A 141,600-nucleotide genomic window follows, 5' to 3' on the forward strand; every position below is an offset into this window, starting at 1 on the left:
TTAGTAGGCGCGCGTATGCACATGGTATCCTTTAACTTATTTATTTTATCAGTTAATTAGTGAATGGGGTAAATAATACAAAAACTAATAAGTTTAAGGGTAATAGGTTATCCGCACAAAGTTCAAGCGTAATAGGACTCTCGTATAGTTCAGATGTGTAACTAATAATTTCATCATAATTTAGGTGTGTTTCTATACCTTATCCCTAAAATATAACTTGTATTTATTATTATTTTTAATGAGCATGAAAAAAGCTGAGTAACACTTATTTTGGGACGAAGTAAGTACTTCCTCCGTTCACTTTTACTTATTCAGTATTCTAAAAATAGATTTTTACTTTTACTTGTCACTTTTAGCATATCAAAAGAAGACAATTTATTTTTTCTTATTTTACCCATAATAGTAATTATTTACTTCAAATTATTATTCAAATCCAATAAAATATACATCAATTAATATGGATATATTGGTAAATTATATACTCTAATTATTATTTTTTAAATAGTATAAAAAATTTAAAATAGACAAGTAAAAGTGAATGGAGGTAGTATAAACTTAGGATTGAATTTCCCACCATATTTTGTCATCAATTATATTAACCATGGCTTATAATTTTAACATTTGTCTCTCACATTGTTAAATGTGTCAATTCTTAGGGACAAGTGTCACTGTAATTGTACGAAGATCTCAGTGGCTAAATACTCTCAATATGCTCATTCCCAATCCCAACATACCCAATTTCCCTTTTGTTAAATGCATAGTTATTTTACATAGTAATTCGCCATGGAAAAAGGACCACTTAAAGTTGAAATCATCGATTTGGAACATGCAAAAAACCCAAATTTTTCTGGGGTTCGAAAGAGGAAATCAGGCAAGTATGTTGCTGAAAAATGGGACCCGATTAAGAAAATACGGGTATGGTCGGGTACATTTAACACTATTGAAGAAGCTAATGAGGCTTATTTAGCGAAGCAACGTGAATTTACTCAGCTTAATCAAGGTTGTAATCAATCTACTGATTATGCCCAACACATGTTTGATGAAATGCCAAGCTCAAATTCGACTAACCCGATTAAGGAAAAAGGGGTTTGGTTTGGTACATTTGACACTGCTGAAGAAGCTTCCGAGGCTTATTTGGCGAAGCAATGTGAATTTGCTCAACTTGAAAATCATGGTTTTAGTCAATCCACTGATTATGCACACCACATGTTCGATGAAATGCCAAGCTCAAATTTGACTATAAAAAGTGGTGCTGCTAAAACAAGCAAAACCCATCATGGCAAAAAGCCCTTTAACACTGCTGAAGAAGCTTCTAATGCTTATTTAGCGAAGCAACGTGAATTTGCTCAACTTAATCAAGTCCCTGCTTCTGCCCAACGCATGTTTGATGAAATGTCAAGCTCAATGATCAAAGCGCAAAGCTCAAATTCAGCTGAAAGAAGCAATGCTGATCATGGGAAAAAGCCCTTTATTAGGGAGACAAATTTCAGTGAAAAGTTACTTGGAGCTGAATGGCAAAAAATTGGGAGATTGAGAAAAGACCCTTTCAAGAAAAAGCAGGTATGCTTAGATACTTTTGAACCTGTTAAAGAGGCATCCAAAGGCTTTAACGAACCCATAAAGATTGTACTCCTTCCCTCTCAAATTATTTGTCGTGGTTATTAAAAATAGTTATGTCAAATTATTTGTTGGTTTAAAAGTTCCAAGGCACAATTAATTATTTTTTTCCCATTTTACCCTTAGCAGAATATCGGCATTAATGGAGATGACACATAAATAGATTAAATATTATATTTAATGGAGAGAGATTATAATTTAGACATAAATAAGAGTAAAGTTAATCAAATACAAACCTAATTAATATTATTTCTTATTTCTTAAAGGCGTGTTTAAAAAAATGACAAATAATTTTTGAGATGGAGGGAGTAGAATCTTCTAAACAAGCCTCATGTTGGAGCAAAAATGCATTTTAATAGCAAAATAGTAATATTAATTTGTATGAGTTAATGGTGAAAGTGGCTATTATTTCTTGGGGTAACTTATGCAACCATTATGACGTGTTTCACCCTAATTACCCCACTAAGAGTTTTCTTACCTCACTTAATATCCCTCTAGTCCCTAATTTACTCTATGAAATAATTCTACACCTATTTATAGAGAGGTGTTTCTTCCATGAGTTGTGCAATGAAAAATATTGTATTGTGTATGAGAAATGTGTGAGAAAATAGGGCAGTTTGCATGATAAAAGTGAGGTTGGTGGGTAGTGAAAAAAGAGTTGAGAGAAAAAAATATATTTATTTTAAGTCTCCAACTCACTATAAAAGAGTATTTTTATGTCGAAGGAAGGTGTTCTTCTGGTGTAGCTTTGGACTCAACATCTTGTCCAATATTTGTAGTATTTGTTGAGTTATACGGTGTTTTCGGGCTGTTGAGTCACACTACTGGACCGGTGAAGATTATACCGCAGTGGGCTTGAATCTCCCTAAGGAGAGCAAGATATCCGCACCTTCGGCCTGAAGAATTTTTATTTTATTTTTCCTTATTTTATTTGTCAACGGTAATTTGTGGTATTTTCACTGACACCTCTTGGTTAATGTCTAATGTCCAGGGCACAAAATCAGCTGATGGGTGTAATACTGTAATGAAAAATCCTAAAGCCAAGAGGAGAAGCTTACTTGGAATCCGAAGGCAAAAGAACGGGAAATATGGTGCTGTAATTAGAGACCCAATTAGGCATGAGCGAGTATGGTTGGGCACCTTTAACACTGCTGAACAGGCTTCCAAGGCTTATTTGGCGAAGCAATGTGAATTTGCTCAACCAGTTACAGCTAATCAGGCCTGTAATCAATCCCCAAGCTCAAATTTGACTAAAAAAAGTGGTGCTCCTAAAAGAAGCAAAGCTGATTATGGAAAAATGCCCTTTATTAGGGAGATATCTTCCTGTGACAAAAGACCCTTACTTGGTGTTGAATCGCAAAACATGGGGATATTGAAAAAAGACCATTTGAAGAAAAAGCAGGTATGCTCGGATACTCTTGAGCCTGGTAAAGAGGCATCCAAAGGCATTATTAACTCAAACATGCATGGATATGAGAAAGTAGTAAAGGTAAATCAAGGGAAAGAACCCATAATTTGTGTAGAATCTTCTAAAGAAACCTCATGTTTAATGTCTAAATCATCTGATGATGGGCGTAATAATGTAACATTAAATCCTAAATCCAAGTCAGGCTTACGTGGAATCCGAAAGCAAAAGAATGGGAAATTTGGTGCTGAAATTAGAGACCTAATTAGGCATAAGCAAGTTTGGTTGGGCACTTTTGACACTGTTGAAGAGGCTGAACAAGCTTATTTGTCCAAGAAGTCTGAGTTTCATATGTTAAGGCAGAGAAAAAAGGAGAATAAACCAAAGCATTGTGATCAAATCTTACATGCTGCTAGTGTGGGTGGAAATAAAAAAATGGATTCTCCCAAAACAACATGTATCGTTGGGGTTAACAAGAACAAGTGGGGGAGGTATACATCTGAGATTATAAACCCCATTAGTATGAAAAAGATTTGGTTGGGGACTTTTGGCACGTATGAAGAGGCTTCTCAGGCTTATCAATCTAAGAAGCTCGAGTTTCAGAAACTAGTCAAGCCAAAGAAGAAGTGTAATAAGAAAATTCATGAGAAGCAAGTTGGGAAGGAGAAATTAGTCAATGTCAATCAAGGCCATGTAAATTGTGAAGCATTTCAGCCCAAATCAACTGCTGAAGAAACTTTCCATGCTAATCAGTATATGAAATTCGACGCTGAGAGATCAAAGGAGGCCGAGTTGCAAAGCAATATGCCAAATGAGGATGCAGATCTGTGGACGGGACAATGGGTGCAACTTCCAGGTGGCAAAGAAGTGAACTTTTCACTGAAACTGGGCTTACCAATCATTGATAACTATGGATCTCTTTTAGGTGAGTTCAGCAGTTTGGACGATCTCCGTATATATCAAACGGGGGATGACAATGAATAGTTTGAAAGTTTGTAAACTGCAAGAAGATTTTTTGGGTAGGACTCTGTAGATAGTAGTAATATGTAAGTAATATGTAAGCTTCTTGCAACTTTTGGTCTTAGTCAACATGATAATGACAAATGATATATGTGCATATTCCTCTCCATCAAAATGATATATGCACATATTAGTAAAACTAGTCAGTTGCCCTGATATCCTTATTCTCTGTGTTTGTTTTGGCTGTTATTCTGGATATTTCTTTTAGTGTGCTAATTATCTAATTTCATCTTAATGCCTTTGTGGTCGTCACTATGAGAAATTGGACGTTGAAAAGTTCATCATGTCCACTTCCTTTCGACTACAAAAAATGGTATAACGAGTGCAGACAAAGACATATCTCAAGCAAATTTCAGTCCTGACTCTAAAATGTTAGACTTGTTTCTGCAAGGTAGTCATACATACAAAATTGCATCCTTCAATGAGAAAGAGTAGGGAAGAAGAGTGTGAAAGGGGAACAAAGAGTTGCAGCCGCAGATGGTGCTGAACGAAGGCCATATATTGTAAATGAATCTTGTGTTGTAGACCCATTGTTACCCTGGCTGGAAGACAGCAAGTTGTAATTTGAACCCCCCCCAATATTTTGAGTTGAAATTAGTAAATTTGTGATAGGTGGTGTTCAATTGATCCTCTTATTCAATATTTTTTCCTCAAAAACCCTTCTTCAAGCAATTCTTGCATTATGGTACAGGGGGATGGGCACTTAATTAAGGGACAAACGTAGATTAATTCCAGGTACGTGACGCCATTCCTCCTTATGTACGTACTTTCTTTTCATTACTTACTCTTCCATTTTATATCAAGGACCATGCAAATTTCATATGTATGAGGTGGTTTTGTATGAAAAAGAGAATCGAAAAACTTAGTAATCATTAGGTTTAAGATGTCTTGCCTTCTTGTTTGTTACATTAGTCTATTTTATATGCAGACAAGAGTCTTCGTCACTGTTAGTGTTATCAAATCAATTTTGTGACATACCTTGCGAGAAAAAATCCAGTCTACATGATCAAGACATTGGATTATATGCTATTATTGATTTGAAATGATTGTCTGCTATATTATGAGTCATACAACACGAGACTTGTGGTTGATGAATGGTTTAAGGACTGAGAGAATTAGAAATCTGTTTTATCATAATAGAAAGGCTGAAGTGGCATATTTTGGTAACTGGCATATTGCATTAGCAGGAAAAAATATACATGAGTGTCAAAAAAGGACCCCTAGATCGAAAGCCCCAGTTCTAGTACTTCAAACATCATTAAATAAACTCAACAAGAAAAACATCCTATCTAAGGATAAAAATTAAGCCTCTCAAACAGTTTTGCTAGTCGAGGTATTGGTGCTCCTCTTCAATGGATATCTTGTATGATCGCCTGAGTAGAGTCTCCTCTGTCCTCTTCTTGCTCTGGAACAGGCCTTGATTCCTTGCTTGCCATAAGTAGTAAACACGTGCAGCTAATGTCATTCAGTAAATTTCTGCTCCTGAGCTGCTTCCTGCTGCATGGTTCTTGGCTCAGCTTTGCTCTTCTATCCATCCCTGTACTGGCTTTGAAATACCTTGCCAAGTTATCATCTTTTGCTAGACAACTGCTAACAAGTGCTGAATGTCTTCATCTGCTCCTTTACACAATGGACAAGTCAGACTGTAGTTCCTAGTTCCTGCCCCACTTTATCAATCTATTTTGGTGTATAGTTTCCTTTGTAGAGCCAAATAAAGAATAAATAATCATTTAGGACTTCCTTGATTATTGCACATGAGCTTCTAACACTGGATCTTTGCATAGGTACCCCTCAATCTGCTGTATATTACCTTGATGGAATAGTTCTGCTGGTTGAGATTTGATAGTTCTTAATAGTATGAGACAAATTAGAGGGAAAGAACATATACTTCACCATCGAAAGTAAATCTCCCATAATAGTAAAAAAAGAATTCCGCTAATATTACTCTTTTTTCTTTTCAAACTTGTACAGAAAAATCGTACTCACTGAGATTTGAAGAATGACAACTTGATATTAACAAATTTTCATTTGTTTTACATGTACCTTAGTGGCATAAGCCTTCTATATTGTCCTTTGGCTTATTGGCTATGCTTATCAAAGCTCATTTGAGCTATAGCCCACCAAATTTGACTTGCATTTTGTGCTTATCTAACCTAATAAAAAGTTGACCCACAACCAAAGAACTAAGAAAAAGTCATGGATCACAATCTATTAGATCCAATGATTTATACAATTTTAGTAGGGTTTTTGCATGTATAGGAACATGTCCTGGAAATTACTGAACTGGTCAATGTTGCAATTTTGTTGTTGCACTTGGGGTTCAAAAGGGTCATTTAGTAAATCATCCAAATAATTTAGCTGGAAATCATGGGTGTTTCCGAAGCCGTTCCATTTGGGTGCACTCTGAACCTCCTTATCACATGACGACAAGACATGCTCTGAGCCAGAGCTCGAGTTAGTCGTATGCATTCTAGTCATAGATTCGGACGTTTCGAAATGATAGTAGTCACTTGGCGGCATCATTTGTGGCCGTGGCGGCATCGGCGCCGGTGCTAATTGTGTGACCATCTCATCACTTTGTGCAAAGTGTAAAATTTTTGGTTTTATGTCTTCCTCAAATTCCCCAAAACTCGCACTCTCCTTGTCCACATTGTAATGCTTCTCAAGTGTGCCCTTCTTGTTGTATATTCGACACAATACCCAATCATCAAGCTGCAATGAATGGTAACCACATAATTAATAAGCAATCATAATTGTATTATTGCATTTATAAATTACAGAAAAAAAAAATTGACATTTTATATAGTAAAACCTTTTATTAAGTTTTTCTTTCAAAACAATTACTATTATATGGTATTTTTTTTTAAACCATCAAAGGGAGTTACTTGTGATTTACAGTGTGATCATAAATTATCTCATTAAACGTAAAAAAGTTTGAAAATTTTAAACTAAATTATTTGTAAATATTGAGACATGTCAATCTTTTTCGAGCAAACTAAAAAAAAAAAGGAAAGTATACCAATAAATCAATATAGATGGGAGTATAGGTGGATCCTCAATGTTATTTGTGGGTTCACGTGAATTCGCTAGTTTTTGTTCAGATGAGTAATAATTATAAATATTTACTAATTCATATGCCTAATTTCTTATAAAAAGGAGAAAAAAACACTAAAGTAAAGATTTAAAGAGCAAGTAAAGTACCCTCAAGTTATTGTTCTTGCCAGCAGACCTATCCACATTAGCAAGTCGATATTCATGCATAATCCAATTGGTCTTTATTCCTTTAGGTGCTTTTCCAGAATAGAAAACAAGTGCCTTTTTAATCCCTAATGTCTTTGGTTTTCCAACAGGTTTATCAGCTCCAGTTGCCTTCCAGTAACCGGTTCCTGCTGCTCTGTTTGGCCTTGAACCGTTTGGGTATTTTCTGTCTCTTGGTGAGAAAAAATACCATTCTTTTTCACCATACATTGCCTTCTCTGCATTTATTAACCAAAAAAAAAAAAATATTAGGAAAAAAGTAGATGATTGTAAATGAAAATAGAAAAAAGACACTTATTATTAACAAAAGTAGAGGGGGGGGGGGGGGGGGGGGGGCGGATTTTAAGAATAACATTAAATATGTGTTTAAACAAGTTTTTATAATTTTCTATGTATTTTGGAAAGTGATTTTTGAAGAGTAGCTGTTTATGTTTTGCGAATTGATTTGAAAAATATTTTTGTCAATATTAAATTAGCAATTTGTTCTTGGTCAATTTTTCAAAAACGCTTTCGAGGAAAAAATATTTTTCCAGCTTCCGTTGCTACTCACACGTACTTATGTTTTCCGTAAAACTTGATAAAACGATTTAACTCTCTAAAAAAGTAGAGTAACTTTTTTTAATTTAAAAAACAAGTACTCGTAGTATTTTTTAACTTCACAAAGCTTAAATCAAACAAGCTATAAGGAAGCAGAACATTTTTTTCTTGAAAGGTAATCATTTTATTCACAATCAATAGAAATTGTTTAACATGAAAGATAGATTGTAGAAACAGATTTTCATTACACAAAAAGTTACTCAACTTAAGTAAATTTATATAAAATTATTATCAAACTAATTTTTTAATCACAAAATCACTCAGAAAACTTGAATTATTAACATTAAAAAGTCCGACCTAAAATATCTCAAATAAGTTATTGCTATTGCTAAGAAAATAGTGAAAGAGATGAAGGAAAAAAATTACCAGGTAATTGCCATGGATCAAACTTGTAAAGATCAATTTCAGCTATAATTGAAATAGAAATCGACTGTCCAGCACATTTCCTGCATAAATAATGTTGCACCAATTCATCATCTGTTGGATGAAATCTGAATCCAGCTGGTAACTCTAATTGCTGATTTCCCGCTACTCCTTTAATCATTTCCTTCGATGTAATAACTCTTCGGTAATGTCCTTTACCTTTTCTTTCACTTCTATTCGACAAGATCTGCTTTAATTTTCCTCTGTTTATAATTTTTCTTATCTGCTTGCTGTTGCTGCTTTGTTTTCTTTCTTTGACCACAAAGTATTTGTGGGTGTCAAGTGTATATATAGGGAAAAAACAGGGCGGTGAATTTGCACGTGGTCGAATGGAACTAGCGTGTGTGTAATAATTAAAAAATAAACCTTGCTGTAGAGAGAGACAGCAGAAGCAGGACCACTCCTTTATGTCGACCACTTTTTTATATTATATTATATTATATTATGTATGCTACAATATGTTGAATTTGATTATTCATTAAAGAAAAATCGTAAAATATCATAAAAATATCTTTAGACAAAGCTTAAAATATCTGAAAATACTTTTAGACTTTTCATATCCAAATTAAATGACTCGGTTAATTTTGTGACTCTCAAATACTAATCCGTCTTTGTTAATTTATACGGATGTGTTTAACTTTTCAAAATATAAGAAGTTTGTGGTTGTAAGAACTTTTTTTTTTTTTTAGTACAGAAGAACTTGAAGTTAACTAAATTTTCAAATACTGTCGGACTTTTTTATAAAAACCACCTCTATAATAATATTTAAGTATAATGACGTTTTGTTTAGAACCGATTCTTATATATATTATGTTAGCATATTATATGTTTTTTGTAGCAACATTTATTATTGCAGTAAAAAGATTTTCAGATAAACGACGATGTTATAGAGAGGTTTGACTGCCCAATATGAAATACTTCCTCCATTTTTATTTATGTGAGCGTATGATTTTAGTAAGTTTCAAAAAATGATATAATTTAATTTACACTTCTTCTTTTTTCCTATAATTGTCATCTTTTCTATTATCACATAAATATAATGGTACGTTGAGAACCATAAATTTTAAAATTCTTATGATACACCCAAGGATGTGACCTAGTGGTCAGTGGATTGAGAACTATGAGATTTTAGGTTTAAATAGTAATTTCCTCCTTATTGTCAAAGCTTTTATGGACAATGTTATTCGATACTTGTACTGTTGAGAGGTAATTGGTACCCTCAGTCGAGTTGCTTACAAATTGATTCAGACATTATCACTAGAAAAAATATATTAAAAACTCAGAAAACTACATAAATAATCATAACATTCGTTTTTTATAAATTTTATATCACATAAATTGAAATAAGAACTACTCCCTCTATCTCAATTTATGTGATACACTTTTCTATTTGGTATGTCTACATTTTTATATTTAGAAATGACTTAACTAAAAATTTCACCTTTTACCCTTAATTTAGAGTCACACAAATACTCATATCTATGACTTTTTTATAACCACAAGTTTCAAAAGTCTTTATTTATTTCTTAAACTCCGTTTATGATCAAACTATATCACATAAATTGAGACGGAGGGAGCAGTTGCGGATCCAAAATTTTCACTCAGAGGATTCGAAAAAAATAAAAAAAGATATCCATAAAAAATAATGTCGTCCCTAGGAATTGAACCTTGAACGCTGGAGTGAAATTTGAATACTCTGGACCACTTGAGCTAACCTTTTGCATTGATTTAGGGTATTCGAAACTCGTATATATACATAAATATAAAAAATTTACTTTATATATGCAGTATATTTTTTTATCGAGAGTGTTCGGATGAACACCCTAAGCCCGCCTAAATCCGCCCCGGAAGGGAGTAATGTTTTTCAAGCATTAAAAGTCGTGGGGCTTAGGGAGGTGAGTGGGGCAGGGGTGGAGGGGAGTACATTTGAGAAAGTTGCTTGGTGCGCAAGAGTCTAAGCTAGTGGGTGTGAGGTTTTGTGTTTAAAGGCTGACCGCAGCCATAAGACTAGAAGAGTAGTGGTAGTACTACTATCAAATGAGAAGCTGTAACGTGGAAAGCTGTCTCCCACGTGTGGCTATTATGCTGTCACGGCACACGTCACACGCTATGGACCGCTTTCTCATGATTTTATGCGATTCATTTAAAAGTTAAGAGTTACATCTTCGGTTAATTCAATTTATATGATGATATTTAATTGGGAATAAAATTTTAAATAATTTTATTATGATTTAAAATAAGTTATAAATATTGTGTAATCTTTTTATTAAGAATAAAGTAGTTATCTTTATATTTGTATTGTTATTAAATATAAAGAAATATCACTTTCTTAGATTAATTTTAAAAAAAGTGTCACATAAATTGTGACAGGAAAATTATACTTTTGGTTCCGGTTCATTAAAACACTTCTCGTTTTAGAAATTTAGGAAAAATGGCATATTCTTAAGTCCGAAAATAAAAATAAGAAAAGGGCTGTCCGTTGCAAAAAAACATCTCATGTCAGCAGGATCTCGGAAAATGCCTCACTCCAAATTATGTTATGTAGACACTCTTCCAATGCGAACAACAACGATTTAAACCCTGATCTACAGATCAAACGGAGACTATTTTTATCGAAACTTTTTATAACGTTGTGATTGTTTAAGATTATACACTAAAGTCATAACCACATAATATTATGACATGTTTAAGATTATAAATTTCAAAAATATATATTTTAATTTATTATATCAATTTAAATTATATCACATAAATTTATTTTGCTGGCCTCTTAGCATATGTTTTATGATGAAAGTTGCAGAAATGAGAATGCTGCGATGGATGTGTGGGCACACCAGGCAATATAGGATTAGGAATGAAAATATCCGAGATAAAGTGGGAGTGACATCGATGGAGGACAAGATGCGGGAAGCGCGACTGAGATGGTTTGGGTATGTGAAGAGGAGAGACACAGATGCCCCAGTGCAGAGGTTTGAGAGGTTGGCTATGAACGGTTTTAGAAGAGGTGGAAGTAGCCCGAAGCAGTGGCGGAGCCAGGAATTTGGGGAAGGGTGTGCAAATTTTGTTCTCACTTGTGTTAAGGGTGTGCAAAATTAAATATATACTCATAATCGCTAACATTCAACCTATGTACACCGCGTAATTTTCCGGCGAAGGGTGTACACCTGACCACCTTTCGCCTAAGGTGGCTCCGCCCATGGCCCGAAGAAGTATTAGGGAGATGTGCTTAGACAGGACATGACGCAGTTCCAGCTTATCGAAGAAATGATTTTAGATAAGAGGTTATGAAAGACTCCAATTAGGGGTAGAAGGCTAGTATATTTTAACTAAAATGATTCAAAATATAAAATAATAAGCACATAAAGAATTCAAATGCGATTCAATATTTTACTACATATAAATAAAACATAATTTTAATTATATATAAGTAGTGTAATTTTTTATCAAAGAGTGTTCAGATGAACCCTGGCTCAACCAAGCTCCGCCCCTTGTGGCACGAGGCACACATAAATTTAAAGAGAAGAAGTTAACAAAAAAAAAATGGAAAAAGGCAAAAAGGAGAAGTCGGCTGTTAAAGTAATACTTGCAATAATACTCCAATACAGAAAAAAGAAGAATTCAACAGCAGGAGACCACTCGTGTGCTGCGCACCCAACCCCAGTAGTCAAAGCATGTTCTTAGAATAATAATCATCAACTTGTTTGTTCATGGTCAAAATTTTATCTAGTTCAACTTTTTAAATTTGTTTTCTAATCCATATATCCGGATCTATATATTTTTACCTTAATTAGATGTACTATCTTCTTATCGCGCCATAACTTTTTTTTTTCTTTGAAAAAGAAAGAGGTAAAACTCCAATGCCTGGACCATAACTTAGTAGGCGTTTGGCCATCAATTTTCAAATCATCATTTGAAATCATGGTTTCAAATCAGCGTTTATACGTGCGTTTTCAGTCATGGTTTGAAATCATGGTTTTAAACCCCAAATCATCAAAAAAACATGGTTTCAACTTTTTTAAATACAAAATTTAACCCATAAATTTATATTTTGTAAAAAAAAGACCCATAAGTTGGTAAATATTTTTAACAATTATCCCTATCAATTATTTACCAATATCATTAACTTCCACCAACTTTTATTTATGTCTACCAACCTTTAATTTATGTGGGAAGATTATATTAAAGAGTAGTTACATAGTAACTACTATTCATGTTAAATTTTCGTTTTTATTGAAGTAAAGTTTGATTAATTGATGTTGCATTTTTTAGAAAAGTCTTCTAATAGTGTACTAATTTTGTTATAAACTATGATTTGCTTATTTGGTAAGATTGTATAAGAATTGAGAATGTTTTGATAGTTTTCACAATTTGTGGGGTTTTTATATCTATAAGAGAAAATACAACTTAAAATATCCAAATTGTATATCCAAACATGGTTTGAAACCATGTCCAAACAGAGCCTTAGTTACAACTTGCATGTTAAGAATTTATTAGGTATATAAAATACATAAGCTGTCCTGAATTTGTTCGAAAATGTCATTTACACATTGAAATTTGAAATAAATTTCTTTCCTCCCCAATCCTAGCCCCTGGGTGGATCTAGGTAGGAGGAAGAAATTCTTTCATTGGAAAATTACACGATATATATAGAGTTAAATTTTTGTGTATATGCATATTTATTAAAGGGCAAAGGGTCAAATGTACTCCTCTACTTTAGTTCATTAGAAAATTTTGCCCTCCGTTAGTCAAAGTAGTCAAATATACCCTTCCGTTAGCTAAAGTATACATATATACCCTTGAGTGGATGAAAATTCCCAAATCAACTAAAATTAATCATTTAACTAAAATCACCTATGGCCCATAAGTTAGACCCAACCCGACCCGGCCCAAAAATAACTTATGGGGTAAGGATGCATCTAGCTGGATCCTTAGCCTCCTTGCTTTGATGCCTGTCACTCTGCAATAAGAAAAAATAATAATCCTAGTATTAGCTGAGTAGATAATCGTGAGATAAAGTTTTAAATTGGCTGTGCTTCTGGAACTGGTCAGAAACCAAAAATTAGAATGCACTCGCCAATTTTGTCGTAATACTACATCTTGACAAACTGAAAATGTACAGGAATGATCTATTTCACATTTAGAGCCCGTTTGGATTGGCTTACAGCTTAAAGCTGTTTGCAGCTTATAAGCTGAAAAAAATAAGTTGGGGTAGTCCAACTTATTTTTTTTGGCTTATAAGCTGTTTTCAGCTTATAAGCTGCTTTAGATAAACTAAGTCAAATGGGTCCAATTATTTTTTTGAGCTTATTTTAAGCATAAAATGACTTTAAGCTGACCAGTCAAACACTCAAAAAAGCTGAAAACAGCTTATAAGCCAACTTATAAGTCAATCCAAACGGGCTCTTAGAACCAGATCAAGTTGTTAACAAGTTCAAAGCCCTTGATGTGAAATGTCACCTAAAAGCACTTGGAACTGTGCCAATGTACAATGAAATTCAGAAATAAAAAATTGAACAATTAAATTGGAATAGCATTCAGAAAACAGAGAAAATATAAAATGAACGTTGCACTCCTCCAATGTTCTCTTGTTCACAACTTAATAATGCCATGAGTTAAGAAAAAATCACAAGGTTTGATTAAGTTATGAAGAAGATAATATTTCTTTCTCCTGATCCTTTAGGCTGTTTAGGTACTTCATGACATGTTGGTTAACCAACTCTCACGTGCCTTTAGAATTTCTCTGGAAGGCCTCCAGTATCAAGCTACCAAAGGTGATTGTTAGATTGCTAGGGAAAGTTAAGTAGCTATGAAACAAGAAAGAAAACAGTCAGGCAGTTTAACATGATGGTCTTTAGGTCGGGTCGGGTCAGGTCTAACTTATGAGACATGGGTAATTTTAGTTAACTGGTTAATTTTGACTGATTTGAGAATTTCCATCCACTCAAGGGTACATGGTACACTTTGGCTAATGGAGGGGTATATTTGACTACTTTGGCTAACGGATGACAAAGTTGACTAATAAACTAAAGTAGAGAGATATATTTGACCCTTTTTCCCTTTATTAAATGTTGAATCTACTTGACACGAGCCAAAAACTTAGCTCAGCGGTAAATGGTTTAAAATTCTCTTAGAGGACACAGGTTCAATTGTTGACCATAATTTCTACTTTTTGTAGCTTTAGATGTTCTTTAATTTTTCTTTTTTGAATTCCTTGGGTAAAAATTCTGATTCCATCACTATCTAGCTTAGTTCGAAGCTTACCGATGTGAGGCACATGTGATTACGTAGTTAAAAAACTTAGAGTGGAAAACAATAGGTTCAAACAAGTGATATTTCAATTTCAAAAATGCACAACTCTTGAAATTTTGTTTTCAACCGTTCAATTTGTTCGTTATTTTGACTTTGTTAAACAAAGTTATGACAATTTCATTAAAAGTTACCATGTGTGTTAATGCTGCTTCAATTATGATATTTGACTGAAGCACATACCATTTTCATGAACCTCTCTCTTTCAACTCTCTTATCTCCCACCCCAATACAAACACATGATTAACAATCTTTTTTGGAAAAATATTTCTCCCACAAGTTTTTTTCTTTTTCACATTCCGTGATCAAAATGATTTTAAACTATTTGAAACATTGATCACGTTATAAAGGGTACTTTTATCACACAAACTATAAATTTATTTCTAATCCTTCTTACACAAACCGCTTAATGTAAATATAATAGTTTTGTTACTTCATAATATTAGTAATTGTTTTTAACCGTGAATACACGAAAAAAGCCCGTGGAACGAGGTTGAAGTTTCTAGATAAAGCAGATAAAGCCACTCATCACCAGATACGCCCAACCCACAAAAGAGCAAACAACACCAACCAGTAAAATAAAATTTAATAATTGGTCAATTCTGAAAAAGGACCATGAGGTGCTAAAAAACTGGCAAAGGACTATGAATTTAAAAGGCTAACAGATTAAGTTCACAGCCCTTTGACTATAAATTTGATTACTTTAGGCCACCAATACAAGAAAAAATGCATAAAAAACTGGTCATGATTTTTCACAAGACAGCTCACGAATGATGTGAAGTGTGGACTCTGTTATGACGTGTTCCGTGAGAAATATATTTTGTGGATCCCATATACTTCGAATTTTCTTTCTTATTTCCTTAAATGATTTGTGTTATTTTTATAACATATGGTCCCCTTATACAGAGCCAAAGCTGTTAGTGGTCGTTTGGTTTAAGGTATAACATGAATTATACCGGTACTAATTTTTATACCACGTTTGGTATAAGGTATAGATTTATCCCGGGATTATTTTATACCTTGTACCAAACGTGGTATAAAAATTAGTGCTGGAATAACTCAACTTATACCTTCTTAACCCACTTATACTGGTATTATTTTATACCATCTTTCAGATGGTATAAAATAATACCAACAGATGGTATAAATTAGTCCCGAGATTGTAATCCCGGGACTATTTTGACCTCAAACCAAACGACCACTTAGTTTATAATATATTAAGTTAAGATTCAGCCGAATTCAATATACTTAGAATATATAGACTCCCTCAATTCAGTTTTACTTGTCCATTATATTAAGAATAATTATCCAATTTTACTCGTTCACTTTAAAAAATCAAGAGCTAATTTATCACCTTTTTCCTATTTTACCCTTAGTATTAATAAGTTAAAATTCTCAATTCCTTTTTCCAATACTTTGAAATTATACTAGTCAAACTTGGCTTAATATGAAAAGTTTGGCTCCAAAGCTAACTTTTTATGGGGAATATATGAATTGTTAGATCTCATTACTTAATTAGTTGGTTGAACATTTTTTTTTTGTAAGCTTTAATTGATTTCAATCATTAGGTAATTAGCAATAATTGGAGGTAATATGGTAAACTTTCCATTCTATCTTTGGCTTCTTAATAGGCGTGCCAAGTCAATATGTGACAAGTAAAACTAGACGGAGGGAGTGTGTGTGTGTAACAAGTAAAACTGGACGGAGGGAGAGCGTCTCTCTCTCTCTCTCTCTCTCTCTCTCTCTCTCTCTCTCTCTATATATATATATATATATATATATATATATATATATATATATATATATATATATATACACACACACACACACACACACACTAGCAAACTATGCTCGTGCGATGCACGAGACCCAACATGATTAATTTGGTTATTCTATTTAATTAGTTTTTATGGTTTTTATAGTTTGCAAAGGATACTGCGATTCTCCTTAGTGAGTCTCCATTTTTTTTTCTTGTCGTCTTATTTTTCCCCTTAATTTCTCAATTGTTGTTAAAATTTGTCTTATTTTGGTTATGTCCGCATCTTTTTATATTTAGTAAGTTGAAAATTCAAATATCCTACATGTCAAGTTTATAATCACAAGATTCAAAGGATATTTTATTATATTATGCACATTTTTAATTTAGAACCACAAGATAGTCTATCTTTATTTCTTAAACTCCGTGTCTAGTCAAACGTAGACACTTAAATTGAGATAGAGGGAGTATATGCCAAATGAAAGAAATGAAAGGATAATTGGGACACGTGGGGACTTAAAAAGTAAACACATAAGAGGTAGTATTAATGTTAAACTTTTGAAATGTACACATGTTAGTCCTGGCTTAGAGTACAATTTCAGTTGCTTTTTGTATAACTTATTGTTGCTGTGTTCGTCCACTTGGGCATTTATTGTTAAACAAAAAAATTATCTTATTTTGGTTATGTCTGCTTCTCTTTATATTTAGTAAGTTGACAATTCAAATATCCTACATGTCAAGTTTATAATCACAAGATTCAAAGGATATTTTATTATATTATACACATTTTTAATTTAGAACCACAAAATTTGAAAATCTATCTTTATTTCTGAAATTCCTTGTCTAGTCAAACGTAGACGCTTAAATTGAGACAAAGGGAGTACATGCCAAATAAAGGAAATGAAAGGACAATTAAGACACTGCGGACACACAAGAGGTAGAATTAATGTTCAATGTCACGACCCGACTAGGGACCGTGACGGGTACCCGGGGCTAACCACCGAGCACCACTCATTTCCTTATTCGTCATAGTCATTATACACTTCTTTACCATTCATAAACTCAGAATAGTAAGACAATAATTTATCATTTGAAAACATAATTGATTTCATATGCATATGCCCTTCGGCTATCAAAATAATAACATATACACCGTAGTAGCATCGTGAGACCATATTACCCACACGTACGTATCTACGAGCCTCTACTAGAGTACTAAACATAGGGACGGGACAAAACCCCGTCGTGCCCAAAATACATATACATATATATATACACAAAAGTATAAACCCGATTAGCACCTCTGGAATAATGGAGTGCTCCTGAAAATCTGTTGATAGCTCTTATAGGTCTGCGCCGTCTCCCTGTCTACCTGTGGGCATGAACACAGCGTCCAAAGAAAACGGACGTCAGTACGAAAGTTGTACTGAGTATGTAAGGCATGAAAGGAATAAACATGACAGAGAAATCGTAAGTCATAAGGTGAAGGCAAAACCTGCGCGACCTTTTAGGATGAATACATTTCATACATATACATAATCGTCGTACATGAATCATCATAGAGTATACATCATCATGTCATACACTTCATCATCGTAATACCGTATCTACTCATACACATAAAACATTATTCGTATTCGGCCACGTAGGGCTCGACAATATCCGTATTCAGCCACATAGTGGCTCGACAGTATCCGTATTCGGCCACGTAGTGGCTCGACAGTATCCGTATTCGGCCACATAGTGGCTCGACAGTATTACATACATATCTTCCATATTCGGCCACGTAGTGGCTCGACCATATTACATACATCCTAACATGGATCGGTATATCTCATCATCATCATTGTCATCACATACATCTCATAAGCGTATCGTAACCTTTCATTAATTCACATATTTATATTCAAAGACAATCTATGAAAATCACATCATATTCGTAGCACAAACTTCGTATACGTATCGTATAATAGTCTTTATAATCTTTCGGCTTAAGCTCATCATCACCATTATCATTTCTATAGCATATCTCTCACCTTTATCTCATATGAAATCTTCTATGAACATAGACTCGTAACTTTGTGGAACATTGGTCATAGGACATGCATTAAGGCTCATGGACAATCTATAACAATGTCGGGGTGACATAAGGTCGAGAACCCCCGAGGCCATTATGGAGCATTCATAAGCATTATGCCTCACCTTGAAGGAATTAGCATATAAGGTGAGTGTAGTCAATGAACAATATCAACGGATCGTACTGTGGATCATTAACCTTGTAGAACCATGATATTATAGGCCTTAGTATCTTTAGGCTTAGACTCATCATCATCATTATCGCATTAGTAACATGCCTCTTATCTATCCCATGTGGCTATTCCTGAACATAGGCTCTTAGTTTTCCGGAAAGTAGGAAAGTCATGGAGAGGTAAGGAAAATACTAGCATCGGAATCATATAAGGATCATTAGCTTCGTAGGAATATCATATCATGAGCTTTATGATCTCTAGACTTAAATTCATCATCGGTATTTTCATGTGCGTAACGTATCTCTTTTCCTGTTCTCGTATGAAGTTCTTTATACTCGTAGATTCATAGTTCGCAATATGTAGGAAAATTATGGAGAGATAGGAGTATTCATACCATAAGATTCATGCCTTAGAAAGAAAGGACTAGCCTTACATACCTTTGTCGTTTAGCTATTCTATTGCTTGCTCGTTCTCCTTCAATGCTCACGTCTCTACCTTCAAGAGAATTCACCTGAACGTTAGCTAATCAACTACAAGAACGTGTTACTATTTCTAGGGAAAATTGAGCAGCACTTTCTTTGTTTATACTACTTTTCCCACATTTCATTTCAACTCCCAAACGTTCACAACAATACTCACAATATCGTATCATCAATCGTTATTTATCCACATTTACTACATTCCACCATTTTCTCCAATTTCCCTATATTTATTGGTTTTAGCTCATCATCACGTTTTCTCATACATAATACTTATTTCATGGTCTAAACGTCATTTATAACATATTTATACTCACAATACACCAACGCTTATAATTCAATCCAACTATGGCACTATTCACATTTTATGACCCATGTACTACACTCTTCTATAATACAAGTGTTACAACGTATAAATACTTCAATCATCATGAGAAAATCATAAAACTTACCTTAGATAGTGGTTGAACAAGCTTTGAGTTGAATCCTCCCTTTATCACCAAAACCCTTCTTCTCCTTCCTTAGGATTTTCTTGAAGAAGATGAATCCTACTTGAGTTTCATACACTTGGGTTCATGAATTTGATGTTGTTAATCTTGGTTTCCTTTGATTTTTCTTGTGGATGAAATGTTAGAGAGGGTTCTAGAGGGTTTTAGGACCAAAAATGGTGAAATAATGAGTTAGAAACGAAATTGGGTCTATATATAATGGTCCAGAAGATTCTGGACTGACACAACATGCGGCACGCTTTGCGAGACGCAAAGCATGCCCTGCGAGCCGCATCTTGGATCGCAAAGCTTGCCAGCTGACCAACTCTCACTGGCACACTTTGCGGTGGAACTGCGGAGCCGCATGTCGTACTTGCGAGCCGCATGTTGCGCCGCAAAGTGCGCCAGAATGTGATATTTCGCCCCGAACTGTCTGTCGTAGAATGACCATAACTTTTGATCCAGATATGCTGTGAGGACCCAAGACCTATGTTTGGAAATCTCTTTCAATTATCTACAACTTTCATCCTGTGGTGTTTTTCCCAAATTCAAACTTTATAATAGCGTTTTGGCCCCTACAAACCAGATCATCCGAAAATGTTTCCTTGAATCGCCCTTTTGGGATGGCTTATGCCCATATTTGGCTTATGGGTCCTTCCTGAAACTTACTTGACAATTCATTACCAATATAAGGGACATTATAATCCTTTTCCAAAATGTCATTAAGGCATCATGATGTGGCGTGATTTTACGCCACAATCGATGCTTTTCGGCTATAAGTTTTACTTGTTTTTAAGCAAGTCTATGTTATTTTACGTGGTTTTTATCATGTTTCAGGTAATACGAGGTCCCTAGATCCTAAGTGTGGAAAACAAGCGAAACAGAGCACAAAACGTTGATCACTGGAAATAACTGGAGGTTCTGGAAAATTTCGTCGAAAAATGCTCTGCGCGTTCGCGCAGGTACCCCACGCGTTCGCGCCCACGCGCGAAATTAAGTCCACGCGTTCGCGCTGAACAAAAGACGTGATTCCACGCGTTCGCGCAGAATACTGGCGCGTTCGCGTAGAAGGAAATTCTGCCCAGTTCGACCAGAACTCGGGTTTTGACGATTTCTTCCATTCCAGTTCCTATAAATAGAAAACTAGGGCAAAACATTAAATATCTTTGGCAGCTTTCACAAGTTGGAGGCTAGGGTTCCTACAAAAATGTTCTCTCTTCGTTTTAATCCTTGTTGATGGAAATCTCTTGGTGACAATTAAGATTGATACTCTTGTTGTGCTTATTTATTCATTTGCATTGTTCTTAATCAAGTAAGTTTTTGCTATTTTAATTATTCTTGTTCATGAATGTTTTCAATGGAATAGCTAACCTTTGAACTCGCCCATTTACTTTGTTTAAAACTCGGAAGAGGAAGAACGGGGTTGGGATAGAATAATTAACATAAATTTGGGGCGTTAACCCTCATCTAATGAAAGTTGACCTAAGAATAGGTAATACCACTTGTAGCCATATTCGGGTGTTCTTAATGCTCCTAATTGCTTGAGGGATCTTCAATTAGGTAGTCTAGTTAATCTTCGGAAGAAGTTAATTTAGAGTCATTATCCGAGGCTAAATAACATAAACTTGCTATTAATTATAATTCGTGAAATAAATTGGATCGTTACTTGAGAAGTAGTTTCCCTTATTCCATTCTTGTTGCCATTGATCAATTTACTTGCTTTCTAGATTAGAATTTATATTTTCATATTTTATCCAAACCTTATCAAAACCACCATTGATGTGTTCGGGCATAGCTATTGTTAGTGATAATTCCTAATCTGCTTAAATCGCCTACATATTGTTCTCTGTGGGATTCGACCCCAACCTTGTTGGGTTACTATATTTGACAACGTCCGCGTTATACCATTAATAGGTGTAAATTGAGCGTATCACATCATTAATTTGATACTCGTATTTCTCGCCCGACACACAACATATACCTTGCTTTCCTTAACGACTTTCGTCTCCTTCCTCGAATGTCCTTGAAATCTCATTTAGAATCATTAAATATTATTTCTTATTTATCAAAACATCGTATGCATCAAGCCCTTCGTCAGTCAATTCACTGTGCACGAACGAAAAATTTTCCGAGGTGTAACATTCAACTTCTGAAATATACACACGTTAGTCCCTGCTTAGAGTATAATTTCTGTTGCTTTTTGTACTACTTATTATTGTTGTGTTCGTCCACCTTGGGCCTTTATATAGAAGATAAGAAGAAGAAAAATATAGAATAGAAAAATAGACATATATTTTTAGTAATGTGGCCAAGTAACATGGGACGAAGGGAGTACTTCATTTTTATTATTTTTTAAAGAACGTGAAAAGTCAAGTATAGTAATGTGACCAAGTAATATGGGACGAAGGGAGTACTTCATTTATTAATTATTAAAGAACGTGAAAAGTCAAGTAATGTGGCCAAGTAATATGGGACGGAGGGAGTTCTTCATTATTAATTCTTAAATAACGTGAAAAGTCAAAAGTGAACAAGTAAAAGTGCACGGAGGAAATAAATATGTGTCGGAGAATTAAAATTGAAGTGCATACATATATATATGAGAAGAGAATAAATATTCAACAAGAACGTGAAAAGTCAAAAGTGAACAAGTAAAAGTGCACGGAGGAAATAAATATGCGTCGGAGAATTAAAATTCAAGTGCATACATGAGAAGAGAATAAATATTCAGTACTATGACATATATCTAGGTGAGATTTATTAATTCTTAAAGAACGTGAAAAGTCGAAAGTGAACAAGTAAAAATGCATGGAGGAAATAAATTTGTGTAGGAGAATTAAAATTGAACTGCATATGTCTATACTTGAGAAGAGAATAAATATTCAGCAAGAACGTGAAAAGTCAAAAGTGAACAAGTAAAAGTGCACGGAGGAAATAAATGTGTCGGAGAATTAAAATTGAAGTGCATACGTCTATATATGAGAAGGGAATAAATATTAAGTACTATGACATATGTCCACGTGGGATAAAAAAATAGTTGGGTAAATGTACAAGTTATATAGCTTATGTTACAAGCATTCATTGCGTGTACAGTTTGTAAAGCTTTTAGTACAAGTTGGTGATGCTGTGTTAGTCTATAACGTGAAAAGTCAAAAGTGAACAAGTAAAAGTGCACGGAAGAAATAAATATGTGCTGGAGAATTAAAATTGAAGTGCATACATGTACATGAGAAGAGAATAAATATTCAGCAAGAATATGAAAAGTCAAAAGTAAACAAGTAAAAGTGCAAGGAGGAAATAAATATGTGTCTGAGAATTAAAATTGAAGTGCATACGCGTATACATGAGAAGAGAATAAATATTCAGTACTATGAGATATATCTACGTGAGATTTATAAATTCTTAAAGAACGTGAAAAGTCGAAAGTGAACAAGTAAAAGTGCACGGGGGAAATAAATTTATGTAGTAGAATTAAAATTGAACTGCATACGTCTATACATGAGAAGAGAATAAATATTTAGCAAGAATGTGAAAAATCAAAAGTGAACAAGTAAAAGTGGACAGAGGAAATAAATGTGTCAGAGAATTAAAATTTAAGTGCATACGTCTGTACATGAGAAGGGAATAAATATTAAATATTATGACATATGTCCACGTGGGATTAAAAAATAGTTGGGTAAAGTGTACAAGTTATATAGCTTATAGTACAAACATTCATTGCGTGTATAATTTGTAAAGCTTTTGGTACAAGTTGGGTATGCTGTGTTCGTACCTGCAAGGCACTTATATATATATATATATATATATATATATATATATATATATATATATATATATATATATATATATATATATATATATATATATATATATGGGTGATCTCGGTTTGGTTAAAAAACTGATCCGAACCAAACCGATTAGATAAACGGATAGTTATTTGAGTTTGGTTGGTTTTAAATTTTAAGAAACCGATAATATTTGGTTTGGTTAGATTTTATTAAAAAAAAAATCGAAGAAAAAACTGAACCGAACCGACTAATAAATAATATACACAATTATATATACACACACACGATATACTAATTTTTATACATAATTTTAAATATTTTATTTATCCTTTCATCGAAATTTTGATGTGTGGTCACACCAGGAGTGACAGGATTAGGAATGAGGATATTCGGGACAAGGTGGGAGTGGCCTCGGTGGAAGACAAGATGTGAGAAGCGAGATTGAGATGGTTTGGGCATATGAAGAGGAGAGACACAGATGCCTCAGTGCGGAGGTGTGAGAGGTTGGCCATGGATGGTTTCAGACGAGGTAGGGGTAGGCCGAAGAAGTATTAAGGAGAGGTAATTAGACACGTGGCGCAGTTACAGCTTACCGAGGACATGACCTTAGATAGGAGGGTTTGGAGGACCCAGATTAGGGTAGAAGGCTAGTAGATAGTCTCGTTATCCTTTCTTATTAGTAGTCGCATTATCGCAGTATAATTTCTTGTGCTTTGATTTCTGCTATTATCTGTTATTTTCTGTGCTTTGATTATCCTATGTTATCTGTGTCGCTTGCGTTATTTCATTTCCATATCTCTTTGAATCTCTTAGCCTTATCTGACCTCTTTTTATGCTTTTTTTTATTGAGCCGAGGGTCTTTCGGAAACAGCCGTCCTACCTCGGTAGGAGTAAGGTCTGCGTACACTCTACCCTCCCCAGACCCCACGTTGTGGGAATTCATTGGGTTGTTGTTGTTATCCCTTCATCGAAATTTTCTAACTTTACACGTTAAGTTCATTTCTTAAAATAAATTCATGTATCCAAACTCATTTATTGAAGAAAAAACTATGAGATTTATAAAAAAAGAAAAGGGTTGTATTTCTTACAAATTTTATTCACTTGATTAAAGCTCATAGGTCTTAAGACATAATCTCTATAATCCTATAAAATTATAGCTCCCACAATAAAAGGGTAATAACGGATTATAAGTTGAAAAATGATTAAAAAAAAGTCTTTCCTAATCGTAGAAAAGATATCAAAGAGAGAAATAACATTATGTTTCTTGAAAATTGAAAAGCCGAACCAAACCGATGGTTATGTTTTATATTTGGTTTGATTTGGTCTTAATAACTAAAAAAACTGTAAGTTGGTTTGATTTGGTTTTAGCCAAAAACCAACCCATAAACACCCCTATATATATAACAATAATAATATTAGCTCAGTGGCAAAACGAAGATTTTCACTAAGAGGGTTCAAAATGTGAAGAAATAAACACATGAAGAAGTCAAGGGGATCCAATATCTACTATATATACATAAGAAATGATTTTGGCGCCGCCTCTGTACTAACTACGTTTCAACCCCAAATAAAAGATTAGATTGACTATATTCAGTCCTCACCATTATAAAAGATTTACTAAACTTTTAACATATATTAAACTCTAAACCTGTAATTCCTAAAAGTGCAAATATATTCAATAATAAAAAATTTAAAATTTGAATCCATCAAACTTAAATTCTAAATATGCCTTTGTTCAAGTTCAATTCATATCGAAACTATTACTTCCAACTTCTTGTTCGATCCCGCCGGCATGAAAAAGTAATTTTTTTCACCATGTTTCTCTAAAATTAACTGACAGAATTAACTAAAAAAAATAAAAATTTTAAACCTCGTAAATATGCCTAGCATTTGTGTGATTGTAAATCTTTTGAAACTTGTGACCTTAAACATGTCAAAATATATGAGAAAAATATAGGAATGTATCTTAACCTTTTAACTGACTAACAAGAATACACTGTCAACTAATTAAATATTTAGTAACAAAATATTTAAATTTCATTTCCAAAAACTTAAGAATCTATGTCAAAATTCACCTAAAAATTGGGTAATTTGACTGGCATTCTGAATCTTGTCACGTATGGGGGAACAGAGGGAGTATATTTATTATATATCAGCGTCACATCTTATCATACAAGAAGAAACCTTTTAAAAAATGCAAGGGACCGTCACAAGATTGCAGAAAAAGCTTGATATCCATTTCTAACAAGTCGAACTATGTTGAAATACAGAAGTCTACACATGAAGGTGTCATTGGAGAATGTGTGATACTTGAGCAGTACATTTTTAAGAATTAAAAACAACATCGGGATGGATTTAATGATTTTACAAAACGCTAAGTGCAGAAAACTTGCATGTCCTGGCCAACGGTACAATCCATTGCAGCAACTGATGAAAAGAATCTGGATGCTATTATTAACACTGTTCTGAATCAGGAACTAGACAGCAGGGATACTCAAGGATCCAACATCAAGCAATCTTGGAAGTATCTGCACCATACATATAATTGTAAGCTACAGTTCCAGCAATGTTGCAGCAAGAGAAACCGCAAAAACAGGATTAAATTTCTCAAAGGGTCACTCAACTATGTGGAATTATTTAGTAAAATCACTTGACTAAATAATTCAAGAAATCCATCTCACATTCTCCATAATGTTAACCCAAATGACTTATTCTTCAAAAAATTCAAGTTGGAGGGAAATAGTATCATACCCATATGTAGATGCACAAGACCCATTTTGACTATTGGGTCGGGTCTTTTGATATTTTATTATTTTAGTGTGAGGTCCAAGTCTACATGCCATTAAAAAATCAGCTTAATTCGCCAAGTCAGATTTTTCTGATGACAGAAAGTGACAGATCCAACTAGAATGACTTTATAAGAGAAAACTCAAAAAGTTGACTTTATTGATACAAAACTAAGTGACTTTACTAAATAATTTCGCATAGTTGAGTGACCGTTAGAAATTTACTCCAAAAATAGATGTGAGGATGCCTACAGAGAAAACTACAAGTTCCGATATTCCATACTGGGGGAATTCAATTGCCCCTTTTTCTTTTGCTTTAGCAATATGTAAGATTATATTTTGTATATCAGACTAGTATAATTCCTCCCAGAGTATGGCATTTGGATGTTCGAGTTCACCATCTTGTAATTCTCGTACTAACAAAAAACTAACCTCTCCAACTCGAGCACTAATTTTCAAAGGTACAAGATCGTCAGCTCGTGTAGCACCAATATTTACAATTGCCGTAGCAGCACCTGCCTCACGCGCAGCTCTGTTGCAAAGCAATTTAATGGTTTATTGTCCTGGTGTTGATATGAGTTATCAACAAAGGGGAGAATAACGGAAAAAAACTAACATAATGAAGGAAATTATGATGTTAAAAGTCTAACAGGCTTATGAAAAGAGAGAAACAATGTTACGTTTCCTAAACCAACAGAAATCATTTTCAAAAGGAAAAAAGAAAGTGAATCAGAAGCGACTGCACTCGTAAATGAACCCTCAGGTCATGCATTTGAAATCCCAGTTGAAAAATCTCATGCATGGTACGGGACCAATTCATCAATGATGCACTTCGACAAGAACCAGAGTGACCAAATAAGTTTTAGAACTTTCCAAGTAGACCGGAGTTTCTTTTAAATAAAATGGAAGAGAGAACCAATGCAATTCTCACTTGATAAGCCGGAAAGCAGACATGGTCATCAAAGATGAACCAAGTACGAGGAAGGCATCACATCCCTTTGCAGCTTCCATGGCAGCATCAGCCCTAGCTTTGGGGACATTATCCCCAAAGAAGACAACCTGTAATTGCACCAGATCAATGACTATACCAATACATGACTGCCGGAACAACCATATATTTAACAGAACAATGAATAATCAATTAATCATTATATAAAACTGCTAGGCAAATAATCAAACTAATGAACTCGTCCTTCTAAGATCTTTCCCCAGAGTAAGAATGGGCAAATTCTTCTCATATGGCATTATGTGTATAATCATGGTGCATAGCAGAAATTTGGAAGTCATATCTACCTATAGGCAGTTCTTATTCTCCGTGGTGAAAGGCTCGTTCAATTTTAGATTTCTCTTTGACATATTCGTGATAAAAAGGAAAGTTTTCATCTTATTCAATTCTTGGAAAATTTCTTGCAATACTAGCTGATATAATCATTCTTCCTGAAATTCCTCCAAGACCAATTTTAACCTCCAGTAAACGAAAAAAACTTAAAGAGGAAAAAGAGAAGCTGCTTCAAGTTTATATTAAACTAGTTGATCTAATAAATAGAAAAATCGCTTACATCAGGTTTCAGAACTCCTTGGCATCTCTGACAATCAGGAATGTAAAAATCCTCCTCCCAGAATTTCTCATCAATCTCAATATCCCCATCAGGCCTTTGCTTCATTCCAAAGCTCTTATCTGATCGACTGTCATAGTCCAAACTTTCAATAGCTGCTGCCCACTGCAGTACTATAATTTCTCCATTTCAGTTTATGCCAACGGACAAAACAGTGAATAGATTATGTTGATCGAGAAGAAAGCATGAATTGTTGTTATTCAAGTTACTAATTTGGGTTGGCTATTGTAACATCCCTTAGTTGATGTCTCAGACACCAATAATGGATTAAGTATGAATGCTCAAACAATTTAAAACCTTACAACAGGCCTAATCAATTAAAGTATGAATAAAACAGAAACGAATACCGAATGAAACCTCAAAAATGAGCACCAGATCACTACATTCACCAACCGCCTTCATACATGAAATAATTTGTGAATGTGACAATGAAATCCTTTTTCTTTTTCAGGGTAATTTAAGGTGACAATAGAATCAATAACTTTCTATGCACCAAAGTACCCCTCCTTTGTTTTTTGTCAGACAAAATTTAGGAAAAGGATAGTCGGTGCCTATAGGACTTATAGAACTTGAACATACCTATACACGTAAGTGTCTTGTGGAACAGTGCTCAAAGAAATTTCTCTCTCATTCTTCGTGAAGTCAAATTCACATAACTCAATCAATAATTAGACAGTGATTTCAATGCCGTGAATGGACTTATATGAACATTACTACATAAAAAGAATAATTGAATAAAGATAACCTTGGGATTATGAGCCTTCACTTGATCTTGAAACTGATCTCGAGGTAGAGTAAAATCACAATTTGTACAGGCAACAATGTAGACAGTCCCATGCAATTCAAGTGGCTTGCTGCCAGCCCGGTGATGCAGCCTGAGAGGAAGAGTAACAAATTAGTGTTAAAAGGCTCATAAAATCAACATCAAAATGAAAAGACGAGCCAACCACCTGTCCACATTCTGTGTAATCATAAAACTTATATGGCCAGCTTTCTCAAGAGATGATAGAGCTGTATGACCTGTACTAGGTTGAGCAGCAGTGAACCGTCTCCAGCCAGCATAGCTCCGTGCCCAATAACGCCTTCGAGCCTTGCTTGATCGGATAAACTCCTACAATTGGAAACAATGGAAAAATTATACCGGAAAATTAGAATGTAGGCAGCGTAGATAAACAAGTGCAAATGTGAGAAAGCTTTAGCTGAAGGAACATATCAAATAGAAGCTGATGATGTAAATTTTCAACGGAAGCGGAACATTTTGTAGCAACCAAGGGTGTGGTTTAGTAGTACTGAAACTTTGGGAGACCAAATCCCAAAAGAGGAAAAAATGCTAGAAGATTTCTTCCCATCTGCCTAAGCGTTGGTAACATAGTTACCAGGTACCTGTGCTGGCAGGAGGTAGCAAATATTCGGGGGAATAGTTGAGATGCATGCAAGTTTAGTCAGCATGAGAAGACCAAAATTGAGGTAAGACTATATGGGATGGCAGTGCCAAAGTGCAAACAATTTAAATATCTTAACTTGTTGTTTCGAGGGAATGGAGTGATAGAGAAAGATGTTACTCATAGAATTGAAACTGAATGGTTAAAAACTTGAAATGGAGAAATGCTATTGGGGTGTTGTGTGATAGAAGGATATTTCCCAGAGTGAATGTAAGTTCTACAAAACATCTATAAAACCAGCAATGTTACGTGGCAGTAAATGTTGGGCTGCTAAACTCCAACATATCAGCAAGATGAGTGATGTGGAGATACGGATGCTAAGATGAATGTGCTGTCATACAAGATTAGATAAGATTAAAAAATGAATGTAGTAAGCATTGAGGATAAAATGAGAGAAAGTCGATTGAGACGGTTTGGTTATGTCCTACATCGACCTGCAGCTGCAATCGGTGCATATTTTGCAACTATGGTGAGTGAAGGTGTTAAAAGGTGACGAGGTAGAAATCACAATAAGGAAGTTGTCTCAAAAGACCTACGACTTCTTGGAACCAATGCACACTTGGCTAAAGATAGGACGCAGTAGAAGAAAAAAATCCTTATAGGTGAGATCTACTAGTTGGTAATAGGTTTTAGTCTTGTTAGTACATTGTTATGTAACATTTTGCTTTTCTATGAGTTTTTTGACCTTATCAAAAGATTTATATGTCTATAAAAATATAGAGAACCTTTTTTTTTTAATTATTTATTTAACTTATTTTTAAATTTGGTAATGATGATGACATGAATTAAGCTTAAACGAAGAAACATGGTTAGTAAGGATTCATATAGCCTACCCCAACTTGTGTGGGACTGATGTCGTATGTATGTCTAGAGATGACCAAAACTAAATCCATGTAGGATTTTGTTGTCTGGAAGAAATATATGCATGTATATGTCTACAGATGAACAGAACTAAATCCATAGTAGAATTTATTGTGTAATCATGCTAAATTATTTTCATGCTTTTGGTGCAAACATGTTAGTTGGAGAGCTTCTCGTGTGCAATGGCAGCTATTTTTAGTTCTACCTTCAGAATCAGACTGTAGCATTCTTTTTCCTCTCTGAGATATGGGAGAAATTAATGGTATTCATGAAGTCAATAATAACACTTTAATGGAACCAAGAATCAAAGCACATGCCTTCAAATCACCTGATGGGTAATTGGTTTGAAACCCGTGCTATAAGCTCCATTTGGGCTGCCAAGAAAAGAGGGAAAAGCATTACCATTTGCCTAAAATATATTAGTAAACTAATTCATACAGAAAAGTTCAGGCGCCAATTATAAAATCTAGAAGCTGCACAAAGCTGTTATACCGAATCCGCAACTCCACTTTTAAACTCAACATAGATGCACCACCCTAAAGAAACATGCGAAAAGTGCAGGGAATACTCAAAGCAGAGTAAATTAAAAATAAAATTGTTTCACAATACTGCCCCCTGCATTGTTGCGGACATCTAGCCCACACTTTCAGATGTAATCCTCACTTGATACAATTTAGCTAAAAATGCTCAACACCAAAAAAAGTCAGATTTTAATATTGGCAGTAATCTGGATGCTTGTCTCTTTGTTTTCCTCTTTAATGTAGCCACCAGATTTTAGTAAGTCAGATATGATGATAACCACGACAGCATAACAGTTGTAATAAAAAAAAACTTTAAACAATCAACGCCTGAGAACAGAAGCTGGATATCGTAATGACAGAGGAAATCATTTTAAAGAAGGTTACCTGCACCAAATAGCATAAAAACTAAACGCTGACAGCTTTCTTTTCCTTATAATAAATAAATGTGCCTCCTTTTTAAGCAATAAACTCAGCTAGGATAAAAAACTAAACACTGACAACGTTCTTTCCTTTACAGTAAATGTGTTTCCTTTTTCAGAATGTAACTCAGATGATCAACTTCAGAGAATGATCAAACTTGTTCATCCATTTTCAAACCCACCTTCTGTAATCTGGAATTCCACTCTCTGTGCTCATGCCAGCTCCAGTCAATACGACAAGCTTGGAACTACAAAAACAATGGAATGGAACTTTTCAGCGATTGATGCTATGGTGTAGTTTGATGTTAGTGCGGCTAAAAGGACACCCAATTTGACCTCCAATCAAAGAATCATCGAAGAAATCACCATTCAAATTCTAGTTTGCGATAGTGAACTTAGCAATATACTATGCCTAGTAGAAATTGCATGTAGCCTTATCACATGGTAGTAAACCCAGATAAAAAAATGTAAAATGCATCTACACTGTGTGAATTATATCAGAAAAAAATTGGTTCCTTGGACTCTTAAACACCATACCACTTAGCTAAATGCCTTTGAACTAATTTCTTTCTTTCCTTTTTTGAAATTTATGACTTCAAAATACTTGAACACAATAGCAGTAAAGACTAAAGAGAAGTGTGGTCGGAACCAAGGACCTTGCTATTGTTACAAACCAACCGTATGTAAGAATTAAATCAAGGGCTTTGATGTAGATGGATATCATAAATTTCATTTTCTAATGCCAATGCCAACAGAATATTAATTCTTTATTTAATCTATACGATTTAGCTGCTACCACATAATCAATGAATAGCGAACATTGTTGCACTCATTTAAGAAGACATAAGCAAATGAAATGATCTGAATTTATTCACAATTTCTTGTAGCAACATGATGAAAAAGAGAGAACAACAACAAAGACGCTCGACCCTGGAAAATAAGGGAGAGAGAACGAGAGGGTCCTTTGAATGGATATGTGGAAATACATGAAACTTTTAGCATTTCCTTACATGAAAATATGACAACAACTAATATGGCCAATTTTGTCCAAGAACAACCGAGTATTCTCCAGCACAATAAAAGTAGCTAAACATCCACTTCAGTTTTTGTAATCCAAAAAAAAAAGGTAAAATTCCTACCTGCTATCAAAGAATTCATACAAACTGTCCACATCTTGCATGCTAGGGGGATCCGAATAAGGAACCATCTTCTTGTGACTCAAAATATTTGAAAGTTCTTTATCTTTAATATCTGATGAGATCTTTGGAAACGATATTCTTGCTGTTGTTTGCACAAACTTAACACATCCCCCGAAGGGAATGAACTTCTTTACTCCAGTAAACCATTTCCCCATCGGTTTACTCGATTGATAAGCTATAAACAAGAAAATAAATTGCTCAGAAACAAGAGCCAGCTAATCAAGTAGAAAACACTGCAAACTTGCTATTCATGAAAAGACTTGCCTGCCAATTCTAAGCCCAGCAAATCCCTTTTATTCTTTAAGCCCTGCCCATTCAGTTCGCACATTATCAATATCAACAAAAAATTATAGTTATAGGCACCATAACTCTAATATCCAAAAGAACAGTTGTGGAGCTAAGTGGAGGCAAGGGGGTTCAATTGAATTCCCTTTGCCATACTATACTGTTAAGTTGCTCGGACTCTCCAAAATGGTTGCCGCACCCGTGTCGGATCCTCCAAAAATGCACTACTTTTGGAGGATCCAACACGTACCAGTCGACATTTTTGAACTTTTGGAGGATCCGACACGTACCAGTCGACATTTTTGAAGAATCCGAGTAACATAGCATGTGCAAATAGGGAAAAAGGAACTTCTTTTTGTTATATATATATGAGGTGTAGTTGTTATACAAACTGTTGAATCTCAATGGAAGATTCCAGTGTAGTGATAATTAAGGTTCAATATTTTGCTTCTAGTCACAGTTTCAGTTTCCAATTGTGATATTCTAGCACTTTTTCTTAAATCTCCTTGTATAAATACATGCCTCAGACACTTCAAAAGAATATTTTGTCTTACCATTTGATTAAATCCTTATTCAAAAAAAAAAAAAAAAAAAAAAAAAAAAAAAAAAAGAGAGAGAACACTTCCAGCTATATGTCTAAAAATATGTCCCAGAAATCTAACACTTGTAGCAAGTTTGGGATAAAACATCAGCAAAGTCAACAATCAGGTAAAAAAGAACTTATTTTCTTGTTTCTTGTTATATATATATGAGGTCTAGTTGTATAAACTGTTGAATCTCAACAAAATATTCCACTATAGTGGTAAGGGAGATTCAGAATCTTGCTTTTTAGTCATAGTTTCAATTACCAATTGTGATATTCTAGCACTTTTTTGAATCTCCTTATATAAATACATGGCTCCACCACTTCAAAAGAATATTTTGTCTTAGCATTTGATTAGTTCCTTTTTTAAAAGCAAAACCAAAAGGAGAAACGGAAAAGAGATATATAGAAAACACTTCCAACACTTTGTCCAAAAAAGTGTCTCAGAAATCTAACACTTAAAGCAATATTTAGCATAACACATCAACAAGTCACCAATCAGATAAAACTCGCTACTAATATTCAGAATCTGTATTACTCCCCCCGGATTTAAAAAAAAATATTAATTTCTAGACAATAATAGGTAATTTGACTAAACTGCTCTTAATCAAATAGGCATAACGCAAATTTGAAGGGGCAAGTTTGACCTAAGAAAAAAAAAGGCTAAGTTGACACTTTTTTTTATACGAAGAGAGTATAATTCACAATGAGATAAAATTTGCTACTGATATATTAAGTAGGCGTTTGGCCGCAGATACCAAAAATAAATTCACTTTTTTTTTGAAATTTTTGAAGTTGGAGTTGGAGTGATGTTTGGGCATAATTTTTTAAATTGTAATTTTTAGTGAAATGTAATTGTAAAAAAGTGAAAAAAGTGATTATTTTTTTGAAAAATAAGTTTTTTAAATTTTTGATATTCTGGATTCGGAATATTTATGGCCAAACGCCCAAAAATGAAAAAAGTGAATAATTTTTATGGCCAAAAAGGTACCTAAGAAATTGAAATACTTTTTCAGGATTGTCAATCATCATTGGGATTAACGAAAAGTACACAAGTAACAAAATTTCAGGCAAATGATATAGAGATTTCAGATTATTTTTGTAACTTACAGAAATGGAGGGTCGAAAACAAAGTCGAAGGGACATAGACATGGCCATAAAATGAACTATAATTTCCTTTGGTTTAAGATTTGCTCTTTCTCAGTTGCCTATAATTAGAACCTGTAATGTACAGCCATTGAATGTATCGTGTTCAACGTCACACTATTCTCCACCGCTCACAACTAAAAGGGGAATTTTACAATGGCTTCTTCTTTTATATATCAGCTTTTGGATAATAATTTTTAGAGGTAAATTTCATAAATGTTCACATATAATCACAAGAGTGATAATCTTTTATTCTATATTTTATTTAATTTTAGTAGGCATTTGGCATTTTGGCTGTGCGATTTTTTATTTTGATTTTAAATTAGTATTTATTTATAAAATTTGCACAAAATTTTACTCAAACTTCGTACCATGATTTTAAATCTCAAATTCTCCAAAAAAATAAGATTTGAGATTTCAAATCATGATTTTAAATTTTCTTAAATGTAAAATTTGATCCATAAATTTAAATTTTATAAAAAAAATTCATAAGTTGGTAGATATATTTTATAAATATAAAACTTGATTCAAACTAATAATAGTGGTTCGTCTTCTCAGTCATCTGATCGAAAATGCATGCTCGGAGTGAAAAGATAGTTCGCATCATGTAGGAGGATTATGTTAAAGAGTTGTCACGCTAGAACTCATGTTCAATTTTCTTTTTTATTGAATTGAAGCTCGATCGATGGTGTAGTTTTTAGAAAGGTCTTTTGATAGCGTATTAATTTTATTATGAATTATGATTTGCTCATTAAGAGTTGGGAAAATTTTGATAGTTTTCACAAGTTGTGGGGTTTTCAGGTTTATAAAAGATATACAACTTCAAATTGCATATTCAAATAAAACTTTAAATTCAAATCAATTTGATTTCAAATTACTGATTTCATATCATATCCAAACGGGACCTTATACTAATACCGATCGAAGTCAATACAAGCCGAACTGATTTTATAAAATAGAGTTAAAATATATTGGAAAACGTTATATTTTGTTGGACAGTAAGGGGTCGTTTGGTAGAAGGTATAAGCTGGGATATCCCAGCACTAATTTTTATATCATGTTTGGTAGAAGGTATAAATTTATCCTTGTACCAAACATGATACAAAAATTAGTGCTACGATATCCCAGCTTATACCTTCTTATCCCACTTATACTGGGATTATTTTATACCATCTTTTAGATGGTATAAAATAATCCCAATAGATGAGATAAATTAATCCCAAAATTATAAACGGGATTATAATTCCGAAATAATTTCGACTATCTACCAAACGACCCCTAAGAAATTACAGGACAATTTTATGACTCTTTGACGGTAATGTACCTACCACCCTGAGTGACGGAGGTACCAAATTAGCTGGTCCAATGGTAAGTAATAATTTTGTTTAAGTCTGCATTAAACAGTTTTTAACTTTTTATTTCTTATTTTTGCTGAAACCTAACCCTATTAGTCTCCATCAAATATTTAACAATTTATGTTCGTCGAAATCAATAAAATAATTTAATTAATATTGTCAGTTTTCCCACGAACCACGAACACTACTAGTTACTATCTTACAACTATCATCACTGATCACTATCACCGTCAGTTATTACAGTTAGCTTTTAGAATTTAGCTCGCGATTCATCGGAGAAATTATTTAACTAATTCCTCTGTCCCAATTTATATGGCACAACTCGAATTCGAGAGCCAAATAGTTTAATCTTAACCATGAATTCGTATACAAAATCTTTAAGTTTTTTGAAATAAAAGTTACATATGTGAAAACTACTTATAAGATACTATAGGTCACAATGATTGATAATTTAAAATGTTTAAAAGATAGTATATGACAAAATAACGTTTAAAGAAAGATTTGTTTAAATCTCGAAATTCAAAAGATGACACGTACTAAATTGGAACAGTGAGAGCAATCTTTTATTTACTTAATATCTTATGAATTATTATCAATTTTGTTTGAAAAATTTTATTTTATAGTATTTAATAAAATATAAACATTATACATTTAAAAACTTAAAAATAAATAACTTTAGTTATCCAGTATTCAAATTTAAAAAACAATACTCCTTCCGGATAAAAAAAGTGTTCACTTAGCCTTTTTTTTAGTGAAAAAAAGTGTCCACTTATTAAATGAAGAAACAACTAATCTTATCTTTTCAGATAAGTGTTATGTGATCAAATCTTAATGTCTATTTAAACAGGAATAGTTTAGTTAATTTACATATATATATATATATTTAGAGTAAGTAGTTTTTTGGGGTATGCAAATAGCTGGTGGATTCGTTTTTTGATCAGGAGGGACTACTTACTAGTAACTAAGTTAGTACCCGTTTGGCCATAAAAATTATTCATTTTTTTTTCACTTTTTTTACTTTTAGGCATTTGGCCATAAATATTCTGAATACAACTCTGAAATTGTATTCCGAAATATCAAAAATAAGAAAAAATTATTTTTCAAATTATTTTCACTTTTTTACACTATATTTCACTAAAAATTACAATTTCAAAAACTATGGTCAAGCAGAACTCCAATTCCAACTTCAAAAATAGTAAATTTGATTTTGATATTTATGGCCAAACGGGTCCTTAGATTGAGACATCTTAAAATGTTGATAAACACAAATGGACGTCAGTTTCAGCTCATCTTAAGGCAGTATATGGCAGCAGCAGCAGAACGAATAAGATGAACCTTTCATCTTCGCTCAACAATAAGGGACAAACAATGTCCGCCTTTAGCTCAGTACCAGCTTGTTCAATTACCTATCATAATGGCTTCTTTAAAACCCTTGCAACTATGAAAAATAGAAAGCAAACCTTAACTGTATCATCATCATTCTCTATTCCTTTCAATAATGAGTTAATGGAAGAATTGGTTCCAATTGTTTCAAGCAGACGAGCTGTAAATGTATCGATTTTAACGGTGTTATTATGGGACACTTTATCATGCTTTGTTGCTATGGCGAATGGTGAAGTGTTAGAGCTAGAAAGATATACGGATTCAGTTGAAGGTTTCACTCTCCTCAGACCTTCTTCTTGGATTAAGGTCCATTTTCCTCCTAATTTTTTCTAAATTAATCGAGGATTGATTCTTGTAATTGTAGCTTTCCTTTCCATTAGGGTGATACTACTGCCTCCTTTCAAAATAAGTGTACAATTAGCCTTTTTATGTTGACTTAGAGCCCGTTTGGATTGGCTTATGCTTATAAGCTGCAAACAGTTTATACGCTAAAAAAAAAAAAAAAGTTGGTAGTCTAACTTTTTTTTTTTTTTTGCTTATAAGCTGTTTTAGATAAACTAAGTTAAATGGGCTCAATTATTTTTTTGAGCTTATTTAAGCACAAAATGACTTTAAGCTGGCTAGCCAAACACTCAAAAAAGCTGAAAACAGCTTATAAGAAACTTATAAGACAATCCAAACGGGCTCTTAAAATAAGTGTTCACTTACATAACAGGAGTTAACTCCATTTTTCAGATTTGCCCCTATTTACTCAAGGCAATAAATAGGCAAGAGTATAGTTTAGTCAAAATATCTTTCTTTTATAGGAGTTTGTGTTTTTCTTGAGGGACGTGAAAAAAAGCTAAGTGGACACTTATTTTGAACTGGAGGGAGTAATTTGTTTTCCCTATTTTCGCTAATTAATCAGCTACCAAAACGCGTTCTGCTTTTTGTATGCTTAGATTAATTGTAAACTATATTAGACTATTCGGCAAGCTTCTTTGAAGTTAAAAGTGTTTTTTTTTAAAAAATAATAATTTAAAAAGTACTTATTTTAAAGAGTTTAGGTGTTTGGCCATGCTTTTTGGAAAAATAAATAAAATATAAGTGCTTTTGGTAGTAGCGTAAGTTGTTTTTCAGAAGCTGAAAAAAGTAAGTTTTTGAAGCACTTTTGGGACATTGGTCAAGCACAAATTGCTGCTCTAATATAGGAAAAAATGCTTTTCAAATTGATTTGCCAAACATACACGGCTACTTTCCAAAAGTACTTTTTTCGAAAAGCACTTGAGACAAAAAAAACTTCCCAAAATAAACGGATTATGGAAACTTGGCCAAACAAGCTAATATTGTGCTTTTTGTATGCTCACACTAGTTGTAAACTGTACTTTTACTTAGTTTGCTACTCATACTCCTAAACTATGCTGGATTTCTATTACCCTGAACTACAAATTTTCAGTGTTGATTACCACCCTAGACCAAAATTATTATCCTGACTGACGTTGGGAAAATCCTTACTCAATCACGTAGACACACACATACACACCATGGAGAGGAAGAAAAAAAAAAATTCCCAGAGTTATACCAGATAGGAGTTTTGGGTACTGATTGTGCTGTTATTGGGTTCTATAGGTTGATAAAGCTGGGGCAACTGCCCTGTTTCAGGATACAAACAAGGGATCCAACAATGTAGGTGTTGTGGTTATCCCTGTAAAAATAACAACCCTTAGCCAATTCGGGAATCCACAATTTGTGGCAGATAAGCTAATTCTGGCTGAAAAGCGCAAGGTCAGAGTCCTTTTATTTTTGCTGTTCTTCTTTTCCTTTATTTTCTCTGGCTGTTTCGTAACTCCATTATACTGATGAGGGACTATTGAACTAGCTGTTATTGGTTTTTTACAAAGTAGTTGGCTAGATGCAAAAGTAGGAGCATTGATGAGGTTGACATTCTAGTGGATACTGCTCACATATTTTGTTCTCATTGTCTCAATTTCCTTAGCACTAGAGTAAGAGTATATTAGAGAACGCCTAGTATCAGATAATCCCTAAGTAAGGAGTTTTGAAGTGTCATAGCTTTATGCTAATGAGGATTCATACAGCGGACCCCGACTAGCTTGGAATTGAGTCTTAGTTGTTGTTGTGTCTCCATTTCCTTGGCAATGTCATTTTCTGTGCGCAAACCATTTGTATCTAGTAGCTCATCCTTTGACTATGAAAGTTTTTTTTCTTAACTCATTTCAACAGCAAAGAAGAGAAAGCGAGCTAAGGTAAATCTGTTGGGAATTACAGTTGTGGGGGCAAAACGTGTAATCCAATTGTGAATCTAAAGAAATGAAGGGTAAAGGAGGGGAATCCTATCAGCAAGTGAGATTTTTAAGTTTGGAATTTAATAGAAGGATGTGAAGGTTAGACCGTAGTCCTACTGGAATAGACTCATAAGAAAATAAAAATATTCAATCATTCAAAGATTACCACTTTAGCTGCCTGCTACTTTGGTTCGCGTACAAAATATACAAAGTGCAATTAATGATACATGCCTCTAAAAAATAGACATAGAATAGGTTGATAGTGTAAAAGAATTTTTATATTATCATTTTATGTTGCTCGGACTCTTCAAAAATGGTCCCGAGTGCGTGTCAGATACTCCAAAAGTAGTGCATTTTTGGAGGATCTGACAAGGTGGCGGCAATACCTTTGGAGAGTCCTAGCAGCATAGCTATCATTTCTCACCTAAAACATAACTATATGTAATGGTCCACTTAGGCATTTTAGATAAGATCTTAAAATTTATTCTCTTGTTCCATGAAGCATGAAAGAAATTCTTGAGAGGCGAGATTTGCATTCAAAGAATCCAGAAAAATTGGATCAACCTTGAAAATTAAAACTTGCAAAAACTTACATGGTTGAGTGCTGCAATTCCTATTAATTCCCCACCCCTTTTTAAAATTCTTTTTTATGAGTGTTGGCAAATTTAGCTTCCATGCCCAAGCATAATTGGCAACTAATAATACTTAGCCCTTTTACTCTTAGGAAAGCACAAAGGAGGCTGAGGTGGTTGCAGTATCAGAGAGAACAGGCGAAGGAGGTCTTCAAGTGTATGAGTTTGAGTACAAGGTTGATAGCACAAGGGGAGGGTTGAAGAGGATACTTTCTGCTGCATTTGTGGCGTCTGGGAAGCTCTATCTGTTAAACATTGCTCACTCTGATGGGTTAGAAAGTCCTATTGACCCAGATAGAAGAAATACATTGGAACAGATTCTACATTCCTTTGATGTTGCTCCTTCCACTTAAATGGCATTAAGCTCATATTTTTTCTCATTGGGCTTCGACCGGCCTGCCTGTTGCTGGGATCAAAACCAAAGGTATGCCCTGAGGTTTTTATTTTGAGTCTTGTGTTGTAATTATCTTACTTAGTAGTGACTAACCTGTTTATCTTTAATACGAGTCTCACATGCGTCTTGATGGTAACTGTGTGCCAGTTTTTCCGTGTGGCATGTGTGTGACGAGAGAGTCTCAGTTCGCTACTTACTTTTCTGTTTTACTCAGAAGTTCCCGTGTATAAAGGTAGTAAATTCCTGTTAGTGGACTGGCAAAATTGGCTGGTTCTTGAGCTCTAGTAATGGGTGTTGATTAGTGATTCCTTCTTGGCCAGCAAAGTCAAGCGCTCAAAATTAAAACTTTTGCCATCAATTAATCTCTGAATAGACCACATATGTTTCAAACTTACCCATTTGAAATATGCACTACAATCTTACTGATTTTTATCAGCTATGTTTCAAAGACTATCAAAGCTTTCAGGCAGACATGTCTCCAAAGCTTTGGAACTAGTCAAAGTGGCATCACGGCTTTTCTCCAAGCCTTTGGTTTATTGAGCTGGAAGGGTATTTCAATCAATCAAGTACAACTCAATCCCAAATAGTTGGTGTTGGCTATATTATCTCTGTATCCACTCCGTTCTATTAAGGTCCATATCGTTATAATACTGAGTATATGTCATTAAGGCAACATAGCGGTTCTTTAAACCAGAGGTTCTCTAACTATCACACTTGTCCTAATCTATAGGTGAACAATAATTGGATACTTTACTACTACCTCTGTCCCAATTTATTTGGCATTCTTTCCGTTTTAGTCTGGTTAAAAAAGAATGTCACTTTTCTATAATTAGAAACAATTTAACTTTAAAATTCACCTTTTATCCTTAATGAAATGATTTATAGCCACACAAATATGTAAAGTTTATTTTAGACCACATATTTCAAAAATCTTCGTTTCTTAAACTTTGTGCCAAGTCAAATAATGCCACATAAATAAGGACGGAGAGTAATTGGTTGTTGTAGGCAACCAAACTGAAATGTATGAGCCACACACAGATACACATTGCACTGTGTACACACACACACAAACACACACAAAAAAAAAAACCTTTGTGATTTCCTAAGAGTAAACGCAAACACCAGATACAAATTGCACTGTGTATATACACACACGGATAGATGTGCGCAGTTGTAGCATTATAAGAAACATTGAAACCCAACCTTACCTTTAAAAGGGGGAATATATAATTCATTTCCGTCCTTAACTCCATCTTTCTTTTCAAGTTGTTTTATTGTGTTCAGATTCACTATTACTCTCCTGCTCACTATTGAAGCAATCTCTCTAAAAAATGCTTAGTTCCCGTTTTAGCATCACCCTATATACAATTCATTCCTTGTCATGTGATCAGTTCTCCAGGAAATCCTATGTTAAATCAGCCACTATTGGGTGAGGCTTGATGTTAACGACAGCTCTGCCTGTTGTAAGCTTGAGGGAAAGATGAAGTATCAGTGAGGTTCACGACATCCTGAGATGATGGAGAGTTAGCTAAAAGGAACTTATTTTATATTTTTATTTTGTATTCTATTGGTCTGATATGAGCTTAAATTGGCGACACGGTTTAGTGAGGACTCATATAGTTGATCCATCTAATGATCTTTGTTGTCTTATGTTTCATGAACAAAATGAAAATAATTTTGATGTGTTTGGTTCACTCATGAAATACTGGATCAGAAGTGATATGGAGAGCAATTTTTCCAGAGCTCATGTCAGAACTGGTGTATTACATTACTTCACCACAGATTTTGCCAGAGCTCTGCACTTTGATTATGCACGAAATTGAGAGACTAAGCTTTGTTTTATTTTCTCTTGGCCTCTCCACAAGAACAAATTACCTTTTAAAAACACAGTATGTGGAAGTTAATCTCCTTTGACATTGAAACTCATTATGTGAAGGTCCATAATCACTATTAAATAAACTATGTGCATTGCTCCCTTCAACTGCAACGTCTGTTCCAAAGTCTCCAATTCTTAGGTACGACTATAATTTGACTTACTACACTGGCCGAGTGTGCTGCGTCCTGAATAATCTCGTACGCATCTCAGTAGCTTTAGCTGTTTGGCCGTGAATGTATGGAATTTTGAAATAGTCTCTTACGCAAATAAGTGTTTATTTATCAAATTGACCCATTATTTTAACTTCGAACGTGAAATATTGAATTTAACATTTGAAAAGCAGCCTTTATTTTAACTTCGAAATTGAATTATTGAATTTAAAATTTGAAAAGCAGACTTTAGAAGTTTTTCAAAATTTCACTACTTCAATTTCATTTTCATTTCCATTTCCATACACAACTTCAATTTATTACTACTCCCTCTGTCCATTTTTACTTGTCCAGTTGGGAAAACCAAGAGATATTTTACCATTTTGTTCTTTTACCCTCTGTTTGGATGGTTGTTTCCCGTGGTTCATTAATGTACAGTATGGTGTTGTATTGCATTGTACTGTATTAATGAACACAATGTTTAGATAGACTGTATCGTTTGTTGTGGTTTAATAACATTTGTATTGTTTGGTTTGACTGTATGGTACTGTATAATAACTTGTAAGTTTACTAAAATATTCTTAACTCTTAATTAGAAATTAATTTATATATATTAATAAAACTCAGGTAAAGAATAAAATAGGAACTTTAAAAAATAAGTAGGTAGTGGGTGGGGGTGGTGGAGGGGTGGGTGGTGTGAGGTGGGTGGTTGTGGGGGTAGTTGGTGGTAGGGTGGGGTGAGTGGTTGTGGGGGTGGGGTGGTGTGGGATGAGGGTGGGGGTGAGTTGTTGTGGGGTGGGGTTGGGCGGTGGTGAGGGGTAGTGGGTGGTGGTTGGGGTCGTGGGGGTGGGGATGGGGTGGATGGTGGGGTATAATGGAGAAATGAAATACATAATCATGGAAAAATCACCAAATCGGTGGTTTAAAAAATTGGGACTTTTCATGGTTATATAATCATAGAATGAACCACGGGTTTACAACACCATACCACGTAATTTTAAAAACAGTGGAAACAAACATGGTTTCATAGAAAACCATACATTAATGAATCACGGGAAACCACCGTCCAAACAGGGGGTTATTATAATTATTGGGTTGGAACCTTCAAGGAATTGTTAGTGGCTACACAACTTTTAAAGTATGTTTGATTAATTTCAATCGTTAGATAGCGTAGTAATAATTAGAGGTAATATAGTAAAATTATCATTCTATTTATGGCTCCTTAAGGGGTGTGACAAATCATGTCAACAACTCTATCGAAGTTGCAAGTTTGAGTCATTCGTGCTTTGCAAGGCTTTGTCTAATTTTATTGTTTCAACCAATGAATCGAGGAGACGCTTCCTTTCAGATAAAACAATATTTCTTACACATCTAACTTCAACGTTTGAATTTTAAAAAGAAAAACTCGAATCTGTTTAAGGTACACAATACCTTGAAAGTTCCTCCAAGTGACGACAATATACGATCCATATAGATGCTCAAGGCTATTCCTCCGTCCCAATTTTTTAGCAAAGTAATGTTAGTTTGGACACGGAGCGTAAGAGAAAAACTACTTTTGATGTTTATGATCTAAAACTAGTCATAAACATTTATAAAAGCAATAAATCATCTCATCGAATAAAATTAACAATACAAAGTTAAATTGTTTCTATTTTTTTTTTTCTTTTGTTGAAAGTACCAACATTCTTCGGGCTAAATTATGACACATAAGTTGAGACAAAAAGGCTACTTGTTTGCACACTGAAGTTCCTGAACCATCTTACTTTCTTCCAAACTCAACCGAGGACCCTGCTTCAGGACATTAGATCTTCCATCCTCTAAAGGCAGGGTTATTGACACTTTTGCTCCTATTTTGTGCTGATCTCTAATTTTTCGCCCTCATAAATTTATATTTTCACGAGGCATAAATTTATATTTTCGCATCATGCTCAGCATGACTTTTCCTCTTAAAGAACTTATGCCACGCTAGGCATAAGTTCGATTGCTAAAGGACAAATTAAAGACCAGCCCATCTGAAGGGGAAGTCGTGCAATTTCTTCTTCAGTATCCGTTAATTTTCATACCGACAATTTTTGGGCTAATTTTTAGAGCATTTTTAAAAATCTTGGCATTAGGTCGTCTACTAATGCCAAGATTGTCTAGCGTGTAATGCTGACGGCAGATAGATTGTGGCGGAAATTTGTTGGGAAGCAAAATAGCTGATTGTAATCTAACTAGAATGTTACATTCATTAGTGACCAAACACTGAATCTATAAGTAACAATCTTGGAAAGAAGTAAATACGATAATATCAAATATCAAATGTAGAGCTTTTCATCAAAACAAGTGAAATGTCCTCCCAGGGAATGCAACAGTGAACAAGTATAGCACTCACAAGTGTTTAGTCCATCCTTCCCTTCAAGATCCTCTCTGTCACTTCAGTTGGTGTCCTGCAATCACACATAGATTGGAACAAATCAGATGGGGTACTGAAAATCTGAAACACCACTCACTTTAACTAATATCATATTATGAAATATCTCATGATCCCCATCCCATCCCCACCAAGGATCAATAATTAAAAAAGGAAACGGAAAAGGAAAAAACGCCAGATGAATTAAGAGTATGTTGCAATGTAGTGCTGGACAATGCCGCACATAAAGAGTAAAATGGCAACCAAGTCCTTGATTTTTCAAAATAGAAGTGCAATAATAATCCCTTACGAACTCACCATTTACGGAGAACCTCCAATATGCATCAACTACAAAATGTAATAACCGCTGCCTCCAACCAGTGATGCTCGGATCCTTGAAAAATACCGCCAGGTGTGACAAATCCTCCAAAAGTTATTCATATTTGGGGGGTATGACACAAGTTCGACGGTATTTCTGGAGGATCCAAGAAATATAGTTTTCCAAGCCCCTTCTCTCTGCCAAGGCCTTAAGACTTATCGTCTTTACCTAGACCCAGTTCCCCTCGTTCCCCAAGCCCCAAGTAAGGACCCATACCTCCAACATTTGAAACCCGATCCCTCATCAAAATCCTACCCAACCACCTCGCCATGCATAACAATGCCATATCTTCTCTGTACTACAGGCTCTTCTTTTTCTATTTCTCTTTTAAGAGGGCACTTCTCTAAAATTACCTAACCCTCTAAACATGTTGGCCAACACACGGTTTTTTGTTGCCTTAAAGACCACCATCTTGGGACATAATAGATGATGGATACTTTGAGGATCATATTTTGTTTCGGTTAGAGACTCCGGTAGACACTTACTAAGAAGAGATGATCAAGAAAAGAGGCATATTAAAGCATCTGAATACTTACACAACATAAACATGTCCTCCCCAACCACTTAAACAGTCACGGTCTACAGATGAAATCAGCGCCTGAGAGATGGTCTCAAACAATTCTTCCGGTCCCTGAAATGTTAACATACAATAAGAAGCCATAAAGTAAGAAATAGGATGATGACAATAGAAGCAGTGCAAGAAGTAACAGAACGAAAAATTCTGAAGCATGTAGATGCAATATTGGAAAGAAAGATCTGAACCTTGAGAGAAACTTAAATACCTGCTCTTATAATCAACATGAATAAAATTCATTTTGTTTGTTAGTCAAAATCATTTTGGTGATATCACCCAAAGATGACGTCAAAAACAATTTTCAAAAGTGAATGAGTGGCTCAACCACCATACTTTATCTGGCTATCACAATCATCTATACACACTGGTATTCTTACTCTACAACCAAAAGAATATGTGATATAAATATTTTTTAATACTTCTTCGCACTATTACTGCTTAATCTTTTACTCTCATTCCAAACAGTCAAAAAGATGCATAGTGGTATAGTTTCACGTGCTGCCATGTTCTGCTAGCCAATCCTCTGTGTTTCTAACAGAGGATAATTTCTTCCCCCTCCTCAACATCATCAAAGTCTCATCTAGTAAAAAAGTACAACATTCCAAATTCCACAACCGTGATGTGAACCAACAATATAATAAGATGCGATTTGTAAAATTGAAAATGTTTGTATTTCCAAATCAATTCGTCAAATCTGCCAGCAGTTTTGTTAAATCAAAACAGAGAACAGCGATTATGGGGGATCCAAATTTTTTTCTCTAAACATATGTCTACCATATAGAGTAATCCCCAACTGCCAGCTGAAGAACCAAATAAAAGCAGCACTTCAGCAACTCGGACGATAATTTCCATTACACAAGAAAAATATTGACATGTGATATATGGCATTCAAGCTAGGGGCGGATTATGTAGTTATAAAGCAAAAAGGAAAGCAAGAGCAGTAACAAACCATGTCAGGCTTGTACATGGCCTCACAGGCACCGTAAAGTGATTCAGATGCAGTGCCGGAAACAACAAAATCTTTTGCGAGCTCCCTGCACGACAAGCATTACATCTAAGTAGCAATACTATAAGCATGCAATGCCATGAGGACCCTGGCAGAGTACATAAGTCTCCAAATATTAGAACTTGAAGCAGTAGAAAGAAACTCAACATACTTTGCTCCAATAGAGTCCATTGTGCAAATAAAAGGCTTGTCATCATCTCCTAATCCAGCAATTACAGGTTGGCACAAGTATGGACCAAACCTAGACAAAACAAAATGGATAATGAAGTTAATAACAAGTTGAAGAAGCATCGATCAAGGGTGACAAGACCAACAACCCAGACTGGATTTACAGGTTTTGTCCAACTAAACAGCTATTTGGACTGATCATTTTTTGTTTAGTTGGTTGAGTCCAAATTCCAAGGTTAAGCTTGATTAATGTTTGAGCTCAAATACGAACAGTAGATGTTCGACAAGAAAGTTTGAGAGCTTTCCTTGATTATCTAATTAAGAACTTAATATGGGTCATACCTTCAAAATCAACGCGTGTGTGTCTAAAACATCCCAAATTAATATCTGATTCTTCTTTTTTTCCCAGGCACACCCTCCTATCTTAAGTAAACTTTGGATATGTAGTAGGAAATATTTTCACACTAAAGAGTCCTTTCTGCTCTCCTCTGATTTGTTGTTACCCATTCTTCGCATCTCTTTTCTCTCTGTTCTTCTAATCCAATAAATGAAGCCTCAGATCTAGTCTATTAAATGGAAAACAATGTCTCAGCCCGCTCATCAGTTAAAGTCAACTTAAAACTGAGATCCAATAAATCATTAGCTAGTTTGAGCTTGAAATTGAGGGTTTGAACTTTCGGGCTCAAAAGAATTGTGGATCAACCCATCAAACATTAGCTTCTTTTTTTTATTTTTTATATGATGGTGATGCTGATATCCAGGCCTGCTTGTACATACCTCTAGTATTTCACCAGGGTACCTGCTACCTCCCATCAACATTTGTTATAGGGAAATTCTGCTACCAAGGCTTAGGGAAATGGGAAAGAATCACCTAGTGTTTTTCACTCAACTGGGATCTGAACCCGAGAGCTCATGGTTCTCCAGCCCCACTTCATTGATCACTTGGCCAGACCCTTGGTGCCTACAGCCGCGTCATATTTGAGCTTGACCTCAACATTGTTACATACATTTAATCAACCAATACTCTTTGGAGTTCAACTTGGCTTGATAGGAATACATCTAAGAAAAGGACCGAGGCCAACAAAGATTTAAATGTATCAAAAAAATAAACAATACTATGCTGGGGCCAAATATTTTCATGATCTATCTTCTCAAATCTAAAGGATAGAACAAGATATGGAGAAGAAAAATCTTTCACAACTTTAAATGTGCTTCAATGACCTTTTCTAATGATCAAGAAATTCGCCTGCGGCAAATCCTTAGGACCAACTGAAGCCTCTGAAACTCAGGTTCTCCCTATACCCTTCTCCACTTAAATCTAAGCTTAGTACGCATGGTGCAGGGATCAAACCTATAACCTAAGTCATAAGCCCCTCAACCTTTGTCTTGAACTAAGCCCTGAGGGCAAAATGTGCTTGAGTTACTTGCATCTCATTTCAAGTTTTTCTTTTCCATAAATCAACATATTTCAGGAAGTATTGTACGCACCAAGAGGTATAATGTCCCCACAACTAGGTTCCTGCAATTTCTCACACTAAGCAGACATATAGATTGTGCAACAATACTAGTGTACACTTTATGGCAGTACTTTACTGCTACCAATGAAGCAATGCTCCATAATGACATCTTGGTAAACAAAACTAAAGACAGAGATAAGAAAAGACTTTCCAATATATTCTTGTTAGGGAACATGAAAAAAATCAAAATGAGCTGCTTTTCCCTTTGCCAACAACAGTTTGTTTGTTTTTTTAAATTTGTTTGTTTTTATTTTTATAAATAGACTTTCCATGTAAGGATGCTCTAGTAGCTGAAATGATATCTTTTGGTGATAAAAGCAGGCAAGGGGAATATATATGTTCATACTTTGCCAAGATTCTGAAATAGGTGTAAAATTGTTCTATATTCTATAGCACACTGATAAGGAACCATGAGCTGAAGGGCCTAATTCTTTGTTACCTGCTAATCTTATTACTACTCCCTGATAAGTTTTCAAATAAAATGCCAATAAAATAAACTTAGAAGGCTTAAGCACCAATTGGATGCACACTTTTCCACTTTGTAGGCGTCCTAAATGTTATACTTTTCTATAGAAGTTCTTAAAAGGGAAAAATATATGTGACGAAAAGAATTAAGAAATGGGGCACTATATAAGCAGAATGACCTGTAAGTCTGGGCGCAACTTTTTTACTTTTCTACAATCTACAACTAAAAAGGAGTTAGGTTCCCTCTTATATTTAGGTTCCCTCTCATATTTTGTATTTTTGGCTCAATGGAAGAGAGAAAAAGGCAGAAATGAAAAGAAGAGGGGAATAAGATCCCATCTTATTCTCTACTTAGGGGCTATCATTCTCTCTGAAGAATTTCGTTTTAATGAGTTTAGCCACGCGCCCACATAGAAAGAAGAGGCAGTAGCAAGCAACATTAAGCCATCAGGTGGGAAAGAAATAGTACGGTTTTGAAGGGGTCCTGGTATAATGGATGAAAGAAACAGATCTAAATGTTTCTGATGCTTGTATATTTTTAGATTTCAATATGCTTCAAAAGTTCTTAAAACTGCTTTTCACTTTGAAGGCAGTCATTTAACCACTTTATATCAACTAAAAACCATCTCCTCAACTCTAAGAAAACGTTATTCATAATCAAGAAACATCCAGTGATGACTGTGAGACTATGTAATCTTCAGGAAATAAACGTTAACATTGTCAAAGAACATATAAATAGTTACCAACCTTTTCTCATAAAGCATAGCAGAGACAAGGCTGGCAAATGTCTCAGGCTTCATATCCCTCTCTTCTCTAAGCTCATATAGCTTGTGACGGAAGACAAGCCTTTGATACCTAAAGAAACCGTAATCAAAAGCACATATCCGTGAGCATAATCCCAACAAATCAAACTAACAATGAGATGGTGCTACTCCTTCCCCATCCACAATCAACAAGAAAGCAACACCAAATTAAAATGTGAAAATAGAAACAGTTTCACCCTTTATTTCCCACTCCCCACAGCCCCAACCGGAGGAAGCATCTTAGTCAGTAATCACTACCTCCAAACTCCCACTCAAAATTCCATGCATATAATTCCTAAAGCAATATATTTTCTATTTGACGTGTTCTATTAGTCTTATTAAAAAAAGGAACTGTTACATGATTATAATTCCTAAAAAATGTTTAAAACGCACAATACAATTAGCAGGCAGGAAAAATATTAACAACAACAAAAGCAACTAAGCCTAAGTGGCAAGCAAGTTGGGGTCGGTCATATGAATCTCTACTTCTTCATTTAAGCTCATTTCATATTATTATCATACCAGATAAAATAAAATTGAAAAATAAGTTAAATATATACTCCCTCAGTTTCAATGGCAAGTTTAAAACGACAAGATTAAAGGGAATATTGGTATATTCTACATATCTTTAGTTTAAGACCACAAGATACAAAAGTCTTCTTTACTTTCTTAAACTCCGTGCCAAGTCAAAACCGGACAAACAAATTAAAATGGAAGGAGTATAATATAATAGTAACAAATAACAATAATAATAATAATAATAATATGAAAGTTCTAAAACAAGTCTGAACTTATAAGATATCCCTTAAATGTATCTTTTTCTTCCATTATGCCCTATCTTCAGCTAGTTTAAACAGTAATAACAGTAGAGTAAATTAGAGAAATTACAGCGTTTGGGTATCAGTAGCTAGGCCAGAAAGGCCAATGAAAAGCTTCTCATGTATATTGCAAAGTTATATATAGAATAGGCCAAGAAGTATGAACAGAAAATATAAAACCAGCAGGAAAAAGAACGCCTATAGAAGAACCTATTAGGTTACAAGAAGGAGGTAGTAAGGGTAAAATACTGAATATAGCAGCCCACGATCCACAAATGTCGAACACAATAATAGATCTTTGGAAAGAAACAGTAGTAGCAGATTATATAAACAACATATCAGGATATAGACGCAAAAACAATGTATAAATATATGGAAACCTTTTTAGGAGAATCAACAAAAGGACCATGGGAAGCATATAAATCAGAATTCCCACAAGAATTTCAAGCTCTGGTAGCCATGGGATATATTAACAAATACCACAACAACAACACACCAAAGTGTAATCCCACAAATGGGATCTGGGGAGGGCAGGATGTACATGGACCCAGGGGCGGATGTACCAAGAGCCCAGGGTGTTCGGGTACAGTGTATATTTAGGGTAAATTTTATGTGTTTATGTACATATATTAACTTTTGAATACCCTGAACATATATTACAGTGTATATTTAGGTTCAATTATTTTTCCAAATACCCTGAGCGAAAATCCTGAATCCGCCACTACATGGACCTGAGGTAGAGAGGTTATTTCCGATAGACAATAATAATAACAAATAACAATAATAATATTAAAAGTTCTCTAACAAATCAAAAACCCATTCACAACAAGTATCACTTATATGAATCTTTTTTCTTTTTCCCATTATGCCCTATCTTTAGCTAGTTTAAACAGTAATTTACATAAGAGAAAAATTACAGTGTTTGTGTATCAGTAGCCAAGCCAGAAAGACCAATAAAAAGCTTGTCATGTATTTTATAAATCCTTTGGAAATCAGTAGCAATTGTCTGCAACTGTACACCAAGACGTCTGTCACTCGCTATAGCGAAACAGTTTTTCCCAACCATCGCTACCAAAGCACTTCCATTATACTCAAAGATCTGTACATAAAATTAACCAAATATTAGAGAAAACACATTATTTTCTAGGTTTAAAATTCGATCTCAAAAAAAAAAAAAACTAGGTTTTACAATAATTTTTGGAGTTAAGAGGATTGATGAAGAAGAATAACTTACCGACATTGAAGACTGATTACAGAGACGAATCGGAACTTTTTTTTTTTTTTGGCTAATGAAGAGAGACTGTGTTTTGATGTCTTGGAGAACACTTCAGTTGTATATTTAGAAGAGAACAAGGGTAAAAATGTCCTGAAATTATTATTTAAAAAGGGATAAAGGGTCAAAAATGTCCGTTTAACTTTGCGAAAAAAAAAAAGCTAAAAATATCCTAAATTTTGATAAAAAATACTCCTCCTGTCGTTAAAGTTTTTAAATATATCCCTGTCTAGCCAGTAGACACAGGAATGGGTAATCTATATGCAATTTTTTATTTAGTTGGGTCGGGTTTAAATTTAACAGGATTAAAAATTAAATCGGGTTATGTTGAGCATTTTTGTTAATATAGGGGTATATTTGAAAACTTTAATGACGGGAAGGGTGTTTTGAGCCAAATTTATAATGGACGATATTTTTAACCCTTTTACCAAAGTAGAGGAGCATTTTTTATCCTTTTCCCTTTTTATTTGGGAAAAAAAAGAGCTAAAAATATCCTCTATTATAAATTTGGATAAAAAATATCCCTCCTGTCATTAAAGTTTTCAAATATGTCCCTGTCTTAATGAAAATCTCCAATATAAACCCGATTTCATTTTTAAACCTGCTTCATTTAAACCCGACTCAACTACATAAAAAACTCATATGCGATCACTTATTCCCGAGTGCTACATTTGGAGCCACTAGGTGTAGGAACGGGTAACCCATATGCGATTTTTATTTCATTGAGTGAGGTTTAAATGGAGCGGATTTAAAAATTAAATCGGGTTATGTTGGGAATTTCCGTTAATATAGGGGTATATTTGATTTTTTTTTTTTTTTGAGAAGGTAACAGTTGTATGTATAGAGTATATTTGAAAATTTTAATGACGGAAAGAGTGTTTTTTACACAAATTTAAAATGGAGTATATTTTTAGCCCTTTTTTAAAGTAGAGGGACATTTTTGACCCTTTTCCCTTAAAAAAAAAAAAGAGCACTTACATTTAGGACCGGTTTGGTTGTGAAAATTTCCCCTTTTTGACTTTATTTGAGAATCAGTGTTTGCCATGAAAATTCCAAATACCACAACTATAACCAAACACAACTTCAAAATTTCAAATAAAGTGAAAAATATTTGATTTTCATGGCCAACCGTCTACTTAATATTTGTTTTTTGGTATAAGAAAGTCTTTATTGTCATTTAAGTGTAATAAAATATGCCCCTTAATTATTACTCCGTCCGTTTTTAATTGGTTAGTATATTAAAAATATATGTCCACTTTTACTTAATCAGTTTGAAAAACTAAAAGATAATTTCTCATTTCATATTTTCTCTTATTATTAATAATTGTGTTGGGAATTGCAAGAAATGATTAGTGACTACACGACTTTTAAACTACATTGACTGATTATTATTTAGATGATTTATAATAATTAGTGTTAATAGTAAAATTATCGTTTTATTTAATGCTTCTTACTAGGTGTACCAAGTCAAACATGATAAATAAAAATTTATCAAGTTTTGTGAATACGGTATTTTTAGATTTGATATGATCTGTGGAAGAGCTCCGGTTACAACTGTTCTAAGCACAAAAGGAAACATTTGTAATTTGTAAAGAAAAATAACTTCACAAGAGGAAACATTTGTAATTTGTAAAGAAAAATAACTTACCAGTCGAACTTTTACGAATGAATAGACTGTGTTTGGACCTTTTGATGTCTGGCAGAACAATTTAATTCCAGGATCATATGTTAGATGAATTTTGCAACTTTTCTCATTTTCTCCGGCTATGTATTTTCTTTATACTTTCTGTATAGGTTTAAGCTTGTTTGGCCCATGGAAGCTTTACTTTGAGAAGTACCTCTTCTGAAAATAATTTTTTTAAAAAAATATTTGAAAAGAATAGCAGTTTGTGTTGATTAATAATTTAGGATGTGTTTTTTTTATTTCTTTAATCCTAAAATATTTGTAAATTTTTGCTTTTGGAGATTTAATTATATGAATTTTGATAATATATTGAGATATATTCTTTCCCATATTGATATAAAAAGAATTATAACTTATAATACTTTTCGTATATTCTTCGAATATCTAATTTTAATTTTAAATAAATAAATAAATCTAATCTAAATTAACTATGAAGATTAGTTGAAATGGACTCTAGAAGCAAAAAATGACAAATATGTCTAGATGGATGGAGTATTAGTTTATGTTTGACCAATATTTTTTCACATTCCCCCGTAAAAGTAATGAAAACAAGTTCCATACTTACATTTTACCCTTATTCTCTCTCTCTCTCTCTAATTAAAATTTGCCTTTTACCCTTATTCTCTCCTCTCACCCTCCAACACACTTCGTTTCCATCTCCACCACCCATACTCCCACCCTGTAGTATTTGCCTAAATTGTTACTTTTGAAATAATATTTTCTGCTTAAATACCAAAAATAAGAAAACTACTTATTTTCTAGAAAAACATTTACCGTGGAAAATATTTTTCTTCATACCACGCTCTTAGTATGAATACTTTATAAAAGTTATATACATCGTCAATATAATTTTTATAATACTATCATATCGTTCAAAGCATATCTAGAGGCAAGCCCATTAAAATGTGAGATTTATAATCTTCAAACTAAGGACATATTACCTACTACAAGTTACAAGTTAATATGGATGATTTACGTGTAAAAAAATATATATTGACAATATATATAACTGGAAGAAATTTCAACCCCACACAATCCACTCCAAAGCAGCTAATGGTTTGGTCACAAAGCCTAACACGAAAAGGGCAGCTCGGTGCACATCCTGCGCTAGCAGAGTCTAGGGAGAGGCCGCACCCAAAGAGGTGTGATGTAGACAACTTACTCTAATGCAAGCATCAGTGGCTGCTTCCACACTCGAACCCTTATCCTATATATCACACAAAGACAACTTTACCGTGCACAAAACCTAACACAAAGCAACTCAAAGCAACTCGTAATTGGTATATAGGGAGCCGGGACAAAATCTTTTAGGTATGTTCAATTTCTCATATTTCCACTCTTCTACCATTATAAGTGTAATTTATAAGGATTAAACCTCGTCCCCATAAGTGAAAAAACCGTCCAAATACCCACTATCAGATTTAATTTACATGCAGAATAAATTAACCTACGACAATTACAGTCCATATATCAGATTCCTAACTGTATAGTAATGCTGCTGCCTACCATCTACCATCTACCATGGTTTCCAGACCAACCACCCTTAATTTACCAATGTACAGCTAAACAGATGACATGTTACATGTGGTTGCATTTCACAGGACATCAAATTCTTCAATTGAAGAAAAACCTCTATTTTTTATGTGCACCTAATTCTCACATCATGGATTCCACTCTTACAGACCAGCTTCGTCGCTTTTTTCACCAGGTTATTTACCAACAGTCCACAATTGCAACCGTGCGGTCTCAAAGTTCCAACAGCCCACAATCGCAACCATGCGGTCTCAAAGTTCCAACAGCCCACAACCGCATCCGTGCGGTCTCAAAGTTTTCATGTCAGACAAATGGTACAGAAACAAGCTCATATTGAGAAGCTCAACATGAAAAACAGAGTACAGATGCTTCAGGAAGTACGGGACGCGACGCTTGCATTATTGCTTAAAGGGCTATTAGGACTCTGTGGATGACAAGTTTCGGCTTTCACAAGGTTTATCTGATCTCTGGCAGCCAAAACATTCCCGGCATTTTGAAGTATCACAGATTTAATCCCGTTCGATACCATTTGAGAGCTACTACAATCCTGCTTCGTTCTAAAAACTCCCCATAAATAGTGCTTGCTTCGGAATCCTGCCAACCAGTTTTCTCAAGCAACTCAGCAATGAACCATAAATAACAAAATCTAATGAAAACCAAGATCTCAGCTATTTGTGGTTCATTATTTATCTAATAAACCCTCCAGTACAAAATAAGTGATTTTTTGGGGTGTTGCGCACCCCTTAAGAAAGTTAATTAATTACGTCAATCAAAGGATCATTTGGCAATATTACGTACTTTCTCCAAAATTTTCTTCAAAGTCGAAATAGTCAGCTTTGGGATTTGAAAAGCTATTAGAGAGAAGGGTAACTTCCCAAATAATTAATTAATAACGTCTTTGGGCTTTGAAAAATTCATTTATTCTGGACCAAAGAAAAAGTGTTCAGACATTCATTTATTTTGGACTGGAGGGAGTATCAAGTAAAAACTTACTCCAGTGATGCAGGGGAAGCTCTGTGGATGTGAAAACCAAGAGCTCTGCATTTGTGACAACTGCTCGCAGAGCGAGTTCTTCACCGATCATTTGCTCAACCAAATAATCGTAATCCTGCTCGTATCTGTACTGAGAAAAATAAGATGACAACAAAGCGAACTTGATGAAAACTAAGCGTAAAATGGTGAAAATACAAAGTGATTACCTTGCATCCAAAGGAAAGAAATATAATGCAATGTTATCATCACTAGGCTCCGATGAATAAAAACTCCTAGGCCATATATCAGATTTTGGAAGCATTTCCAAGTGAAGCGAAAGTGGAAATAACTTTGCTTCTTCAAAAACCCTTTGGCATGCTTTGACTGATGGGTGAGCTACAAGTCCATCAAGTGTCTGATACTCTTTGTTCCATAACTTAAAACCACCCCTGCCAGAAAAAAGTGCAAGAAAACAGACATTTTCATTCTCCATATTGATAAATTATCACCCAAGGGAATAATCCATAAAATATCTCCTCACCTCCAAACAGGATCATAAACAGGTTGTGCTTTTTCCACGACAACATGAATAAAATCTTTCTTATCTATCACAGACGTAGGATTAGATTTCTTCTTCTTATCACCTCCTAACTGACTATGCTCTACCAAATCCATTCCAGGATATTTCTCAACATCTTTCTGGGAAAACTTTTCGACTGTCCTTACTTCTACCTCAGCTATCAATGAAGGAACATCAAGTTTTGCTTCAGAATTTGCTTTAAGATGTCTTGAACTAGTGCAATTTTCAGGCGAGACGGGATCAGAATTCCTGATAGTAGGTTCATTTGGCACCTCCACCTCACAATCATCACAGACCCAATAGACATCTTCATCAAATGTATCGGGAATTGTATCAAGGCAGTAGCTGCAGAGATTAAAAAAGGGAAGATTAACAAACTAAAGAAAGACATGAAAGGGTTAACCTAAAATTCTTATCAGTATTTATACACAATCATGCCGTAGAAAACGTAATTACAAAAAGGAAATGAAAGAAGTTGACACATGATACAGATCGACTATGACTAGTAAAACCAGATCAATTGATGATCAAGACAGAGAACAAGAGAAAGAAGAAGATAGAGATAGAAATAGAGAGACTAAGACACAAATTTAAATAACCAAGGAAACATTAACATAAAATACTAAATACTAATTACCCCCCATCAGTATACCATTATAGATTCAAAGAATTGTAGATGGTAAACCATGAGGATAAACTCAACTTCAATGGTTAATCCATTGAGTTGTTCATTAACTTAGTGTTTTCCAAACCTATAAATTAGTCCAAGCAGCATAATCGGCCTAAGGAAGCTACAAACGATCTACTTATAGCCTAGATGTAAGGGAAGAAGAGGCCCATCACAAAATAAACCGAGTTGGGCTTTAAAAACAACTGAAATGGAAACTTGAACGTAATAGGGTGATGTGTGGCTGTCTTCTAAGGTGTGATCACACATAACAAGGAAATCTTGAGAGTCCAAATTCAGCCTCTTGTGCGTGCAGTTGACAATCTAGTTGGGCAACCGCATAACAGTACATTCTCTCCAGCTTTGACTTGTGTGTGTATGGTTAATGTCCTGTTTGAGCGACTATACAACAGTTGATATTCCCGTCGAGAGAGTGGTGTAACTCAAGCTGTTGTGTGTGCAGTTGACGGGCTAGTTGTGCAACCGAATACAACAATTCATACCCAGTGAAATCCCATAAGTGAGGTCTGGGAAGGGTAGAGACTAGAGTGTACGCAGACCGTACCCCTAGCTCGTGGAGGTAGAGAGGTTGTTTCCGATAGACCCTCGGCTCAAGTAACGCATATCAAAGCAGGTGAAAAAGAGAACACCGAAGTAAAGAGGAGATAACAAATAATAAGGAAAGCATGACATAGCACTCAGTAAAAGAAACAGCAACAATAGTAGAATAAAACGATAACCGAAGCACGAGACACAAAAAGTAGTAACAAAATCGAAGGACAAGAAAGTACAGGAATAATGCTAAACTACGGGATAATGCTGCTACTACTGGTATGGTCCACCATACTACCACAAAGCCTATCCCGCAGGAAAGCGAGACAACAATTAACTACCTACTAACCTTCCACCCTAATCCGCGACCTCCATATCCTCCTTTCTAAGGTCATGTCCTCGGTAAGCTGAAGATGCGTTGTCTTGTCTAATCACGTCTTCCCAGTACTTCTTAGGCCTACCTCGACCTCTCCTTAAACTCGTCATTACCAACTCTCACACCTCCTCACTGGGGAGTTTGCACCTCTCCTCTTCACAGGCCCGAACCATCTCAATCTCGCTTCCCTTATCTTGTCCACTACAGAGGCCATTCCTACCTTATCCCCAGTATCTTCGTTCCTAATCTTATCTCTCCTAGTATGCCCACACATCCGTTTCAGCATCCTCATTTCTGCAACTCTCATATTCTGAACATGAGAGTTCTTGACTGGCCAACACTTGACAAGCTAATTTGAACTTTGGCGCTATTTACATTATTGTGCGGGCAGTTGACTCGTCAATTTACCAAGACATTCATAGAATCTCTCCCACAATTCTCCACCTACTTCTTCCAACTCAGAATCATCATAAAAATGACGAGTTCAAAATATTTCCTGCTGCGTGCAAAGGTCGATAAAGTTGATCCGACCACCTTTGATTAGTGGTCTCAAAAAATCTCTTTTATTTCTCCTTTGATAAAAGTACTTCGTTTGGTGGATAGGGAGAAAACCACCAGTGATCTACCTTTATGAAGTTATGCATAGGGCTAAGGAGGCTATTCAAGAGTCATTTAATGATAACGAGAAGAAATATAAAAGAGCTTTCGAGATTATTGATAAAAGCTAGTTGGATCAACTTCATGAACTTTTGCATGCAGTTCGGAATATTTTGAACCCAGAACTCTTTTATGATAATTCTGAGTTGGATGTAGTAGATTCAGAAGTGTGGAAGGGATCTTTTGAACATGTTGCTAAGTTGGTCCCTGATATCAATGAGCAAGATATTCTAACAGATCAACTTAGTACTTACAGGAATGCTAAGGGACTCTTTGAAACTCCAATGGTTATTAGATAAAGAAAGACAAGGTCACCAGGTGAGTGAGTGTTTCTATGTGTCTTTATAGCTTTAACTTTTAAGTGATTTCTTTATACTTATTAACTTTTGAATATTTGTTCTACTTCTACAGTGGAATGGTGGAAGCAATATGGTTCTTTGCACTCCACAATTCCAACAGTTTACAATCAAAGTTCTAAATCTAACTTGTAGCTCATCCGGATGTGAGAGGAATTGGAGTATGCTTGAACATGTAAGAAGAAAAATTTAGTATATTAGTAAGCTAAGTTATATCTCAAGGCTCCCAAATTGTTGAGACAATAAAGTGTGTTACCAATAATTAAAAAAAAAAATATTATTACCAATTATGTTTATATTCTAAATTTAATGTATTACCCCTAATATGAGAATCTAAAATTTTGGTAAAAAGGAAAACTCGTGGTTAGAGGTTTCATGATATAGCAGTAACTTAATCAAGTAATTGTCATTTATTAAAATTAGCCAATAACACTATGGTTGTTGGTAAAAAAGCTAATCCAATTAATTTATTTAACATTTATTATATTAATAGTTGAGTAAGAAATCAAAATTAAAAATATTTACTAAAAAAGAACTTAGATTGAGCTATAACTTAGCCTATTAATTACTTGCCACAACTTATTTGCAGATTCATACCAAGAAGAGAAAGACTCGAGCTAAAGTAGCTCAATGATCTAGTGTTCATTAAATATAACAGAGTATTGAAGCGTTGCTACAACACTCACTATTTGATCCAATTTTTTGGATGTGAGGCTGATGCATGGCTAACTGGAGTTCCTGAAAATCGTGAAGATGAAGAAGTATTTATAGAGATTCTAATTTCACTTGGCGTGGTGCTGCTGCAACAAGTGGAGTTGAGGAGAACATTAATGGTTTAAGGGGAGGTTTTCAAGCTTTCATAGTTTGCAGCGACTCATCTTAGTTCCATCATCAACTAACATATATACACGTTCCAGCCAGTGATAGAGATTCTTTTCACGTTCGTGCAAACAACAAAGAAGAAATTTCATGCAAGCTAGCAAAATCGCAAAAATCAAAAGCTAATGAGAGATAGTAAAATGACTAAAAGTTATCACTGACATTTAGCAACAATCCAACTTACCGATGCACGGCAAGATCCAAACATTTTACACAAAAAACAAAGGCGTTAGAGAATCCTTCGTCACCACACTGTAGACATATTGTCACCTGCACAACATGGCGAAATAAGTATTAAAATACACAGTTATATGCAAAGCATACATATGACGCTACTATAAGTAATGGGAAAGAAGTTATAGCAAGAAAGCAGATGTCACAGACTCTAGGTTTAGGGCTGTAATGAGTCAAACAGTGTTATCAAAGGTGAAACCGACCAAATATTTACCTTAGCAGGTCCGTTGGGGCTTTAAGCGTAAAGCGCAAATGAAGTATGGGCTTTAAAGGAAAGAGGCCCAAATGTAAAGAATACAAATATGCATGTGTAGTCCAAGTGTAATACTTATAAGCGTGAACAACAAATATATGGACAAAGAAATTGAAACAAAAAAAGTACGATAAAGTGAAATATCAATTGTTTAATGTGGCCTCTTCGGGATGAAGTTCACTGGTAAGCAGCGGCAGATTCAAGATTTGGAAGTTAGGGGTGCCACACGATGCTGCTATTTACAAGGTCCAAATAAGGTAAATATTTGGTCGGTTGGATCAACTTTGGACTTCGATTCAGGTTATTCCTTTTTTCGATTTATATAGATAAATAGATCAAACGAGAAAAAAAAAATTATGACAACTTAGTGCAAAGAAAACACTTTTAACAATATTAGTAATATCGAAAATATCTATCATCCATTAATAGTTGCAATCGACAAGTTTCCATATTCTAAAAACACACAATTGTGGCATAAATATTTATATTATATATATTTCACCGTTATATGACAAACTAACTATAAAGAGGCCAAAGACATAGACTTGACCACTTGCCACTAGCACCTTGCACTCTTTCGTGACTACGGGTGGCATGAGAAATATTTAAAAGATCTTATACATATATATACAAAATTTCGACGAAGGCATCCTGTACCCCCACCCATGTACATAGAGCCGCACCTCCCGATAAGAAAAAGTATGCCTTAGAACCTTGAAGATGAAACTGAAGCACCGACTAATCCAGGAAGTGCTCAACATGTTTGTACCTTGCTTCAGGGCTTAAGCGCACTATTGACAACACTTGAGTTAAATCAACTCTGAGTAGCTTGTTGCTGAATTTGAGCTACACCAAATGTGCATCTAGCTCGAACTAAGTAAGGTAAGTTCATACTCGCTAGCCTAGCAAGCCCGTTAAAATTTTACCGTTCTCCATGCATTACTGCTGAAAGTCAACTTTTTTTGCGGATATTCTTTTTAAAGGGGAAAATCTATATTAAGAAGTAAATGTTGCATACTGACGTTTAGTTGTTTACGGTTGTCATGTGTCAGATACTCAAATCAACTAGTGAGTACCTCGGACCTGCCTAGCATTGTTTCTTAGTTTGTATTGCGCAAGTTGCTTCTAGCTCGAAATTGAGTAAGCTAAGTTCATCTTGCAGATAGTCTTTCTTTATTACCACCCTGGGCAGAACTAGGGGGCGGGGGCTTAGCTGAAAAGTAAAGCCACTTTTTATGTATAGATACTAGATGTTGAATCCTCTTGGGTTCTTCATGTGCTTATTTCTTTATATTTTTGAATTCCCTTAGTGAAAATCTTGGATCAACCGCTTATTGCCACCCACTAGTTAAGGTGATTCCAAGCAGAGTTCTGGACACTTGGTTTTTCTTGTAAGTCAATCCAGCCAAGCTTCTGCTCTGCTGGATTTTATGCAATTATAAACAGGTTAATGACATTGAAGTAAAATAATTCATACACAATAAAACCACATCTACTCATGAAATTCCTTATTCTGTCCAAACAATTACACAATCCACAAATTGTAACAAGCAAATAAAACTGGTAGCTTAATAGTAACAAACAAAATATGGCGAAACAACAAATCCACAAGTAAAAAAGTTCTTTTACAGGTGTCAATGGAGACTGAATAGGATACACATTTGCCTTCCCTGTGGTGGCCTGGTGATATAAAACTAAATACATTCCTGAAAGCCCAAAAATGGTGATCAATATACCCACCATACTTCACCAAAAAGTGTAGCCTAGTGGTTAACGAAGGGGTTGAGAACTATGAGGTCTCATGTTCAAACCCCAGCGGCAGCAAACACACCAGTGCTTTCTTCCTATCTGTCCAAGCCTTGGCGGAGAGAGTTTCCTAGTACATGTGCCGGTGGCAGTGACGGAGCCAGAAATTTCGGGAAGGTGTTCAAACTTTGAATAGGTAAATAATTTCTTTTTTTATGGATGGGTGCACATAAAATTTGACTATTAAACTACGTAATTTTAATAAGATTTGTTTATTTACAAAATTTCATAGGAAAAAAAGAAAGTTAAAGCCACACGGATTGTGAATTGCGTAACTGACGCTTCTGGTTTTTAAAAGGAAAAAAAGTTGGGTATTCTTTTAGAAATACAAAGTAGGCTCATTCATATAAACTTTAAAAACATCAACGCTTCTGAAAACTGAGAATTGAATCTAAAATAGCTACTCCCCCCGTCTCAAAAAGATTGTCTTAGTTTGACTTGGCATGGAATTTAATAAATAAAGGAAGACTTTTGAAATGTGTGGTCCAAAACAAGCTTTAGATATTTGTGTGGCTATAAATCAACTCATAAAGTTAAATTATTTCTAAATACAGAAATGTGCCAATTATTTTGGGACAAATTAATAAGGAAAGTAAGACAATCTTTTGGGGACGGAGGGAGTATTATTTAAAAAACACCACCAAGAATCGAGTCTGGACTGCAGAGCATCATAAGCCTTTTGGAACAAACTTGACCGCTAGGCTAACTCATTGACTTGTGACAAGGGTGTTCAAAAGATAATATATCATAGTATAAAATAGAATTTGACCTATATACACAGTGTAATTTTCTTCGTATTGTCTTTTCTGCTTTAGTTTTTTTTTTTTTTTTTTTTTTAAATACATGGGAACCCGCAGCCGCTATACTTTAGGTGCACACAGGGTAAACCCAGCTCCTGTGCAATAGCTCTTCTGCTTTAGTTTTCTTGCTATCCTAATGTTATTTTTGCTTTACTTGAGCCGAGGGTCTATCGGAAACAGCCGCTCTACCTGCCAAGGTAGGGGTAAGGTCTGCGTACACTTTACCCTCCTCATACCCCACTTGTGGATTACACTGGGTATGTTGTTGCTGTTGTTCTATACACAGTGTAATTTGACGGCAAAAGGTGTTCGGCGGGTGGCCATAGCTCCGCCCATGGCTGGTGGTGGTGGTGGAGGTAGCAGGCAATGACGGACTTAGAAATTCAAATAAGGGTATTTGAAAAATAAAAATAAAAACTCATATCAAGGGGATTCAACAACTTATATATATACCAAAAAAAAAAAATCATTTTTACCCCATTTACATTGTATAATTTTTCAATGAAGGGGTTCTTGCACCCCTCGGCCCTGCCCATGGTAGCAGGTACCTCTGAAATTAGTCTAGGTGCACGCAAGCTGGCCGAACATCACCAATATATATATATATATATAAAAAAAAAAAAAAAAAAAAAAAAAACTAAATGGAATTCTTGCAACTAAAATCAGAAAAACTACATTGAGAATACAATGACAGTCACCAGAGATAATTATTACTAGCTACATTTCAAAAATCAAAGAGAATTAAAAATGAAGCGAACAAAAGAACTAAAGAAGAAACTTAGAAACATACCATTGTGGAAACAGATACAAATTCAAGCAGCCAGAAACAACAGCTGTATAAGAGTTTTGAGGAATAATTAGAACACAAGAACTGTGTGTTGCTAATTAAGCTCAATCGTTAATGCAACTAGCAACTGTATATCTTAATTAAGTATCTTAGAATTGTTAATCCCTAGGTCCCATTTGAAGTGGGGATGACAAAAGGGTAAATTGTGTCGAATTTGGACAAGTCACAATAAAGAAAATTTACAGGGTTTATAATATATACTCTCTGTTTGTGAGTCTATTACTATTTGGAATTTATGCGGTGACTCTTTGACCGCGCTTTTCTTACATTTTTTTTTTAATTATTTAGATTATAAATTATCATGACTTATAATATTTTTTATGTAATTTTTAAATATATAATTTTATTTTTATAAACTTGAAAAATCAATGTAGAAATTTACGGTCAAAGAAAGTTTGATCCTGGTACTCTAAACACGGACGGAGTATGTATGTGTGTGTATATATATATATATATATATTCCCCCAGTGTTAGGTATTGTATGAGAGCCTGACTAAATTCGAATTGATTGTTGCAGTTTCTCATTTTGAGGTTAATGCTCCCAATAAGATTTTTTCCATTCAAGGGTATAGGTTTTTAACATATTTGGCTGCTACATCAAAATAATTGCAGCCATTAGTCATATATATATATACACACATACACTCATTTTGTGTTAAATATGTACGGTTTATTACTTTTTTCGTTTCAAATTAATTGTGATATTTGCTTCTCGAGAGTTAAATTATACTATGAATTTTGACCAATGTTTTAAATGTTTTTTTTAATCAAATTGAAATGAGAAAAGTTTGTAATTTATATATTTCGTTATTATAAACTTTTAATCTAAGTTAAAATCGTAAAATATTGAGTTAATCTAATTTAATTTTGTTTGGCAGATTGATTCCATGTTGACGTGTGCTTGAAATTGCATGGTGCATGCCTTCTTCCGAAAAACATACCAAAAACAGCATTGTTTGTTCTAGCGAGATATCACCAAGTTGTTTACCACATATGGAGTTACCCCAACTAAAAAAAAAAAAAAAGAAAAAAGATATGGCCTATCCGATCTCTAATCGTCTTCATTCCTTTTCTTAGCAATAATTAGAATGAGAAAAAAGAAAATGTCAATGCATTTGGGGGAAAACGGTTAATCTCTGTCAGTAGAGCTTTTACAAAAGAAGTCTCAATTGTTTGCAACAAATTTTCTCAAGATAAAGAAAATAAACAGCAATCACCAAATAAATAAAAGAGTAATTTCATTTATCAAGATTGTGAGTACAAATCTGTTCATCCATTGATTCTTCTCTCCGATTTTTTCTCTGTAATTCGAGGGTCGTTAGTAACGTATTTCTCGAATGTAGGATGATTTGGACGTGGACTTTCTTGGAATATATTTGATCTCCATGAAAGGATATTGTCGATATTTGATTGTCAAGAAATATCCAGTCTGTCATATTGATCTCTTTGTGAGTATCCCTGGGAAGTTTATGGGATTTTTGAGATGTGTCTTGATCTCTTTGTGAATATCCCCAGAGTTTATGGGATATTCGAGATGTCTTTTCAAGGGAGTATGTGCCCCCCTTTTATAGGCATGATCTAGGGTTTAGGGCAGAGTAGCCTCCAAGAACCCTAATCGACTTTAGAGTTTGAAGATGGATTGAACTCATCTTGTAGAGTCCTATTTCAAACTCGATAAAATTCCGTTGTCTACACCAATATATCACAGATAAAAAAGAAAGTAATACATATATTTTATCACAACTTACACATACATTAGTGATACGAAATTCTAAATTACTACCAAACATCATATTTAGTGTGTTGAATTTTATTTATAGCAAAAAAAAAAAAAATGCTACCAAACATGACACAAGTTATGCAGGATTTAATACATGAATAAATCACCTCTTAACCAACAACCAAATGACCCCTAAGTAAATAGTTTAGGTTACCTCAAAGGCTTGTACTTCATCCATCTTAACTTATGTGGTATTTTTCATTTCTCGAAAATCAATTTCACTAATTTTCGTCGTTGAATTAGATTAAATCAACTCCATGTTATAAAATTAAAATTAAAATATTAAAAAAAATATAGAAAAAGATATTAGTATAAGTTACCGTTCTTCTCACGTTAATGATGAAAAATATATCTTAAAATTTAATCAAAATTTACATAAAGAAAATCTCCAAAATGAAAAGGTATCACATAAATTGAAGCGAAACAATTAACAAATAAAAAAGAATTCTCTCAAATCTCCCCCCTCTAGTTATATTGCTTAACGGCAAGCTTTCTCTTGCTGTGTAATAGCCTGTTTGGCCAAGCTTATTTTTCCTCAAGAGTGCTTATTTTTTTCCAATAAGTGCTTATTTTTTAAAAAAAAAAGTGAGGTGTTTGGCCAAACTTTTGGGAGAAAATAAGTGCTTCTGGAGAGTAGCAGAAGTAGGTTTTCAGAAGCTAAAAAAAAAAAAAAACTTTTTGAAAAGCAATTTTAAGAAAAATACACTTAGAAACACTTTTTAAAAGCTTGGCGAAACACTAATTGCTGCTCAAAAGTGCTTTTAAAATGAATTGGTCAAATAGAAACTGTTTTTTGCCAAAAGTATTTTTTTGAAAAGCACTTTTCAAAATAAGCTGATTTTAGAATCTACTTGTGGCTAAATATTTGGTTAAGTGTTTGAACGTATTAGATATATTCATTAAATATGTAAACAGTATTTATTTAGAATCACTAACTTATAATGATTAGAATTACTAATTCATTAAATATGTAGAAAGTATTTATTTTAAATCAGTAACTTATAATGACTGGAATTGCTAACTATAAGTTTCAAATTCTTGCTCCACCTTCGCTGTCACACAAACATGGTGTTTGATGATAGACTTTTCCGGTAAATTTTCTTCCATTAATGTGTAAAGTTGAATCCTTTATGTGTTTATTTTAGTATAATGTGTTAGGTGTGCAAACAAAGTACCACATTGGTAGCTGAAAAGAAAAATGAGCTATTTATAAAGTGTTGGATACTCTTAATGATGTGAAGCCTTTTGGAGAAAACCGTGCAGGCTTGGCCCAAAGCGGACAATATCACATCATGTTAAGAGTATCTTTGGGCCGTTTTAGCCCAACAATTGGTATCAGAGCCAATGGTTTGGCTGGACGAGTATGAAGATGGCGGAGTGTGGCGTGGGGCTCGGCTTAGTGCCTTTGCCCGTCTATGGGCTGGTTTACGACATTTACTCATAGCTTTGAAGACGCATACACAACCTTTGGGCTTCGGTGATCGTAAATACTTTAACGATGTGGGTGGTACAAAGACACGTTGAATCACAAACTCGTTATGAGTCATGTGAAACTTAGTTTGAGGGGAAGATTGTTAGGTGTGCGAACAAAGTACCACATTGGTAGTTGAAAAGAAAAAGGAGCTACTTATAAGGAGTTAGATACTCTTAATGATGTGAGGCCTTTTAGGAAAAACCGTGCGGGCTTGTCCCAAAGCGGACAGTATCACATCATGTTAAGAGTATCTTTGGGTCGTTTTAGTCTCCCCCTCGAATTAAGTTCCACATGACTCATTACGGGTCAGAGATTCAACATGTCAATGTGTCACTCACATCGTCAGAGTATTTACGGTCACCGAAGCCCAAAGGTTACGTATGCTTCTTCAAAGCTACGGGTAAAGGTTGTAAACCGGCCCATAGAAGGGCAAAGGCACTAAGCCGGGCCCCACGCCACACTCCACCATCTTCATATTCGTCTCGCCAAACCATTGGCTCGGATACCATTTTGTTGGGAAGAAACAAGCAACAACCAAATTGCATGGCGAGGTAACAGCGGAAGAAATGCCCAAGTCAAAACTTCCCACACTATTTGAACTAAGAGAAGACAATAACCACTAGCACAAATGAAAATCTGAACAAAAACTATACCAACAACAAAATAGCAAAGCAAAAAAAAGTAAATCAATACAAGAAACACCAAATTTACGTGGTAAAACCCCTTCAAGGTGAAGAGGAAACATCCACGAGACCTCCGGGCCACAAAAGCTCCACTATAATCAACAAGAGTTACAATAATGTTCTCCAAATGGCTACAACATCAACGTCAAAGACGGAGCAACAATACATAAAAGATAGCACCAAAACTAGTGAAGAAAGGAGAGAAATCACCACAAAAAATGAGCTACTGTTCGTACTCGAAAACTGGAGCTACAGACCACAAAATTCGATCTCCGCCGTTGAAATCCAAGAACCAGATATTGAGAACGCCCAGTTCAAATTTCAGCATGGTCCAATGGTTAACGAATTGGAAAACTCAATTTTAAGTGGACTATTGTGGCTGATTTTCACTGGTCCGAAAATCACCTCTTCTCTCTCAAATTTTCTCTCTATGTGGCTGCTATGAATCCACTATTGTGTTATGTAAATAAGACATAAGTTGATCCTATATATATAGTAGGTTTTAGGGCAAAAGTGGCGTGGTCCAAATTGGATTGGGGTTTATTAATCCAATTCCACATAGGAAGGGAAAACTCAAAAACCCAACAATTCTCCCCCTCCCGACTATGTGGAGGAGACCGCCATCCCGGTGATCATGCAACACTCTTCAAACTTTCCTCTTGGAAAAGCTTTAGTCAACATATCCGAGCCATTATCATCGGTGTGAATCTTCTCAAGTTCAAGCAACTTAGAATCTAACACATCTCTAATCCAATAGTATCTCACATCAATATGTTTCGACCTACCATGAAATGTAGAGTTTTTGCCAAGATGAATAGCACTTTGACTGTCGCAATAAAGCACATTCCTCTGTTGAGCAAAGTCAAGTTCCTCCATAAATCTATTCATCCAGAGCAACTATTTACAAGCTTCAACGACAGCAATAAGCTCAGCTTCTATAGTAGATAGAGCAACACATTTTTGCAACTTAGATTGCCAAGACACAGCTCCCCCTGCATAAGTAATCAAGTAGCCCAAAGTAGACTTACGAGTATCAACATCACCGGCTATATTTGAATCAGTGTAACCACAAAGAATAGGCTTCCCTATCCCAAAACACAAACTCAGACTAGAAGTGCCACTAAGATATCTCATAATCCACTTCACAGCATTCCAATGCTCTCTTCCTGGATTAGAAAGAAAACGGCTAGCAATACTAATAACATGAGCAATACCTGGTCTTGCACAAATCATCGCATACATCAGACTGCCAACAGCTGAAGCATAAGGAACTTTCTTCATACCTTCCTTCTCATCATCACTGGAAGGACACTGCTCCGTGCTCAATTTGAAGTGCATATCTAAAGGTGTTTTGACAACCTTAGTTTTATCCATGTTGAACCTGCGAAGTACTTTCTGAATGTACTTCTCATGTGATAACCACAACTTCTCGGCCTTTCTGTCACGAACAATCTGCATGCCAAGAATCTGTCTTGCTGGTCCCAAGTCTTTCATAGCAAAAGACTTATTCAACTCTTGCTTCAACTTCTGAATTCTGCAAGCATTCTGACCACTGAAGTTACTTCTCCCCCTGTCTTCAGTAATCAAAACATCGAAGTGTGAAATTGAAGAAGATAAAGCTTGAGCTCTTCTTCTCATCTCTTCATTCAAAACACCACTTTTAGTATATTCCATAGTTACACCATCATTGGGAACAGAATTAGTCAAAGAAACTCGAAGAGTTTCCCAAGAGTCTGGCAGAGTATTAAGAAGCCAAAGTCCCTGTATTTCTTCATCAAACTTGACACCCATTCCAGACAGCTGATCAAGGACACCCTGAAAATCATTTATATGATCAAAAATAGGACTGGCCTCTTTGTATCTAATAGTCATCAATTGTTTCAGCAGGAACAACTTGTTATTGCCAGTCTTCGAAGTATACAGTGTCTCGAGCTTTTCCCACAAACTTTTAGCATTTGTCTCATTCACAGTATGATTTCGAACATTATCTTCAACCCATTGCCTAATATAGCCACAAACATGTAAGTGCTCAAATTCCCAATCCTCATCTTCAATAGACTCGGGTTTCTTAGAAGCAAACACAAGTAAAAGCAATTTCTTAGCATTTGTCTCATTCACAATATGATTTCGAACATTATCTTCAACCCATTGCCTAATATAGCCACAAACATGTAAGTGCTCAAATTCTCAATCCTCATCTTCAATAGACTCGGGTTTCTTAGAAGCAAACACAGGTAAATGCAATTTCTTGACAAATAAAAGATCTTTCATCTTGCTTTTCCAAATATGGTAATTACTGCCATTTAAGCAAACCATCTTGCTCATATTTACCTCCATTATTCAAATAGACGATCAACACAACCAAATACAATCACAAAAACTCTGATACCAATTGTTGGGCTAAAAGGGCCCAAAGATATTCTTAACATGACGTGATACAGTCCACTTTGGGCCAAGCCCGCACGATTTTTCCCAAAAGGCCTCACATTATTAAGAGTATCAAACTCCTTATAAGTAGCTCCCTTTTCTTTTCAACTACAAATGTGATACTTTGTTCGCACACCCAACATAATGTTCATGCTTCCTTGTTGTTGGCAGAACGATTGATATATTTTGCCGGTGTTAACATTGGGAGGAATTGCTTGTGGATTAAATTATTATGGGTTTTTGAGGAAAAGACCAAAAAATGGAAGCCATAATATTAATGGAAGAAGAAAAGAAGGAAGATTTAATTGATCAGGCATGTGCAAAATTTGATTTTAATTTGATCGTGTTTTAAGAAACATATATACATCAAACCAATATATGCATGCCATGTGTTTGCACATAGAGATTTTTTTACTTAATCATGATTGATTAACATATGTTAATTCATTAAATCACTTAACCATGATAAGTTGTATTGGTTTGGCGAAACACCCGATGTGGCTAAGCTTTTACCGTGTATGACTTTGATTACTCAACAAGAGATTTGAATTTTATTGGTTTCAAATTACAGGATAGCGATATCATGTGTTAGTAACTGGATTATGAACCTCTTTTTTTTTAGCATAATTAGTGATTATTTTTTCTGATACAAATACAAGATTTGAACTAAAGCTATTGGGTTCAGCCGAGCTTCTAGCTCCGGCCTGAGTCCTCATGCCTCTTACGGTAACAAATTTGCCCCTTTTTTATACCTTAACAAACCCACTTTTTAGAGTATTTTTGCAGTATATTATATGATTATAAAATGTTAAGAGCTCACGATCGAGATCAACTTGTCGTTTGGTTTTCACATACTAGTTATGCGGATCATAATGCATGGATTGTTTATTCGGTGACTAATAATGAACGGATCGTTATGCAGTGATTAGTAATTAAAAGATTGTTATGCATGAATTACTTACTTTAAAGGGCATTTATGTCTTTAAATAGCTTAATCCGTGTATCGTTAATGCATCTATTACTCCTATGCTGTATTAGCCAACCAAACAGTTTTAGTCATACAAATTTTCTTCTTAAAATTTTTATCCGTTGGCGCTTGTAATGCAATTAGGTTTATGATGCAAAGGTGGATTACTTCAGTCAACAATCAGATGATTTTTTGCCTTCCCTTCTCGCACATCTGCCCATACATTATGTTGCAAGGACGAGCATTTTATCTACAAGGTGGAAATATCTCTTTGCTTCTATGCTACATTAAATTCAGATGCCTTAACATGTCCAGAATTGACTCTGATGATCACAGTTGTTGCCCTCAGCCCCTCACTATCAACATAAATTTTTGAAAGGGAGTAAATCAGTACTTACAACTTTATTCAGGTCGTAGATTGGCTTATATTGAGATGGCCTTTTGCTATGGGAGAAAGTTTTCTACCGCATTTGACCAATTGATGTGTTCCATTTCAAGAGTAGGTGTTGAAATATTATCTCTTAATTTTCGTTCTCAAAACAATACTTCTCCGATGTTTGGATTTTTTTTTGAGCTTCTTTCTCAAGCATCCTCATTGAAACATTTGTTTTTGACCTGTTGCGTGGTGCAACTAAGTTCCAAAGTCGACTTCCTCCAAACCTTTAACTAGGAGTATGTTTTCTTAAGAAGCGGAGAACTCGATGGTATTTTATCCTCTTGTTCGAACCTTGAGCTGTTAAGAAATAAATATTGTACACTTCCTTTTAATATATGTGTCTCTGGTAGAATAACTTCTTTTTATCTTTTTCACTTGTAATAAAGTAGAAGAAATTGATCTTCGGGCTCGAAATCTCCATTGTTTGAGTGTTCCTCTTATAGAAAAGTCAAATTTTATTTCTCCTTTGTTCCCGCATTGGAATATGTAATGATTGATCTTCGTAAATCCAAGTCAATGTCATACATATTTAGTGATTTTGCAAGAGATCTACCTGCTCAGGTTAAATCTTTAAGAGTCGGAATTGGTCCTTCCAAGGTATGTGAAAATGCCTAATTTCCAATTTCTTCACGTATATTTCTTTCTGAAGACGCTAATAACTTGAATTATTCTTTTTTGTTTTCTTCCTTTCAGGTAAATTGCTTTCAAAGAGAGATGGAGATCTTCAAAAACCTTAGGCAGTTACATTTGGTACTTGTGGACATTAACAACTATGACATACTCAAATTTTCCCCTCTCTCCGCTCCTGTCCTCTTTTTCAATGTTCGATTTTTGATGTGGGTAACATTTTTCATCTATTCTTTTGTCCAATGGAGATTGTAGAACTATTTGGTTTCTCAGAATTAGACATTATGAATTGTCGATAATGTGACTTGTGAAGGATTGGCAACACATTATGTTTCAAAAAAGTAATGAATGAATTGTAACAATGAATAACGATGTAGATTGTGAAGTTTCTGGTTCACCAGATTTAGATGTGGTGTGGATCATGAGAATTATCACTTGATACTGTTTTTGTTAATCAATTAGTTAGAGATAAATTCTTATCCTTTTAGTTGGAGATAGAGCTTTCATAGTTAAGAACTATAACATATTCAGGACTCACTACACGAATTAGTTTGGTACACTTTCTGTCTATTTCTCCCTTTCCCTGAGGGATCACTTCATAAGTTATGCAGGATTTAGTTATTGATATATTAGTTATCCCACTTCTATTTTGCATTAGATAATACATAGATTGACTCATAATTTATACATGTTTTTGTAATGTGGATTGTAAAAGTGATAACCAAACACCGTAAAGTATCCTAAATTTCATAGATAGCAATGAAATTGCTACCATACATGGTACTAGTTATGTTGGTTTTAATAAATAAATAATTCACTTCCTAACAATCAACCAAACGACCACTTAGTCATTTACCTATTCCGCTTTTACTAGATGAATTGGTTTGTAGATTTGCTCAATATATGTTGGAAATGGGGTTGTCCACCTTGTTTTGGTACGTCTGTCTAAATAAATAGTCCAAAAGACAACGACGAGGTATACTATGGAAAGTATAACGATAGGTTTCACTTTCAACATGTTTAAACCAGTAGACAAGTATTAACTAATACTAGTCTACGGAAAATTGTGTATTTTGTTAATATTGCTCTGTGAAACCGCTACCTCTGTGCAAAGTTCAAGGACATACAGTACCTCTCTATAACAATCACCCTATATAACAGCATTTCACTGTCTTTTTCATGGATCTTAAACATTATCTTTCAGTCTTTTGAATTATCTTTTACACATTTTCGGATATGTGCCTGATTTGCTCCGTTTTTTCGATTAAATACTTGTCAAATGCACAGCTTGTTTAACTACATTAGTCGTTGTTGTATTCATATAAACAATGTGTTGATCTCAGTTGACAAAGACAACATGGAGCACAAGAAGACGATGGCCTATTCTATCGCCTACATGTCACACTGAGCTAAAAGAAGTGGCTTCTGGTGGATTTCATGGGAGGAGTACAGAGATTGAATTTGCTTTGTACATTCTGAGAAGCGCCATGGTAAATGTTTCTCAGCCAACACTGTAGGTGTTATTCTGGTTTGGGCAAATGAGAGAACATGTTTGTTACGTTTGATGAAAGAAGACAGAACTCGATCCAACGACAACTATATAGAGAAGCTATATCTTGGAAAGCTGTGGTGATTTTCCAAGATTCTCCGCTCTTATGATTTTTAAATTAAATTATGGCAATTTCAACTTTCATGCTATAATGAAGAGAGGCACTGTCTGCTTGTGCTGCATTTTTTGTTCTTAGAATGGATGGTAGCCTATTGATACGATCCGGGATAGCCTGGCTATGAAGCCCATTGCAGAAATTTTGTTGGGGTGGGGATGGGGGGGGGGGGGGGGTAGGGTATGTGTTTAGCACATGAAAGTTATAGTTCAGGGGTAACGTATATTAAGCATCATTATCTTATCATCATTAGAATTAGTTACTGCGTATAGTTACTGTATTTTAGTTACTGCTTATAGTTACTGTAGTTGAGTATTAGTATAAGACTACTCCTATTGTATAGCTAGTTAGTTTCCATAAGCTTAGCTGTAGGTTGTTATTATTTGTTGTATTTAAAGCCTGGCTGCTGAATGAATAAGATCATCCTTCAACTACTTTTCTTATCATATTTTATATGGTATCAGAGCCCATTAAGCTCTAACGAGTCAGATCATTTTTTTTTTCTGTTCCCATCTATGGCTGCACCTGGAAACACAATTCCTTCCGTTGTTATTAACTCTGGTGATGTTACTGCTGCCAACAGCAGTGCTTCTGCAGCTCCACCTGTCGTTCATGTGGTACAATTCAATCCCGCTTCTCAGTTACCTATCAAACTGCAAGGTAACCTCAACTTCCCAACTTGGAAAGTGCAACTTGTGATGCTACTCAATGGCCATCAACTCATGGGACATCTTGACGGATCAAAAACGGCACCACCGCAGACTGTTACCGAAGATAACCTTACGGCGCCAAATCCCAAATACCAAGTCTGGTTCTCTCAGGATCAACTAATCCAACAAGCAATGATGGCATCTATCGATCCAACCATTGCGCCAACTGTCGCCACAGCTCCATCTACTCAGAAAGCCTGGGAACTTCTTCACACGGCTTATGCAAATAAGAGCCATACTCGCATTTTTAGCCTGCAAAATCAATTGCAAATTATTAAAAGAGCCTCTAAATCTGTTGCAGAATACTTACAAGAGGTTCGCTCTCTCTCTGATGCGCTCAAAGTTGCTGGATCACCGGTAACAGATGATGAACTTATTGTCAAGATTCTGAGTGGCCTGGCTTGGATTTTCATCAAACCTTCAGTCCTGTTATCAAGCCAACAACAGTGCGACTTGTGTTATCCATAGCAGTGCAGCATAATTGGCCGATTCATCAACTCGATGTCAATAATGCTTTCCTACAGGGCCAGTTGACAGAAGAGGTTTTTATGTCTCAACCTCAAGGCTTTGTTGATTCGCAATTGCCTTCTCATGTTTACAGATTAAAAAAAGCCATTTATGGTCTCAAACAAGCCCCCCCCCCCCCCCCCCCCCCGGGCTTGGTATACTGCATTGCGTGATCATTTACAGAAAATGGGCTTTATCAAGTCTGAATCCGACACCTCTTTGTTTATTTTGAATAACCTGGTTGTAACTGTTTATGTGTTTGTCTATGTTGACGACATTTTGATCACGGGAAATCATCACAGCTTGATTAGGTGCGTTATTAATTCCTTGGGTTCTCATTTTTCTTTGAAAGATCTTGGTTATTTAGACTATTTTTTGGGCGTAGAAGTTAAAAAGGTGCCTGATGGTCTCATTCTCTCTCAATCCAAATACGTTCTTGACATTTTGTCTGAATTGGATATGCAAAATTGTAACGGAGTCAGAATTAGTTACTGCTTATAGTTACTGACTACTCCTATTGTATAGCTAGTTAGTTTCCATAAGCTTAGCTGTAGGTTGTTATTATTTGTTGTATTTAAAGCCTGGCTGCTGAATGAATAAGATCATTCTTCAACTACTTTTCTTACCATATTTTATAACGTAAACTAGACATAATTTAAGTATGAAACTAATAAAAACGTGATGGTTTAAAGGGGTTTTGATCTGTTGTCTCTTTTAAAAAAGGACTTCTTGTTCTTTGTTTCCTTTTTAAGAAGGTTCAAACCTTCCTTTTTAAAGAAGGTTTACTAGTATTTTTTTTCATGAAGGAAGGTAGAGAACAGTATGATTTATATTTTTAAAAAATACGAATTTTCTCATCTTTAAACTCATTAATTATTAGGGATAAACTTTTTCTCCAAAGAGTACATGGAATTGGTCACTTTGTTCAGAGTCGAATAGGATATTATCTAATTGTCCTTTGAAGCAGTCTCAAAATAATCAAATTTTTTAACATGTAACCCCTAAAATATTCCTCAAATTAGCATTGAGTACCAATTTTTACTTTAGGATGTTCAAGCACTATATTTATGAGTTACCAAAAAATGATTGGATCCTTTTCTATTTTAATTTTATGTTTGGTTCATCATATAATGCTACGATCGTAAATGAGCAAGCATGGCCATCGAGAATTCATGTAGTCGATCTTAGCTTGTTTGGAAGTAAGACATAGATATTATCGCTGTTTAGTTGGTCTTATAATGCTATGATGTTAGCGTGCGGCTCCTTTTCAGCACCTAATTTCCAGCAATAGTAAAGAACTGAAACAATTTAACAGCAGTAACTAATGAGAAACGAAACTGGAAATAAAACTTTTTGAGATGCAAACTGAAACTGGAATTCTGAGATCCAAACTCAGTCAAAATAGGTTCCAAGTTCATTCATAATTATTTATGCTCATAGGAAAATTTAAAAGTGCTTTTTCCTTGGAATTAGAAATTTTTAATATGAAACCTTATAAAAGTATTAAACATTAATGGTAGTACTTTAAGAACCATATGATTTATATTTTTTAGTAATTACTAGTAATTCTTATCTTTATATTCATTTATTAAAAGGGATAAACTTTTTTCCCAAAGAATACTTGGAACTGTTCACTTGCGGCGACTCAAAAAGTGTATTATCTAATTATCCTTTTAATGATCAATCTCAAAAAGAAGTACAAAATTTAACGTGTAACCCCTAAATTTTCCTCAAATTAGCATTTAATATGAGTTTTTACTTTAGGGATATTGATCGTCAGAAGATCAAGCAAGATCTTTATGCGTTATCGAAACATGACTAGTGAAGATTCATATAACTGATTTTAACTAATTTGGCATTAAAACATAGTTATTGTTATTATTTGATTACATACCTTCTCCTAAATAGAGTATAAGATGGTAAAATTTATGCTTAACCTCAATGTTCCGGAGAGATATATTTTCTATGAAACCGAGCACAACTAAAGTAACTTTTCAAATCAAACTATCAAAACAATCTTTTATTAAAAGATATTAAAAACAACTTAGAGCTTTATGATACTGCATGCATAACAAAGGAATTTCAAACAATCGGGTCAAATATTGTTTCCTACCACTATTTTTACATATGATTATCTCCAAAGATTTGCTAAAACTGTTTATTGGTACTATAGTGTTCTTGCATACACACGACTCTAAAAGCACACACTATAATAAAAGTAGGTAAAATTTAATTGTTCGTCTGTTCGACCATCGGTTCTTCATCCATGGGCATCTCATAGCGACAAATAGGGCAATAGTGGCTTGTCTCTAGCCACTTGGCGATACATTCTCCATGAAACATATGAGAACAAGGCATGCTAAGTATATCATGATCAGGTTCTTTCTTCACAAGCTCTTCTAGACACACCATACATTCCTCCTTGTTATTTTCTTCATCAATCTTCGTCTTCTTTAACAACTCCATGGATGACTTACTAGCTGGCACCATACCATATTGTGATAATAACTCTTCTTCGGGAAACAAAATCCTTGCATCAAGAACATGGTGGCATACCAATTTTACATCTACAGATAACTCCAACGCTCCGCGATGACCTTTGTTAGACTCAGCGATACTACGCACCTGCCTCATTGTACTTTCCACTATAGAGTCACGTTGATCTTGATATGTGACGTTCCAACTCCCAATCAATTTTGAAATTTCACGGTAGAATCTGTCGTAGGACAAGACAACTGAAGAGGTGAGATAGATATGATTCGATAGGATTTCCTCTTTCACTTTTCTACGATAAAGTGCTTGTGGCTGTGTTAAGTTATATGAAGATGGTATATACCACTTATCATGTCGAATGCGTAAGGAAGATCTAATGTTTAAAAGGGGTAAAGAAGAAGAAGATGGTTGAGCATTCTTTGGTGATTGTTTTTGTGAGAGTTGGTTAACGATGCAGGATAAACCAAACAAGTGAATGTAGTTTCTCATATTGGAAGATAGTGTAGTAGGTTTACTTTGGAAATATATTTAATGTGCTACATTCTTAATAAATTTATAGGAGTACTAGCTTGAGGAAGAAATTCTTGACCAAGTATGATATGGATCGGATATTATAAATTTCGAAACCTAATTTGATATGAAATGAGTTTATGACTTCTAACTGGGGGCTTTCCGTTTCCAAGATGGATTGGAGTATTGCAGTTTTCACCATTTTGGTAATGTTTAAGAAATAAATAGGTTATTGTATCTAAGTAAGCTGCGTCATATATATTATGTTAATTTGCATTAAAAGAATGAACAAAGATCCGCATAATAATAGCACTTCAAATCACTTCTAACCTAATTCAGGGGCGGAAGTCGGAAGGGCCAAGGGGTTCATACCCCTTCGGCAGAAAATTACACTATTTATACATGATTAAAATTAATTTTTGATATATCCCTGAGTTGAGCTGGAGGTAGGTGTCTTATGCACTTCAAATTTTGGTTTCACCTAACCGGTCACCATAATTGTTGTATTTGAACCTAGTTGTATCTGTCCAGCTTCTGTGTAAAGGGGTTTTAACCTTTTATTATTAATGTAATCTCTTAAGGGGTTTTGAGTTTTGAAATTTCATCTACATTAGTTTTAATATGGTTGCTTACAAGCTTCAATTTGCAGCAAAAAAGTTGTTACCAGTAAAATAGTTACGCCCTATCAAGAGAACTTTACTACCATGTCAAGTCAGACCAGAGACCTACCCCCAGTACACAAGTTTGTCCAGATGAATCTTAGTTAAAAAAGTTTTTAATGGTTCACAAGTTTGATTGAATTGTTCTGTGGTAAATTTCAGCTGAAGATTTTTCTAGAGGAACTTCCTGTGTTTGTGTGTTGCAGACAACATTGTGTTGAATGACGAAACTCTCAACCAAAGAGTTTGAACTAAGGAGAGGTGCTCTGGATAGTAAGGATATGCCTTAAAATAAGCCAACATAAGAAGAGTGAAGTTGATGTGAGATTAGACGGGATTATGTTGTCTAACAATAACTATTACGCCTCAATCCCAAACAAATTAGAATCAATCCCAAACAAATTAGAATCGCCGATATAAATCCACATTTCTTCATTTAAGCTATGTCATACCATCATCCACAACAACAATAACAATCTATTCTATGTAATAACACAAGCAAAATCTGGGGAGGGTGGAATATAAACAAATCTTAACCCTACCTCGTGGAGATAGAGAGGTTTCCAATAAATCTTCGGCTAAAGTAAAAGGAGCTTGAGAAAGAAAATACAGAAATGAAGGAGACATAACTAATAAGGAAAGTTGTGCGAGTGCATTTGTGCGCGCGCGAGCGAGAAAGAGACACTATGTTCCTTGCATAAAAGTCTCAGGCCAACAATGAATGGGTGAAGAAAAAATATAGATTTCAGTGCAGAAAAAAAAAAAGATACTGCACCTAACAATCGCATATTTGGACTAGTAAATATGTAAATCTTTGAAAAGTTTATTAAAAATAATTTTGAACATAAAAAAGTATCTTAACAAGCAGCCAGCAGAATTATTCACTCAAAAAAGCGTGCTACCAGTACTGGTCGATAAATACAACCCATGTATAACTCAAAGAAAGGCTAAACGCAAGATCCATTTTTGGTCCAGCAACTACAAGTTGTCCTGCAACTTGGACATAATTTCTCAACCAATAAGCATCTTGTTATCCTCCAAGAAACTGTAGGTAGGCACCTCCAGATTGTACGGTGCAGGTCCTTTGCGAATCCTACCAGAGATGTCGTAGTGGGATCCATGGCATGGGCAAAACCAACCACCAAAATCACCAGCATTTGGTAAAGGGATGCACCCTAAATGAGTACATACCCCAACAACCACAAGCCATTCTGGATTTTTGACCCTCTCAGCATCTTGTTGCGGGTCCCTAAGGGAGCCGAGATCAACGCTGTTCGCCAATTTGATGTCGTCTTCAGTGCGGCGTCTGATGAAAACAGGCTTTCCACGCCACTTGACAGTAACAGTCGACCCAGGTTCAATGCTTGAAAGATCCACCTCAAGAGAAGCAAGTGCAAGGACATCTTTACTGGCAGACATGCTCAGAACAAACTTAAGAATCAGGAGGCGAATCAATGAGGCATAGACAAACCTGCCTCCTGTCAAGACAAAGTAAGCAAAAGCACGTTTGCTTGGATCACCAGGTGGGTAACGCTCATGGTTGGAATCATCATATACAATTTTTGAACTGGGATTCTTAATAGCAGCCACTGTCGGTGGGAGATCCGGGACTAAACCCATCTGATGTGCGGGGGAAACTGAATTAGATGAGAAACCTGAAACATTTGAAAATTGTTGGAAGTTTGCTAACAACTACCAAAAGAATTTGTTTTATCATTGTGAACTACTATCCGAAGAACTGCAACCACAATTCCAGAATATAGTATATCCAAATAAACCAAAGAACATCAACAGAACAATAAGATTTCCATGTTCAATTGTTTGCATCAGAAAACAGTTCAGTTTTAGTACTAGTTTTGATTTAGATTTGGTTTGTTTTATTTTGGTTTTATTCTTAGGAAAAACAAACATGTTACGGACTAGTTATAGAAAGAGTGGTTTCCAACGATTTACTTTACCAGATAAAATGATTATGTACAAGTTGGAAAAGTTTTTAACAAAAGACCAGCCTTTCGGTTGTTCTCTGGAAACAAAACAAATTGTTGTAACTGGTCAATAGGTTAGACACAAATAGCTAAACCTTTTTATCTGGAGGTTAAAAACAAAGCTATGTATTAGCAAGAAACTAGTTCTGTTTCCAAGAATTTCTCCTTTGGCAACACTGTCTAGAACAAGTTCTCATGAAGTATTAACATAAACAATTTCATCCTAAAATTAGCAACTAATTAAATACTCAAAGGCTCCTACCAAAATCGGAGGTAGATGCAAACTAACTCTTTTTCTTTGTTACCCATCTTTCCTGACAATACTTCTCTTTTTTATTTTTTTTTATTTTGTAAGATGTAGGCCTGGGATGAATTTAAATGGGGGCATGGTCAGTGAGTATTCATATAGCCGGACCCAACTTGTTAGGGACTGAGGTGTAGTTGTTGTTGACCCATTTCTCCTTCCTACAGTGAAGGAGTCATTGGGACTGCAAATGTGGAGGAACATAGCTTTACTCATGAATAAAACAACATTTTCAAGGGAAAATGCTGCACTTCAGTTTTTTACACTTTAAAAAACATAATTAAAGGCTATGTCAACAACAACAACAACAACAACATCCCAGTGAAATCCCACATCGTAGGGTCTGGGGAGGGTAGAGTGTACGCAGACCTGACTCCTACCAAGGTAGGACGGCTATTAAAGGCTATGTCGTAAACTGTATTATTAATCTGATGTCTTATTAACAATATGGTGCACATTTTTGGTCCCCTTGTATTAGCTATCCACTCCATCAACAAAAGGAATATTCCACATTACTTAATACCATATTGGATAACGAATTGGCACAACCTCTATAATAACGTCACTCTCTCCGGTTCATTCCATATGGAGGAGTTTAACGGGGCACCAAGTTGAAGAAAGAAAGAAAGAAAGACTTCGCCACATACAAAATGTATCTTTAGAACTTGTTGTCTTATCTATGCCATGACATTTCTATGGCTATAAGACCATGTCATTAATGGTAAAATAGAAAGGTTTTAGTTAAAGAGTTGTCAAATATAGGTGTCATTTTTTTTGGAATGGACTAAAGGGGACAGTGTCATACAAAATGAAACCGAGGCAATATATACATATTTCAGCCAAATTTCATAATACTCAATTACTATATAGAAGAACAATTTGATAACTACGGCTAGAATTTTACGCAGGCTGATAAATGGTGGCAACTAGAAACTGCAATGCAGTGGCAACATGTCTGACACAAATTTAATTTTCAGCCATACAAATCCAGCTGACAATCCTCAGTCATTCAAAGAAAAAGCTAGCATTGGCTCGTAAGAGAAGTCTAAGTTTCATTACCTTCACCTCCCTCCTACCCTAATATACCTTGTGGTCTAGGACAGCACACACTCGAAGCCAAATCCAGTCTTGGCACAAACACATTGTGTAACTTTATACAACAACACCACGCCTCAGATGCAAACAAGTTGGGGTTGGCTATATGAATCCCCACTTCTTCATTTAAGCTGATTTCATATCATCATTGTGCAACTTAATGAAAAAAATAATTAAACTGAGACCATAAGCAATGAACTGTATCCACAAGATGCCCACAGGAATTATAAAAGATATGTATAAACTGCTCAAAGATGCAATTCTCAATGAAATGGTATAGGATGAAACACCAACAATCCAATGGTATAATAAGCGGATTCCAAATTACGCTACACAAGCTAATTTAAAGGAGTTAATCTAGTCCACCACCGTCCCACTTTGATCCCCTCACAAGAGGAAATTACCAATCAGTTTCCATGTACAGCTACCGGATCTACAGAACGAACAATAAATATCGCAGAAGCTTCTCTGATTCCCAATTCCCCCAACTTAAGTTCTCAATATCAAACATCCTTAGGAGTGAACATGCATTGAAACTTAGATCTACAATTTCCATCTCTGATAATTCAGTACCAAATAAATACATAAAAAAAAAACTGAACTTTTAACCCAAAAAAAACTAATAACCACAACATCAGAACAGCTTTTTGATTACCAATTACCTCTACTTAAGTGCTCAATATTGAACACCCTAAGGGTGCAAATGCATTGAAACTTAGATATACAATCCCCATCTCCAATAATTCAGCAACGAATAAATACATAACCCAAAAAAACTAATAACCACGACATCACATAGCTTTTCAATTCCATATTCCCTCTACTTAAGTTCTCGATCCCAAATTCCCTCTACTTAGGAATGCAAATGCATTGAAACTTAGATCTACAATCCCCAACACCGATAATTCAGTACCAAATAAATACACAACCAAAAAAAACCGAACTTTTGACATTAATAACCACAATATCAGAACAGCTTTTAGATTCCCAATCCCCTCTACTTAATGTCTCGATATCCACCATCCATAAGAGTGCAAACGCATTGAAATTTAGATCTACAATTCCCATCTTTTCAGTACCAAATGAACACATAACAGAAAAAACCGAACTTTGAACAAAAAGAAAATAACTAATAATCACATCAGCTTCTTGGTTTCCCAATTCCCCCAACTAAAATTCTCTATATAGAACATCCTTACGACTGCAAATGAATTGATAATTAGGGGTGCGTTCGGTATGAAGGAAAATGTTTTCCAATTTTGTTCGTTTGGACAAAAATTTGGAAAAACATTTTCTTCAGGAAAACAAGTTCTTTAAAAATGGAGAAAATGACTTCTCTAATCAAAGTAGGCAAAACAAGTCCACAATCGACATTTCACCAACCACCCTACCACTACCCACCCCCCAGGGGCGGATGTACCAAGAGCCCAGGGTGTTCAAAAAATTACAGTGTATATTTAGGGTAAATTTTATATGTTTATGTACATTTATTAACTTTTGAACACCCTGAATATATATTACAGTGTATATTTAGGTTTAATTATTTTTCCGAACACCCTCAGTGAAAATCCTGAATCCGCCACTGCACGCCCCCCACCAAACCACACCTGGACACAGTAGGGAAAACAAGAACACACTTTCCTCCATACCGAACACACCCTAGATCTATAATCCCCATTTCCAATAACTCATTACCAGATAAACATATAACCCCAAAAAAAAAAAAAAAACCTTTTAACAACAAAGAAAAACTATTAATCACAATTCACAACAGCTTTTCAGTTCCCAATCCCCTCTACGTAAACATCTCTAGGAGTGCAAATGCATTGAAACTTAGACCTAACATTCCCATCTCCGATAATTCAATACCAAATCAATACATAACCAAAAACAAAATCCGAACTTTCAACAAAAAGAAACAAAAAATTAAAATAATCACAACAGCTTTTCGATTCTACCAGATAAATACATATACCGAACTTTTAACCAAAATAAAACATCAAATAAAACGATAATAAAGGAATGAAAAAGACGAAACTGACCTCTGATATTATGGAGATACAAAGATGCGAGTGAAGGAGAAGGAGATCTGATTGGAGATTCCTTATCATCGTTGCCGTTGAAAGATGTTCTACTGAAGAAACTAGATGAAGATCTAACGGCTGAAGACGAAGAAGAAAGCTTTCTACTTATTACTCTTAACATCTTTGCTTCTTGTGATTTAGGGTTTCGCTCTGTAAATTGGGCTTCTTCTCTTCTCTCTTCGAGATGATGATGGAGGTGAAATGAACTTTTTCCTTTTTATTTGGAAGTCCGTGTCTCTCTCTTATTTCAATGGGGATATTTTTCAAAAAATATACAACTATATTACGTCATGTAGTTTTATTAAACACTAAACATAATGTATCAATTTTGTATAAAATTTATAATAATAATGTATAAAAAGTGTCTCTTCACAGATATGAGTTAAACCAGGTAACAAACTTAAAATATGAGCTAAAGCGTATAAATATTAATTTTCTTTCGAAAAACATACAGCCCAACATAAGATAGTACATAGCGCAGTCATATTTTTAGTTTATATAATATTATGTTTTGGGAAAGCATATACATAATGTATTAATTTTATATAAAAATGTATAATAACATAGAAAAAGTGTATTCACAAATATGGGCTAAAATGTATAAATTTTGTCCGACTAAATATAGAGGTAATTTTCTTTTAGAAAATATACAGTCGAATATAATATTATGCCACATAGTCATATTTCGAATTTTTTTTTTCCCGTCGAAGTAATAGATTTTTTTTTTTTTTTGGTGTTCGTGGTTCACTTTGTTCAATAAATATTTGTTTATGAAAAAAAATGAAGTCGGTTTGTTAAAATTACATCTTAATCTAAAATTGAATTGGTCACATTTCCACGTATCTCGATCCATTTGTCACCACGTATAAATAGTTACTCCCTCCCTGCCATTTCGTGGTTTCTGGCGAATTTTAAGTCAACAAGATTTTTATATACATTTTAATTATTTTAACTTGTCAATTACTATTTATAATCTATGGTATGTTTTTTTGAAAACTTCGGGGCCTATTTGGAAAGCCATCCACGTAATTAAGGGTATAATTACACAATTTGGCCTATTTATTTGATCAAATAATTATTTGGTTAGGTAGAATTGAGTGTAATTGAGATGGTGAATTATACTCTCCAATTCTCAAGGGAGTTGAGACTTGAGAATTGGTGTAATTAAAGGATTACTTTTTAATTTCTTTCCTTTTTGTTTTATTTTAATATCTTTTTTTTTTAATTTTTTTGTTTCTATTATTTTTATTATTTTTATTTTTACTTTTTAATTATTTTAGTTTTCAAATATATGAATTTTTTATATTATTTATCTTTCATTTTCTTTTTTCTCATTCCAGACTTTTACTTCTTGTGATTCCATGTAATTACTCGTATTTTTTATTTTTTATTTTATTTATTTAGCATAGCTATGTTATTATTCTAATTTTTGAAATTACACTTCTTAGCATTAGAAAAAATGAATCAGACTTGACATATAAATGAGTGATGTTATTAAAGTCGAATTTCATTGTTAGACTTATATTTTTTTCCCCTTCTTTTAATTTATATTTACTTAAGTTACATAGCCGAATCTCTTAACCTTATCTGACTTCTTTTTATGCTTTTATTGAGCCGAGGGTCTTTCGGAAATAGCCGTCCTACCTTGGTAGGAGTAAGGTCTGCGTACACTCTACCTTCCTTAGACCCCACGATGTGAGATTTCACTGGGTTATTATTGTTGTTGTTGTTAAGTTACATTAAAACTTAGTTATGTAATGTTGGAGTTTAACATACGAGTATTATGTTCAAACCTTTTTTTTTATTTGAATTAAGGTTATATTATCGATTTTAATTTATTTGCTTTAGTACAATTGACTTGTTATTTCACATTGCATGTTGTTTGTATTTCACTTACAGTTGATGGATTATTATTTTTTGTCAAACATTGAATAATGTTATAGCATTATATTTATAAATACTTAATTTTTTTGTCAAACATCCAATCCATGATGTTCTCACAAAAAGTTTGCTTTTAATTTTTATAATTAATTAAAATTATATTATTTTTTACAATATTAGTTACAAATATATGACTATTAATTAATATATTTTCAAGAAATAATGTATTGTTAAATACATAATTTAATATCATTTATAAAGGCACATATTTTTCAAATATTATATTTATAAATCATGTACACACAAATTGATAGTTATATATTTGCACAGTATCGCAAAGCCGGTCCTTTTATCTTTGAGTTTTCCTAAAAAGAGACATTGAATATTGCCTATCGCATCCACCTTAGACAAATGTGAAAAATGCACTTATACCAAAAGCTCATCCTCAAAATTGACCAATCTCTCGATTTTTCACATATGAATATTTCCTCAAATTGTTCAAAAATTAACTGGCTACTTCATTTTGCAACATTTTGGGTGAATTTTGCATCCTATATGTGTTCTTACTTCTTACCCTTAAGAAGAGCATAATTTAAGTGAATAAAATACACCTCTCTAAATTCTAGTCATCTCTCAATAACAACAATAGTCTTGTAGCTTTATTTCATAGTACATTGAGTATTATAGGTTTATAGCAGTGAGTAGAAAGTAAAAGAAGTCAAATTGGCCTTGGGCCAGAAGGAGTTATCCCAGTTAAATAGGTCTACAAAAATTCCTGAAGTCAGGACAAGGGATAAAATTTTCTAAAAATGGTATAAATGCTCTCATTTGTTATCACTCCTCTGCGGTTCCTGCAGAATGTAGAGGATACATCTTCAAAACATCAGCCCAAGAGCTTACTCCATCAGTCACTTCCCTCACAACTGATGCCACCTTGTCCACGTCCACCCGGACTTGATCTTTGCTATCCCTCTCTCGCACTGTCACAGACGACGTTGAATCGACAGTAATGGCAAAGGGAACACCAAGTTCATCTGTTCTTGCATACCTTTTCCCTATGGAAGTACCTGCAATGTAAGTGAGAACAATTAGTATGGATAAAAATGCAACAACAGAATACAACCACTTCATCTTAGAAGACATTATAGGGCCCCAGGAGCTAAGATCAGTCGAATTACCCTTGGACCTTTTCATACTGTAAATGCACTACTGATCAACTTCAGATAAAACACAGAGCATCTAACTAATGATATATCGTTATATCAGTAAAAGGATATAGCACCAGATCAGAGCAGATAATGCCAATATGCTTCCACTCAAAACGAGAAAATATATTTTATTTGTCACCTCTATACAAATTAAGGGACATCAGGGCACAATCAAGGGCAGAGTATCATAGCACATAGGACTAATGAATCCATTTTCATTAAATTCTAAAATGAAGCATCACACAAAGGAATAAATACTCTTAGCAACACACCTGTTATATCAATCTTATGTGAGATTCCAGCAGCAGTCAAAGATTTTGAGATTAACTTGGCAACTTCTTCGTATTGTTGATTCTGAACCAGTGGAAAAACAGTGCATTTGATGGGAGCCACAAGGGGTGGGAAGCGGAAGACATTTTGCTGCTCATCCCCAGCTTTACTTGGCCTTGTGTAGAATGAATGCTCATAAAGACAGTATATTATCCGCCCAATTCCAAACGAGGGCTCAATCACAGAAGGTGTAAACACTCTCTGGTGCTCTTTCTTTATTTCCTTGGAAATAGAGACCATGCTTTTCTTAATGGTGACATTCTTTCCAAGGGTACATACATGGAACTCTACCTCCCCCTTGGATTCCAGATCAGCCTTCATCTCCATAGCTACCTTTTCTTCCATTGCCTGGTGTAAACAAAGGCGAACAGAAACAACTTAGCATTACTTTCTTTTCAAATTTAGCTCATCAAATACGGAAGGAGAAAGATCGATAAATAGGGTGAGGGAGTGAATTCACAAACTACCTCCAAGGCTTCTGTCACCATTCTTTGGTTTCCCTTGAACGCAAGTCCAAGCTCCTTCTTGATTGGTGTTATGACCAATTTCTGATGTTACACAAACAATTAAAATCAGATGGTTCCCAAGATGCACACCAATCATATTCATGAATGAAAATTAGCTAAATAAGCAGCTACCTCTACTTCTCTTGGTTCTGAGAATTTCTCTTGAGCCACAAGAGCTACAGAGCTTTTTTCCTGTCATCCAAAAATGTCCAAAAGTTATCAGCACATGCACGATAATATCCAGATCACCAAGGAGGAGAATATTTTAAGAAGTTGAAATATATGCTGACGCTTAGAATTCATTTTGACGAGTGACATTGTAATGGATTTCTGAAAACTTCTAAGTCATCGAAGTCATCACTAATGCCTCTTATTCAAAATGGAATACACATGGTATACATCAGTTTTGTCAGTAAAGAGTGATGCATATTTAAAGAGACACTAAGGAGGGCAAAATTTGGTAGATACACATATACAAAGAGGAATAAGAACAAAACATAGATAGAGCTGAGAATCTACAAAATATAGATTAGAAGGACTCTAAACTGCACAAGTTCAACACACTCATCTATACCACCCTATCCACGGCAACAACTGATCTGTCAAAGGCATTTCTATGTTTAGCTTATGAAGACATTGAGTCCAGTTTTCAAGGCACCTGTTGCATTAAAAAATGACCACTTGAGACCATGCAAAAGCATTACCAATAATTCAGTGACCGCCTATCCTCATCCCAAAGCTGGATAATGTCATTACTCATTAGACGTTCATCATGTTAAGTTTAAGAAGCAAATAGCGCTGCTTATTTCCCTTATGATGAATTCTACCAAGTAAATTATTTACACAAGGATCTAGGGTGGCGTTTATCATAGGTACCTTTTTCGGAAACTTGGAAAAGTTCACATTTTTTTTAAGTTTTTTTACAAAATGCTTTAGAAAAATACTGAACTTTGAAGTGGTGGTTTGAGGTTGTTTCCGAAACAGATGTTCTCGCATTCACAAAACATTAACATATTTCCACATAAACCACAACTATCCAAAAACTTTTTTAAGTAGCTAAAACACAGGTTAAACTTTTACCGAATGGGCACACAAATCATAGGCAGATCTATCAGCAATCCCAACACATTCAATCCAACCGTAAGAACTCTCAATTTCAGCATCCCAACAATCTGCAGCGTAGTGAGCCATCTCATTTGCAAGATGCTGACGGAAACGCAGACGGTCTTTGTCTATTCCAAGTCGTGTTAGGAAAAGATAAACTCTCCCAATAAAGTATCCCAGTGTTTCATTATTGACAGTTCCCTGCCAAAAATGGATCAGATAGTGAAGTTATGGCTTAAATATACAAAGACAAGAAAGAGGAACAAGTACGGAGACACAGAGGAAACTCACTCGAGAAACAGCTTCACCAAGCTGTAGTTTCTTCGCAGACTGTCCAGACACTTGTTCATCCCTAGGAAACATTAGAAACTCCAATTTTGCAACATCTGAAAATTTTGGATGAGATTTGTCCTGGGGATCAACAAAATGTTCGATTTCTGCCAGAGTGAACTCACGGACTCTGAGAAGACCTTGTCGGGGAGATATCTGTACAGACAAATTCTACAACAATTAATCACTGCTTACTTTTTCTCTTTGAAACATGATGTGCATATATAATGCAGAAAAGTCTTAATTAGCTTAATTTGGTTCTAAAGATTACCAACATACACAGCACAACCATATCCAAAACAATAGACACAAAGAAAGTGCATAAAGACATTGTAATTCTCAATTGAAAAGAAAGGCTTATGACCTCATTTCTAAAAGCCTGACCAATTTGAGCAGCAGCAAAAGGAAGCTTATTTCCATTATAATAGTATAGATCTTTGAAATTTACAAATATGCCTTGCGCTGTTTCAGGACGCATATACCTGCAGCGTAAGTAAACAGTAGCACTTAAGTGAGACGAACTTCGAAAGAACAATAAGTATATAATAACCAGCACAGGGAGTTCTCAGAGACCTCCTGAGATTTAACACTCGTAATTTCAAATGGAACTTTGTTAGGTAGGGAAAAAAAGGGAAGTTAAATCAGCAGAAAAGGTGAACTATTATGAAATATATTGAAACATAAACTCCACCGTACCAAAAGTTTCACCAAAGTAATAGATCCTTTTTATAAGTCCACTAAACTAATAGATTCAGAAACAAGATTCTCACCCTGGACTCACGCCAGATGGACCAATGGATGTCTGAAACATTAGATTGAATGGATAAGGATCAGAAAGTGGATTCTTTGTATCTGGTGCAGTTATACCATATTCCTTTATCTTGGCACCAAGCTGCTCAGAAGAGAGATCATCCAAGACAGCAAGAATGTGCTTCAATTCTGCAGCTTTTTCTGCAGAGAGGCTGAAGTCCTTCTCAAGTTTTTCTTTACAATAATCCTTGAGCAAATGATCAGCTCGATAACATGTTCCTGTCTTCTCGTCCTTAACCATAAGATCAGTGAACTTCTCAACGTGACCTGATGCCTTTAGGACAACCTCAGGGGTCACACATGGACAGTCAACTTCCAACATGTTCTCCTCCAACACAAAATGCTGAAACATGACAAGAAAACCAAAGTCAAAAAAATCATGAGAAGGTGAATACAAAGCCTAACAGCTCCAAAATTAGAGCTGGTGGTCTTTTAGCCAGTTTAAGATAGATGCAACTGCTTACTGTCTTTTGGTCATATATGTCTTCCTAACCCCTTTCAATTTGTTTTCCAAAATGGCCGAAAAAACATTCTCTTCCTTTTATAGTGTGTATAAGATCACCTGATCCGATTATTTTGTGATCCTTGATTCAGTTTTATAAAACGAGTCCCACTAAATTTATTTGACTCAACTAGCCTTAAACCTAGTGATTCTAAGTCAGGAAGTTCATTTGGTGGAAGGTATTAGGCACCCCCTAAGACCCTTACCTAACTACGGTTACCTATCTTGTTTAAGTTAACTTTCTAAATATTAATTAAGGCATACCCACGAAATAAATAAGGAAATCACTAAACTATTTCACCATAGACAAAATGTTTGCGAGAATCAAACTGTAAATCCGCCAGTTCTCACTGCGTGGAATTTAAGGGTTCTAGTTGGAGGTCAAATAATGTCAACTATGTAACAACATTTTCAAAAATTTATTCCTGAATAGAGCAAAAGGGATACCGATGATTCACTAACCTACACCAAACTAATTGATTGATTGATTGATCTAAAAGGTAGTAAAACACTAGCACGGAGTGTACGGAAGTGAAAATTAGGGGTTGTTTAGTATGCTGGACAAGCATAATAAGTCTTGGGATAAAAAGTTAGTACCGCCTTATCCCTTGTTTGGTTACTAATCGTGGGATAAGCTATCCCTGCCAGATAGTAGAATAATAGTACCAGGATTAGTTATCGTTAAATCAAACAATTAAACGACAAAAATACCCCTACGGTCCCTCAAACCCTTTTGTGGAGGGTATTTTTGTAAACAAACTTCTTCTTCTTATAAATTATGCAATGCATATTAGTTTTAATATAGCAAACCAAACATTGAATAAATAATAACAGGATAACTAATCTCGGCATAACTAATCCCAGTATAACGAATTCTAGCATATACTAATTCCACCATAACTAATCCCAAAATAACTAATCTCAGCATGATTAATCCTAGCACAACTTGTTTGGTCGTTTTAATATAACAAATCAAACAATCAATAAGAAATAATACCAGGATAACTAATCTCAGCATAATCAATCTCATCACAATATAACTAATTCTAGCATAACTAATTCCAGCATAACTAACCTGACGCCAGAAGGCAAGTACATTGGACTTAACAGAACAACCAGGTGGACCATAATCATAAAGTCCAGCAACACCTCTATATATCTTAAAACTCGGAATAAAAAACAACCGTCGCTCTAGAGTATTAACAACCGCCTGACGGAACGCATCTCGGTTGCCGGACGACGAACCAGAACCGGATAAAGCGGCTTGGAGCTGGCTTTCAATAGACGCTTTCTCAAGCTTCAAATCATTCAAAGCTTTAACAGCAGCTTCAATTTCCGGCTTGGAAGCACCTGACCATAGGGGTTACAAAATCAGCCCACGAAAATATTGAACCATGAGAAATCTTGTCAAAATATTTTCAAAACTACCTTTTGGTTAATATACAAAATTCAGCATAAAATCTTACATACACGTAGCCATATTTTTTTATTTACATCCGCATAGCCAACTTTTTTTTTGCAACAGTGTTTATGCACACGATATACAACATTATACACTTAATGCAGACAATGTATCATCAACCTTGTATAAAAGTGTATAATAATATATAAAAGGGCCATTTCGGATAATATTAGAAATATGGGCCATTTCGGGTAAATATTTTCTCCAAATAGACAAAGAGTGTTATTTAACTTGGTAAGAATTGGCAGGATTGAGTTATGATCCGCATTTTAACACATTTCAATCCAAGACGGGCCAATAACCCGCTTATTTATTAACTCAATTCATTTTGACCCGCCCAAATTATACCCAACCCACCCGTTTAACACACCTACCTGAGGAATTTAATTGACAAACCTAGGATGTCAATGCTTGATTGTTTTTTATTTCAGAAAATAATTTTATTACGTACTAAAAATTATAAAAAATTAAAACTTAGTATTCAACCCGCATTTTACTAAAAAATTATAAAAGAATGCAACAACAACATACCCACTAAAATCCTACAATGAAGAATTATAAACGAATAAAAAAAAAAGAAATTAAAATTTAGTATCCAACACGCATTTTAAGCTCATTTCAGCCTAACCCATTTCAGTTCAAGTAACTTTAAGCGGGTCATTGAACCGCTTATTTATTAACTCAATTCATTTTGACCCACCCAAATTCTAACTCAATCCGCCCATTTGACACCCTTACCTGACGACTTTAATTCATGAACGGCGTTGCCTTGGATGTCGATGCTTGATTGTTTTTTATTTCAGAAAATAATTTTATTAGGTACTTAAAATTCAAAAAGAAATTATAACTTAGTATCCAACCCGCATTTTACTAAAAAAAAAAAAAAAATCTAAAAGAATGCAACAACAACGTACCCAGTAAAATCCCACAATATGGGGTCTGCGAGGGTAAAGTGCACGAAGAATAAAAAAAAGAAATTAAAACTTAGTATCCAACACGCATTTTAAACTCATTTCAGTTCAAGTAACTTTATGCTCAATTCATTTTGACCCGCCCAACCCGCCCATTCGACACACTTACCTGAGGATTTTAATTGACGAACGGCGTTGCCTTGGAGGTCGATATTTGATTGTTTTTGGGAAAGAGATTTGCGAAGTGAGTCTTCAGTGGCCATTATTGTAACGGAAATGGTGCAATGAAGAGCTTTGGCGAAGTAGGGTTTTAGAAATGAACAAGTGCGGGGAAAATGCGTACTGGAGATTACGCAGCGGCGACGAACGGCAAGTGCGCACGTACTGAGAGAACGAACAAAACGCATGCGCCACTCCACTCAGTATTTTAGGGTTTTTCTGGGCGGTGTCTGCATTAAAGTCTACAGAGTAAATAGGAATTATAGTTTTTTTTTTCAATTTAAAATTAAATAATAAATTTACTTATAAATAGGCGTTTGGCCACGAAAACGAAGTATTTTTTATTTTATTTGAAATTTTGAAATAGCCTCTCTATCTTTCGAGTTAGAGTTAAGGTCTGCGTATATTTTATTCTCTCCAGATTTTACATTATGGGATTTCACTAGGTATGTTGTTGTTGTTGAAATTTTGAAGTTGGGTTGAAGATGAAATTGTGTTTGGTTATAGTTTTTGCAAAGAATATTTGGTTGTTTGAATGTATAGAAAGTGAAAAAAGGTGGGGAAAAAAAGTGAAAATAAGGTTTTGGGTGTTTTCAAACTTGATTTCCAAATAATTCCGGAAAATGATGAAAAATTTTGATGGCCAAACGGATCCTAAATTGTCCTTTTTATTTTTAATAGTGATATATGTATTGTTATCATAAATTTCTTTTTTAAACTCATATAGACAATAAATAAAGTCTCGCATCAAATAAATATAAGAAAATATTGTCAAAATCATAATATTTTATTTCAATCAATATAATAAAATCTCTATTATCTTGAATCGTGGTCTTAATCTTTAGAAGTACATACGTTGAACAACTTCTTTACATAGCATGAAAATTCGTCTTATGTAACGCCGGTATTAGAGTGTGTTTCCAGATTGATCAAAGGCCCAAAATAAAATTATTCTAATTTTGTTATGGACTTAGATAGCATATTCCCGATAAAATGGAATTAGAAAATCCAATTAACATGAGTAATAAGAAGGTACAAATCAAATATCCACTTGACTGAAACTAATGTATAGGAGCATGCCGCTTAATGGATCATATGGAGTTTTAGGAGTGGAGCTGCTTCTGTCATTTATTGGCTATTGCCACCATTTTCTTCCTCAGTTCACTCTCAGTCCTATCTTTATCCAGGACCTTGTCGTCACCAGTATCCACTTCATCATCGTTTTTTTGAGCTTCATCAAGGGGCTTAAAACACGCGTGGAGATGAGAGCAATCTTGGACCCCGTATTTGATGAGATCCATCCCATTTGGTTGTCATTGGCATGTGTCAATTTATTTGGTTTGAATTCCTACTTGGAACTAAAGGAAAATACTTGGAGCCAAACGCAAAATTTGTGAATTATAAATTTTGGGTCTTTTTCTTTTTCTTGTTTTTGTGCTTGGAGCCCAAGTTTGATCTCCTATAAATGGAGAGCATTTCTTCCATTTGTAATACACACCAAAAAAAAAAAAAAAAGAGTGAGACATTCACAAATACAAAAATAGTCTGTGAGGAAAAATAGAGAGTGTGAGTGATATTGTAGTGTGGTGGAAAAATCTTAAAAGAAGATTATTTCTTTTGAGTGTGTAGTGGTCTTTGGAGTATTTTACTCAGACCCAATAAAGTGTAAAAATCCTTACTATAGTGATATCAGTTGCTCCTCTTGGCCTATGGTTTTTCCTTTTCGGGTTTCCACGTAAAAATCTTGGTGTCATTATCGTTCTTTTTTATTCTTGTTGATTAACCGTATCATGGTGCTACATTATTATTCCGCTGTAAAATTCGTGAATATTATTTCTGTGGCAGGTTTATTCCTAACAACTGGTATCAGAGCACAAGTTTTGCTAATTCATAGAAATAGTTTTTGCGGTGGGTCGTACTATACTCGGTGGGAAAAAAATGTCTGGAGTAGAGTATGAGGTAGCAAAATTCAACGGTGATAGCGATTTCTCAACATGGCAAAGAAGGATGAGGGATCTGCTCATCCAACAAGGATTGCACAAGGCACTAGTGGGAAAATCCAAAAAGCCCGAATCTATGAAAGTAGAGGATTGGGAAGAAATGGATGAAAAGGAAGCTAGTGCAATTAGGCTGCACTTAATAGAAGATGTGGTAAATAACATGATCGATGGGGAGAGTGCATGTGGCATTTGGACAAGATTGGAAAATCTATACATGTCCAAGACGCTGACAAATAAATTGTACCTAAAGAAACAGTTGTACGCCCTGCACATAGGTGAAGGTACAGAATTTTTGTCACATCTAAATGCGCTTAATGGATTAATCACGCAGCTGGCCAACCTCGGTGTAAAGATTGAGGAGGAAGATAAAGTCATCGTGCTTTTAAACTCATTGCCATCTTCTTACGACAATTTGGCAACAACCATCTTGCATGGTAAGGACTCAATTGAGCTGAAGGACGCCACATCAGCTCTTCTACTCAATGAGAAGATGAGAAAGAAGCCTGAAAATCACGGACAGACTCTCATCACAGAAAGTAGAAGCATGAGTTACCAAAGGGGTTCGAGCAACTATGGTAGATCTGGTGCTCGTGGGAAGTCTAAGATTCAATCCAAGTCAAAAGCTAGAAATTGCTACAATTGCGATCAACCAGGTCACTACAAAAGAGATTGTCCCAATCTAAAAAGGGGCAAAGGTGAAAGCAGTGGCCAGAAGAATGACGACAACACAACTGCCACAGTGCAAAACAATGATAATGTTGTTCTCTTCATAAACGAGAAAGAGGAATGCATGCACTTGGCAGGTTCAGAGTCGGAATGGGTGGTTGACACAGCAACATCTTACCATGCCACACCAGTAAGAGATCTGTCCTGCAGATATGTAGCAGGAGATTTCGGCACTGTGAAAATGAGTAACACCAGTTACTCAAAGATTGCGGGGATCGGAGACATTTGTATAAAGACAAATGTCGGATACACATTGATTTTGAAGGATGTGTGCCATGTACCTAATTTGAGGTTGAACTTGATCTCATGAATTGGATACGAGAACTATTTTGAAAATCGAAAATAGAGACTCACCAAAGGATCATCGGTGATTGCAAAGGGAGTTTCTTGTGGCACGTTGTACAAGACAAATGCAGAAATATGTCGAGGTGAAGTGAATGCGTCTCAAGATGAGATTTCTACAGACTTGTGGCACAGAAGAATAGGTTATTTGAGCGAAAAGAAGATTGCAAATTCTTGCCAAAAAAATCACTTATTTCTTTTGCCAAAGGTACATCGATAAAACCATGTGACTACTGTTTATTTGGTATGCAGCATAGAGTCTTATTTCAGACATCGTCTGAAAGAAAATTGAATATACTTGATTTGGTATATTCTGATGTTTGTGGTCTAATGGAGATAGAATCGATGGGTGGTAACAAATATTTTGTTACTTTTATTGATGATACTTCACGAAAATTGTAGGTTTATATCTTGAAAACCAAAGATCAGATGTTTCAAGTTTTTCAAAAGTTTCATGCTCTGGTGGAGAGGCAGACCGATCGAAAGCTAAAGCGTCTCCGCTGTGACAATAGAGGTGAAGTGTAGTCGAAAGCTAAAGCGTCTCCGCTGTGATAATGGAGGTGAGTACACTTCAAGGGAATTTGAAGGGTATTGTTCAAGGCACGGGATCAGACATGAAAAGACAGTTCCTAGAACCTCACAACACAATGGTGTAACTGAGAGGATGAATCGCACCATTGTTGAGAAGGTGAGAAGCATGCTCAGAATGGCTAAACTGCTTAAGTCATTCTGGGGTGAAGCAGTTCAGACAGCGTGTTACCTGATCAATAGGAGTCCATCAATTCCATTGGAGTTTGACATCCCAGAGAGAGTTTGTACCAACAAGAAGGTGTCTTACTCGTATCTGAAGGTGTTCGGTTGCAGAGCATTTGCACATGTATTGAAGGAGCAGAGAACAAAGCTAGATGATAAATACATTCCCTGTATATTCATCGAATATGGAGATGAAGAGTTCGGGTACAGACTGTGGGATCTTGTAAAGAAGAAGGTCATCAGAAGCTGAGACGTAGTCTTCCGAGAAAGTGAAGTTGGAACTGCTGATGATCTGTCAGAGAAGGCTAAGAATGGTATAGTCCCTAACCTTGTTACCATTCCTTCTATTTCTAACCATCCCAGAAGTGCAGAAAGTACGACCGACGAGGTCACCGAGCGGAGGGAGCATCCTGGTGAGATTGTTTAGCAGGGGGAGCAGCTTGCTGGATTATGTCGAGCAAGTGGAGTACCCTACTCAGGAAGAAGAAGGACAATCTCAACCTCTGAGGAGATCAGAAAGGAAAAGGGTAGAGTCATCTAAGCACCCGTTCTCAGAGTATGTCCTCATTAGTGATGAGGGGGAGGCAGAAAGTCTGAAGGAGGTGTTGTCCCATCCAGAAAATAGCCAGTGGATGAAAGCCATGCAAGAAGATATAGATTCTCTACAAAAAAATGGCACGTACAAGCTGGTTGAAGTTCCAAAGGATAAAAGACCACTTAAATGCAAGTGGATCTTCAAACTCAAGAAACATAGAAATGGCAAGCTGGTCAGATACAAAGCTCGATTGGTGGTAAAAGGCTTCGAACAAAAGAAAGGTCTTGTTTTTTATGAAATTTTCTCACCTGTTGTCAAAATAACTTCTTTTCGAACCGTTTTGAGCTTAGTAGCTAGCCTAGATCTTGAAGTAGAGCAGCTGGACGTGAAAACTGCATTTCTTCACAGAGATTTGGAACAGAAGATTTATATGGAGCAGCCAAAAGGATTTGAAGTATCAGAAAAGAAACACATGGTGTGCAAATTGAATAAGAGTCTTTATAGGTTAAAGTAGGCACCCAAGGCAGTCGTACAAGAAGTTTGACTCATTCATGAAAAGTCAAACTTACACAAAGACCTATTTTGATCCGTGTGTATACTTCAAAAGATTTTCTGACAACAACTTTATTATTTTGTTGTTGTATGTGGATGACATGTTAATTGTAGGACAAGACAAGGAAGTTTAAGGGAGATTTGTCCAAGTCATTTGACATGAAGGACTTGGGCCCAGCACAACAAATTCTGGGGATGAAGATTGTTCGAGAACGACCAAGCAAAAAGTTATGGCTATCTCAGCAGAAGTACATTGAACGTGTACTAGAACGCTTCAACATGAAGAGTCCTAAACCCGTTAGCACGCCTCTTCCTGGTCATCTGAAGTTGAGCAAGCAGATGTGTCCTGCAACAAATGAGAAGAAAGAGGGCATGGCCAAAGTTCCTTATTCGTCAGCAGTCAGAAGCTTGATGTATGCAATGGTATGCACTAGACCCGATATTGCTCATGCAGTTGGTGTTGTTAGCATATTTCTTGAAAATCCTGAAAAAGAACATTGGGAAGCAGTCAAGTGGATACTTAGGTACCTGAGAGGTACTACTGGAGACTGTTTGTGTTTCGGAGGATCTGATCCAGTCTTAAAGAGTTACACGGATGCTGATATGGCAGGTGATCTTGATAATCATAAATCTACTACTGGATACATGTTCACATTTTTAGAGGGAGCTATATCATGGTAGTCGAAGTTGCAGAAGTGTGTCGCACTCTCTACAACTAAAGCAGAGTACATTGCCGCTACAGAAGCTGGCAAGAAGATGATATGGCTGAAACGGTTCCCTCAAACCCTCTATCTATACCACCAGCCTGTCCAACTAGTATTTCTTATTGTTGTAGGCTTTTTCCTCTGTTATTTTGTTCTTCTTTCATTTCTAAAGGCTCTCAACTCCTTATCAACATCTGACCCCATCTTCTGGTGGTATTTCTCCTAGATCTGAATCACTACTCATATAATCAGATATATTACCATGTACATCAACATCAACATCTACTAGGTTAGATGTCTCACCGTCTTCACCTAGGTTAACACCCTCTTCAGCTAGGTTAGTAGGCTCACCACCCCTGATACGCTCAAATTACACCTATTAATGGCGTAAAGCGGACGTTGTCAAATATAGTAACCCAAACAAGGTTGGGGTCGAATCCCACAGGGAATATGGAGAGAAAAGGGTACTAATTGTCTGCGATACTAATCTCTAAAGACTTTAATCCTATTCCGAGTATTTTAAAAAGGAGATTTGGTTTGTAATTGCTATTTTGAATTGTTTGGAATTTGGAGAACCAAAGTTGTGTTCCCGCAATGATTAGACGTTATGCTATGGGTGTCAATATGATATATTTCTAATGGGTCGCGGTTATGCATGCACTTAATCTCTAATACCCTTCCTAATAATTTCCAATAGTTAGAAAGTATTTCTTTTCAAGGTTTTCCCAAATGCAGAAAAGTTATAAATAAGGTTGATTAAGTATGTCAAGTAGAACTCGTCTTATTCCTAAGCGAGTTCATTAAACGAGGGTTAGCACCCTGAGTCCTTGTTATATTATTTCAAATCACACCCTAGTTCATCTTTCGAAATAAACTAGGGTTTGTGCGTGAACAAGTGTTTGCAACCACTTATAGAACAATGAATACGAGAAATAATAAAACACATCACAACCCATTATATATATATGCAATGTTAGATATACATTACATAGCACCCATCATTTTGGGTCCACAACTTTGATTAAAGAGACTACTCACACATTATGGTCTCAAAAGTAGTAAGCAATAAATGAGACATAAAGCTTACAAATGTAATAAAGATGATGGAATATAGAATCTTGTTGTCTTCACTAAGCTCCAAAAAGGGGAGTATTCAATGCTCACCCACCAATGGGACTTTTTAAGTGAGTATAATAAAATCTGAATACATAAAATGACATAAAATGTTCTTTAAATAGGCTCCAAAAACGCACAGCAAAAACTGACAAAATTGCCCCCGATAGCAAGATCGACGGACCGTCGATCGTTCGACGATCCGTCAACTTCTTCGTCTTTTGTAACTTCAGCACTGTGTACCATTCGACGGTGTCGTCGACCAGATCGACGCTCCGTCGAGTATTCCGTCTTTTTCTCCTCTGTTGAGAGGTCCTGCTTGACGACACAAACGACGAATCGTGGATCAGTTCAACGCTTCGTCGATTCCTCCGTCCTTTGTCGTCTTTAACTTTGTCATCACTGGAAAATCAGGATTTTTGACGATTCAAAGGACGGTTCGTCGACTGATCGACGGACCGTCGATTCTCATTTCTGGCCAATTTTTCTGTTGTTCTTTGCTTTTTGCTTTTGGGCCATTGTTTTCCTAAAACACAACAAAACATAATAAAGAGAACTAGGCCTACTTGAAAACAACCAAAATTCATAGTAAAAAGGCGTCGAATGTGCCACAAATCCGCGGCACATCAATACCCCCAACTTAAGATCTTGCTTGTCCTCAAGCAAGTCAGACAAAACAACTACGCACTAACATTGCAACTATGCTAAAATAAAGTAAAAGTGACTACAATGGTGTTTGCTCATTGCTACCGGCATGTGCATTTTTAAATCAACTCCTTCTTTCATCATTTCCCAAACAAAGTTCTTTTAAAACAAACTTATTAGAATTGACCCTGATGCTTCAATTGATGACATCACATTATTAGAAGCATTTATGCGCGTGAGTATTCACCATTATGCCCTCACTTAGCTTAGAAGATGTCCCACACACAATTTTACAATAAGAATTGGGACAAGGATTGATGAGAATAGAAAGCACTCGCGCTCACAAAGAAGTTCATGATTTACCAGCGTAGATATCATATGCTTGCCTTTAATTTCAATGCCTAACACTTTCGGATGGTTCAGTTGTGATCACTATAGGACTTGTTCTTGGGTTGTAATGTAGGCTCGGGGACGGGTAGGATACTCATTAGGGAATTAGTGACTCATCCTCCTCAACACTACAGATTTCGACCTTTCTTCCTGTGCCCACTCTATTCATTCTTCAACTTATGACTAAGATGTGATTCTACTCTTAGTAGAATTTACGATCCTTTTATGAGACAATATTATTATTGCTATAAAACTAGATATATACATATATATAAATACACATATGTACATGAAATTCTCTTTTTTTTTTTTTTTATATTTTAATTTTTTTTTATATAAACTTTTCTCAAGTTTAATCCGCTATCACATCTAGTTCTTGATTATGCAACTCACACACCCCCAGCTTTAGGCTCTTGGCCTTTACTTCACACATATACCACCCCCAGCTTAGGCGATTTGCCTATTTTCTCTAGTAGTGTGAAGGAGGGAATGGGTGCAAAGATGGGATGAATTCATGAAATGGGGAAAAGGTTTGTTACAGCTAATCAAGAGAAAAAATCAAAGGCTCAACGTGGGAACTAGTGATATTCATATAGAACAGGTTTTTGGCTTTTTAAGGCTGACGTGACTATTCAATGAAAGCCTATGATCACTTCACAACCGACTATCCTAAGCAATATAACACGACCTACCAGGCAAGTTCTGGATCCACATATGCTAATAATGAACACAAGAAGTTCTCACACTCATAATGGCATAAGGATTTGAACACTCAATTCATACACACTCTAATATCTATGATGTCACAAAAAGAACCATACATGTCAATTCATTGCAACCTGAGATACGCAAATTTTGGAGGGGTCAATTTCAAATCAATCCATAAAACACATCATAAATATCCTTTTTTTCATCCAAAATCCATGCCATAAGTTCAACATACAACAACCATGAAAGTCACAATTACTTTAATCCACAAAACAAATATAAATGTCCATAAAACAAATATAAATACTGAAAAGTACATCAGGTTACCCTACCCCCAGCAAAAAGAAGAAGCATTGTCCCGAATGCATTAAAAATCATACCATCACCCCATGGTGGTGGTGTTGACCTGAAATACTCTACTCCTACTTTTGCTGCTGAGGTGCCTCCCCCGCAGCAGTCTGAATGGGGGCCCTCTCTGCTGCTGGCTCGATGGAGCTGATTGGCTCAGTGGCAGCAGGTCCTGAGGGGCTATCGTGATCGGCCTGACTGGCGCTGGGATAGCACTAGTACTGGAAGATACGCCGGTGAACCTCATGTCCAGGCGTGAGCGCCGAATACCCTCCTGAAGCTCTAGGTCTTCATCTGCATTGTCCTCCTCCTCATCCTCATCATCAGCTATTGTGACAGGCCTCTTTCTTTTGCGACTCTCCCTAGGCTCATCCTCAGTTACCAAGTCAACTACTCTAATCAAATCAGAAATGCTGGCGACTGGTGCAGGTGGTGTCGGGTCATCCACAATAATCTGCTCTCTCATCCAAAGGGCCGCAATCTCAGCTCGGATCTGGTCAAGCTCGGTCTTCAAATCTCCTGAAGCACCAGACTCACTCTTCTTCTCAATAGTGAGTATCCGCATCTCCAAACTGTCAAGTTGTGCATTGACTCTAGCATGATGCCTCTCCATAGCCTCCTAAAGAGGCTCCAACTCCGGTGCAATCTCTCTTTTGACAAACCTACCCAACTGTTGCAGTATTCGGGTCACCTGCTGATCAACACACTTTGCTTTGATGGAACACTCTCTGAAGTTTGCTCTGTTGAGGACAAAGAGATCCTCGGAAGCTGATGCTGCGGCTGAAGGCGGAATATGAGATGCAGATGGAATAGCGGGCCGAGGTAGTGCCTCAGAAGAAGGGGTAGCATCAGCTATGGATGGTGTGGAGGCCTCCGTGGGGGACAATCCTTCTATGCCCTGAGGTACTGAATCTATGACATGCTCAGCCTGCTCAGCCTGCTCAGCCATGAGCTCTAACAATGAAGTACTGGTGGCCTGAGATGTACGGAGGGTCTCATCCCTACTCCGCGTGATGTCGCACACCTTTGTTGCCTGAAGAGTATCTGCAAATGCCTCAAGGTGCCTCACCTGGGCCAACTGACACAAATGCGTGATGAGGCACGGGAATATCAAGGTTGTCGCCTTCTGTGGTGCGCATGCCCGGATGGCTCTACTGATCAAATCACCCAATTTTATTGGGTACCTCGATAGCATAGAAGCCACAACCACTGCTCTATCCGGTGTGACTATGTTATCTGCCCCCGTGGGCAGAATCCGATAGATGACAGAATTCCACCAAAATTTAGCTTTCAAGCTGATATCTGCCTTGTGGATTTTGGCACCCAATTTTCTCAACCATGGGGCCTGGTCCGCTGGCCCTCTAGCCATCACTGTCTCAAACCATTCCCGAACAGATTGCTCATCACGTCTTTCCATTTTATCATCATATTCCACTGTGGTCGGTGCCACGAAGTCATCACCAAAATACAACCGGTTGATTGTGCGGGCTGAGATGTCAACATGAACACCCCGAACATACACTGTGTCCAATGGAGGGGCGGCTTTAAAATCTTTCTTGTTCTTGTGGCGCTCCTCGAGCATTGCCCTGTATGTAGCATAGAATTCCCGAACCATTGTCGGGAAACAATCCCCTGGAGGCTGGGTGAATGCCTCAAGATGATAGTGTTGGATGAGATCGGTGATCCGAGGGTAGCTCTCCAAGCCACTCATACTGATTTGTTCTTCCTCTTGAATATTTCTCCTCGAATGACCCCCGTCGTCTGTAGTGGCCCCTTTGACATAGTACTTTCGGCATCCTGCATAGGCGAAGCGGACTGCCGCTATCTCCATCTTCTGCAGTTGCAGCCGCTCGTGCTCCTCATCTGAATTTCGCTCTGGAGCGGTTGGTTGGTCTGTCGCTGCATCACTAGAATCTGCGGATGTGGAGAATGAAGTCCCCGCGGTAGACTGAGAGGAAACCAAAGTGGGTGATTCTGCTTGGGGCGTGGTGGTCTGGGCCCTCGATCGAGTCGTTGGGACTGACACTTGATTGTCAGAGTCAGAGGGGTCGTCCCTAAGAGTAAAGGCTGTTTGACCCCGACCTCGGCCTTGTCTGGGACCACCACCCCGCTTTACTTGCTTCTTTGGAGGCATTCCTGAGAAAAGATTACACTTCATAGTTAAGATAACCATAAAAACATAAAAGAATCAGTTAAAAGTACAAGACATGTGATCATTATTAAGGCTGCCAGTGGTCCGTCGATGTGCCAAAGAATCGTCGAATAGATCGATGAAGCGCCGAAGTTCCCGTCGAACTGTTCGACGCGCCATCGATCGCTGGTGAGCCACTAGAAATATCGAGCAAAAGACTGTGAGAAAGACGCCCCGTCGATCAAGTCGATGGGCCGTCGATCTCATCGTCGATCTCATTTTATCACCACATTTGCCACTGGAAATTTGCACTAAACGACTGTGGGAAAGACGCCCCGTCGATTGATTCGACGGGTCGTCGATTCCACCGTCGATGCTGTTTTTAGCAACAATATTAGAAAAGGCTCATTCGACGTTAAATAGGACGGTCCGTCAATTGAATCGACGGCCCGTCTAATTGAGCGTAGAATGTGTTCGCATGCTAGACTACAAATGCGATACATTCTTTGACCGACGTGCCAATCATCACGCATTTTGGGGTTACTGAGACTTCACCCCATGTTGTCTTGGGTTAGACTAGGGAAAATATTTGGCGGGCAAAACAACTCGAGGGTCGTGATGCCCTCCAAGCCATTGTGACACACAATACCCCACTTTGGCATTTCATCGAACAGTTGGTGGGCAAAACAACAACAACCTCATGAATGAGGTGTGTTTGTCATAATGCCCTCCGACTTGGCTAAAAATCAATCACCCAACAACCACAGACAAATAATGAAACCACCCCCAGTAAAAAACATGAGCATACCAGGCGAAAATAACACGATGCAAACAAAACAAGGAAAGCAACATAAGCCCTAGAATGCAAAAACAAACAAGCACAAGGGAAAACTAATCCAGTAAGGCACATACCTTGAAGATGAGTACAACTTGCCAGAGATGGAAAACTACTCAAAAAATAAAACACAAGGAGGGATAAAGTAGTAGGGCAGGGGGGAGGGAGTGGCGGTAGGGCTGGGGAATAAAATGGAGAGTGGGCAGGGATGGGGAAGCAGTTAAGGCAAAGGGGGAGAAGTAGTAGCGAAAGAGAGAGATATAGAGAGAGAGGGAGACGTTACGTATGAATAAAAAGGGGGGTAACAGACGTGGGTTATAAACCCACGTCCCTGAACCGTCGGGTTAAAACGACGGAGGGAGTGGTCAATCGACAGGGCGTCGATTCAGTCGACGTTCCGTCTTTTTAACACGACCCTCCGTGTTTCTCTATTTTTTTTATATATATTCAAAGAGCAGAAGAATGCCCGTCGATCTGACTGTCGATCAGTTCGACGGAGCGTCAAACCTGTCGTCGATTTCCCATAATTTCCAGTGACAAATCTTTCCTGTGATCCACTCGACGGTGCATTTGACGTTTCGTCGATCGGATCGACAGTCCGTCGAATGTGTCGTGCAACTGTTGCCCTGGGAATTTTCTGGGTTTCAACAGTTAGGTTCTGCAACATATCAACAAACATATAAAACAACATAATAACAAAAATCAACGGAATGGAAGAAAAAATATATTGCGAAAAATGCATATGGGCTGCCTCCCAAGAAGCGCACAATTTGACGTCGCGGGACGACGTGATACCACTTTGGATGCTAAGGTCCGATGCCATGTTCTAACCAGTTAGCATCGACAATCTTGTCCCCATCAACCATCCAATGGTAGTGCTTTACCCGATGACCATTTACTCTGAAAGTACGCGTCCCGTCGTCAGACTTTAACTCCATTGACCCATTGGGTGACACACTCACCAAAGTAAAAGGGCCGGACCACTTGGATTTCAACTTGCCTGGAAAGAGTTTCAACCTTGAATTGAACAACAACACCGAATCACCCGGTTAAAAATCTCGCTTCAGAAGTTTGACATCATGATAGTGTTTCATCCTTTCTTTGTACAAACTCGCACTCTCATAGGCATGATACCGAAACTCATCTATTTCATTCATTTGAAACAACCGCAGCTTGGTTGCTTTGTCCCAATTCATGTTCAATTTTTTTAATGCCGACAAAGCCTTGTGTTCAAGTTCAACAGGTAAATGACAAGCTTTACCGAACAATAACCGATAAGGAGAAGTAACAATGGGTGTCTTGAACGTTGTTCTATAAGCCCAAAGAGCGTCATCAAGCTTAGATGACCAATCAGTTCGGTTTGCATTAACCGTCTTTGCTAAAATGCTCTTTATCTCCCGATTTGAGACTTCCACTTGCCCACTAGTTTGGGGGGTGGTAAGGAGTTGCCACCCTGTGCTGCACTCCATATTTCTCCAAGAGATTAGCGAATTGCTTGTTGCAAAAGTGACTGCCACCATCACTAATGATTGCCCGTGGAGTTCCAAACCTCGTGAATATGTTTCTTTTGAGAAATTTGGTGACAGTCTTGCCATCATTGTTGGGCAATGCTACAGCTTCAACCCACTTGGACACATAGTCAACCGCGACAAGGATGTATCGCATACCATGAGAACTTACAAAGGGGCCCATAAAGTCGATGCCCCATACATCAAACAGTTCAACCTCCATGACAAAATTCGTTGGCATTTCGTGCTTCCTCCCAATTGATCCTTGGCGTTGACATTGGTCACAAGATTTCACCATCAAATTTGCATCATGATAAATGGTGGGCCAATAATAGCCACATTCAAGCACCTTAGCTGTTGTGCGGTTCCCACTGTGATGACCCCCACGGGAGAGTCATGGCAAGCTTTCAAGATTTCCATGGCCTCAGATTCAGCCACATATCGCCAAATGATGTTGTCGGCACAAGTGCGGAATAAATATGGCTCATCCCAATAGTATTGATGACTATCTCTCAGGAATTTCTTCTTTTGATAAGCCTTGATACCGTCGGGGATAAGACCTGTCACCAAGAAGTTGGCGATATCTGCGTACCAATGGGAAACATCACAAGTTACAACCAAGAGCCTCTCATCAGGGAAAACATCATTTAACTCAAGATTTTCACTTGGTCTCCCAGCTTCCTCAAGTCTAGATAGATGATCTACAACTTGATTTTCACAACCTCTTTGATCTTTGACCTCAAAGTCAAACTCTTGCAACAACAAGACCCAACGAATCAACCATGGCTTTGTATCTTTCTTTGTCCTCAAGTATCTCAAAGCCGCATGATCTGTATGAACAACCACTTTGGATCCAAGTAGATAGGCCCAGAACTTCTCAAACGCATAGACAATGGCTAGAAGCTCTTGCTCGGTGACAGTGTAATTCATTTGAGCTCCATTGAGGGTCTTACTAGCATAATAAATTGGGTGCATGATTTTGTTGTGCCTTTGCCCAAGCACCGCACCAATAGCAAATCCGCTTGCATCACACATGAGCTCAAATGGCATTGACCAATCCGGAGATACAATAATTGGAGTAGAGGTGAGCATTTCCTTCAACTCATTAAATGCCTCGAGGCATTTCTCATCAAATGCAAACTTAGCTTCTTTTTCAAGAAGCTTACACATCGGGTTGGCGATCTTGGAGAAGTGTTTGATGAATCGCCGATAGAAACCGGCATGTCCCAAGAAACTGCGAACCCCTTTTACAGAGATTGGTGGAGGGAGCATGGCTATGACATCAACTTTTGCTCGATCAACCTCAATGCCCTCCTCGAAAATCTTATGGCCTAGGACAATCCCTTCTGTCACCATGAATTGACATTTCTCCCAATTAAGTACAAAGTTGGTTTCTTCATCTCGCTTCAACACCTTACCGAGATTGACAAGACATTCGTCAAAGGAGTCACCAACAACAGAAAAATCATCCATGAAGACTTCCAAGAAATCCTCCACCATATCTGAGAAAATAGACATCATACACCGTTGGAAAGTAGCTGGGGCATTGTACAAGCCGAAAGGCATGCGGCTGAAAGCAAAAGTGCCATAAGGACAAGTGAAAGTGGTCTTCTCGTAGTCCTCCAATGCAATATTGATTTGGTTGTACCCCGAGTACCCATCCAAAAAACAATAATAAGCTCTTCCAGCTAGTCGATCAAGCATTTGATCAATAAAAGGCATAGGGAAGTGGTCTTTACAAGTTGCGGTGTTCAGCTTTCGGTAGTCCATACACACTCTCCATCCGGTGACTGTCCTTGTAGGATTCAGCTTATTCTTGGAGTTAGGGACGACGGTGATGCCCCCATTCTTTGGCACACATTGCACCGGACTAACCCATGGACTATTTGCAATTGGGTATACAATACCCGCATCCAACCATTTGATTATCTCTTTCTTAACCACTTCTTGCATAGGAGGGTTTAGCCTCCTTTGATGCTCGACACTTGATGAACTATCCTCCTCAAGCTCGATTCGATGTTCACAAATACCGGAGGGAATTCTCCTAATATCCGTAACAGTCCACCCGATAGATCTTCGATACGCCCGCAACACTTTAAGCACCTTTTGAGTTTGTTCCTTACTTAACAAAGATGAGAGAATAACCGGTAGAGTATTATTTGGGCCAAGAAAATCATACTTCAAATGAGAGGAAAGTAGCTTGAGCTCAAGTTTTGAAGGCACAATAATCGAAGGCTTAGCCAGAGGAGTGGTTCTTTTATCAAGATCAAGAGATAATTTCTTCGGCTCATAAGAGTACGAACCCCGGACAATGAGAGAATTAACTGTTTCAATATACCCCATCATGTTATCCGCCTCGAAGTTCACCAAAATAGCCGAAAGTGTCTCGTCAAAGTGTTCCTCTTCTAAATTCTGCTCCACCGCTTCGTCTATCACATCAAACGAATCAATGATCGAAATGCTCTCATAAGCACTAGGAAATTTTAACCCCTTGCTAGCTTGGAAGGTTACCTCTTCATTATTGACTCAAAATTTTATTTCATTCTTTTTCGAGTCCATTAAGGCTCTCCCGGTGGCAAGAAATGGCCTTCCCAAGATAATTGGGACTTCTGTGTCAACCGCACAATCAAGGATGACAAAATCTGCCGGTAATACGAATTCCCCCACTTTAACAAGGATATCATCAACAACCCCCAACGGTATTTTGATTGTTCTGTCGGCCATTTGAAGACGCATGCTCGTTGGTTTAAGTGTTCCCAAACCGACTTGCTTATATATGGCTAGTGGCATCAAATTAATACAAGCACTATTGTCACATAAAGCTCGAGCAAAATCATGATAACCGATGGTGCAAGGGATAGTGAAAGCCCTGGGATCTCCCTTCTTCTCAACATTTGATGACGAGATAATAGAACTCACGCGGTGGGTGACATTTAGACCATGAAATAGGTATTATATATGAGAAAACGCGATAACGAGTTATAATCATAATTATGGGGAAATCTAAGGGAAATGGTGAATTGTGGTCAAAGTAGATAAGTGATGATTGTGGATGCTATATTGTGGATAGTGTTATTAATGTTGGGAGTTGATATAGAATGTGGGAAAAGTGGTATAAACAAAGGAAGTGCTGCCTAATTTTCTTTAGAAATAGTGAAATGTTCTTATAGCCGAGTAACTAATGCTAATGCGATTCCTCTCGAAGGTTGAGGCGCGAGCATCAAAGGAGGACGATCAAGCGATAAGATAGTTAAATGACAAGAGGTATGTGAGGCTATTCCTTTTTTTCCATGGCATGAATCCTACAATGTGACCTTCTTTCTTCTCCATGAATCTCTTAAGTTCCGAAAAGATGCAAGTTGAAACCCCTATTTGCTACACAAGGTAATGAGTTAGAGTACAGGAGTTATAAATGCTCATAAAATGATGTCATTATTGCTTGCACCCACCTCGTATACTCTTCCCTTCAGGGTGAGGCAGGATGTTAATGAGTGCCCATAAGGAAAATCGGGGGTCACGACCATACGTCACCCCGATACAGTTGTAGTTGTCCCCAAAGCTTAAGTAATGTTCCATCAATGAATGTGAAGCAATGTCAAGCTATGATAAGATTATGATACGTTCTTGAAATGCTTATTGTAATATGTAATGATTGATTTTGTGATAAAAAGATTCCACCGCGCCTATTTGGCCGGGCATGTCACCGCTAAGGCGGCTGCTATGTTTTACACCTAGCCTAATGGGCCGGGCATGATCACCACTAGTAGGCGGCTTGAGATGGTACCCCGGACTCGGGCTAATGTTATTGACTATTACACCGTACCTATATGGTCGGGCATGTTTATATATATGTGTTATGTATACATGAGATGGTAATGATTACGAAAGTAAGCCAGCATGTGTTAACTCCTTATGATTCACAATCAGTACAGGTTGCTCTTCGTTGACACCTCCTCATTTCATTGATGTATTGTTATTGTTTATGCCTCTTATACTCAGTACAATATTCGTACTGACGTCCGTTTTCTTTGGACATTGTGTTCATGCCCACAGGTAGACTGGGAGGTGAGCTTGATCCAAACTCCTAGTAGCTGTCAGCTGATTGAGAGCACTCCATTGTTCGGAGGTGCTTATGATCACGTTTTGATATATCTATATATATATATATATATATATGTGTGTGTGTGTGTGTGTGTGTATGTACGTTTTGGGCACGACTGGGTCCTGTCCCATCTTTATGTCTAGTACTCTAGTAGAGGCTCGTAGATACGTATGTGTGGGTAGTATGGTCTCACAATGTTATGATTATACGTATATGTATATTATTATTTCAATGACCAAAAGGCTTGTGCATGTGAAACTACTCGGGTTTTCGAATGTAAGACGTTTTTTGATAAATTGAGCATGATAGAGAGTGAGACGAGGGATGCTCGGTGGTTAGCCCCGGGTATCCGTCGCGGCCCCCAGGCGGGTCGTGACAGAAGTGGTATCAGAGCGGTTCAGTCCTAGGAAGTGTCTACGAGCCGTGTCTAGTAGAGTCTTGTTTATGGTGTGTTGCGCGCCACGCTAATAAACAAGAGGCTACAGGGCATCTAGAAAAAATGACCATCTTTCTTCTTATGAGATCGTGCGATAGAGCCATGTATAAGATTTTTTCCCTCCCTAATAGTGTGTTGTGATTTCAGAATGCCGCCAAAGGGGAAAGCTACAGCTGCCCAGAAGGGCAAGATTACGACGAACAGACGAGTAGTACGAGAGTCGCAGCGGATATAGAGGGTGGCGAATCCCACAATGAGACTTCATCTAGCACTTCCTCCTCCCCGCTTAATGTGGAAGAGCAAGGAAGAGCTCCAGCTCCAATCCCTCCTCTAGTTGCTTCGGGTCAACAAATGACCGAGGTCATTCAGTTATTGACACAACTGGTCGCCGCCCAAGCACAACGACAGAATGCGGGCCCGAGTGATCGATCCGCTAGTACTAGAGCTCGTGATTTCATGACTTTAAACCCTCCGGAGTTCTTTGGGTCGAAGCCGGATAAAGACCCGCAGGGCTTTATTGACGAGATACTGAGACCGTTGAGAATTATTCATGCTTCTGACACCGAGTCCGTGGAGTTGGCCTCTTATAAACTCCGGGACGTGGCAGTCCTATGGTATAACAACTGGATGCTATCAAGAGGAGAGAATGTGCCTCCACCTGTATGGCGGGAATTTGTGGATGCTTTTATCCGTCACTACTTGCCACCCGAGGTCCGCCGAGCTAGGGGGATAGGTTCTTGAATTTGAAGCAAGGGAGTATGAGTGCCCGCGAGTATAGTATGCAGTTTAATTGGCCTCGTTGCAAACAGGGATGGACATTTCCCGAATACAAGCCCATGCTCAGAACCTAGAAGGACAACAACCTCCGCAAAGGGGTGATCGGGATGTTGATAGAAGGCAAAGTAGGAGGGCTAGATCGATGAGGGCAAGCAGCGAGTATAAAGGGGGATCAAGACAGAATTATTCTAGGCTCTCAGGCCAGTCGGCAACTAGTGCGCCTCCCAGATTTTCAAATAGGGGATTTGATCGTTCCTTTCGTTCGGGACAGGGTCAGAGTTCGAGGGCTTCAGGTTCTCAGTTCGGAGGTGATCATGGTCAGAGGAGACCACAGTGCCACGATGTAGCCAGTGCGGTAAACTGCACTTAGGACAGTGTCGCCAGGGCACAGATGGTTGTTATGTTTGCGGACAGACGGGGCATTTGATGCGAGATTGTCCCTCGAGGTATGCTAGAGGTGGGATTCAGCCCACGGGATCAACGGCTGGGTCTTCTTCAGTACGCCCGACAGCACATACTTCCCAGATTCCAGCAGGCAGAGGTAGAGGCCGAGGGGGATTTTCTACCTCAGGTGCCACTCAGCCCCGAGTGTATGCCTTAGTTGGACGACAGGATCTCGAGTCCTCCCCAGATGTGGTTACAGATATATTGTCTATATTTTCTCGTGATGTATATGCATTGATGGATCCGGGTTCTACATTCTCTTATATTACGCCCTATGTTGCTGGTTGCGTCGGGGTGAAACCCAAACCAATTACGCCCTTTGAGGTATTCACTCCGGTGGGTGATCCCGTGATAGCAAGGCAGGTGTATAACAATTGTGTGGTTGTGATATGTGATCGCCAGACTAAAGCTTATTTGATTGAGCTGGAAATGATAGATTTTGTTGTAATTATGGGTATGGATTGGTTGGCGTCGTGCTATGCTAATGTTGATTGCCGGACGAAGGTGGTTCGATTCCAATTTCCGAGAGAGCCCGTACTTGAATGGAAGGGTAACACGGCATCCCCAAGGGGTAGGTTTATTTCCTATCTCAAGGCCAGAAAGATGATAGCAAAATGCTACAATTATCATTTAGTTCGAGTCCAGGATACCGAAGCTACGCCGCCAACTTTCCAGTCTGTTCCGGTAGTAAATGAATTCTCGGACGTATTTCCAGATGAACTTCCAGGCCTTCCTCCAGAAAGAGAAATTGACTTCGCCATTGATGTGTTGCCGGACACCAAGCCCATTTCTATTCCTCCTTATCGAATGGCCCCGGCAGAATTGAAAGAGCTAAAAGCGCAATTAAGATATTTGCTCGAAAAGGGGTTTATCAGACCTAGTTCGTCGCCGTGGGGAGAACCAGTCTTGTTTGTGAGGAAAAAGGATGGTTCCCTACGAATGTGCATCGATTACCGGCAGTTGAACAAGGTGATGATAAAGAACAGGTATCCTCTCCCAAGAATTGACGATTTATTTGATCAGCTGCAGGGTGCCAAGTGGTTTTCTAAAATAGATTTGAGATCGGGTTATCATCAGGTGAGAGTTAAAGAAAAAGATATTCCTAAGACAGCCTTCAGAACGAGATATGGTCATTATGAGTTTCGGGTGATGTCGTTTGGGTTGACTAACACTCTGGCCGCATTTATGAATTTGATGAATAATGTATTCAGGCCACTTTTGGATTTGTTTGTGATAGTATTTATTGATGATATTCTGGTATATTCTCGCACAGAGTCAGAGCATGCCGACCATTTGCGTATCGTGTTTGGGATCCTTCGAGCGCGAGAACTATATGCAAAATTTTCAAAATGCGAGTTTTGGCTGAATTCCGTTACATTTATGGGCCATGTCATTTCAGCTGATGGTATTCGGATTGATACTCAAAAAATCGAAGCGGTGAAGAATTGGCCGAGGCCTACGACGCCTACAGAGGTTCGTAGTTTTCTGGGTTTGACAGGTTATTACAGAAGATTCGTAGAGGGTTTCTCATCTATCTCAGCCCCATTGACGAAGCTAACCTAGAAGTCAGCTAAATTCTAATGGAATGATGCTTGTGAACGCAGTTTTCAAACGTTGAAGGATAGATTAACCTCAGCCCCAGTCTTAACACTTCTAGAAGGGTCCGATGGTTATATAGTATGTTGCGATGCTTCCGGTGTTAGGTTAGGGTGCGTGCTAATGCAGCGCGGTAGAGTTATTGCTTATGCCTCGAGACAGCTGCGGAAGCATGAGAAGAATTATCCAACTCATGATCTTGAATTGGCTGCAGTTATTCATGCGTTGAAGATATGAAGGCATTATTTGTATGGGGTGCACGTTAATATTTTTACAGATCACAAAAGTCTCCAATATATTTTCAAACAAAAGGAGTTGAACTTGCGGCAGCGGCGGTGGTTAGAATTGCTAAAGGATTATGATGTGAACATATTATACCACCCCGGAAAGGCAAATGTGGTAGCTGATGCGCTTAGCCGCCGATCCATGGGTAGTTTATGTGAAGTTTCTCCGGAAAAGAAGGAGATGGTCCATGAGATTTACCAACTAGCTAATCTCGGAGTGCGAGTAATCGATACAGGTAGTGCAGGGATTGGTATTAATGACCCCATGGTTTCGTCTCTAAATACGGAAGTGAAAAAGCGTCAGTATGAAGATCCACAGTTGAGCCAACTACAGGGACACATTTTATGAAAAGGAGAGATCTCCATTTAAAACATCGATGGATGGCATCCTCAAATACCATGATAGACTTTGTGTTCCGAATGCTACAAAAATGCGCTAACGAATTCTAGAAGAAGCCCATTATTCTCGGTATTTTATTCACCCAGGCGCAACAAAGATGTACCACGACCTTAAATTGATATATTGGTGGGATGGTATGAAGAGAGACATAGCAGAGTTCGTAGCCCAATGTCCAAATTGCCAACAAGTAAAGAACGAACACCAGAAGCCAGAAGGGTTATTGCAAACAATGGAAATCCCTGCCTGAAAGTGGGAAATTATCAATATGGATTTCATCGTGGGACTACCCCGTTCCCGAAGCAAATATGACTCTATATGGGTGATTGTGGACAGACTCACAAAAGCAGCACATTTTCTTCCCGTCAAAACCACATACTCAACGCAAGACTATGCAAGGTTGTATCTCAAGAAGATTGTGTGACTCCATTGTGTTCCATTGTCCATTATTATAGATAAGGGAGCGCAGTTTACAGCCAAGTTCTGGAAATCCTTTCAGGAAGGTCTGGGTACCCATGTGAAACTTAGCACAGCATTTCATCCCTAGACTGATGGGCAGGCCGAGCGTACTATTCAGACCTTGGAAGATATGCTCCGAGCATGTGTACTGGACTTTGGTGGTAGTTGGGATGATCACCTACCTCTTATTGAGTTCGCTTATAACAACAGCTACCATTCCAGTATCCAGATGGCTCCGTATGAAGCCCTATATGGCCGGAAGTGCAGGTCCCCAATTGGATGGTTTGAAATAGGAGAGGTGCAGCTATTAGGGCCGGAAGTGATTCAGCAAGCAGTAGAAAAAGTTAAAATAATCCGGGATCGATTGTTGACAGCTCAGAGCCGACAAAAATCTTACGTGGATAACCGCCGGCAAGACTTGAAGTTCCAAGTTAGTAATTGGGTATTTTTGAATGTGTCGCCAATGGAAGGAGTGATAAGGTTTGGCAAGAAAGGGAAGTTGAGTCCTCGATACATCGGGCCTTATAAAATCATCCGTAAAGTCGGCCAAGTAGCATATGAATTGGATTTGCCTTCAGAGCTTGAATCAGCTCACCAGGTTTTTCATATCTCAATGCTCTGCAAGTGTGTTGGAGATCCCAAGAGAATTGTCCCTATAGATGATATACAGGTGACAGAAAAGTTGGCGTATGAAGAGGTGTCCGTGGCCATCTTAGATAGGCAAGTACGAAGACTTCGAAACAAAGAAGTGGCTTCAATTAAAGTTCTATGGCGGAATAATAATCGAGAAGAAATGACTTGGGAAGCCCAGGCATCCATGCTTATTCCAAACCCCAGAAGAGGCCCAAGAAGAAGTTCCGGTAGTGTAAGGTATGCATGCATTAAATGAAGTGTAATAATTATAGTATCTGAATACCCCTATTTTCCTTGGCAGCTTTCGTAAGTTTTCTTAGAGTTTTATTGTGTTGTGGCCCTGTGAGGCAAATTATTATGGGTTGTTGTGCAGGATGGTAACGCCATATTACAGGGAAAACTCTGGCGAATTTTTTGTAGAATTCCCGAGTACATAACATTCGATGACGAATGTTCCAAAAGGGGGGAAGAATGTTACACCCCGAAACTTTGGGCTGCTAAACGATGGAGGGACTAACGAAGGTTAAGGCAAACATGATGTCCCTACAAGTAAGAAGGGATACTTAGGAATCCCAACGTAACTTTTCAAAGAATTTAAAGGTGAGGGATGAAAAGTCCGTTAAATGGAACTTCACCGCAGTCCTGCAAAACGAAGGTTCGACGGTTGCCCCTTGTACCGTCGAACAGGTCGACGCCCCGTCGATGGCCGTAAAACTCAGCTGGAACGAAGATCAGTCGGCGAACAGGTCGACGCTCTGTCGATCAGTTCGACAGACCGTCCTTCTTACCGTCGAATGAGGTGAAATGACAGATTGCTCACTGAAAATTTAACGTCATCGACGACCAGATCGACGCTCCGTCGATCGCTCCGTACATCTTGATCGGGACTGATTTCATGAAATAATATAAGACCCCTCCCTCATTTTATTTCATTTAATTTTCATTATCTCCACACTCAAGAGCTCTCTAGAACCTTCTCCACCATTCTTCCACAAGAAATCAAAGGAAAACCATGGTCAACTACACCAAATACATGAAATCAAGTTTGTGAAACCCATTAAAGCTCATCTAGGCCAAGAAAACTCAAGAAGAATGAGTTAGGGTTTTGAGGCAAGAAGAGGAATTCCCCTCAAAAGCTATTCATCCATCATTAGGTGAGTTTTATGACTCTTTTTATATGGTTTGAGTGGTTGAAAGTTGAAACACTTGCATTGTGGAAAACATAACAATTGGGTCATGAATGTGTGAATAGTAATTGGAGTGAATTATGGATGTTGGTATGATGTGATTGTGAAAATGTTATAAGTGACATTTATACCATGAAATAGGTATTATATATGAGAAAACGCGATAACGAGTTATAATCATAATTATGGGGAAATCTAAGGGAAATGGTAAATTGTGGTCAAAGTAGATAAGTGATGATTGTGGATGCTATATTGTGGATGTTGTTATTAATGTTGGGAGTTGATATAGAATGTGGGAAAAGTGGTATAAACAAAGGAAGTGTTGCCCTAGTTTCTTTAGAAATAGTGAAATGTTCTTATAGCCGAGTAACTAATGCTAATGCGATTCCTCTCGAAGGTTGAGGCGCGAGCATCAAAGGAGGATGAACAAGCGATAAGATAGTTAAAAGACAAGAGGTATGTGAGGCTAGTCCCTTCCTTCCATGGCATGAATCCTACAATGTGACCTTCTTTCTTCTCCATGAATCTCTTAAGTTCCAAAAAGATGCAAGTTGATACCCCTATTTGCTACACAAGGTAATGAATTAGAGTACAAGAGTTATAAATGCTCATAAAATGATGTCATTATTGCTTGCACCCACCTCGTATACTCTTCCCTTCAGGGTGAGGCAGGATGTTAATGAGTGCCCATAAGGAAAATCGGGGGTCACGACCATACGTCACCCCGATACAGTTGTAGTTGTCCCCAAAGCTTAAGGAATGTTCCATCAATGAATGTGAAGCAATGTCAAGCTATGATAAGATTATGATACGTTCTTGAAATGCTTATTGTAATATGTAATGATTGATTTTGTGATAAAAAGATTCCACCGCGCCTATTTGGCCGGGCATGTCACCGCTAAGGCGGGCTGCTATGTTTTACACCTAGCCTAATGGGCCGGGCATGATCACCACTAGTAGGCGGCTTGAGATGGTACCCCGGACTCGGGCTAATGTTATTGACTATTACACCGTACCTATATGGTCGGGCATGTTTATATATATGTGTTATGTATACATGAGATGGTAATGATTACGAAAGTAAGCCAGCATGTGTTAACTCTTTATGATTCACAATCAGTACAGGTTGCTCTTCGTTGACACATCCTCATTTCATTGATGTATTGTTATTGTTTATGCCTCTTATACTCAGTACAATATTCGTACTGACGTCCGTTTTCTTTGGACGTTGTGTTCATGTCCACAAGTAGACAGGGAGATGAGCTTGATCCAGACTCCTAGTAGTTGTCAGCTGATTGAGAGCACTCCATTGTTCGGAGGTGCTTATGATCACGTTTTGATATATATATATATATATGTGTGTGTGTGTGTGTGTGTGTGTGTGTGTGTGTATGTACGTTTTGGGCACGACGGGGTCCTGTCCCGTCCTTATGTCTAGTAATGTAGTAGAGGCTCGTAGATACGTATGTGTGGGTAGTATGGTCTCACAATGTTATGATTATACGTATATGTATATTATTATTTCAATAACCAAAAGGCTTGTGCATGTGAAACTACTCGGGTTTTCGAATGTAAGACGTTTTCTGATAAATTGAGCATGATAGAGAGTGAGACGAGAGATGCTCAGTGGTTAGCCCCGGGTATCCGTCGCGACCCCCAGGCGGGTCGTGACATTGTGGTTGGGGTCTCCATGGCTTTTGATAACCCCCTTGAGAGTGATCGATATAATTTGCATCCTCACGTTGTGGCTGCCCCTCTAGATAAGCTTCCTCCGAGACTTGGTACATTCCGGGAGTATGAGGTGGCATCTCTTCGACAACATTCACACTTTTAGCTTCTTTCTCCGTAAGCCTCTTTGACAACAAATCCACGGTGGTTTGCAATTGAGCAAAAACATGATCTCGCTCATGATTTTCTTTTGGCCACCGCGGCAGCAGATGGACTACCATATGACAGGACTTCACTATCACTCGAGTGCCAAGCTTGATTATGGGTGGTGAGCTTATCAAGCAAACGGGTGATAACGATAAATGACTTGTCCATGAAGCATCCTCCTATGGCAGTATTGACAGCAATCTGATTCATTGTATCTAAGCCCTTGTAGAATTTCTCCGTGAGAATAGCATCCGGAAATCCATGATTTGGAGATTGAGCTAGATAATACTTGAAACACTCCCATGTTGAATATAATTGTTCCCCCGGAAGTTGTTTGAACTCAAAGATCTTATCTCGAAACTCAGCCTTTTTGCTTGGAGGGAACCATTTCTTCAAAAATGTATTGGCTAACTCGTTCCAGGTATGAATAGAATTGCTGGAGAGCTTTTCATACCATTCGCTGGCTTGGCCAGCCAAGAACTATTTAAAGACCCGTAATCGCAGTGCATCAGCAGAAACAACACCTTGGGATTGTTGAGTACACACGTGCAGGAAGTTCTTCAAATGTCAAAGTGGACAATCCTCCGAAGAATTTCGGAAATAACCTTCAAGTTTCAGAAGTTGATAGATAGAACTATCAATTTTGAAATTAGCATTTCCAGTTCTAGGAGGAACCACAGCATAAGCATAATCAACTTCGTTGATGAATTCCGCAAATATATTTTCATTCTCATCCTCTTCTGGTGCAGGTTGGTTCACTTCGAGTCCACCTTGGTTTCTATGATTCCGATTTGATCTTCCTGCCATGTTCACCTGGTTCACCAAAACAGCAAACGAGGTGTGATGGAATAGAAAAAGTTCTAAAGAAGAGTACACAACAATTAGTAATTTCTAAACCGTATTCCTCGGCAACGGCGCCAAAATTTGATACGCTTAAATTACACCTATTAATGGCGTAAAGCGGACGTTGTCAAATATAGTAACCCAAACAAGGTTGGGTTCGAATCCCACAGGGAATATGGAGAGAAAAGGGTACTAATTGTATGCGATACTAATCTCTAAAGACTTTAATCCTATTCCGAATATTTTAAAAAGGAGATTTGGTTTGTAATTGCTATTTTGAATTGTTTGGAATTTGGAGACCCAAAGTTGTGTTCCCGCAATGATTAGACGTTATGCTATGGGTGTCAATATGATATATTTCTAATGGATCGCGGTTATGCATGCACTTAATCTCTAATACATTTCTTAATATTTTCCAATAGTTAGAAAATATTTCTTTTCAAGGTTTTCCCAAATGCAGAAAAGTTATAAATAAGGTTGATTAAGTATGCCAAGTAGAACTCGTCTTATTCCTAAGCGAGTTCATTAAACGAGGGTTAGCACCCCGAGTCCTTGTTATATTATTTCAAATCACACCCTAGTTCATCTTTCCAAATAAACTAGGGTTTGTGCGTGAACAAGTGTTTGCAACCACTTATAGAACAATGAATACGAGAAATAATAAAACACATCACAACCCATTATATATATATGCAATGTTAGATATCCATTACATAGCACCCATCATTTTGGGTCCACAACTTTGATTAAAAAGACTACTCACACATTATGGTCTCAAAAGTAGTAAGCAATAAATGAGACATAAAACTTACAAATGTAATAAAGATGATGGAATATAGAATCTTGTTGTCTTCACTAAGCTCCAAAAAGGGGAGTATTCAATGCTCACCCACCAATGGGACTTTTTAAGTGAGCATAATAAAATCTGAATACATAAAATGACCTAAAATGTTCTTTAAATAGGCTCTAAAAACGCACAGCAAAAACTGATAAAATTGCCCCCGATAGGAAGATCGACGGACCGTCGATTGTTCGAAGATCCGTCGACTTCTTCTTCTTTTGTAACTTCAGCACTGTGTACCGTTCGACGGTGCCGTCAACCAGTTCGACGCTCCGTCGAGTATTTCGTCTTTTTCTCCTCTGTTGAGAGGTCCTGCTTGACGACACAAACGATGAACCGTCGATCAGTTCGACGCTTCGTCGATTTCTCCGTCCTTTGTCGTCTTTAACTTTGTCATCACTGGAAAATCAGGCTTTTTGACGATTCAAAGGACGGTTCGTCGACTGATCGACGGACCGTCGATTCTCATTTCTGGCCAATTTTTCTTTTGTTCTTTGCTTTTTGCTTTTGGGCCATTGTTTTCCTAAAACACAACAAAACATATTAAAGAGAACCAAACTTACTTGAAAGCAACCAAAATTCATAGTAAAAAGGCGTCGAATGTGCCACAAATCCACGGCACATCAACCCCCACCAACACTCTCTTCAGCTAGGTTAGTAGTCTTATCGGCCCCACCAACACCTCTTTAGATAAGTTGAGACTTGATGTGCCATGAAATTATGGCACATTCGATGCTCTTTGGCTATAAGTTTTACTTGTTTTTGAGCAAGTCTTGGTCTGGTGACATGTTGCAGATGTTTAACGTATTTCGGGAGCAAGTCATGAAAATGGAGTAAAAAGTTGTTCAAAGAAAGAAAACTAACTGAAGCCTGATCTATACGGAGGAACATACGGACCGTAGAATATTCACCGTCTGTAAAGGCCATCGTAGATGCTTAACAGAAAGAGCTCAGACATGAAGTGGAAGTCCAGGCAGAAGTACGGACCGTATAATATTTACGGTCCGTAAAATTCACCGTATGTTGGTTCGAGAAGAGTCTTAAAGAGAAGAGGATTTACAGGAATGTTATACGGACCATATAATATTTATGGTCCTTAAAAGTGGATCGTACAGCTGACAACTGGTGAAGATTTTACGGAAGACTCTCACTGATTCTACGGACCGTATAAAATGTACGGTCCGTACATTGATCCGTCGGGGGCACTTGTGTCAATTCTATTTTGCACGGCTTTGACTCTTATAAATACCTTATTTAGGTTTCTTGTACGGGGGGATTACTACAGAACTCAGTTTTATTTTCCTTAGCATTAGTTACTCATAGTTTTGAAGTCTTTTGGAGATTACAAACAATTGCAATTAATTTCTCTTCAATTCCAAGCAATCAATTGTAAGCATTATGATTCCCATTATTTCTTATTGTTCTTCTTCCTCTATGAGTAGCTAATTTCCCTTCATAGGGTTGTGAACCCAAATTGATGGGTGTTTTGTGATTGATATACACATAATGGATTATTAGGGTTTAGTTATTCTTCATTCTTCATTCATAATTAATGGTTGCAAACATTGATTAAAGCCATAAACCTTGATTTATTTGGGAAAATAATTAGCGTTGGTAAGAATAAATAACAAGGACTCAAAGCTTTAAACTTTGTTTAATAAATTCACTTTGGAATAAGAAGAATTTACTTGGCATGATTAATCGTTCTTCATAGTTACTTTCTTATATTTGGGAAAATCATAGAAAAAGATAATCTTTATTTATTGGGAAATTGTAGAGGTTCATATCGAGATTAAGTGCATTCATATAATGATCCATTAGAAGTATATCGAGATCAATAGTCATGATCATACACTCTATCTAATGGGGACACAACCTTAGTTTCTTTTACCATAAATTTCCACCAAAACAAGTAGATAACAATTAGTTATAGAACCAACTATTACCAAAATCATCGGATTAAGACATTAGACCTAAAACTTAGCATCCTACGACTTTAGTAACCTTTTCACACTGTATTCCCTGTGGGATTCAACCCCAACCTTGTTGGGTTACTATATTTGACAACGTTCGCGTTATACCATTAATAGGTGTAATTTGAGCGTATCAAGACTCACCAACACCAACACCCCCAGTTAATGACCCAATTTGACTATCACTAACTTCTGGACCAGTTAAAAGACCAGTAGGAGCCTCACTATTGATTGAAGCTTCATCCAATGAATGAAGGATAAATACTTCAAAGGTGTCCTTATGTTTTAAGTCTTTTATTAGGTTCAGTAGATGTAGGTTAGTCTTAGTCACATGGAATTCTTTATTTTTTGCATCTTGGTAATAAAATCCATCAACTTGTAAATACCCCAATTCTCTAGTGTAATAAAGTAGAGAAAAGACCCAAAATCATACAATATCTTTGGCTATCGACCCAAATCATACACTATCTTTCACCTGGAGCACTAATAGTCCTTTTTGTTTAATAAAGTGGTACACTTTTAGTCATAACCCTAACCACCGTTACTTTTTTAACGGATGCCTCCTCACGTGCATATCATAATTCCCTCCAAACTTAGACTATTTTCCCTCCAAACGTATATGCTCTGTCTCTCTGTCTTCCTTTCTTCCAAAGAGCATAACACTCAGCCCTAGTGAAGCCAAAAGTTGAAATTGGAACAGCAAACGCATATCAAGTCTGAATCGTATCTATAGCAACAAACAATTATCAGGAAGTAATAATGTTCTTAAGGCGCAACAGTGATACACAATCACCTTCTTTCTATGGTGAGAATTTTTCTCTATTTTAAGGTTGTAGAATCTTTTTGGGTTAGAATTTGAGTATTGTGTTTCTCATCTAGATTTAAGGCACAACATAGCAGAACACGTTTTTGTATTATTTATTTTGATGAAATAATTTTTCGAAATTTTTTGATTTTTTTGGCATCTCTTTCTCTGGCAAAGTAGTTTAGTCTGTTAGTTTTTAATATTGTGTTTCTCATCGAAATTTCAAATATTTTTGTCTGCAACAACGCCTTATGCTCTTTGGAAGAAAGGAAGACAGAGAGACAGAGCATATACGTTTGGAGGGAATAGTCTAAGTTTGGAGGGAAGTGTGATATGCACGTGAGGAGGCATCCGTTAAAAAAGTAACGGTGGTTAGGGTTATGACTAAAAGTGCACCATTTTATTAAACAAAAAGGACTATTAGTGCTCCAGGTGAAAGATAGTGTATGATTTTGGTCTAAAGCCAAAGATATTGTATGATTTTGGGCCTTTTATCTGGTAGCTCTATTAGTGAAAAATAGTCCTTTTCGGTAAACATGCAGGCTGGCACACACTCTCCAACATAAGTGGGACAGGAATGTCTAAATGTTGGTAATTATGGTCTCCTCCAATTCAAGGTCAAGATCCAAAGGATCATCCTCAAAAAGTACTTAGCAACAAGAAAAAAGGAAACAAGGGACTAGTAGTTGGATCAAGCATAGTTTTACCTATTCTGATTCTTGGGTTGATTACTGTCAGCTGTTTTTTATGGAAGAAAAAAAAGGAAAGGAGATAATAAACTCCATGCCTTCATTGATCTCGATATGGACGGTGAATTTGAAAAGGGTCCTAAGAAGTTCTCACATGGTGAATTAGCTCGTGCAACGAGCAACTTTGCTGAGAGGCAGAAGCTTGGAGAGGTGGATTTGGTGTTGTTTATAAAGGCTTATTGAAGGAATGTAACTTATATGTTGTTGTAAAGAGAGTGTCTAAAGAATGTTTAAACAAGGGATAAAGGAGTATGCATCAGAAGTGAAGATCATTAGCCGATTAAGGCACAGAAATTTGGTTCAACTCATCAGTTGGTGCCACGAGAAAGGGCAGCTACATCTCGTTTATGAATTGATGCCTAATGCAAGCCAAGATAAACATCTTTTCAAATAAAAGTCATTGTTGGTCTGGGAAATCAGGTGGAAAATTGCTCAAGGAATTTCCTCGGCTTTGCTCTATCTACACGAAGAGTTGGAACAATACGTAGTCCATAGGGACATAAAAGCAAGTAATGTCATGTTGAATTCTAACTTCAATGCTAAATTAGGTGATTTCAGGTTGGCTAGGCTTGTTGATCATGAAAAAGGATTTCAAACAAAAATGTTGGCGGGGACCGTGGGGTATATGGCACCTGAATGTGTCATGAATGGAAAAGCTAGCAAAGAATCAGATGTGTACATCTTTGGAATAGTAGCCTTGGAAATAGCAAGTGGAAGAAGATCGATAGATATTAAAGCGCCAGAAGATCGAATGAGATTGGTAGAATGGGTGTGGAGTCTATTTTTCCAGCGTGTGTTGGGAGCTATACTTTTCTTGAATTATGGAGAAAATGTCTTAAGATCTATAAGATTTAATCGAGTGAATAAAGTTTATAAGTATAACTTTGTTTAGGTAAATCTCATAGTTATTTCTTTGAATAAATGAGTATGGTTATGAATTTCTTTTAAAAAATGGACTTAAGGTGTAAAGTTCATTAGCCTAATAGAGATAAAAAAAGAATATGAAAAAAATAAACAAAGTACTTAAAATTATTTATCAAGATTAATATATTGTTATTTAATTTATGGTTTTCCGCTCTACTATTATCGTCATATACTCTAGAAATTGCATGAACCTTTTTTATTAGACCGGGACATATATAGTTAATTAACACAACTACACAAGTATAAGATCCATCACAGTTAATTCTCTTTCAATTCTTCTTTCATTGATCTTTTTAATTTTATTTATCTAACATTTTGTATTTTAATAAAACAATAATATATATAGACAAAAAATCAAAAAAACGAAACATTCTAAATTATGTATCTAGTGATGACATACCATCATATATCTCACCTTAAGAAAAATCACAAAAATGCTTTAAAACCAGTGTTCCTCATGTGGTATACTATTTTTTATCATCGATATCACTTACTATTAATTATAAAAATTGTGTGTATTATTTGATCGCTTTGATTCGATTTTTTCTTCGGTTTGTTTTTAATAAAATCAAACTAAATCAAATATTGTCAGTTTTTTAAAATTCAAACCAAAACCAAACCAACACCGAACAACTATCAGTTTATTTAATCTGTTTGCGATTTGAATTAATTTTTAACCAAACCATGACCACCCCTAGTTCTGACTGTAATGAGATCCTGATGATGTTTCAAGTAGTACTGATTGAAAAACAAATCCCAAAAAAATTAAAAAATTGACATTAGGGAATTACAATTGTACCTTTAAGGGCCCCACCACCCACAACCGTATATAGACTATATTTTATTACCATAATCACAGAGTATATTTTATTACCATAATGACCAAATGGAGTCCAATCCGATATAATCTCAACTCCAAGGACTCTTGCAAGTTCGAAAATCTTATACCACTGATCTGGCAGCGCCAAAAACTCCGGGTTGATCAAAATAATGAATGAATCCCCCAGTTGCTCAAATGCATACTCTACTTCCTGTACAGACGAAACCAGAACATTGGGTAACACACCATCAATTACTCTAAAGGGGAAGTAGGGTGGTTGTTCTTCTGGTTCATCCATTTCTGCTGGCCATTCATATTCAACTCCGATAGACATGATGAAGATGATATGTAGAAAAGGCTAGAGTTAGGGTTTTCTCGAAGAAGAAGAAGAAGGATAGTCGCTCAGTTCTTTGATTCTTTGATAGAAAATGTTCTCGGCGATTACTTCCACATGCTTTAATGGAATGGGAAAACTTGCAGGCAAAACAGAAAATCAAGCAGGGATAAACTGAAATTGATACAGCACGAATTGCATTCAGCCGAAAAAGGAAAAAGAGGAGAAAAAAAATAGAACTCACCAGGTACATCCACAAAGACCACAACAAAGCTTAACAGTTGTACAAAACAGTTGAAGAAGTGGAGCAAGAAGGAAGAAGAAAATGAGGAGCTGCGAATTTTTTAGTAGAAAAGGCACATATGAGGATGAGAGTAGCAACGAGAGGAGTAGATGAATATCCCAAATTACGTTTTGTAGCCACGAGGCAGATAGCGGGAGCCACACATGTGTGTGAGGAGTCGGACGTTGCTTTATTTAGAGATGAAGTATTAGGCTAACCAAAGGGGGGGGGGGGATTTTCTAAGGGAAAATCGGTCAATTCACATTGACCCCAAGCTCCTCTATTCCCTCTTATTAATAGTAGTAATAACAAGGACTATGTTGCTGCCTTTCCTAGCCCAATTATTACTGAAGAGTGAAGAGCCATTGTAATTTGACTCTGTTTAAGATGCTATGTCCTTTTTGGTTTCGAAAACATCGTCCATCTCAAATTCCAGACACCCACGTGGTTTTCCATTATACATTGGATACTTTCGATTAAGTAAGTCTTCTCCTTCTTTTCATTTTCTTTAAATTTTCATTAGGCTTGCTCAACACGTTCGTGGTAGAAATTTTTTATCTTGTGATGGAAATGTTGGAATCACAAAACATTTGATTTTTTAGAAACTAGGCTTCAAGATCTACAACATATCCAAAATTCAACATTATTATCGTTCACTATCATTCTAGATAATCTTTTGAAATCGGCTTTGTATTCTGTCAAGTTAATATATTTAGATTTGTGCTACTTCGCCAAAAAATTTAAATCTTGATATAGGAATGTCGATTACAAGCCGTTTGATTCTTTCGAAACTATACACAAAGGTCTATAACATCCCGAAATTGAAAGTCAAATTCTTTCGAGTATAATTTTGAATTTCACCTTCACATTCTGTCGCGTTCAGATTTTTAGCTTGGAGCATCTTCACTAAGAAAAACTATATCTTGTCATAGAAGTATATAAATCACGAACCATTTTAATGGCTAGAAACAACAACAACAACATATCCGGCGTAATCCCATGAGTGGAGTATGGGGAGGGTAGAGTTTACGCAGACCTTACCTCCAGTAGCGGAGCCAGAATTTTCACTAAGAGAGTTCAAAATATGAAGAACTAAGCACACAAAGAAGTCAAAGGGGGTTCAACATCTAGTATATATGCATAAAAAATAATTTTCATCGTACATAAGTAGTGTAATGAGAAAATAGCCAAATGCACCCCTAACGTTTGGCCGAAATCCCAACTGAACACTCAACCTTTGCGGGGGATCCTATCACCCGCTGGACCTTTTTAAAATGAAATATATTGCTCCCTAAATACTGAGGTGGCAAAGAGAGTGTATCTCACTCTCTCAAGGTAAAAATAAATTATTTAAACTTTATTTTTATAAGTATTTTTATTTAATATTAATTTTCTATTTTTTTTTTTAAGTCTTTCACTTTTTTTTTTCAAGAGTCTCTCTCTTCTCTCTCCTCAACAGCTAAAAAATAGCAAACGGAACAGTGGATTAACCGATCAAAAAGGTTGCCGGAGATGGAGTTTTCCAGTCAGTCCTTTGGCCAAAAATATTTTCCGATCAACTCTGACAACAACAACTGAAAAGCCACCAAATCTAGTGGTCCTCTTGTAGTCATCAACAAGATAAAAGAATAGAGAAAAATAAGGTTCTTCCGGCCAGATTTTAGCGGCGGATCTCGTCAGCTTTGCTTTCAGCGGCGTACGCCGGAAAAATATACAAAAAAATGAACAGATCTTGCTCTTTTTGACAGTGATGAAGAGCAAAGAAAGATATATATATATATATATATATATATATATATATATATATATATATATATATATATACAAGTTGGGTCGCTGTGGTGTTTGTCGGAGACAGTAGGGGAGATGAGAGGGGTCAAAGGGCTGTACAGTGGTGGTTTGTGATCGGTGTTGGTGGAGAGGGAGACGAAGTGGTGGAGGGGCTGGTCGGAGATGATAGAGAGATGGATTTTTTTTTCCGGTGTGAAGGTGGTCAGCCATGGCAGTGTAGAAGACACCGGTGACAGGGTCACAGGTGGATTTTAGAGAAGAAAGAGAAAGTATAAGAAAAGAAAAAGAGAAAATAAGGAAAAAATTAGAAAAAATATTATTATTTTTTTGTCAAATTTAAGGGATTAGGCGTGTGCACGTCACTCTCCAACACATAAGTGGGATTGACATTTTAGGGAGCAATATATTCCATTTTAAAAAGGTTCAAGGGGGTGATAGGACTCCCGAAAAGGTTGAGTGTTCAGTTGGGATTTCGGCCAGACGTTGGGGTGCATTTGGCTATTTTCTCTAGTGTAATTTTTAGTTGAAAGGGGGCTCGGATGAACCCCCTAAGCCTAACCTGGCTCCACCCCTGCTTACCTCTACCCTGATAGGTAGATATGCTGTTTCCGATAGACTTCAAAAGCTTCATTCTCACCAAAAACCTTAGCTTAAAGCCCTTTGAGTTGGTCTAGGAGATTTTTTTTAATGGGAATCTGAGACGTCTTGGTAGGTAACCATCTTTGTACTACTTGTTTTATTTTGTTGTCATTTTTTTGGTAGGCCCCAAAAAATATTAGGGAAAGTTCATGAGAAAATCAACTTAAGATGCGAGAGAATAATATAGCCTCTGTCATCTTAAGCTGAAAAGTTAGAGACAAGGAATTCATGATAAAATCAGCTTAAGGTGCGAGGGACTAACATTGCATCCATCGCCATAAGACTGACAAGTTGGAGATTCTTTTAATGACGAATTCATGATAAAATCAGCTTAAGTTGTGAGAGATTAATATAGCATCCATCACCATAAGACTAACAAGTTGCAGATCCTTTTAATGACATGCCCATGAAGCAATCAACTTAGGGGGTAAAAGATCGAGCATTTCGATCGTCACATTAAGACTAACAAGTCTGGCTCCTTTTAATGACATATTTATGAAGCAATCAACTTTGGGCGAGAAAGATTAACATTGGCTCCTTTTAACGACAATTTAGAGATCAGTTTAAGGACAAATCCGCGAAGAGACCGACTTTAAGGTGCAAAGAGACTGAAATTGTCTACCTTAAGACTACAATTTAGAGATCATTTAGAGGACAAATTTGTGACGGGACCATCTTAAACTACAAAGTGACTATAATTATCCATCTTACAACGGTCAATTTAGAGATTCTTTTAAGGACAAATTCACAAACATACTAGCTTAAGGTGCAAAGAGTTTGATACTGTTCACCTTAAGACTAGCAATTCAGTGATCCTTTTACGCACGAATCTGTGAAGAGATCTTTTTAAGGTGCACAGGTAAATAAATTGCTCATATTAAGACTAGTAATTTAGTCATCCTTTTACACACAAATATGTGAAGAGACCATCTTAAGGTGCAAAGGGACTAAATATTTCCCCCTTATGACTGATAATTTAGAGATCTTTATAAGGACAAATTCATAAAAAGACCAGCTTAAGGTGCAAAGGGATAAATATTGTCCACCTTAATACTAGCAAATCAAAAGGCCTCAGCTTGGAGATTTGGTAGCTTTGACTTAAATACTTGGCGAACTTTGAAGACTCAACTTGCAAACGTGATGGATTTGAAATCTTAACTTGAAGATTTTAACCTGCAGATGCAACGAATTTGAAATTTCAGCTCGAAGTGTTAGCGAATTTGAATATTTCAATTTGAATTGGAGGAATCGTTAGCAACGTGGCGTCCGAACTTTTCACGACCTTTCTGATGTTGGTGAATTTTGCAAAGATTCTAAATAGCAGTCAACCAACTTCACAAATGTTAGTTTAGGGGTGGATGCTACTAGAAATCTGCCTATTTTGACTACCAGATCTGTCAAAATAGATTCGCAAATTGTTTATTTTCGACACCATTCAAAAAGATTCACGCTAGTCGAAAATCAACTGATCGGAAAAGACTTCCAACGTACGTGGTCGCTATTTTCTGACAACGGACTTTAGAAAACTGAAAAACAAAAGTGACCTCAACGGTTAGCCATTTTTCAAGGGTGGTAGTCGTTATATTTATTATTTTTCCCCCACTTCCTTCCATTGCAGTTGAAAAAAGTGTAAAACGAGATGATTTCTTGTTGTCGGAAATGTTGGTTGAAAATAGGCGAATTTCTAGTAGTGAGAGCAGTAAGCCTGCATTGGTACACGAGAGGCAAGAGCTCACGAATCACGACTAACTCGAATGCTTATGTACTTAGCAAAAAATTACTTGTAGCGCGCTCTTCATGTGAATGGGCTGAGACGTGTTGTTCGTGAATGGAACCCGACACTTTTGTAACCCAAAAAAGAAAAAATTGGAACCAAACTAACCCATTAAAAAAAAAAGAACCAAACTAGGCTTCACACACAGATTCTGTGCGTGAAAGGGCCAAAGTGTACATTTTTACACTTTGGTCCTTTCACGCACAGAATCTGTACGTGAAACCCATACCAAAAACCCCTGACCCCAACCTTTATTCTTTAGAATTCAAACTCAAAATTAAGGTTTTTGAGTACTTTGACCGAAGATTAGCCACGTTTCAAAACACCGGAATATAAATATTTTATATAGAACTTAATATTTTTTTAGTGTACAATAATATCAGCTCATTACATCAAGTATACATATACATTTGGATCGTCGTTTTAGGGGTTGTAAAGTGCTCCAAAATACGTTTGAAAACTTGTTATATTTAGGTTTAAGTGTCATATTTTATAGGGTTTTGATTAATCTCTTTTGTTTTACTCCCAAAGCTATGAAAGTACTTTTTTGGTTCAAGAAAGATAGAAAAGAAAAAATTACTCTGCTTTGTATTAGTTTTTTTTTTCTTTTATGTCTTTATTATTTTGTTATTGTATTGTGTAATCCGCACCTTTTGAATGTGCAAAAATAAATATAGTATTTAAAAATAATTCATCCAATACGAGAGGTTCACAATAATTGAAAAATATTTCATTCCATTAGCAACGAAATACATCATTGAATTACAATAGACTTAAAAAAATCAAGTTCTAAACACTCTTCTACTTCCAGATGTGCTGCCACCACGGGAACTTTGCCCACATGAACGCTTATCATGCCCAAATTGCTTACATGTCGAGCACTTGCGAGAGTAAGTATTTTCGCTAACATCCATTTGATTGTGATAACGAGTTAGCTTGTTTTTTTCCAATTTACGGATATGGTTCTTGTTTGCAATCATAGAAAATGGCGCAGTTGGCCAATAAGCTTGATCACCAAGGAGACGGAAGTGGCCGGAACATGCTTTAAGGTATTTTACGACCTTATATTCCTCCGCCACATAATCAGTTACATTTCCGGCCATTCGATCAAATCACTTAACTACATGAGAACATGGCATGTGGTACGTTTGCCACTTACCACAAGTGCATGATTTTGTACGCGCAGTAACGATATGTTTATTTCCTCTTTTGTCGTTGCAATAACCTATTCTAACTCCATACACATGTTGAATGACGTCATATTCGGTCATTTGGTGACCCTCTGCCTTTCTTCTATGGTGCTCCAACTTTTTGTAGGGATTTGGCATCCATGTTCTCTCGTCGGCTAATATAGCTCTGGCCTGCCTTGTCCTATCCGCAAATAGCTCCACGACCTGCCTGAAAGTTAGTCTTAACATTGCGGTGACAGGTAGTCCTCGAGTAGATTTGAGGAGTCCATTGAAAAACTCTGAGCTGTTCGTTGTGAGCATTCCCCATCTCCTTCCTCCATCAGCATAAAGCGTCCATTTTTAAACTTCTAATTTCATCAACCAAACATATGCCTCTTCACTCACTTCCCTTAGCAGCTCCATTTTTGTAGCTCATTTTCTTTGTTGATGCTGCATCGCAGGCCCCCACATCAATTTGTTTACAGTGCCATTTCCAAACTTAGTTTGTAAATTAGCCTTTAAGTGCCTTAAACAATATCGATGGTAAGCATATGGAGGCTGCCACCCTTCCAGTGTACGCATATTGTGCAATATGCCTTTATGACGATCCGATAGGACACATATGCCCTGACGACCCTTAATAACATGAGTTTGTAGATGAGTCAAGAACATCCCCCATGTCTCGTTGCTCTCGTTGGCGACAATTGCGAAAGCAAGAGGGAATATTGACCCATTGGCATCCATACCTACTGCAACTAGGAGCTTAATGCCATATCGGCCATATATATGCGTCCCATCTATCGATATCACATTCCTGCAATGAGCAAAACCATCAATACTTGGTTTGAATGCCCAAAAGACGAAGTCAAAAATTCTGCCCTCTAAAAGCTACCACTGTACAATAGTGCTAGGATTAGCATGTTTTAGAGCCGCCATATACCCCGGCAACGCCTGAAAAGAGGATTCCCAAGTTCCAAAGATCATCTCAAAAGCACGTCTACGCCCGAGAAATCCCTTTCTCTTGTTTATGGTTTTACCATATTTTGAGTGGACCATGCTAATACAAGTTTTGATAGGCATCTTGCATAAGTTTAAACAAACAACATTTAGCAATGATATTTTAATTGCTATAAGATACATAATGTAAACGGTCAGATAAGTTACCTTGGAGTTTCCTCAACGTGTTTAAGTAACACATGAGCAATCATGTTTATATCTAGATTAAAATGATCTGCTCGACTTTGTCCCATATCACAAGTATGCTTCGGGTGGAATTTTGTGATTTCCCACAGACCATCAGGCTTAGCAATTCCCCGAAGCAATCACCGACAGCCTTGAGTATGTCGCTTACAAATCAGCCTTCATACCGATTTGTTTGAGTCATCAACCTTAAACTCCCTCATATCCTTTATACAATACATTCTGACAGCCCGTTGCAACATCTTTTTTTTTTATGTGAATTGCATTCCCTTTGCAATGACGAATTCATCAGTTATGGGATTTTTTGGTTCAATCCACGTTTTTTGGCGACTTTGATCATCATCTCTTGTGAAGACAAATGCATCCTCACGACCTTAGAGACTGTCAAGATATGGAATATAGTCAGAATCCCTTGCATTGGGCTGTCAGGAATTGGGTTTTCCGCCATCGGAGGTGGTATGCGGTGGTGAGTTGGTTCTGGGGACTAAAATGTGTTTCTTCTTCATCCCCTTCACTATCTTCATCATCGGTTACCTCGGCATTATTAGTTGGTTCATCGCCATCACTCTCTGATGTATCCACATAACTTGGACAATCAGCGTCATCTAAGAAAGGCCTCCTCCTACACGATAAAAAGCATATGTTAAATTCCAAATTCAAATATATATATATATTATTTAACATCAAGGTGATGAACCTACGCATATTGAGAATGAGCATGGTGTGGAGAATGATCAACTCCACCAAATTGAGAGGACTGCCTTTCATCCACAGTTGGTACCACTGGCGAGTTTTGATAATAATCAACTGCACCGAACTGAGAATTATTATAATAATCAGCTCCACTGAACTGAGAATTATTATAATAATCAGCTCCATTGAACTGAGAGTTCTGCTAATAATGAGTTGCTCCACTAAATTGAGATGATTGCCCAATATTACTCGTATCAGTTCTCTAACCCTACAAAGATTTAAAAGTGGTTATTTACCAATACATATTTACCAAGTTTGATTTAATTGTTGGGTAAGGTTTTCCAGCGGCACCTGGCCACTCAAAATACCCCCGTAAGAACTAAAATGTCCATACGCGTTAGCTTGACTGGGTTGTTCTTGCGGAACCTCTCGGGGTATCTTTTTAACATACATCTCAAGAACATTAAGGGCGACTAAATGTTTTAATTCTTCTGGCACATTCAAATAATCCCTCAAAAAATCATCATCATTGATATAATGCCTACCATAAAGCACTATACCATTGGAAACTGATTGTGGATATCTGCCTGTTATAGAGATTTCATACTCATATGTACTAACCTTCATTTTTTCATATACGTAAGTGACTAGTGATTCATAAGACATTTCAAGTGGACATTTAACACGAACGTTTGGTCTTTTATTGTAACGAACTATATTACTGTCATCAAGGATAATATCATCCCAATGTATTGAAACCTTAACTGGTGGAATATCTTGAGCCATTTTTTGTAGGACTTAAGAGAGGTTTTTTTGAATGACTTAAGAGATTTAAACTTATGAAATGGATAAGTTTTTACCTCGTCCAACATTCTTCTTAAATAGATTCATATTGACCCCTATTACGCATTGAAACATTGCGTAATATGAATTAAATTCAAATAAACGGTCAAATGCAACATTGTATTGTCAAATATGTCCTTTACGTGTCATAAAAAAGCTGAAATTAGCATGCATGATGTGCTGTCAAATCATGTTCTATTGCACATTGAAACATTGCGTAATATGAATTAAATTCAAATAAACGGTCAAAAATGCAGCATTGTATTGTCAAATCGGTCATTTACGTGTCATAAAAAAACTGAAATTGGCATGCATGATGTGTTGTCAAATCATGCTCTATTGCGCATTGAAACATTGCGTAATATGAATTAAATTCAAATAAACGGTAAAAAATGCAGCATTGTATTGTCAAATCGGTCCTTTACGTGTCATAAAAAAGCTGAAATTGGCATGCATGATGTGTTGTCAAATCATGTTCTATTACGCATTGAAACATTGTGTAATATGAATTAAATTCAAATAAACAGTCAAAAATGCAGCATTGTATTGTCAAATCGATCCTTTACGTGTCATAAAAAAACTGAAATTGGCATGCATGATGTGTTGTCAAATCATGTTCTATTGCGCATTGAAACATTGCGTAATATGAATTAATTTCAAATAAACAGTCAAAAAATGCAGTACTATTTATAACATGATTGACAAACAACTATATTCACTTTAAAACGAGTTATCATGACATTCTACACCCAATTTGGTAATCTTGATTCTATTACATGTTTTACCCCAGCAAACATATTTGAAGCAATGAGTAGGACGTGGGAATTAGATGATGATGATTTTCATTACTCAAATAACCCTAACAAAAGATTCAATCAAGAATACAATAAAACAATGAGAGAGGAGTAGAATTGGCATGTTAGGGAGGCTGAAGCACTGGAGCAAAAGTTAGCTTCAATAGGGCTTAAATGCCCAAAAAAACGTGCTACGTCAATGCCTCGCGGAACTCCACAAGAGTTTAATTTTTCTCTTAATCGTTTTCGTGAAGAGAACAATCGGATGCAAATACGTTATCATAGGGTAGAATATGGTATACATGGTAGCACAAGATTTAGATCCAAATGGGATTCAGACTGTGAAATGTCCGATGAAGATTAATATTTTTCTTATAATAAGGTAAGTAGGTAGGGTCATAAAGACTCTCCCCCCCCCCCCCCCCAGGGTACTTGGGGGTTTGCAACTATATAAGTAGCCCTTTCTTTTGTTATTAGACTACAACGTATTCAATGTCGAGTAGTAGAAACTCAGCTTGGTCTTTACTCCTTCCAAAAGAACCAAATAGCAGTGATGATGAGAGTTCAAATCATAGCAGTTTTTCGAGTGATACCAGTGATTTCAAACTAGACGAGCTAAATCTGCGCCTTCTTATAGAGCGTAATGATAATTTCTATAGTATGAAATATTCAAATCCGCGAGAATATTATTGCGGTTTACGCCGAGAATGGTCACATCGAATTGCCGAATCAGAACGTCTTGTTCGTGACTTGAAAAATCTCAACGCTCCAATCCCAACAAGGTACTCAATAACCATGCCTCGAGTAGGTCCAGCAACTTGCGAGATGGCCGTACAAAGGATTAGAAAAGAAAACAACAGAATGTTGGCAAGTCGTTGTAGATTTTACATGCTAAAGTTGACCGAAGAACAAGCATCATCAATCGGTAGAGAACTAACATCTCCTGAAAAAAGATGTGTGTTAAGAGACCGCCAATATCGTTCTCAGGACGATATTGAGGACTTCTATTCTGATGACGATTAGGGTCTATTTAGGCTCACTGTCTTAGATTATGGGTCATTTAAGTTTCGGATTAAGGTTGTTAATTTGTATTTTTATTTTATGATGAAGTCATAAATTTGAATTAGTTTGGCATGTTTTTAATTCTTCAAAGTTTATTGTTAAAGTCTATTATTAATTGACAATTTCACAAAGAAACACAAATAACTTAGTACATAAAGGGTGCGGATTACATTATAGGGGAAACGATACAACTAGTAAAAAACATAATCCATAGAAATATTAAACTTAATAAACAAAATACATATAAATAATGAACAACAACAAGATAGCACAAATAATCTTCCACAATTTAAGTTTTTCTTTCAAAGCTATTTTCTCGTGTTGAGCGTCTCTAAGTTTAGATTTCAGCAAAATTCATTTTTTTTTGGAACCGGTGAGCAAGACCTCCAAAAGTTCAATTTTTTCTTCTGCTTCCACAAGCTTAAATTGCGAGTCGAACTTAGCGTTATCTCTAGAGATACGTGAAGTCGCGGTATCTCTATCAAAAAGTGAATTTTTAAACTTCGCCGCCACCGTTTTATCCACGTGAATGCTATCTTCCCACCGAAAGTGTTTGCAATCGCCCATATCCTATAAACATTACAAGAAAATCAGTTTTTTAAAGTAAAATATGTGGATAACGTGAAAAAAGAACACTAAAAAAATGTAAAAACACTTACTTTGGGCACTTTACAACGCCAAAAACGGCGACCCGGATTATCTTGGGTATTTGATGTTTTTAGTTTACAATAATAACCGCATTCACATATATCGGGTTGTATAGCAAACTTTGAAGTTTCAAAACTTTGAGACGTGTTTTTGGGAGTATAAAAGTGTGTTGAAAAGGTGAAAATGGAGGAAATGAAAGAGTAAAGTATGCTGAAAATGGGAGGTTGCATTGGGATTTTGGTAGTGTGCGTGAAAGGGCCAAAGTGTAAATGTACACTTTGGCCCTTACACTTGGTTCTCTTTTTTTTTTTAATAGGTTATTTTGGTTCCAAAATTTCTTTTTTGGGTTAGAAAAGTTCCGAACTCTTGGAATAACCAAATACATTATATGTTAACCAAATGCAGAGGCAAGTTATTTTCAGCAGGGCCCTCAAGTTCAGGGAACATTTTGGAGGATTTGACCAATCATCCTACTTATTATTTCACCCTAAGGCCCCGTTTGAACATGATTTCAAACCATATTTGGACATGCAATTTGGATATTTTAAGTTGTATTTTCTCTTATAGACATAAAAACCCCAAAAATTGTGAAAATTATCAAAACATTCTCAATTCTTATATAATCTTACCAAATGAGCAAGTCATAGATCATAACAAAATTAATGCACTACCTTTCTAAAAAATACAACATCAATTAATCAAACTTTAGTTCAATAAAAACGAAAATTTAACATGAATAGTAATGTAACTACTCTTTAATATAATCCTCCCACATAAATTAAAGGTTGGTAGAAGTTAATGAGATTGATGGGGGTAATTGTTAAAAATATCTACCAACTTATGATTTTTTTTTTTTTTACAAAATATAAACTTATGGGTTAAATTTTATATTTAAAAAAGTTAAAATCATTCCTTTTTGAATGATTTGAAGTTTGAAACCATGAGTCAAAACGCATGTCCAACCGCTGGTTTCGGGTCATAATTTCAAACCATGGTTTGAAAACGCATGGCCAAACGCCTACTAAGTTTCATTGCATCCTCATACTATCTCATTTAATTGATTACATCCCTTAAGTTTCCGAAAGTTAACCCAAAACATCCCTCCGTTTGTTTTTCAATCTTTTCTAACGAAATTTTCTCTTTGATCCCATGCATTGCTTCTTCTTTTTCACTTTTAAACAATTCCAACAATCTGTTCAGAGAATAAAAAAGCAACTGACTAATTGGCCGAATATTAAACAAACTAAGACTTTCTCCAAAAAATTATCCTTTCATTTCTTTACATTCACAGATCCAAACTATTTCAATTATTCCTCATAAAGACATTATAGAAATGTACAACAAAAAATCAGCAGTTTGGAAAAGACCACTCAAGTTGAAGTCTTATTCAAAAGTTCAAAATATCACTTAACAACAAATTAAATCAGGTTTGCCTTTTGCTTGACGCTGCTTTCGCGGACTATAGTCCTCAACTTCCAAAAAAGATAGCTGGTTGTTCAGAAATACCAAGGAAGTTATCTTCTTAGTAACTAGACGAGATCCATCCCTGATCCCATGGAAAAAGAAATAAGAGCGAGAAAACTTTGAAGAAACTTAGCAGTAGTGCTGATTTTATGTCATTCACAAATTGTTTATGTTCTTTAAAAAGCTTGTGCAAAGCTTAATTGAAAAATGAAAAAAAAAAAAAAAAAAGATACATGAACTCACGTGATAAAGATTTTCCTTTAGAAACATAAGGGATGTTATTGGTTAAGTGAGATAGTATGAAAATGCAATGAAAATTAGGGTGAAACAATAAGGATGACAGTGATCAAATCCTCAACTTTTTTCAAGGCAAGTGGGAAAACAATTGGGGCCCGCAAGTGCTGTAGTAACATTTCTGATGGGTAAAGTGAATTCATGCGTGGGACCCATGTTAGTTGCAATCTTTTGACAATTCCAGTCCAGCTGAATAAAAATATCATTGAAATTATATTACCCAAATTGTGTAGCTTCGAATCAGAGGGCTATTCCGTCAATGTTAATTGACGGGAAGCTCCTCCCGATTCACTCTTATTAATAGTAACTAGACGGTTTATGACACTTTAAATTATAGTATATCTATGTGTATGTAGTTATTTTTGAATAGTCATATTATATATATATATTATGTTTAAAATACGATTAATATAACATTGTAGTTTGTGCTCCGTGTCTAAAATTTTATTATATTAATGTTTGCTACGAATACAAAATTGATAAATTTATTAATATTTTTTAAAAGAGAAATAGCAATATTTAAGCATCAGTTGATACTTTCAATTTTAATTTGATTAATTTGAACGTGTAAAATACTTATTATTTTTTATCAAATTTTGATTTGGATAATTCTAATTCAAATTATTAAATTAATTTTACATGTTTAAAACGAAACAAAGTAGAAATTGATTTTCTATTTAAACGAAGAAATACTATTTTTTAATTTTTGATAAATATTCTCGGTTTAGCTCATTTTACTTGTCATGTTGTCTTTTGCATAGTTTTTTAAGAAAACGACGATTATAATTATAATTTGACTAATTTACCTTATTAATTATTTGATCTCCATTTGATATATTTTTTTACGACATTAATCTCTTTTCACATTTATTAGAGTAATGAATAAAAATAAAAAAGTAATAAAATTTTATCTTATTTTAAAATATAAATTTTTTAAGTATATTTATTTTAGTGAACGTAACAAATAAATGACATGGCGGAATAACAAATATAACAATTTAATATCTAGATTAGATCTCAGGCTAATATAAAAAAAAAAAAAAAAAAACTGTATGATTTGACTACTTAGCTTTTTGAAGAAAAGCACGCGCACTTTTTTTTTTGACATTATTAATTTGCACTATTTTATGCATATATATATATATATATATATATATATATATATATATATATATATATATATATATATATATATATATATATACTATGTTCAAAACACGATTAATATAACATTGTAGTTTATATTTCGTATCTAAAACTTTAGTATATTAGTGTTTACTACGAATACAAAGTCTGCATTTTTTTTTTTTACATTATTTTTTTTTAATATGGGGTTCACTTTTTTTTTATATTGCTTGATTTTGTTAATATGGGGTCCACTTTTTTTTAAAGTAAGTTTGGAGATGGTGGGTTCCACCTTTTTTTTTTATATTGCTTGATGTTATTTAGTATGAGGTCCACCCTTTATGGGGTGCACTTTTTTTTTTTGGACATTATTAGTTTATACTATTTTTATGCATATAATTTATATACAGATACTATGTTCAAAACACGATTAATATAACATTGTAGTTTGTGCTCCGTATCTAAAACTTTATTATATTAGTGTTTGCTACGAATACGCACGTGACAATGAATCCATCATTATTGACTTAATGAGATACTTCGAAAATTACATGAATATTGTTTGATTTTTCAATACGGGGTTTACTTTTTTTTTGACATTATTAATTTGCACTATTTTTATGCATATATATATATATATATATATATATATATATATATATATATATATATAGGGTGCACTTTTTTTTTGACATTATAAATTTGCACTGTTTTTATGCATATATATATTATGTTCAAAACACGATTAATATAACATTATAGTTTGTACTTCGTATCTAAAACTTTAGTATATTAGTGTTTACTACGAATACAAAGTTTGCACTTTTTTTTTTTGACATTTTTTTTTAATATGGGGGTTTAATATCTAGATTAAATCTCAGGCTAATATAAAAAAAAAAAAAAAAAAAAACTGTATGGTTTGACTACTTAACTTTTTGAAGAAAAGCACGCACACTTCTTTTTTTTTGACATTATTAATTTGCACTATATATATATATATATATATATATATATATACTATGTTCAAAACACGATTAATATAACATTGTAGTTTGTACTCCGTATCTAAAACTTTAGTATATTAGTGTTTATTACGAATACAAAGTCTGCACTTTTTTTTTACATTATTTTTTTTTAATATGGGGTTCACTTTTTTTTTATATTGCTTGATTTTGTTAATATGGGGTCCACTTTTTTTTACAGTAAGTTTGGAGATGGTGGGTTCCACCTTTTTTTTTTTTTATATTGCTTGATGTTGTTTAGTATGAGGTCCACCCTTTATGGGGTGCATTTTTTTTTTTTGGACATTATTAGTTTATACTATTTTTATGCATATAATTTATATACAGATACTATGTTCAAAACACGATTAATATAACATTATAGTTTGTGCTCCGTATCTAAAGCTTTATTATATTAGTGTTTGCTACGAATACGCACGTGACAATGAATCCGTCATTATTGACTTAATGAGATACTTC

At 36.2% G+C, this 141,600-nt stretch overlaps 9 protein-coding genes, 1 non-coding gene and 1 pseudogene across 11 annotated transcripts; 4 read left to right on the plus strand and 7 right to left on the minus strand.

Annotated features, from left to right (window-relative positions):
* Positions 1-621: 621 nt before the first annotated feature.
* Positions 622-4,181, plus strand: LOC132615000 (uncharacterized). The gene is made up of 2 exons (XM_060329554.1): positions 622-1,560; positions 2,609-4,181. The coding sequence occupies exons 1-2, from the start codon at positions 784-786 to the stop codon at positions 4,004-4,006; spliced, it is 2,175 nt and encodes a 724-aa protein (XP_060185537.1). The 5' UTR covers positions 622-783; the 3' UTR covers positions 4,007-4,181.
* Positions 4,182-5,958: 1,777 nt separating this feature from the next.
* LOC132614230 (NAC domain-containing protein 2-like) lies at positions 5,959-8,595 on the minus strand. Its single transcript, XM_060328640.1, has 3 exons — positions 8,264-8,595; positions 7,244-7,518; positions 5,959-6,754 (listed from the first exon to the last, which is right to left on the minus strand). Exons 1-3 carry the CDS (start codon positions 8,439-8,441, stop codon positions 6,278-6,280), a joined length of 930 nt encoding a protein of 309 aa, XP_060184623.1. The 5' UTR covers positions 8,442-8,595; the 3' UTR covers positions 5,959-6,277.
* A 17,003-nt stretch (positions 8,596-25,598) lies between these two features.
* On the minus strand, positions 25,599-34,418 carry LOC132614652 (NAD-dependent protein deacylase SRT2). Its single transcript, XM_060329159.1, has 11 exons — positions 34,206-34,418; positions 32,492-32,534; positions 32,168-32,402; positions 31,211-31,276; positions 30,417-30,462; positions 28,736-28,896; positions 28,531-28,660; positions 27,729-27,890; positions 27,101-27,228; positions 26,602-26,701; positions 25,599-25,911 (listed from the first exon to the last, which is right to left on the minus strand). Exons 1-11 carry the CDS (start codon positions 34,251-34,253, stop codon positions 25,861-25,863), a joined length of 1,170 nt encoding a protein of 389 aa, XP_060185142.1. The 5' UTR covers positions 34,254-34,418; the 3' UTR covers positions 25,599-25,860.
* Positions 34,419-36,876: 2,458 nt separating this feature from the next.
* Positions 36,877-42,032, plus strand: LOC132615151 (psbP domain-containing protein 2, chloroplastic). 2 transcript variants are annotated; one of them, XR_009572595.1, is made up of 4 exons: positions 36,877-37,285; positions 38,588-38,743; positions 39,986-40,317; positions 41,679-42,032. XR_009572595.1 is itself a non-coding variant. In XM_060329732.1 (3 exons), the coding sequence occupies exons 1-3, from the start codon at positions 36,926-36,928 to the stop codon at positions 40,244-40,246; spliced, it is 777 nt and encodes a 258-aa protein (XP_060185715.1). In that variant the 5' UTR covers positions 36,877-36,925; the 3' UTR covers positions 40,247-40,423. The 2 variants fall into 2 exon arrangements, 1 of the variants encoding a protein (XP_060185715.1); XM_060329732.1 differs by lacking the exon at positions 41,679-42,032 and having other exon boundaries at positions 39,986-40,423.
* Positions 42,033-44,511: 2,479 nt separating this feature from the next.
* On the minus strand, positions 44,512-51,800 carry LOC132614098 (proteasome subunit beta type-3-A-like). The gene is made up of 7 exons (XM_060328454.1): positions 51,669-51,800; positions 51,352-51,533; positions 49,561-49,668; positions 46,815-46,904; positions 46,607-46,691; positions 45,620-45,714; positions 44,512-44,741 (listed from the first exon to the last, which is right to left on the minus strand). The coding sequence occupies exons 1-7, from the start codon at positions 51,672-51,674 to the stop codon at positions 44,693-44,695; spliced, it is 615 nt and encodes a 204-aa protein (XP_060184437.1). The 5' UTR covers positions 51,675-51,800; the 3' UTR covers positions 44,512-44,692.
* Positions 51,801-54,696: 2,896 nt separating this feature from the next.
* Positions 54,697-64,071, minus strand: LOC132615786 (PHD finger-containing protein 1-like). Its single transcript, XM_060330379.1, has 6 exons — positions 63,847-64,071; positions 60,148-60,233; positions 56,438-56,821; positions 56,124-56,345; positions 55,918-56,042; positions 54,697-55,518 (listed from the first exon to the last, which is right to left on the minus strand). Exons 1-6 carry the CDS (start codon positions 63,847-63,849, stop codon positions 55,295-55,297), a joined length of 1,044 nt encoding a protein of 347 aa, XP_060186362.1. The 5' UTR covers positions 63,850-64,071; the 3' UTR covers positions 54,697-55,294.
* A 13,186-nt stretch (positions 64,072-77,257) lies between these two features.
* Positions 77,258-78,160, minus strand: LOC132613375 (uncharacterized). The gene has a single exon (XM_060327386.1). The coding sequence runs from the start codon at positions 78,158-78,160 to the stop codon at positions 77,408-77,410; it is 753 nt and encodes a 250-aa protein (XP_060183369.1). The 3' UTR covers positions 77,258-77,407.
* Positions 78,161-79,643: 1,483 nt separating this feature from the next.
* Positions 79,644-84,554, minus strand: LOC132613606 (cytochrome b-c1 complex subunit Rieske, mitochondrial). Its single transcript, XM_060327699.1, has 2 exons — positions 84,267-84,554; positions 79,644-80,495 (listed from the first exon to the last, which is right to left on the minus strand). Exons 1-2 carry the CDS (start codon positions 84,427-84,429, stop codon positions 79,852-79,854), a joined length of 807 nt encoding a protein of 268 aa, XP_060183682.1. The 5' UTR covers positions 84,430-84,554; the 3' UTR covers positions 79,644-79,851.
* A 2,272-nt stretch (positions 84,555-86,826) lies between these two features.
* On the minus strand, positions 86,827-93,820 carry LOC132613935 (glycine--tRNA ligase, mitochondrial 1-like). The gene is made up of 10 exons (XM_060328241.1): positions 93,522-93,820; positions 92,055-92,329; positions 90,438-90,820; positions 90,032-90,149; positions 89,629-89,823; positions 89,314-89,538; positions 88,366-88,425; positions 88,195-88,275; positions 87,670-88,075; positions 86,827-87,256 (listed from the first exon to the last, which is right to left on the minus strand). Exons 1-10 carry the CDS (start codon positions 93,757-93,759, stop codon positions 87,024-87,026), a joined length of 2,214 nt encoding a protein of 737 aa, XP_060184224.1. The 5' UTR covers positions 93,760-93,820; the 3' UTR covers positions 86,827-87,023.
* Positions 93,821-119,307: 25,487 nt separating this feature from the next.
* LOC132616327 (small nucleolar RNA R71) lies at positions 119,308-119,413 on the plus strand. The gene has a single exon (XR_009573116.1). It is a non-coding gene; the product is annotated as a small nucleolar RNA R71 (small nucleolar RNA).
* A 4,903-nt stretch (positions 119,414-124,316) lies between these two features.
* LOC132613376 (L-type lectin-domain containing receptor kinase IX.1-like) lies at positions 124,317-125,154 on the plus strand (annotated as a pseudogene).
* The last annotated feature ends 16,446 nt before the right edge of the window (positions 125,155-141,600 follow it).

The sequence above is a fragment of the Lycium barbarum genome, chromosome 10 (assembly GCF_019175385.1).
Source record: "Lycium barbarum isolate Lr01 chromosome 10, ASM1917538v2, whole genome shotgun sequence".
Lineage (NCBI taxonomy): Eukaryota > Viridiplantae > Streptophyta > Magnoliopsida > Solanales > Solanaceae > Lycium > Lycium barbarum.

What these genes read in the sequence shown, in the direction of transcription:
- LOC132615000 (XM_060329554.1), top strand. Translation starts at nt 784, where the DNA reads ATGGAAAAAGGACCACTTAAAGTTGAAATCATCGATTTGGAACATGCA. An exon ending in ACCCTTTCAAGAAAAAGCAG is followed by an intron (nt 1,561 to 2,608) that starts GTATGCTTAGAT and finishes TCTAATGTCCAG; the next exon opens with GGCACAAAATCAGCTGATGG.
- LOC132615151 (XM_060329732.1), top strand. Translation starts at nt 36,926, where the DNA reads ATGAACCTTTCATCTTCGCTCAACAATAAGGGACAAACAATGTCCGCC. An exon ending in GACCTTCTTCTTGGATTAAG is followed by an intron (nt 37,286 to 38,587) that starts GTCCATTTTCCT and finishes TGGGTTCTATAG; the next exon opens with GTTGATAAAGCTGGGGCAAC. An exon ending in TTCTGGCTGAAAAGCGCAAG is followed by an intron (nt 38,744 to 39,985) that starts GTCAGAGTCCTT and finishes TTTTACTCTTAG; the next exon opens with GAAAGCACAAAGGAGGCTGA.
- LOC132614230 (XM_060328640.1), bottom strand. Translation starts at nt 8,441, where the DNA reads ATGATTAAAGGAGTAGCGGGAAATCAGCAATTAGAGTTACCAGCTGGA. An exon ending in TGATCCATGGCAATTACCTG is followed by an intron (nt 7,519 to 8,263) that starts GTAATTTTTTTC and finishes TAATAAATGCAG; the next exon opens with AGAAGGCAATGTATGGTGAA. An exon ending in GCAAGAACAATAACTTGAGG is followed by an intron (nt 6,755 to 7,243) that starts GTACTTTACTTG and finishes CATTCATTGCAG; the next exon opens with CTTGATGATTGGGTATTGTG.
- LOC132613606 (XM_060327699.1), bottom strand. Translation starts at nt 84,429, where the DNA reads ATGTTAAGAGTAATAAGTAGAAAGCTTTCTTCTTCGTCTTCAGCCGTT. An exon ending in GTATCTCCATAATATCAGAG is followed by an intron (nt 80,496 to 84,266) that starts GTCAGTTTCGTC and finishes CAAATGTTTCAG; the next exon opens with GTTTCTCATCTAATTCAGTT.
- LOC132613375 (XM_060327386.1), bottom strand. Translation starts at nt 78,160, where the DNA reads ATGAGAAACTACATTCACTTGTTTGGTTTATCCTGCATCGTTAACCAA.
- LOC132613935 (XM_060328241.1), bottom strand. Translation starts at nt 93,759, where the DNA reads ATGCGTTTTGTTCGTTCTCTCAGTACGTGCGCACTTGCCGTTCGTCGC. An exon ending in CAGAACCAAGAGAAGTAGAG is followed by an intron (nt 88,276 to 88,365) that starts GTAGCTGCTTAT and finishes GTGTAACATCAG; the next exon opens with AAATTGGTCATAACACCAAT. An exon ending in TGGTGACAGAAGCCTTGGAG is followed by an intron (nt 88,076 to 88,194) that starts GTAGTTTGTGAA and finishes TGTTTACACCAG; the next exon opens with GCAATGGAAGAAAAGGTAGC.
- LOC132614098 (XM_060328454.1), bottom strand. An exon ending in GCTACTGATACACAAACACT is followed by an intron (nt 49,669 to 51,351) that starts GTAATTTTTCTC and finishes CGGTTTCTTTAG; the next exon opens with GTATCAAAGGCTTGTCTTCC. An exon ending in ATGGACTCTATTGGAGCAAA is followed by an intron (nt 46,692 to 46,814) that starts GTATGTTGAGTT and finishes CTTGTCGTGCAG; the next exon opens with GGAGCTCGCAAAAGATTTTG.
- LOC132615786 (XM_060330379.1), bottom strand. An exon ending in TTGGATCTTGCCGTGCATCG is followed by an intron (nt 56,822 to 60,147) that starts GTAAGTTGGATT and finishes TAATCTCTGCAG; the next exon opens with CTACTGCCTTGATACAATTC. An exon ending in GCTTCCCCTGCATCACTGGA is followed by an intron (nt 55,519 to 55,917) that starts GTAAGTTTTTAC and finishes ACTGGTTGGCAG; the next exon opens with GATTCCGAAGCAAGCACTAT.
- LOC132614652 (XM_060329159.1), bottom strand. Translation starts at nt 34,253, where the DNA reads ATGGCCATGTCTATGTCCCTTCGACTTTGTTTTCGACCCTCCATTTCT. An exon ending in GCTGGGCTTAGAATTGGCAG is followed by an intron (nt 32,403 to 32,491) that starts GCAAGTCTTTTC and finishes TCTTGTTTATAG; the next exon opens with CTTATCAATCGAGTAAACCG. An exon ending in TTAGTGCTCGAGTTGGAGAG is followed by an intron (nt 25,912 to 26,601) that starts GTTAGTTTTTTG and finishes TGTATGGTGCAG; the next exon opens with ATACTTCCAAGATTGCTTGA.